The sequence below is a fragment of the Suricata suricatta genome, chromosome 5, assembly GCF_006229205.1.
Source record: "Suricata suricatta isolate VVHF042 chromosome 5, meerkat_22Aug2017_6uvM2_HiC, whole genome shotgun sequence".
In the NCBI taxonomy this organism is placed as follows: domain Eukaryota; kingdom Metazoa; phylum Chordata; class Mammalia; order Carnivora; family Herpestidae; genus Suricata; species Suricata suricatta.
The window spans coordinates 98367590-98511768 of NC_043704.1; the positions used below are offsets into that span (position 1 = coordinate 98367590).

At 35.3% G+C, this 144179-nt stretch overlaps 1 protein-coding gene and 1 long non-coding RNA gene across 2 annotated transcripts; one reads left to right on the forward strand and one right to left on the reverse strand.

Annotated features, from left to right (window-relative positions):
* Positions 1–7233: 7233 nt before the first annotated feature.
* On the reverse strand, positions 7234–73809 carry LOC115292051. The gene is made up of 6 exons (XR_003908774.1): positions 73776–73809; positions 69203–69583; positions 65068–65258; positions 62991–63113; positions 62149–62332; positions 7234–7616 (listed from the first exon to the last, which is right to left on the reverse strand). It is a non-coding gene; the product is annotated as an uncharacterized LOC115292051 (long non-coding RNA).
* Positions 7401–68298, forward strand: BCHE (butyrylcholinesterase). The gene is made up of 4 exons (XM_029939949.1): positions 7401–7507; positions 13581–15105; positions 60934–61100; positions 67914–68298. Exons 1-4 carry the CDS (start codon positions 7459–7461, stop codon positions 68036–68038), a joined length of 1866 nt encoding a protein of 621 aa, XP_029795809.1. The 5' UTR covers positions 7401–7458; the 3' UTR covers positions 68039–68298.
* Positions 73810–144179: the final 70370 nt, after the last annotated feature.

Consider the following 144179-nt stretch of genomic DNA (forward strand, 5'->3'; position numbering starts at 1 on the left):
AGGTCACGGAGCAAAGACCACACACTTCATATTTCCCCACTGGTGCGTCAGATAAAAATCAACAATGGGGAACAAGTTGATTAAATTTGAAATGGACACAGATGGAAAATATTTGGTATTTAAATGGATTTAAGTTTTTTGGTGTTTATATGGGTTTAGAGTTATCAGAATTAAATATATAAAACTTTTTTCTGCCTAAGATTTTCTAAAGATCAAATATGCTTGTGTTATCTCTGTTGCAATTTGTCAGCAAAAAGGTGACTTAAAATGATGGCTAATTTGGTTATCTCAAAGTATTCATGGGTAATTGTTAAAATAGCTTTCAACGTCTTTGGTAACCAAAAATGTTAAAGTTTTGCTTGCATGATAAATTAAGATTGAATTTATTGGATATCTAATGAGATGAGGCTAAAGCAGTGCATTATTAGATGTAGGTTTGTGCTTCTGACTTGTTGCAGAGAAACTAAAGATATTTGGATCTGTGAGGAAACATGCTTTATGCTTAATGGAGTCATCAGTTTGCCATATAAAACAATCTAATGTAACATAGAGTTCACAATTTGTTGCTACTTTGTTTTCACTGGAGACTAAGGTTTCTAAGAGTTAAAATCCTCCTAAATGTAGTTAAGTGTAGTTGAAACTCATAAAAATAAAAAAAAAAGTGCAACTCTGTATGTAGGAAGTAGGAGATATGAAAGAAAGATATAAGAAATGGAAATATATTTTTGTTGAGGGTAAAAGAAAATAATCTTTCCCTAAATGAGACTGGTTATTTGGAGAGAAATGGCAAAATCTAAATACAAAGAAAAGTTGTAGAAAGGTTGTGAAAGAAAATCTTTAAAAAGAAATCTTATGTGTGGTCAGGACAGACTAAAATTTAAATAAATGGACTTTAAAAGTATCCTGAGTTAAGATTAAAATTCCTCCTCCTTTGATCCAAAGACTAGGAAAATGATGGCAATACGCTTGGTGCAGCCTCCAAATCCTCTATATTTGTGTTGTTCCTGTTTAGCAACGGAATGCATGCGTATGCTATATGAGGGATGGATGGTATATGAAGGGCTTTTACTAAGGTACATGGGAGCCATTTTACTAAACTTAGCCTCTTGTATGCAGAAAATGGATATCCACATGGCTGACACTTCTGTGGGCATTGTTGAAAGAGGCAGAGGAATAGACCTTGACTTTGGCCCTTTAACTCCCTCCTTCAATGACTAATGATCAATATATAAGTTTCTGTTGGGCAAAAATAAAATTAGTGCATCCTATGACAACCAGGAAAGTCCTGCTTGGTTATAGGCAATACCCCCAAGATCCTGCACGCAGGAAACTGAAGGGTAAGAAAAAAAGGAAAGACCAGGCCAGCTCTTGGAGATAGGGTCAAGCCTGGGTAAGAATGACTACTCACTCCCAGCACCTCGTGAGACTAACAGGGCTTTTGGCTGCCAGGTGCATAGCCAGCCAGAAGCCTCATCTCCTGGCTAGATGTAGGAAATTGAGGTAAGGGACAACTTTCTTCCTTTTTCCAATAGATGGGGAATTTCTCAACCAAGGCCATAACTCCTTTGGAATGCTTTATGATTCATTTTCTTTTGCACAAAGGCTTGTCCCAATACAAATTGGAAGAGGGATCCTGGCTGCCAGAGGGAAATATCAACGACAATACCATCCTACAATTGGACTTATTTCAAGTGTGAAGAGAAATGGGGAGAATTTCCCTATGTTCATTGCTTTGGGGCCTTAACAAAAAAAAAAAATGAGATATATGTAAGCAATGTAAGGTTGATCCTAATTTAATGGCAACTCCTTCTAAAGTCCAGCAATTAGGAGGGGAAACAATTAAGGGCTCCTTACCTGTATCCAAAACAAACCTAGAGAAGAAGGAATGGAAGTCTTCCACCTCGACCTCCTCCTCCTTGGGTCCTCAATCTACATTAAAATAAAAATACAGTTCGGCTCCCTACCACCCACCTTATCCAAGCCCTCCTCGTAATGTAACAGACATGTTTGCCTTACAAGAAGCTAAAATGCCAGAAGAATAAACTTTTACATTACAGGGTTTAAGACAGATAAAGGGAGATCTAGGTAAAATTTCTGATCAGATAAGCATATAAAGAATTTTCAGAATATTACATATGTTTTTGAGCTGACCTGGAAAAATATAATGCTTGTGTTAAATCAGACTCTTAATGAGACAGACGTTTTCCAAAAAAAAAATTAAGGAAATCTAAGATTTAGCCCTTAAATTATGCTAAATTAGCCACTCATTTACAAACACAATATGTGAGCCCAATGGCCTTCCTGGAGAGATTGAGGGAGGCTCTCATTAAATATATGGCTATCCTCTCTGCCACCCCTAAGGCTGAGATGATTTTAAAGGACAAATTTGTCACTCCACCAGCCCTAGATATTCAGAGAAAATGCAAAAATTGGCTGTTGTCCTTGAAGGGACCCAAAAGGAGCTCTTATGAGCTGCCAATTGGGTATATTACAACCCAGATCAAGAGGAGAAAAAAAAAATCTGAGGCCTTGGTTGTGGCCTTATGTACCATGTCAGACAGGACTTCTGAGGTCCTGGCACCAAGTGCTGTTCAAGAGTACTAAAATGAGAACATCCTCAGAAGGTACCAAAATGAAAGCCCCATAAACCATGCCTCACATACCTCAAAATAAGGCAAAATGTCTGCTCGTAATCAGCAAAACTCTAAATAACACCTCATTAGCATTAGATGCTTAAAATTTTTTTTTTAATTCAGTTATGGCCAAACTCTTAAAAATAGAGCCATTGTCAATTACTTAACTGCTCCTGCTCCATCACCTGGGCTATGAGAGATTCCCCAATATGTGCTGTTTACAAAGTCAGGGTCTCTCCTAGATTATTTGACAGGTTTGGAAACTGTAGACATTATCTTAAGATGCCATCTTGTTGGTCAGTATAATCTACTTTGTGTTTTTCTCTTTGTGTCTGTAATGTTTACGCCACCTCATGCCTGGCAGCCTTCCTGTAAAAAATCATACTGTGGGCCATTTGACTGACCCTTGGGTGGACTCTAAGTGCTGTACCCTACACCATCCCTTATCAGCTTGAGGGAGCCAGAACGGTCATCATCCTGTTCCCTAACAGCACTTACAGGTACTATTCCAGGGAAGAAATAAATAGGGAAAGGGTGAACACTAGGCAGGAAGAGAGACGGACCTTAGGGAGGCAGGGTGCAGCTGCGAGTGGGAGGCTAAAGAGACAGATGGGTTTCTCCCCTTATAAAATCCTTTATGGGTACCTTCGCCTCATTATAAAGGGCATAAGAGGGGATCTCAATGAGATAGACAATCTAACCCTAATACGACAGATGTGGGCCCGTGGCTTTACCCTAACCACCTTACACCACTGGGTCAGACAGGGATTACTTGTGAATCTGGCCACAGATGCTCACTCCTTTAAACCAGGAGATCCAATATGGATAAAGAAGTGAAATATCCAACCCCTACAACCCCCCTGGAGGGGCCCGTTCACTGTTACTTTGTCCACCCCTAGTGCAGTAATGGTGGCCAAAGTGGGTCCCAGGGTTCACTACAGCAGACCGAAGCCAGCAGCTCAGAACTGGGAGTACATTCCTGATCCATCAATGCTGTGCAAGTAGACCATACGGAAGAAGCAATCTGCAACTCTGGAGGCTCCAGGAGACCACAGCCCTGCTAGTTTAGGCACGCCAGAAACTCGAGGAATCGACGGTCTGGTAAAACGAAAGACTGTTTTTATGTTCTATACCTGTTTCCTTACTGTGACGTACTGTCACGCCGTTTTTCTCACTATGATTGTGATTCTTGCTCTACTCTTTGCCATAAGATCGGCTGAGGCTGCCCAGCTGCATGGAAGTGTGGTGAGAGGTTTCTGTTAACACCCACCTTCCTTCTGTGGATAGGATGCTTCATTGGCACCAACATGGAGCCACAGTGACCATAAGAGTCTAGAAAATTAGATCCCCACAAACCTTATAGTGAAACAAAATAACCCTGTCCTATAACTGGGGTTTGGCTTTTCAGAAGCTTAATTATTGGGGAAAAACTGTCTTACCTATTGGGGAAAAAGTTCATTGTGTTCTCTGTTAAAACCTTAACTGCCTAGGCTGAAGATTTTATAACTCACCTGCCCGAAAAACTCAATGATGGAGGATGCCAGATCTCCTTGAGCAGGATCCCCACCCCTTGTCTGCCTTCTCTCATCTCTGAGAGGACTGTGACAATGTCAACGCAGCCATCAAGTGGAGGGATGAATGGACTATACTAGATATTGGGAAGGACAGCCTATCTACTACTTCCCTCAGGCTGGTCAGGGTCATAAGTGCTGGAAACGATTCCTCCATTTTTCTTCTTTGCTCCCACCTGCCAGAGGGAAACATTTCGGAGTCCAAGTGTATAGGAACAGGGAGACTCAAAGAAAGCAGTGTGACTTACAAATTGGCAATTAAAATGATAAATGGCCTCCTGAGCATATAATCCAATATTATGGCCTTGGCACCTGGGCAGAGGATGGGTCCTGGGCTACTGCACTTCTGTTTATATGCTAAGCTGCATAATTCGACTGCAAGCAGTTATAGAAATGATAATCAATGAAACCGTCAGAGCTCATAACTTACTAGCCTAGCAGCAAGCCAAAATGCACAGTGCGGTCTATCAAATTGCTTGGCCAGAGATTACCTGCTTGCTTCTGAGAGAGGTGTTTGTGGAAAACTTAACCTGAGCAACTGCTACCTACAGATAGTTGATGAGGGAAAAGTCATAGAGGAGATCACAGATGGAACGAGAGAAGTCATTCATGTCCTAATCCAGACCTGGAACAGTTGGAACCCGGGGGGCGGGTATTTGGAGGAGGGTTTTCAATTCTTGAGGGATTCAAAACCCTCATGGGAATTACCCTCCTAATTTTGGGAGGGTGCTTAGTCTTATCCTGCTTAAAGCAGCTCTCTGGGTTGCACAATCTGTCTCCAATCTCATTGAGGCCATGATTTTAAAAGGACAGCCACTCATGTAATAATGTTATAAAAATATAGACCTCTAAACCAAGATGATGATTTTTGACTCAGAATAGAGGGGGCTGAGCATCAAAGGAGGGAATATGGCAGGGTGCCCTCCCTAAGGAGAGAAAAAGAGAGAGAAAAACAAAAGAAAACAAAACAAAATGTCCAGGTAGCCTGGCTATGCGCCTATGTGACAATGCCCCTCATGACCTTGTAAACTGAGACTACTTAATTCTGAATGTGTTACCATATATGGAAGATAAAGAAAGAAAATGTATATAAAAAAACTATGCCATGGGACGTTCCGGGCTCAGTTCTTCATATATAAACCCAACTGAGGGTGAGGGCAGGAATAAAGTTGCTTCGGGGAAAGAAAAGCCTCCTGTCAGCACTCTGGGCAGGGATTCTGCTACAATGTACGTTGAGCCACAGTGGGGAAAACCTTCAGATAAAGTAGGGGGAAGAAATGCACTGAAATAATGCATCAGATAGTGTAGCATAGCTGAGAAATCAAAGAAAACAAACTAAAGGGGCAGTAGCTAAAGATGCTTCACTGAAGGGAAAATACTGAGCTGAGGAAAAATTGCCAGGTTTTGTAGTCAGCTGATGCAGCTGGTCAGCCAATTCAAACATGTGTTCAAAATAAAAATCTGCTTGTGACAGATTATTTTATTGTTTAGCTTCTTGTTTACCAGATGAAAATGAAATATGTGCATACATGGGGTATATGTTACCTGGTGGTGAATGGACAGGAGGAGCATGAAAACACTCTACTGAATTTGCTAATATCAAAAATATCCCCTGACAATTGCAGGATTTGAGAATAAGACACACTGGTCCAGGAAACAGTGCAGCCGAGCTGTGTTGGAGAGAGTTTTGACATTTGCATACCAAATCACATTTATTAAACCGATGAACTGTTTTTCGCCAGAACGACTGCATTTTAAACAGAAATGCCATCATTTTACAAAGCATTGCTTAACTGTCATTGTACTCCCTCTTAAAAAATCCCTCTCTCCTTTTAGAATGACTGTGTATTTTGTAACTTTTATGTGACTAGGTAGTCATTATAAAAACTACAATCTAAATGCATTACAAATCATTGTGTTTGGAAGGTTTTTTGTGTCATAAATACTTCCTAGGTAGCAATTTTTGCAGAAATCATTTTTAAGACCAAATTTGCTATTATCTTAGAAACAGCGTGACATGACATCAGAAAAATAAAAGTTAAATTTTTGACTCTGACAACTGCTAGTGGTAGGATATATAACAAGTTTCTTATCTTTGTAAGCCTTAGTTTCTTCATTGAAAAATATGGTTAATAATATTTACCTCATTTATTTTTTCGAATAAAATAAAATAATTTATGTACTATCAATTATAATGACTGGCACAAGGTAGTATCAATAACAGATGACAACTCTTAGGTTTGCATGTTTGAAATTTCAGCATAATATTAAAAACAAAAATGGGTTTATCTACAAGTGCACGCCTACTGATTAGTCCTCAGCCCAAAAGTGACAGATTTAAAAGTGAAAGCTCTTATTTGCAAGAGATAGTGAATGTAACTGCATGGAGACACTAGGCATTAAAAGGGTTTTTTTTTTTCCCATTTTCCTAAATATATATTTCAAGGAAGATAAAAGCCTGAAAGTTATAAATACATCTCTGGGAATTCATACTCTTCCAGCTGACAAGTGTGTCTTTTTAAGAGTTTGGTGAAGATTGTTCATTGTATTTTTGTTTTGACCAGAAAATTGCAGCTTCTCATCACACTTGCCTGCCTGCAGGACCCCTGAATAGGAAATTACCAACGCTGAGATTTGTATAACTTAAAGTATTGGGGGGCGCGGCTTGTAAGGACACATCTGAAGGAGACACTCATTCAGTTAGTGTAAGTAAACTTTGGATTTGCATAGCTTTATTTACAGATTAATTATTCAGTTTCCTTTTTTCTCTTTTGCACTCCTTTACAACTAAATGCAAGGCACAGACTGAAGATACAAAGAATTTCTATACCAAATTTCTTTAGGACAATATGTACGTCTTTAGATCTTAAAACAAGCACACAAAAAGATCATATTCTATAAAAGAGGAAAACAAAAGTTCTGGTAGTGTTTAAAAAGGAAAACATGTGCACTTTCTGTTCAATATCAGCTTCTGTGAAAGAAGCTTCTCTTCCCCCCCCCCCCCCCCCCACTCTGAAACTAGTGCCTGCAATCGTAAAGCATGAATCTGGTAATACTTTTGTAAATGAATCACTATTGCATTCATACCATTAGCCTCTGAACAGATGTCAGAGTGTAAAGATTGGCTGCGTCTCGATCAAGTTGCTACTGCCAACTCTCGCGAGCTTTGTCAGTAACAGTTGATTGTAATGTCAGTGCAGTCCAATTCACAGGCTGGAGCAGCAGCTGCATACTGCATTTCCCTGAAGTCTTCCATGACTTCCCCTCCTTGCAAACTTTATCATCTTTGTTGCAGTGAGTCAGGTAAGCTGCTCGGAATTTACATGTTCGTGTAGAGATGCAACTTGCGGTGAAGCTCATTCTGTAGGAGGATTGTTATCCCTTCACTTGTCTGCTGTGCCCCTCTGGTGCTCTGTGGAGGACAGTTGTTGCAAATGGGACAGATGAAGCGAGCCAGCAGGCACGTGCATCAAATCTGCCTATTATTCAAGGAATGTAAAATGGGTGCATTTAACTGCTGAGGAAATAATGAATTTATTCAACTTTGCGTAAAGGACCGCAGCACTTGTGGAATCACTGTCATGTATGTTCTCAGTGCACTCCCTAAAGGAAACATTTTGATGCTCTATTTTGCCCTTTAAATGCATGATTTAGTGAATCTCTCCTGAAAAGGATAACAAAAGTGATCTTTGACCAGTCTTACTCTATTTTTTTCTTCTTTTCTTCTTTTTTAAATGGCATGAATGTCTGGCTTGACAGGGTACTTTTCTTAATCAACATTTTGTCATCTGAAACTTTACCAGTATCAACTGGCAAAGAATAAGGTGTAAGTTTCTTATATCTAAAAGAAAATTCTGTTTTCTAATTTGAAATACAAACTTCCCCCACTTTGTCCTGTTTGTCATCTTTTTTAAAATATATGTATTTAAAGTATAGAAAAATATTGTAAATTTGCTATTATTTCTATTATTATAGAAACAATTAGCAAATATAGATTTTTCTGCTCATCCTGGAGTCTGGCAAATCTACCTTTATTTTGATGATATCAGTTCTTATTTAATCAGAGGATTGAACATTGAGTATAATATGTATGAATGATGAAAGTGAAGTGTGAACAAAACTATTTCGTTGTTTATTATTTCCATTTATAATTTCCTTTATATTTCAAAGTAGGCCTTCCCCATCTTTATGAATATATTAGATAGTAATAAACTCAACCAGGAGTTTCTGTCACTAGTCTGGGTAATATCTTCCATAATATAAACTATCTCATACTTATGGTAAACATATTTCATTTATATAAATAGGAACTTGTTTAAGGATGAGTATAAGTTTTTAAAGAATGACTTTATACTTTAAATGAAGATCTTCTGAAACTCTGTGATTTTGAAATAACATCACTTTTGTATGACAAAATTTCTAATTGGGTTTGCAAAGTTGCTTTATTCTCCCAGATTTGTTGTTATTTCATTTTTGTTTGTTTGTTTGTTTGTTTTTAATGCCCTGCTTCTTTAGCCTTAGAAAAATGTTTGAGATCTAGTCCACATTTCAGTTTTTAAAATATAAGCTAATAATATCTTAGCAAGTCACATCCTATTTGTAAATTTAGTTTCTGCTTTGAGTTGTTTTTTGATCACAATTTGATAACAATAATAACCCATTTAAATTGCACTGAACTGTACAAGATGTTAGAGGATTATAGTTGAATAGATGTCAACCTAAGACCAGACTCAACTTTCAAAGAAGACCCAAACTGTCTCTCTAATATTAAATGTTTGATTTATTCACACAATGAAAGGTTTGTGAATATTCTTCCTGGGTGAGGACAGATACAGATCTTACACTTCTAATACCTAACATCATGTCTTCTATCTGTACACATTCTTTTATTGCCCAGTAGATATCTGAAGGGTCCCTGAAAGGAAGTGGTATAGTCTATTTATAAACAGACTTCCTCAACTGGCCGCTTCAGATGGCCTGCAACAAAACAAGCTTTTTAGGTTTGGTATAAAGGCTTAGCTGTCTTATATTGACCAGATACATTTTAGAGACCCTTGTTCTAGATCATATTATCTAGATGGCTCTTGCCCCACTATTTTCAGAAGCCTCAGTTTTATACAGAAATACATGTTATACCATTTTTAAAAACAGGGAAATTACACTTAGAGAAAGCTGTTATCAATATTTGCTTGACCATGGGTGGCCAATTATTTTGAAAATGTGGTTGATAATCAACTGTGGCAAACATATGGCAAATAAATAGCTTCTTCAATCAGTCACTGTATTACACCCATATCTTATAGCATAACATATGTCTTAAAATGGGTGCTACTTTCAAAATTAAGTCAAAAATCCAAAGAATATATTTTGTTGCCCTTCTTAATTTTCAGGGTTGTATCATGAAAAGTTTCAAATATTTTCCAAAGATGGCCGGTAGATTTTGACATCCTGGAGCACGTGATACCTTAGAATTCTAAGGTCTTAAATATCTTTCAGCATTTTCCTCTTCCCACTTGCATCATTCATTTTCTTTTGCAATTCCAATCAAAACTCCTGCTTTTCTTTCAAAAACTGACAGTAAGTTAAGTGACCTAATTTAGATACTCAGTTGTACTTGGTATGAAAATCTTCCCCATTCCTTATGGTAAATGTGTTATGTATTCTCAGAGTTTAAATTGTTTATTGAATGTGACATTAGCCAATTCGCACCAGCATTTATTGAAGAAAATGGTGTAATTATTAATAAAGGTATATACATATATATGGGGTGCCTGGGCGGCTCAGTTGGTTAAGTGACTTTGGCTCAGATCATGATCTCACGTGCTGTGAGTTTGAACCTCACATCGGGCTCTGTGTTGACAGCTCAGAGTCTGGAACCTGCTTCAAATTCTGTGTCTCCATCTCTCTCTGACTCTCTCTCTTTCTCTCTCTCTCAAAAATGAATAAACATTTTTTTAAAATAAAGATTTAGACACTTATCTTTTGATTATTTATTTATTTAGATATTTAATTATTTAGATGTTATTTATTTTTATTATTTATTTAATTATTTAGATATTTATCTTTTGATTATTTAATCATGTGATAGCATGTACTAAAAATGCAAATATCTCTTAATGGTAAAACTACAGAGCAACCTGTTAGACTAGAGAATACCAGATTATGAAAAGGACAACATAATGCCTATTTAAATAAGTGCTGCAGCTAAATATAAAAATATCGACCTAACCTAACAATAAGTATGTGAGCACATGAGTATTTTCATATTAAAGTCTAGATTTCATAATATGGTATATAAGCACTCCAACAGGAAGCATGATGGTGAGCCTGGACTTATATTGCCATTCTTGCAGTGAATACATGCTTACAATGGTTTTTTTGAATGTTGCTAATTACATTGTTTATAAGATGATGACTCATAGATCATTGTTGAAAAAGCAAGCCTAGTTATTATTCGTATGAATCATACTATACAACATTAACATCTATCCAGCACAAATGTAAATAAAAACACGTAGAAACAGTTATGTAAATCAAGCTAAGTGACATGGGAATGATATTACAACCTTTTAGCTGTTATAGTAGATGGTTTTTAAATATTCAAGGAATAATAGTACATATATTAATTATATGCAAAACCAAAATAGTTCGGTAGTATTATACTTGCTGTGCAATCAAATTAATAAACTGTACAACAAATGTTTGAAAAGTACCAGAGACCAAAAATTTATTAGCATTAGGTGTTTTGTTTATAAAGGCAAAATAATATTTATATAAATCCAAGCAAAAAACCCAGACAATCTCTACGTTAGACTCAGAAGAACGTTGCTTGAGCCAGGCCACAGGGAGGAGTGAGGCCAACCAGGGATGCTGCAATTAATCTGTTGAAATGCAGCTTAAAATAAACCCACTGGGTATCTTCATTCCTTTCTTCTGTTCCAAACGGGTTTTTAAAAAAGAAAATAAAATCCATAGCAGACTTTGTTCTTCTCCAAATGTCACCAACATTTATTTAAAAGAAAAGGTTTAGAAATTATCAAAAGGAAAAAAAATTAAGACTGTGGTAGCTGTGCTTCTAAAACTCTAAACTGTCAGAAATATAAATTCTCATTAGTGTCAAGTCTACAAGAAACATTATAGTATGATTACACTACCATAATAGTATGAGATCATATTATAATACAATATAATTATCATAAATAATATAACACAAATACTACATAGTATAGCAATAATATAATAATATACAAATAGTATTAAAATATTATATACTTCAATAATATATTTCAATGGTCTTAACACAAATACAATTGTATCAAATTTGAGAACATAAAATAATTTCACATTTTTATTTTTTAAAACCTATCATAATGATTATTATATATAGACATATATGTAAAATATACATATACATATGGACATAGATAGAATTAAATCTACATGTATAAATATACAGGTATAGAGAAAAGTAGAGATCATAAGTACACTGAACAAAATACTGTATACAATTGTATACAATTGATCAGTTTATTCAGATCTTTTTGGGGGCTCAAGAAATACTCGATCACTAGCTGTATTATTAGCAGTAGTTAATGAAGTTGATTTAAAATGTAAGAATCGTAACTCTGCAGTTTTCAGGATGATGCCTATTCTCTGCCTTCTGAGATAATCTAAATTAAACTCCTAAACACACACCTGCTCACACACACACACACACACACACACACACACACAAAATCTCACTGCTCACATGATTAGAATCTTAGACACATAGATTGTTTAACAATTACAATATCAAAATTAATTTAAAAATTTTGTACACTTATGGACCTTTGTTATTACTGTGTCAATGGGAGTCAGTGTGTGTATATGACTGTTTTAATTAGGGTTTCTTTCAATTATATAAAGATGGTAGTTCTTTTAAATGGTACGAGCATTACATTTTTGTGTCCCTCTTTGTGATGTAGAGTTTCAGAATCTGATTTTTTAATTTTATTAACTTCAAAGAAATTCAAGTGTACATTATGAATTTTTAATAAAATTTTGATTTCTACAAGCAATCTCTTCATGTCATCAATAAATAAATGTTTTTAAAATGTCAAATATTGCTTTTTCTTCTACCTTTTCCAGTTATTTTTCAGCATTAGTCCTCTTAATTTCACTTAATTTTTTCCATTATCAAAATGCAAATAATCTGACCATGTTAACATAATTAACATCACAAGTTGCATATACTTTAATCAATTAACAAATAATAGATGTGCATTGCATAATACCTGAATGTTTAATTCCTTCAAAGTGTCTTCTCCCACATGGTATATTATCAGCTACTGGTTCTCTCTATTGACACTTAAATTCAGGTATAAAGAAAGAGTTTCTTCATTATTCACTTTCGAGAATTGTCTGGCATATGTCTGCAGCTCTCTCTTCTAGTTTTTCCCATAGTTCTTTAGAGGTAACGTGTTCATTTTCGCAAATTTTAGGATAGATAAATGACAACTGCTGTATTTTTGTTATTTAGTATTCTTTGAACAGATTGTCCACATTCTCTTCTGAATTGTGTAGAAGAAGAAACCACAAGGCAGAAAGGACCACAGAAGGGGCCATGGAAACGGAAAATACAATAATAGAAGTCTAAGGATCCTTAAAGGTTCTTAGTCTACTTCACAGTTCTGTCAAGAGCCAGCTGACCATGACTAGAACAGTGCATATTTCAGAGAAAACATGAGCTTGTATTTCTTCTTGTAAGCAAGGTAGAAATTATATCTGTCATAAGTTGACTACTACTTAACTCCACTTTTGTAAGGTCTGTGTATGTGGAGAAATATATGCCTCGGACAAACTTTCTCTTTAAAATACTAAGTCTTCTAGCATCCCTGGGTGGCTCAGTCAGTTAACTCTCTGACTTTGACTCAGGTCATGATCTCACAGTTCATGGATTTGAAGCTCCCTTGGGCTCTTTGCTCATATTCCAGAGCCTGGAGACTGCTTTGGTTTCTGTGTCTCCCTCCCTCTCTGTTCCACCTTCATTCATGCTCTGTCTCTCTTTCTCAATACTAAACAAACATTTAAAAAATTAATACTAAATCATCTTTATAGACACTTGATAATGAATCATTCCAAAGTAAAATACTTTCTAGTTTTCCATTCCACCAATTTCTGTTCTGAATTGAAAACTGAAATATCTCCAAAATATCTCCAAGTATTTTCTTTCTTTTTTTTTTTTTTTTACAAAATCTTTATAGTGGTAGCAGATTTATTAGTTTTCATGAATGGTAGGATTAATAAGAACTATTGTATTTTAGTTAATTATCATAAATAAGATATAATACTTGATTCATGATGCTTTTAAACTTCCTAATCACCTCTTTTTCAGAAATCAATATGCAGAACAAAGGCACAATCATAAACATCCAATTTCTCTTGCGATTTCTTCTACTCTGGGTGCTCATTGGGAAGTCACACACTGAAGAAGACATTATAATTACAACCAAGAATGGAAAAGTCAGAGGGACCAACTTGCCTGTTCTTGGTGGCACGGTGACAGCCTTTCTGGGAATTCCCTATGCACAGCCACCTCTTGGTAGACTTCGGTTCAAAAAGCCGCAATTCTTGACCAAGTGGTCCGATATCTTGAATGCCACAAAATATGCCAATTCTTGCTATCAGAATCCAGATCAACGTTTCCCAGGCTTCCCTGGATCAGAGATGTGGAACCCAAACACTGATCTCAGTGAAGATTGTTTATATCTCAATGTGTGGATTCCAACACCTAAACCAAAAAATGCTACTGTAATGATATGGATCTATGGTGGTGGTTTTCAAACCGGAACATCATCATTGCCTGTTTATGATGGCAAGTTTCTGGCTCGGGTTGAAAGAGTTATTGTAGTTTCAATGAACTATAGGGTAGGTGCCCTAGGATTTTTAGCTTTACCAGGAAATCCTGAGGTACCAGGGAACATGGGCCTATTTGACCAACAGTTGGCACTTCAGTGGGTCCAAAAAAATATAGCAGCCTTCGGTGGAAATCCTAAAAGCGTCACTCTCTTTGGAGAAAGTGCAGGTGCAGGTTCAGTTGGTCTTCATTTACTTTCTCCTAGAAGCCAGCCATTGTTTACCAGAGCCATTCTGCAAAGTGGGTCCTCTAATGCTCCCTGGGCGGTAATGTCTCTGGATGAAGCCAAGAACAGAACATTGACCTTAGCTAAATTTATTGGTTGCTCTAAAGAAAATAACACAGAGATAATCAAATGCCTTCGAAGCAAAGATCCCCAGGAAATTATACTGAATGAAATATTGGTCATCCCCTCTGATTCTCTTTTATCTGTAAATTTTGGTCCAATTGTGGATGGTGATTTTCTCACTGACATGCCAGATACACTACTCCAACTTGGACAGTTCAAAAAAACCCAAATTTTGGTGGGTGTTAATAAAGATGAAGGGACAGCATTTTTAGTATATGGTGCTCCTGGTTTCAGCAAAGATAATGACAGTATTATAACTAGAAAAGAATTTCAAGAAGGTTTAAAAATGTATTTTCCAGGAGTGAGTGAATTTGGAAGGGAATCGATTCTTTTCTATTATGTGGACTTGTTAGATGATCAGAGAGCTGAAAATTACCGAGAGGCCTTGGATGATGTGGTCGGGGATTACAATATCATCTGCCCTGCCCTAGAGTTCACCACAAAGTTCTCAGAATTGGGAAATAATGCATTTTTCTACTATTTTGAACACCAATCTTCCCAACTTCCTTGGCCAGAATGGATGGGAGTGATGCATGGTTATGAAATTGAATTTGTCTTTGGTTTGCCTCTGGAAAGAAGAGTTAATTATACAAAAGCTGAGGAAAATCTGAGTAGATCCATCATGAAATACTGGGCAAATTTTGCAAAATATGGGTAAGTGCTGATTTTTTGAATTGTTTTTGTTTGATTGTGATTGCTTTTGCTCTGCTTTGCTTGCTGTTTGGTGTAGACTTCATTACCGGCACAGACATGTTTTAGTTATTTATTCTTTTTGTACCATAGCTAGTTTGGATTTTTATTGTATAATGAATTTCAATTTCTTGCATCAAGATGCTTAAAATAAATCACCAAAGAACGTTTACAAAAAATATTTTCTGAAATCATTTCCAAAATACTGCAAAGTACTTTAGTAATATTAGCCAAAGCTTGTATGCAAGTGGATGAGTACCTTGAAAACTAAAGTTATTGTGACCATACTCTTGAACCTGAAATTTATAGTGTTTACAGGTTATGGGAAGGATAAGAATGTATCTTCTCCTCATGTATTTACATAGAGGTAGTGGTAACTGATAGGTTGAAAAAACACATTCCTGATCAGGAAAATCAAAGGGCAAGATGGTGATGGAGTTGGCCCTCAGATTACTCCAAATAGAAATGCAGAGTTTGGCATTTTATCAAGTTTTTCCCCCTAATAGATTTGTTCAGAGCTTTCAGGAGACCTGTATTGGACATGGTCCCCATGTTTAGCTAAGCTGTTTTGCACTTGAGCTATCATATAGCTGACATTAGATAATCAGAAGCATGACAAAAGAACCCATTTTTCCTCGTGTTATGGTGATGTTATGTTCTCAAGAATCAGAAGAAAATAATCTGTTCAAATGTATTTTCTAATCTGTATAATTCTCAAATATACAAATGCATGCATCTAGAATATAAGGGGTTTTTTTTGGTAATCCCAAAAAGAATTTTATATATTGAGATATTTTGTATCAATGGGAAGAACAAAAAAAAAAAGAAATTTGGGCACCTATTTTTAAAGGGAGTACTTACAGACACACAAATTGATGGATGTGTTAATCCAATCTGTCACACTCTCTTTTATAATTGAAAAAATGTTGACAGAAGTATTATTGCATTCTGGTTTTCTTTTCCAACCTTCATTTGAAATTCATTGTATTTCATGCCACTATATATATCTTTTTACAAATGATTTGTATAGTATAATTATTCTTAAAAAATTTTCATGCTTATCCACTGTGTCTAAAGCTAAAATTCTGTCTTTCATTAAGAGGCTTGTATAATTTTGCTGCAACCCATATTCCCTGACAATATCTGGCTTCTTGGCAGGCCAGTTACCTCACGAATGCCAAAGATTTCAAGTTTAATACACCATGGAGCCTTGTTCTTGCTCTGGGCCCTGTTGAGAATATCTACCTCTCTCTTTTTTAAGGACACACGTCTCACTGTTTTTTTTTAAAGATCCTGAGCACCTACATGTTTCACCAAGCATATCTTTAGTTCTTAGAGTTGTAATTGCTTTGGACCTCTTTTCCACTCTCCACAGAAGTGATTGACTCTAACTTGTCTCTGTGCTATTTTTTTTATCTTAAGCTGAGCCTCCAAACCTAGACTATACAGGCTTCAGAAAAGAGAAACTGATTTACTGGACAATCACTCATTAGCGTACTGCCATGGGCATATAACATAGTTATCAAATAAATGGTTATCCAATGTTATCCAATGATTGGACAAAAATAGGTAAAGGCTAGAATGAGGGGATAAAACGTATTTTTTTTCAAGATTTGTAGGCTGCTAATTTATCTGTAATTGTGCAATATCTTATGCCTTCTCCATATCAACTTCAATTTCTGCTGAAGAAGTATCATCACTACTGGAGCAGCATTAGAATTATTTCTGTATCATTTTGTTCTCTCCCTAAAGGCTATGCCCATATTAAATCATTTTAATATGTTTTAAATTCTTTCTTATAATTCTAGAGATTGTAAAGAATTTAAGGAGACATATTTCTTAAAATTTTGATGCCTATAATTTTTAAAGGACTTTATATTTTGCATGTTGAAATCATCAAGGAATTTATATTTTCTCATGTCACAATGGAGAACACTGAGTATTGGATGTGGCACATACCTTGACACACAGATAGCAACAGTTCCAAGAAAAGAATCTTTGATACTGAATAGACTAGATGGATTAATCCCAATCTACTTCTATTATTGATATATTTTCATGAGAAATATATGAAGGTTGATACATTTCAATCATAAAGACAAATTCATATAAATATGATTGTAAACCATAAAGATTAAACTTTTAATATAATTCAGCTATCACATGATGTCATTTCAGTTGAGGAGTGTCTTTACAGTTCATATTTGCACAGTTGAACACAAATAATAAATCTGCATACGTATTGACAGTTGACTTGATAGCAAACATAATGTTAATCTCCTGGTATACATTATTTTTTTCCAAAGTATATCTATGAATAAATATAAAAGTTTAAAATAGTTAAGTAAATATCAAAGGAAACAAAGGTGGTAAATACACAGTTTGTAAGTACAGTCACATCTATCTGACCACAAACATGATGTTCTAACTCGTGGTTTTCCATGCAGGAGGATTAATCCCCTGCCCTTTCACCCTCCCATCCCTGGAAACATGCAGCATTGTCTGGAACTGTACTTGTGTCACACCTGGGAGTGGGGGTGAAGCCAGGGCTGCTCCTACACCTCCAGCAAAGCATGGAACAGCCCCCACAGCAAAGAATTTCTCATTCCCAATGTGAATAATACCAGATTGAGAAACCATAGATTTTTATTTCTTTATAACCCAAAAACAACCTATTAAGAAAGTTAAAAAAAAAAGTAGAAGTAGGAGTTGTAATAATTCTTCAGAAACACAAGTTATCAAGTTCATGGCTCATACATTGTTTTTAATAAATATCCTTCTTAAATAATGTCTAGGACATATTGTACTTTTTGTTACAATTAAATTCAAAATAGTTTTGAATTTTTCTGTGATTTTTTTATGTTGCCAGTGGGTCATTTAGTAGACTGTTACTTAATTTCCAAGTACTTGGATAATTTCTAGATGTGTTGTTTATTTCTAATTTAATTCCATTCTAGTGGGAGACAATACTCTGTAAGATTTTCCCCTGTGAAATATGTTAAAAACTATTTTATGACCCAGCATATGATCTGTATGGGTGATTGTTTTATGTGCCCTTTAGTTGCCTGGTATGATTCATTCAATAAATTAATTAGTTCAAGTTTTCAGTCTTCTAATATTGTTCCTAATAATTTTGTCTACTTGTTTCAAATGCTGAGAGAGAGAGGTATTAACATCTTCAATTATAGTTGTGGTGTTACTCATTTCTCCATTTGGCTCTCCTAATTTCCTTTAGTATTTTAAATCTGTGCTATTAATTTCTATGCAGTTAGGATTATGTAGTCCTGATTAATTGACTGTTTTATCATTATGAAATGTCTCTTCAACCTGCGGTGAGCTTTGCTCAATATTAAGAAAAACATGTCAAGGTTCCCAAACTTACGTTTACATATTTTATTCTATCCTTTTTTTCCACTTATATTTTTAAAGATAGCTTCTTTACAATGGTGTGATTAATCCATTTGACATTTAATGTAATTCTCCATATGATTTTAATTATACCATCTTGCTATTTTTAATTCATTCTTCTTATTGCTCCTTTGCAGTTTTTTTTTTTTTGCCCTAACTAAAAGGTGGTGTTTTTTCATTTGTTTTTATATAGACATTTTAATTTGCCTTTAATATGGTTTCCAGTGGTTGCTTTAGGAGTAATAACTGTTTCTTTAACTTGTGAAAGTCAACTTAGAGTTAATTTTGAAACATTTTGCATTTTGCAACTGGCGTTTCCCCCCTTTCTTCACAATTCATGCTTCCCATTTTCTATTTCACCATTACTACCTCCCAAAGTCAGGAAAACATGCATTCTTGATGGTTTTCAATATCACTGTCACATGTTTAGGCAATGTGTAATAGAAAATCTCTCTTAAAATCTTATTCACTTTAACATCAGTTATATTTATGTAAATTTATGAAAAAAAAGAAAAATGATCTTTTATATTTACCCACAGCCTTGCCATTTCCAATGTTCTTTCTTCTTACATGTGGATTCTAGTTTTTATCCGGTATTATTTCCCTTCATTGTGAAGAACATTCTTTAGGATTTCTCATTGTGTAGTTTGTCTAGTTACAAATTTGGTGTCTTATTTTATATGAAAGTACTTTTATTATACCTGAGGAGGGGGTTTTGTAAGAATAAGGGCTGAGCTGATCTATTTTTCTTTCTTTTTCATCAGTTTAAAGATGTGTTCCATCATCTTTCTCTCTAGGTCGATGTGAAATGAGCTTTTATTCATACGATTTTCCCCCATACGCAGCATCTTCTTCTCCACCCCTCTGGTTGATTTCAAAATTTTCTCTTTATCTTTGGTTTTCAATAGTTCGTTCATAATGTTTCCAAGTATGATTTTTTGGGTTTTTTTTTGTCTCAGGTTTACTAAGATTCTTCTTGTTGAGTTTTAATGTCATGTTCAAGATATTTGGGGTCACCATTTCATCAAATATTCTTTATGCCCCCTTATTCTCATGTCCTTCTAAAACTCCAATTATACATATACTAGGTTGTTTAATATTATTTCTGTTTCCTTTCTTCAATTTGGCTTCTGTTTTTCAAATTAAATATTTTATTGATTTCTTCCAAGTTCACTGACCCTTCTACTTTCTCAGATTTATAGCTCAATGTAATCCATGAATTTTTTTATTTTACTTTACTTTTTAAAAATAGTTTCATTTCTTTGCCAAGAGTCCCTCCCTGTCTCCTATATAAAAGATATTATTTTTAAAGTTCTTGAACATACCTAAAATAACTTAAGATTTTATTCACTCATCTAATATCAGGGTTCAGTTTCTATTTTTCTATGTCTTTGCATGTTTAGTAATTTTCAAATTTATACTAGACTTTGGATTATATGCAGCAAAAACTATATTATTTTATCCTTCCCCTGAAAATTGTGTTTCTATTTTACCAGGCCATTTAATTAAAGAATGTATAGAGACTTGAATTTGTCTCAAATGTGTAACCAGCATGGTTTTATATTTTGTTCGAGTGGATCCAAGGATGGTCCAAGATATTTTATAGATCTTCCAACTTGGCAAAACTTAAACTCCAAAGTCTGTGTTCACTGCGGGCTTGTGGGTACTTGGTTTAATAGTCTGTCAGGGTGGGATAGACTAGGTCTTATTGTATTTCTTACCTCTAAGACATGACCATCCAACCAGCTGGACACCGAACATTAAAGAGGTATTAATGAGATGTAAATTAAGGGCTGAGAACTTTACAATAGTTATTCACTCTCCAACTGTTGCATCTCTTTTCTGTTCCCAGCCCTAGAGCATCTTTTCTCTGATCAGTCCCTTTATACTCTCATCCTATATATATTCAGCCCAAGGCTTAGCCAGATCTGTAGTGAACCCTTGAAGAAAATTTAAGCCTCACTTCCCTCTTTCTGCAGTCCTGCTCCACAGATTCTAGCTCCTTCTATATCCAGGAACTCTTCTTTGTGTCTCTTGACCCTAGTGAAGCGTCTTTGCTGTTTAGGCTTAAGCTCCCAGCATCTTGGATGAGAAATTATTTTCAGGTGAGTAACCACGGTGGGCTCACCTTGGGGTTCCCTTCTCTCGTACAACACAGACTGCTACTGCCTATCACCTGGTTCCTGAAACTCATTGCCTTGTTTTTAATTTTTTATACAGTATTAAAATTGTTTATGGTGGGAAGGCTAATCCCATTTAAATCACTCCATTATGAGTGAAGATGAAAGTCCAAACTACTCCCAATTGTATTTTAAGAGAATTTTAACCTTTATATTTTTCATTGTTATATGAAACATACATTGATAGTCACTTAGAAAATTTGTCAATTTCCAAAACATATAAAAGCCTTTTTCATTTGATTTCTTGGCAAAAATACGAAAACATTCTATGGTAGCAGCTAAATTGTATTCAAATTTAGTATCCTTAGTTGTAGCGTTTGAAATTCCTTATAAAACAGAAGCCACAATATCATGTAAGCCTTTGTTAATTACCACTTACATGTACTTTGCTTGCTCCTGATTTTGCCTCAATCCAATCGCTGAAAATGAATTTAAAACAGTACCTAAATAGCACACAGGCCCATATGTGCATTACATCCAATATTCTGTACTAATATATGTTGAAATATCAATTCACATATTTATCCATCAATCATTCATCCACATAATAACTTGATGGCCGAGGAATTAAATTAAGCAGCACTTAATGACATCCATTCAGCACTATCCCAATTATACAGGAAACTGATGAAATCAAACTTAATTTATCAGAGAGGCCAGCACAGCTAAAGAAAGTAAATAGCCAAAACATAATTAGTAGAATAATGTAAGATAGAGGAAGATCATTATTCCAAGAACCCTCCAGTTGTCTCCTACTATTTCAGAGCATCTTTTGTTTACTGTAGGCTCCGAGGTGCTGTACCCAGAGTTCCTTCGGAATGCAACTTCAAGGCGAGCGGTTCACAGTGTAGTTACACAGTCTTCCCAACTGTATGTTAGAGCTCCGACCTGTCCAGTGGTGATCTTTCTACAGATCTTGTGTTTATATACTTAAGCAAATCGCTTGAAATTCTCTACTACTCCTTATCTATAAAATGGGCGTATAAATGTACCTCCCTTCTTGACATATTTAAATATTATCTTCTCATTTACAGGGTTTGCATTCCTCCTTCCCGCTGCAAACTTAATCCCCCGTTCCCCACCAGGCAGACACTACTCTAATCTATTCTTATCTAAAAGTAAACTTTCCTTCCCCCACAAAAGTTGTACAATTGTTTGACATTCCAGTTCCACATTAATTAATCAGTTAACTTTTCAAACAAATAAAGATAAACTGCAAAATTGAGGCAGTTAACTTGCTTCTGTCTTTTTGGTGATAATTCATTTATTCAGAATCCCTCTAAAGTGGTTAATGCTTCCTAGCACATTTTTGCCAGAAATAAATGTTATAGCACAAATCACTTTTCTTTTGTTCTATTTTGACATCATGAAACAAAACAATTACTTAACAAAATATGTGTAACCTCACATCTGCTTATCCACTGCTACCCTCATGCATTTTATTTATTTATTATTTAGTCTCTTACACTATAAGAAACGGTATCACAGATGGAACAATTAATTATATAGGAGCAAACATATACTACTAAACTTTCAATCCTGTGATTCACTGATTAAAAGTAAATAAGAGCAGCTCTTGATTTCTCTACTGGGAAGTAGGTGTGATTAAATTAAATGCTAAGCCATAATGTCTTAGTGCACAAGAGTTTTTTTTAATAATTGAGACAATTTAAAAATAAGTATGCTTCCATGTGCTAAATTGTAGTATAACGTTTACGATTACAGATTTGCCAGATTTCTAAAGCAATGATCTTTGATTCTGATATGGGATATCACACACACATATACACCCAGAGATATATATTTACATACACACATACACATAATATATACATATACATATATATTTGTAGATACATATGTATCTACATCCCAAATATTCCAAATGTACATATGTTTCTAGATATATCCTAAATATTCCAAATTAGAAACAAAATTCATTTATACAAACACACGCACATACATACACATGCATACCCATACACACATACATGCACACATGCACTGTGTACACACATGCACTAAGGGATGGGTGTTTCATATGCACTGTCATAACTTAACTGTACTACTAGGAACCCACTCTATAATAGTGTATTTTCTAATATTTATAATGTGAAGTGGATTTAATATTATTAGTTTTTAATAGGTATGTTTATATCTTGTCTACTTACATATGACACAGGAAATAAAGTGATTGTAAGAGTATTTCAGTGCCACTTATTTTATCCAATGAAGACATTTTCTTTGTGTGTTTTTTTTCCTTCTCCTGCAATCATTTTGTGTTTTCAAAAGATAATAGAAAAGCTGAGGAAAGCCAAGGCAAGTGTGAGTAAAGAAGCAGTGCGTCCTCATTTTAAATCTCTCCAGAGAAATTTAGTATGTGTCCTTATTCATTTTGTAAGGTTTGTACAAATCCCTTCACCAAGAAATTAATTTTCAAATTATGCTTGAAATTATTTTATTATATGTTTTAACTGAACAAAATAAATATTATAGGACTTCATTACAACCATTTATTAATAAGAGATGCCTTGAGTAGCAAAAGGAGAGCTGTTAAAGATTGTTTCAATGTGAGTGATGCCACTAAACTGACAAGGTATAAAGTATAGGGATTCTAGTATTAGGATAAAAAAATGATGAAATGATGACCCTATCTAACATTTCAGATGGGAAAAGTGTGGTCCACAGAAGAAAAGTGAATTAGAGCTAATAGGTGACAGAACAAAGATTAGCTATGATTCAAGACTATTAACTTTCATTTCCTTGTACTATCCATTCACCAGGCTGCCATCATCATGAATTATTACTGAAAGCAGTCATTAAACATTCTTAGGAAATGCATTTGGTTACAAACTAATAATTTTAACGTGTTAGCATGCTGATACCTACCTGATTAACAGTACAAGGGTAAGGGCAGAGAACAGACTAAAATTAGACATCATGAGATACAGAGAAAAGTTTAAGTTTGTGAAAGACTGTCATCCGGTCATCTACTGCAATTATTATCAGGCTTATAATTAGGTTTTCTGACAGATAATAGTTCATGTGGTTTCCAGAGTGAAGAAAGAAATCCTTACCCTTTGATTGTATAATTATTTGTGGTACATTATCATAATTAACCTAACTGAAACATTTGATGACTTTGCAAAAGGGTCACGGTTCCAATCCCCTTGGATTTATTTGATTGCTATCTTGACAGCATCGGTGTTCTAGAACTTCAAGTTCTGCGCCCCAACTTTAGGAATTAGGTGAGGAATTACTCAGTAAGTAATAAAACAGTGAATGTTAGCTGCAGCGTTCCTGTAAAGTACCTTACATTTAACAGATAGAATATAAATGTATGTTAAAAAAATACATGCATTAGTGTAACTTATTTGAAAAGGAGGAATTACATTATGGGGCAGTTTAGAGTGTACATAAGGTCACCTGCAAAACCATTGCCTAGTGCAGCGGTATTTTACCATCAGTGACAGTGGGATGAGGAGAAACCAGATCTCCCAAAGGGCTACACCTATGAAAATAGCTGTAAAACTAAAATATGTTTGACTGAGTGTTTTGGAATGCTTTATCACAGTGAAGTAGGGGGAAACGAATGCTTTTACAGTATAAGGGGGCTCATTAAAGCATGGAAAGTCACATTGATAGGACTCATTTCCTTGGAAATGACAGTGTAATTTGTTATGTATGCTTTTCCACATATTTTCTGTATTTGGAAAAATTAAGTTTTTTTAACTTATAAATCTTAAGTTCAGTCTGAAATTAGAGTTAATCAATTATTTTAAAAAATCAAAGTCATAATTTCAGTAACATATAAATCCAATACTTCAAAAGACTTCTCACATACAAAATAATACATAATATTTCACTAAGTAACAAAATGCAGTAACCAAATTGTGATCTTAAATATTTTACTATATAAAATACTATTTTCTGTTTCACAAGTAGATACAACTAAAATGTATTTGGTCAGATTTATAAGTTCTGAGAAATTGCTCCAATTTTCCTTCCCAGTCAATAACATTCTGAGTTCTAAAAAGCATAACTGCACCCTATTTTTATTTTTTTCTATGTTAATATTTTACCTAGATTCCTTCCTATTAGCATGATAGGAACTATTGACCTGAAGGGATGATCTGTAGTTATTGTGAATGAAATGTTAATACTAATCTGTTCACAGACCTGTTTTATAAAAGCAATTGAGTAGTTCATACAAATTACATTATTTTTTGTGTATCTGTCTCTAAGGATTGATATCAAAATAATATTTGTTTTAAAACAAGAGTTAAAATATTAACTACAAAAATGTATTTTCTCTGATAAACCATTGCAAACCACCATAATAATCTAAAGAGGTCACAGATGTTAGAATTCCATGTTTTGCTTAAAAAGCCATAATTCCAATCATGCTTTTATTGACTTCATAATGCTTCTGGAAGTATTAAAATTAGACATTTTGTAAAGCTCCTTGATATAAAAAATATACATTTTTTATAGAGCACTTATTAGTCACAAGTTTAAAATTTTGTATGGTTTGGTCATATGTTATGGAGGCCTGAATAGAGGGAGAGAGATGGAGGAATCGTGGGTGGGGAGAGCAGTCCCAACACATATATTTGTCAATTAAGTTCTCTGTCCTATTCAGGCAAAGCTTGTGGTGGCTCAACACAGTTAAAACAATAACATCAAAGATCACTGATCTCGGTTCACCACAACAAATAGAATAATAATGAAAAAGTTTGTATATTGCAAGAATTACCAAAATATGGCACAGCGACAGAAAATGAGCAAATGCCGTTGGAAAAATGGTGCCAATGGCCTTGTTGGAGGCAGGGTTGCCACACACCCTCAATTTATAAAAAATGCAAATTATCTGTGAAGTGCACTAATGACCAGCACAATGAAACAAGCTATGCCTGTTCTATGATCCTATAGGATCTACTGATAAATTCGATGTTGGGTATGTGAGAATAATGACGGCAAGGATGCCCCAAGGTTTTTGACCTAAGCCACCAGAGGTGCCATTTTCTAAGATAAGAATACCTATGGGAGGAGGTGTTTGGAATTTTGTAACCAGAAGTGCTATTTTAAATATTTTTAAGTTTAAGGTGCCTATTTTGCAGACACCGCAGCAATAAAATAACAATTTGGATACTGAAATCTAGAATGCCAGGGAAAGGCAGAGGTTAGAGATATACATTTGGTATCTAACAGCATGAGGATGGTATATGAGGCCATGAGACAGGACTGTCTTACTCCAAGAGGTTGTAGACGGAGCAGATGTCTGGCCACTCCAAGGCTAGACGTCAGGAAGAAGAGCAACCAGCAGCAGAGAGGACTCGCCAGTGAGTTAGAAAGGCAACTACAAGAACAAGGTATCTCCCCCAGGGCAAATGAAGAAAACATTGCAAAGGAGGACGGGATAGAAGTACCAAATATAGAATGAGTATAATGAAAACCATATGAAACTTATACAAAAGTCTATGGCTTATTGGTCGCAAAGATGTGATGTTTTGGTAGAATGGTGAGAAGTACACCCTTAATGGAGATGCCAAGGAGAAAGGGGGATAAGGAATTAGAAATTTTGATTTGAATCAGTTTTTCCAAGAAGGCTTACTCTGAAGTGTGGCAGGGAAGCTGAATCAGATGTGGGGACCAGAGAGAGAACAAGAGCCATTTTGATTATGTCACCTTAAATGAAAAGTTTGCATGAGAGAAAAAGTAGTGTTTATTTGGGATAAAACTGTTGCAATCTGGGTAGCACAGATTCAGGTAGAAACCCAAATAGTGTTTCGCCTGTAGGTAAAACCAGGGCAGATTTATGAGGAAAAGGCAGGAGGAAATTACATGAGTTGAAGGAGAGCAAAAGTTTTCTATGGATATTAAGCTTTCCACAAATGTTAAGTCACAAACCACTCTGGGTTATATATTAATGGACTGCTGGTTTTATCTTCAGTCTTGTGACTGGGTATGTTTTTCCACTGATTGCTAAAACAATTGCTTAAAACACACCTGCTCTTTTGCCCAGTACAAAGGTTTTGACCCAGTGCAAACAAAGGCAGGTGAAGCAGTTTCTCTTCATTGGCTGCTCGGGCTCTATTTTTAAATGGCTTCAGTCATGTCCATTTTTTTCCCACAATTGTTTCTGCATTTTTACGAGAGCTATCGCAACATGTTTGTGTGCTGATGGGACTGCACAGTGATTAATGTGACTAATTTGATTTTGTGTCAGCATCATAATCATCTACCTAATTTTATTCATTTATTTATTTTCTATTTTGGAAAACAATGCATCTCAATATAAGGCAAACCACTTGCTTAGAAGTCAGGCTGTCAGTAACCTGGATTTTGCAAAGCACACACTAAGGGAATCAAGAGATGGAAATAAAGGGAAAATAAATCAAAGCACCACCCAAATATTCTGAACAGCAAAAGAAGCTATCATGAAATATTTCTTTAATATTTATTCCACAGGAAAAGTCGTATTTCATCACTTGGAGTCTTTTGGTTTCTAACATACCCTACATTCTAAAAGAACTATTTTTTTAATTTTTTAAAATGTTTTTTATTTATTTTTGAGAGACAGAAAGAGACAGCACGAGCAGGGGAGGGTCAGAGAGAGAGGGAGACACAGAATCCAAAGACAGGCTCCAGGCTCTGAGCTAGCTGTCAGCACAGAGCCCAACACGGGGCTCGAACCCACGAACTGTGAGATCATGACCTGAGCCAAAGCCGGACACTTAACCGACTGAGTCACCCAGCGCCCCTATTTTTTTAATTTTTAAGATGAGAGACCAATTGGAAGCAGCAGTTTCCTGAGAACTAAGGCAGGAAGTAAGCAGCTTTATAACAGTCTGAAAGGTCATAGGAACAGCAAGACAAGGAGCTGGAGGGAAAGATAACCTCAGATATGCCAGCGAGTACAGCTGATAATAAAATATTGACCTCATATCACATAACATGGTATGTAGTGCTTTCTAGGTGTCCTTTAACATTCAGGGAAATATCATGCAACCCTGTTCAGAAAATTAATTTGTTAAAATAAAATAAATGTGGTTATAATTAAAATAACTGAACCCTTAAAGAATATGCCTTGCATATGATCTATAAGTGATAATAATTAAGCCTTACTGTGTGGTCAGGATCTTCTAAAGAAAATACTGACTACGGGGCACCTGGGACGCTCAGTGAGTTAAGCCTCTGACCCTTGGTTTTTGGCCCAGGTCATGAACTTATGGTTTGTGGGATCGAGCCCCGTGTTCAGCTCTTCACTGTCGGTGCAGAGCCTACTTGGGATTCTCTGTCTCCCTTTCGTTCTGCTTCACCCCCCATTTGTGCTTTCTCTCTCTCTCTCTCTCAAAATAAATAAACATTAAAATAATTTAGAAAAAGAAAGTACTAACTAAATGGCCTTGGATGATAATTGTAAGCCTATGTAGTGTTGTATGTATTAACAGCATTAATTAAAATATATTAACTGCTAGCATGCAGTAGGTGTCTGCTCAAGATGTCATTTTCATTATGCGGTTCTCTAAGGAAGTATGGCCATCATCAACAGGTAGTGTGACAGGACACTGAAGCTTAAAGAGCTTAAACTGCTCAAAATTCTACAGGAATTAATAAAAACCAGAGCTCCAATTTGAAACCTGTGGTCTGATGGAAAAACAGTTACCTCTTCACTATACTTTGCTCCCTTTAGAATTTTTGTGTGCTACTGGGAAAAGGAAAGAGCAAATAATTGAATCCCGTTTACCCTTAGTTTCCTCGTCTTTAATACGGGAGTGTTAATGTTGCAGGATTTTTCCCTCAATACATGGGGTGCAGGGGTCTCACTATGATAGGAAACCATAGGATTCAGTAGGCTTAGGGGTAAAGATTAGGACCTGAGGTCCCTGCGTGTGGAAAAACATCTATTTTGGAACAGTGCTGGGAATATCTGACCACAGCAAACCCCCTCAGTCTTAAGGTTCCTCTTAAGAATGTAACAGACACCACCTACTCCCCATTAAGTTTCCCTCAGGAATTTAACAAAAGACCTAACTAAAAATAAGTAGTAGACCATCCATAAAATATATGACTCACAAGGAGTGACATAGCCATAGACCACTTTTCACACAATAGAAACAAGCCAATCCAAAAGGAATGACTAGAGGGGTGCCTGGGTAGCTCAGTCGGTTAAGCATCTGTCTTTGGCTCACAGGTTCGTGGGTTTGAGCCCCACATCGAGTTCTGTGCTGATGGCACAGAGTCTGGAGCCTGTTTCAGATTCTGTGTCTCCCTCTCTCTCTGCTCCTCCCTTGTTCACACTCTGTCTCTCTCTGTCTTAAAAATAAACAAACATTAAAAAAAAAGGAATGACTAGGCATTTAGAGTGGTATAGCCAATCAGGGTGGAACCCAGAAAGAAACAAGGGAAGGGGAAAGGAAGGGTAGGGAAAGCTTACCAGAACCTTATAACACAAGACCCTTAAAAATAGTCCCAGGTATTCCCTTTGGAATGCTCCTTCTCTGTAAAGAGAGCTTTCATACTATTCTTCCTTTCTGATCTTATTCTCTGACAAACTTTTCCCTGCTCCTCATTTTGTGTCCACTTCTTCATTCTTCAAAGCCGGGAGACAAGGAACCCCAGGTTTTGAGGTAAAGAATCCTCCAACATCGCCCTTCCCCCCTTCCTTTCTCAGGTTTACCCTTATTGGTTGGATAACTAGCTGCTGGATTGTGCATTCCTGATTGGCTCAATTCCGCTGTGGGAAGAGTCAGACTAGGTCACGTGGTCCCAGTATCACACAAGTTTTAAGGTTACTAATTTGTAGTCAGGCCTTTTGTTTGTCAAATTCTTAAGGGAAATCTGAGAGAGAGTAGGTGGTGTTTTACATTCTTAAAAGGAATCTTATGCTTGAAGGAGTTTGCTCAAGTCAAATAATTACTGCATTGTTTAAAAATCGTGTTTTTCCCTACCCGGAGATCTCAGGTCCTAAACTTCCCCTCTCTGTCTATTTAATTTTATCTTTCCCTATCATGCTAATACCTATCTCCTGGGTTGGCATGGAAATTTAAAAAACAACTTTATGCAAAATAGCTGACATATTTCCAAACATATACTACAGGTAACATTGTCAGATAAAGTTCAGGATGTCTAGTTAAATGTGAATTTTAGCTAAATAACAATTTTCTTAGTGTTTTAGTATGCCCCATAAATCTGCATGGGGCATATTATAGTAAAAAATAAAGAAAATTACATGTTGTTTAGGTAAAATTCATATGTAACTCGGGTTTCTGTTTGTTGTTGTTTTGTTTTATTTTTGCCAAATCTGGTAACTCTATCTACAAGTGAGATGGGCTTCAGAGTTGGAGCAGAGTTTGGCTGAGGCTGAGAAAGGTGTCAGAGAGAAGTTTGATAAAGGGCCCATTTAGTAGGTAAGAGAAACAGAAGAAAATACAGGACATGGTAGTGAGAGCAGGCTCCCACATCTAGATGAGGCCAGCAGGGACTGGAGAATGGGGCTCTCAAGGGACACCCGGCATTTCTAAAGCCCTGGCTACTTTTCTCAATATTAGCTTTAAGGCTAGGCAGAGCTCAGCTCACAAGTTTACAATACATTAAGTATTGTGAGCTGAGTAAGTAAAGATTAACATCGTGAGGGCAAAAGTTGATCTAAATAGCAACTCCTATGTAAATAAACCAGCATTCTTCACAGAGCTAGGACAAACAATCCTAAAATATGTATGGAACCAGGAAAGACCCTGAATAGCCAAAGCAATCTTGAAAAAGAAAACCAAAGCAGGAGGCATCACAATCCTGGACTTCAAGCTGTAATACAAAGCTGTTATCATAAAGACAGTATGATACTGGCACAAAAACAGACACTTAGATCAGTGGAACAGAATAGAGAAGCCAGAAATGGACCCATAAATGTATGGCCAACTCATCTATGACAAAGCAGGAAAGAATATCCAATGGAAAAAAGACAGTCTCTTCAGCAAATGGTGCTGGGAAAACTGGACAGCAACATGCAGAAAAGTTAACCTGGACCACTTTCTTACACCACACACAAAAATAAATTCAAAATGGATGAAAGACCTAAATGAAAGACAGGAGGCCATCAAAATTCTCAAGGAGAAAGCAGCCAAAAACCTCTTTAACCTCGGCAGAGGCAAGAGAAACAAAAGCAAAAATGAACTATTGAGACCTCATCAAAATAAAAACCTGCACAGCAAAGGAATCAATCAACAAAACTAAAAGGCAATCAACAGAATGGGAGAAGATATTTCCAAATGACATCAGATAAAGAGTTAGTATCCAAAATCTATAAAGAACTTATCAAACTCAACACCCAAAAAACAAATAATCTAGTGAAGATATGGAAAAAAGACATGAATAGACACTTCTTCAAAGAAGACATCCAGATGGCCAACAGATCCATGAAAAAATGCTGAACATCACTCATCATCAGGGCAATAAAAATCAAAACCACAATGAGATATCACCTCATACCTATCAGAATGGCTAACATTAACAACTCAGGCAACAATAGATTTTGGCAAGGATGAGGAAAAATGATCTATTTTGCACTGCTGGTGGGAATTCAAGCTGGTGCAGCCACTCTGCAAAACAGTTTGGAAGCTCCTCAAAAAATTAAAATTAGAACTACCCTGTGTCCCAACAATTGCACTACTAGGTATTTATCCCAGAGACATAGGTGTGCTGTTTGGAAGGGGTACATGCACCCCAATGTTTATAGCAGCACTATCAACAATAGCCAAAGTATGGAAAAAGCCCAAATGTCCATCGACAGAAAAATGGATAAAGAAGAGGTGGTATACAATGGAGTATTACTTGGCAACAAAAAAGAATGAAATCCTGTCATTTACAATTACATGGATGGAATTAGAGGGTATCATGCTAAGTGAAATTAATTAGTCAGAGAAAGATAAATATCATATGACTTCACTCATATGAGGAATATAAAATACAAAACCGATATACATAATGGAAGGGAAGCAAAAATAATATAAAAACAGGGAGGGGGACAAAACATAAGAGACTCAAATACGGAGAACATAGGGATACTTGAGGGGTTGTGGGAGGGGGGATGGGATAAATGGAGAAGGGGCATTAAGGAATCTACTCCTGAAATCATTGTTGCAGTATATGCTAGTTAACTTGTATTTAAAATTTAAAATTAATTAATTAAAACATTAAATAAAAAATTAATCTAAATATTAACATTATAACAGAAATAAGGTTTCCTTCTCCCTCAGCCTGTATCTCTAAAGCTCTGATTATGCATCTGAGTTTATTTTATTGTTTATTTTTTAATATTTTTCTTTCCTTTTCCACCTAACGAAAGATAACCTCTGGGAAATGAATGTTTCATAAAACGTATTTATGAAGACTTTTGAATCCTATTAATTAACCCTGAAATGAAGAATGAGGGAAAAATAAGATAAACCAGAAAATATTATTTCCAGGTTTTTCAAACTAATTCTATTTATAACACTAGACTTTGCAATCTCAAATTTAATTTTCAAATTATTACTAAAAATAACTATTTGCAATGCTCTCTCTGCTTACAATTTTGAATTATTAGAAAATAAATTATTCAGACCTTGTAATTATATAAAGGGTTTTATTACAAAGTAAACATTGTGGAAGTCAAAGAAACCTAACAGTTATAAAAATGATTAAAATTCAAGGAAGTAAAAATCCTAATCTTTTCTTCTCAATCAACTTTGGATTCATATCTTCTGTTACTTAGGACTATAATTAACTGTGTGTAAATTAAGATTGGCCTTCTGATCCCTATCTAAATTATTACATAGAGCCACAGTGATTGCTTTATATCTTCTATATTTAATTACACTCTGAAGAGGAAGCATAAGGCAGTCTGAAGACAAAGTACAGGCTGTCACCTCCCTCTCCCAGGCCCCTCACCGCTTCTGCTCCAGGTGGAATATGTGTGATATTTCTTGGACACTCCTGGTTACCCTAAGACAGGAAAGGACCAAAAAAAAAAAAAAAACGAAAAACAAACAAAACAAAACAAAACAAAACAAAAAAAATGGTTAAACTGAAGGAGTGTCCACCAGCTTACAAGAAAAAAGAAATCCCATCAAGGGCCTAAAGTCTAGGAACTCCATGCTGTCTTCATGTAAATGTTTTGCTAGAGGGAAAAAAAACCAGCTTGACATAGCTATGCCTCCAGTAATCAGCGAGATTTTAGCAAATGAAATCTCTTTGGAAACTTCCCTTCTGACCTTACCTCCCCCGGTTCCATCTACATTAGGACCACTCTTCCCAAGCCCAGTGCAGCTCCTTCTGCCCACTGGTCCTGTCCCCATGCTTTAATAGTGTCAGGTTTTTGCACCAAGATGTCTTCAAGAATTTTTTCTTGGCTGTCAGCTCGGAACCCCATGAACCCCTCCATCACCCAAAACTCCATCACATTCTTTTTTCTACTGTTAGTGCAATGGAGATCAATTATACGTAATGAATAAATGATGTCAAAGTGAGAAAAATTATTAACTTTTAAACATTAGATGGAATATCATCTATATAATTGGCTTTTCTTTTGTTAAAACATTTATAGAAAATTGGCTTAAAACCTACAAACTTATATCTATTGTTGCCAAACGACAAAAGTGAAACAATTTAGTAATAAACGTGATGTCCTTTGTTTAAGGGAAAGCAATCCATGTACAGTGCTTGCCAAGCAGTGGAGACTTCTACCCCAGGGATGTTTGGATGAGAGCAAATTTTCTAGAGCTTTAGAAGCAGCAAAGAGAAGACAGGACTTTACTAGCTGGGTTTGCATATCTGACTTTATTTACAAATATCAAGAAACAAAGAGAGCCGCTAGTTGACTTGGCATTTGGGGATCAGTTGACTGGGTGTTTCTAGTCAAGTGGAAAATTTACAGGCACACAAAAGTTATCTAACTTTGGTTTGCTGACCTATCACCCCAAGCAGAAACAACTCCTATTTTGGGCCTAGAAATTTATTTCAATCTTGTTTTTAAGTTTCTTTTCTTCTTCATTTTTTGGACTAGGGAAAGATTTTGGTGTAAATAGGTAAACCTAAATGGTGGGTTAATTATGGTTTAAACAGAATATGTTCTCAACAAACATTTCAATGGGATTAAGTTCAAGATAAATTATCTTTATCTTTATTTTGTAAAGTGGTATGGACTTTAAAAAATATTAGTATATATATATATATATATATGTAAGTTCTCTCATTGTAACCTACTCTTGATATAAGCATAATCAGATATCTACAAATGGAAAATAAGATGAAAAATCAGAATTCATCTTTGGGGCACCTGGGTGGCTCAGTCCGTTAAGCATCCAGCTTCGGCTCAGGTCATGATTTCACAGTTCGTGGGTTCAAGCCCTGCATCAGTCTCTGTGCTGACCACTAGCTAAGACACTGGAGGCTGCTTCAGAATCTATATCTCCCTCTCTCTCTGACCCTCCCCTGCTCGTGCTTTCTCTATCTCTCAAAAATAAATAAAAAACATTAAAAAAGTTTAGAATTGATGTTCAATCTTTAGTCATAAGGAACTGAAAATTATTTACTTCATAAGGAAGAAAACCAGAAGAGATAAAAGATGATTGTAGTAAAATAACCAACAGTAATATTTAGTAATTCAATACCTAAAAGTATATAAAAATTATTTCAACATCAAAAGATTCTACCCACAAATTATCTTTTAAATTGTATTGGTAAACCATCAAAGGAACTTATTTCTTGTTTATCAATATGCCATAGAGCACTGATTTATTACAATTTTGCAGTTTGTTTTGTTTAATTCATGGCAGCTTCTCTTTTGATCATTTTTTTTTCCTGGTAAAAAAAGTTTTGAATCAAAACCCTGACAAAACATGTATGCAGAGAACCCGACGGAATAGTTGTAAATGAAAGTAAAAGACGGTCTAGAAATCTGAGAATTTTGGAGATCTTACGACATTATGAAAGACACCTGAACATTTTTAGTAACTAGAAATGATAGACAACAGAGAAAGAATGTTTGCACAGTGTGAGGTTTCTGTGAATGAATACATAGGTATATATTTTTATTTCAGACTATTGTCATTTGTCTAATGAAAAATTAGATAAAAGAAGAATTAGACCTCTACTTGCATATCCAGAGTCATTTCTAATTTCACCTTTTCCTTGGGGATTGTAACTCCGTACTAAATGGAAACTGAAATCTCTCCAGTTTAGATTCATTTGCAGTTTGGATCTTCCACTTTTGACAAGATGGTTTCATTTCTTGGGTTTTCATATTCTGCTAATTGACATTTCACATTGCTGCTGTGTTATAATGACTGATTTTTAAATTAATGATTTATTATATCTATTTTTGTGATCAATTGTGCAGTTTTATTTTTATCATCACTATGAAATAAAATTCGGTCAATTTAACTTCTAACTCTTAAGTAAAATGTTTTTGTTTTTAAAGAGGGTACTCACTGTGTGTTTTAATGTATTAACTCTGAGTTAGATGTTTGTTCTTACAAAAGTTACCCTTAGTTTTATCTTCTGATCTGGCCACAGTCTGTGCTTTAAGAGTTCCATATCAGTTCTTCATTTAATGGTATACTAAAGAACAAAACTTTTCAAAAGCGATAAAAGGAATAACAGCTTGCTTCAAATACTGCTGTATTTGAAGGGGCATATGGGTGTTCATTTGGGTTAAGGGTCCAACTTCCACTCAGGTCAGGATCTCTTGACCTGTGAACTGCATCTGGCTCTGTGCTGACAGCTCAGAGCTTGGAGCCTGCTTCATATTCTGTTACCTTCTCTCTTCCCTGGCTTGTGCTCTGTCTCTGTCTCTTTCTCAATAAATACATAGATAAATAAGTAAACAAACAAACATTTAAACAACAACAACAACAAAAAAAAAAACCCCAAATACTGCCAAGGAAACCAATTAGCTAACAATTTACTCTTAATTTCAACTGGAAGAACTTGATTCCCCAAAAGGCCAGAGGGCACAGCTGATGATGACATATCCTCACTCCCAATGGCTAGTGGGGTTTGTCCCAAAATCACAGCCTTGCCTAAAAACTGAAAAACTGGCAACAACATAACACACCCAAGGACAAAATGGAAACAAATGTTATAAAGTGATAAAGCTGTGGCAAGTATACAGAAATCCCCCCAAATACAATGTTAGCATGCAAATGAAGGAAGTGTTAAGAACTGGGAATCTACACTTTTCCAAGACACTAAATATAGTGTATATTAAGATATTTTGAGAGGGACTAATCTTCCTGGTAGGAACAATATAGAAAACCTTCATAAACTTTTCTCTGTGAATTGGAATCTGCTGCTAGAAAAATCACAACTTGAACAGAAAAATATTATCTTTAGCTCATACTGAGTATAACTATAGATAATAAAGCTGTTTTTATCGAAGATCTATTTAAAAATATTCAGCCTGCGAGAATATAGCCTTCCTGAAGTTTACTATTTTCATCTGCAAAATAAATATCAATTTCTGTAATTGATGTGAAAATTGAGATTTAAAAAAATCTAATCACCTAATATAATGTCTACCATAGAGTAAGCATGATTGAGAACAGTAATTTTAATATTATTAGCGATCATAAATATAAATACCGTCATAGGAATGTGTAAACCTCTACTGACTTCTATAAAAAAAAAAAACACTAAAGAAATAGGGGTATTTTATAATAAATTATGATAATGAAAGAATACTTAACTTGATAACACCTTTTGTTTTTAAAGCAAACAGTTACAGAAATTTAAGGCCTTGCTCCACTAGCCATGCTTAAAGTCAACTTTGAATATTGTAAGTTTAATTAATATAACAATCATGTCACTTTTCTTAGAGAACCTGTGTAACATTATCATATTATGTACTTTACTTTCGAAGATAACGTAATATGAAACTGTGTTGTGCTTGGATTATAAAAATGCAAGCGAAAATGGATGAGATAGTTAGAAGGAAATACACCTAACAAATATTTGCCTTCTGTCCCCTGCTAAACTTATGCTAAATATGAGCAGTGGATCTAAATAGTTATGCACGAGTGATTATATAGAGTAGAAAGTAACATGTTTTAAAGCATCTTGAATCTCAAAACAATTTTAAAATCCACTCATTCATTCTAAAGTCTTATTATATAATAATTTAAAAAAAACTTGAAAAGTGCCCTGTATTTAAGTTGTATTTAATATGTTACACAAGAGACCCATGAATATTCCAATTTAGCAAGAGTGTAGTCTTGAACTAAAAGTTGAAAACACTTCGGTTTTTTATTGAAACCACATGAAAATTGGGTCTAGCTATATTTTATACCTGAATTTCAGTATTTTCAGTTATATTAGCTTAATGCTGCCCTTCCAATTCCCCAAATAGCCCACATAAAATAATCGTTGTTTCTAGAAGATTACAGTGTTCTAGTCATGCTAGTCTTCTCTAATTTAAAAGAATTTTGCATACTCAATCAACACAGCCATGGGAAAGAATCCAGTTTGGTCATTAAAACAATCAGAACAATATTTGATCTATTTTGCTATTATTCAGGCAGAATAAAATAAACTACATAATCATTACTGTAAAGATATGATTATACCATTATTTGGACATCCGATTCCAGTCCTTTTCTGCTTTATCCAATAGTATGAACCAAAAATCATGATTATAAAAAATCAAATATTTTATATTAAAATTTACCCCACATTTCTATGGTATTTTTAATTTTATTCACTGAAAAAATATTGAGCAGCAGTTACAAGCCAGGCACTGTGCTAAATTTTGTAGTGTCAGTAGAAATATACTTGAGAATAAAATGCAGACCTACCGTCTAAGAGGTACCATGTACTGCTGAAAGACAGCAGCAAATAACAATTTACCATGCACAGTGATAAGGGCTACACCGTGAGCGAAAATACTTCTGTGGAATAAATCATAGAAGAGTCTCAAGTCAGTCCTAGAGTGCTATAGGAAACCTTTCTCAAGGAGAGAGTCCTTTGGGAAAATATAATAGTATTTGCAAAAACTCAAAGCTGATAAAGAGAGGAAGAGAAAATAAGAAGGCAGGAGTGTGGAGACATGAGTCTGAAGAGATATGGAGAAACCAGTTCATACATGTGTCAACTCTACTAGTTTAGGATTATAACTGAAGGGCACCATGTGGAAACATTTTGTTTTGTGGTTTCTTTGTTTCAGTCTGGGTTGCATGCTATTAATTTTGCATTTCATTAAGATCATCCTGTCTGCAGGGGACAGATGGCCTCGAGGTGAGCAAGAAAGGTGACAGAATATGATTTAGAGATGTGTTTCAATGGCCCAGGGCAGCAATAATAATCCTAGATTAGAAGGTTATGTTGAGAATAAAAAGACTAGGGGCGCCTGGGTGGCTCAGTCGGTTAAGCATCTGACTTCAGCTCAGGTCATGATCTCGCAGTTATGGGTTCGAGCCCCATGTCGGTCTATGTGCTGACAGCTCAGAGCCTGAAGCCTGCTTCAGATTCTGTGTCTCCCTCTCTCTCTGCCCCTTTCTTGCTCACACTCGGTCTCTCTCTTGCTTGCTCGCTCTCTCTTTCTCAAAAATAAGTAAACATTAAAAAAATAAAAAATAAAATAAAAAATAAATTAAAAGGTTCCTGGGTGGCTCCTGGGTGGGTGGCTCAGTCAGTTGAGCATCCAAGTCTTGATTTCAGCCCAGACCATGATTTCAGGACTTGTGAGTTCGAGCCCCGAATCAGAGTCTGCTTCTGATTCTCTCCATCTCTCTCTCTGCCCCTTCCCCCTTGTGCCCACTCTTTCTCTCTCAAGAATAAATAAATATTAAAACATTTCAAATAAATAAACAAACAAACAAACTTAAAAAATTAAATAAAAAAAGAAAAGACCAGTCAGATGATCAATTTGAGACGTTTGGTGGATACAAGTCATACGGTTTGATGATTACTTAGATAGTTATAAAGGATATTTGAGAAGGGGAAATCAATGAAGTTTACACAGCTGTCTGACTTGACTCAGGATCTCTCTTTTTTTTTTAATAGAGCTTTCCTTTTATGTTCATTTATTTTTGAGAGAGAGAGAGAGAGAAAGAAAGAGAGAGAGAGAGAGAATGAGTGTGGGATAGGCAGAGAGATAGGGAGACACAGAATTGAAAACAGGCTCCAGGCTCTGGGCTCTCAGCACAGAGCCTGACCCCCAGCTTGAACTCCGAAGTCAGACACTTAACAGACTGAGCCACCCAGGTGCCCCAACTACTCAGGATCTCTTACTGAATGAGATACATGTGAGTGACAGAAATAATAATTGATGGGTTCAGTTCTTCATACATTGAGTTAGTGCCTATGAAACATCCATGGATTTTCATTGATAGGTACTTGGATATACATAGTAATTTAATCAACCAAACTGAGTGTGATCACTAAGATACTTTATTTTCAGTGGGAAGCTTAACAGTCCTATGATACTTTACAATATCCAACATTAGGGAGGACGAAAAGAACAAAGTGCCTAAAACTCAGAGTGAAGAGTGACTGTATATTAGAAGAAAAAAAGAAGATAAAAAATTTGTGGTGTTTCTAAAAGCAGTGGAAGTAAATTTCTGAAAAAGAAAGGTGGAAAATTATCAAAATGAGGACCAAAAAAAAAAAAGACTTCTATATTTAATGATATAGGTCATTGTTGTGATCCATCTTTGCTGTATCTTAAATTTTTTTAACGTTTATTCATTTTTGAGAAATGGAAAGAGACAGAATGTGAGTGGGGGAGGGGCAGAGAGTGAGAGAGACACAGAATCCGAAGCTCAGGCTCTGAGCTGTCAGTACAGAGCGCGACACCAAGCTTAAACCCAAGGATCATGACCTGAGCTGAAGTTGGACGCTTAACTGACTGAGTCACCCAGGCTCCCCTGTGCTGTATTCTACATCTTCCAGAATCATATGAAGAGAGAGAAAAGTCTCTTCTCCCTTGATACATATGAGTGTGCACACATCAATTTGAATATCAAACATCTTATACCACTATGAAATATAACTTGTGTTTATTTATTTTTAAATTTTTATGTCTTTATTTTATTTCGAGAAAGAGAAAGAGAGAGAGAGAGAGAGAGAGAGAGAGAGAGCAGGGGAGGGGCAGAGAGAGGGGGAGACACAGAATCTGAAGCAGGGTCCAGGCTCTGTGCTAGCTGTCAGCACAGAGCCCGATGCAGGGTTTGAACCCACAAACCGTGAGATTATGACCTGAGCTGAAGTCAGCTGCTCAACCGACTGAGCCACCCAGGTGCTCCATAATCTTGTGTTTAAAAATCCCTTTGGAAATGTACTTGCATATCTTTAGTAACCTATACTGAAAGACACACTAATCACATTTTCACATTTGCCAAGCTTCCAAATCCCTCCCACTGTCCTTTCTGGGATTCCCAGTCTAGCAACAAAATTCATTGCAGTTTAAGTTTTTAAACATTTCCTTCATTCACTGGCATTATCCTGCAGCTCTTATTTTACCGTCAGTCAATTCAAGGGATGACTGGTTTTATTTCAGTGTTCATGTACCACAGACTTGTGTAACTATCTACCTGAGCTTTCATCACCATTTCCAAAACGTCATTCCACCCACCTCCCTCATTCCAGTCTGAGGCTAATTCTATCAAACAATGTCAGACAGCGCTACACACTCCCCATTCTTGCTGTAGGAATCTGCTTAAAACCTAGTGAATCCTACTCATTCACCGATTTTGAGCATCTAGCTTTCTTGTCCTCTCTCCACCACACAGCATGTAATCATTTTTAATTATTTCAGTGCTTAAAACAATAATCCAACCAATGACTCCTTTCAATCTTTCTCAACTGCGGGAATCACAGCTTTCTTTATGTCTAAATATACAATTGGAACCAAACAGTTTAATGTGGCTGTAAACACACACACACACACACACACACACACACACACATACACACACACACACACTGTGCTAATAAATTCAAGACCTTACACTCAAAACCTTTAATGTTGCTTGGTATTAAATGTTGTTAGGCAATTTATTTCTCCAACTTTTCTAGAGAATATTATTTTTATTTACTTACTCTTCAAATCCTAAAAATTCCTCCACCAGTCACACACATACAAGTCAGTTATAAACTTGTATTTTACAAACACATACACAAACACAAACCCTGACTCTATCAGCTCACCAAGTCAATCAGCCTATCAGACTTCACATCTAAGTGCCCTTTCTCCTTCTGTAGTTAGTGTTGTCTCCCACCCCCACCATGAGTGTGATGCATAGAGTCCATCCTCTCAGGATTACACAAGAACTGAGCTTTTAAAATTATTTTCCTTCTCTTTAGGGGCACCTGATGACTCAGTCAGTTGAGCATCCAACTCTTGATTTCGGCTCTTGTCATGATCTCATGGTTTGTGAGACTGAGCCCCGCATGGAGCTCTGGGCTGATAGCATGGAGCCTGCCTGGGATTCTCCGTCTCCCTCTCTCTGCCTCTCCCCTGCTTGAACTCTCTCTCCCTCTGTCTCAAAAATAAACATTAAATTTATTTTCCTTCTGTCTTTCATCATTATTCTCTATATATCATTCCTATTATTTTATTAATATTTATTAATATTTCTAATCTTAAAAAAGACTTCATATTGTTCAATAGCAACTTTCTCTTTCCCTATTCTCTTTGACTGCAAAACTCTCTAAATAAGCTATCTTTACCAATTGCCTACTTTTTTCTCTCTCCTTCTGTATTTAGACTCTTTCATTTTCCCAGTCTCCTCAAATTGACTAGTCTTATAATGGTCAGCAATTGCTTCTACATTACCACATTACATAATCCTTCCTCAGTCTTCTTACTTAATATTTTTTCCAGTGTTTGAATTTGGTGCTTTGTCTCCTTCTTGAAGCATCTCCTTCAGTTGGGTCCTGTGAACCCAGCCATCACCAAGTTTTCTCTAACCTTTCCAAAACTGCTTTAGTCTCCTTTGGTATTTCTCCTCCTCATCTCACCTCTGCATGGTATAGTGTTCCCAAACTTAGTCCTTGGACATGTTCCCTTTTCTGTACATTTTCATAAGTGATCCTATCCAGTTTCATTCCTTTAACTACCATCAACATAGTAATGACTTCCAAAGTAGTAAATGCAGCCCAGACCTCTCTCTGATCCCCTGGTCCTTATGTATCATATTTGTTTAGATACTTAGAATCATAAAAAAATAGCCATAATTCTCTTCTAAAATTCTCCTCTTATGCATTCTAATCTCAGCTAAAAACAACTCCATCCTTCCACTTGCATGCGGCCAAAATCTCAGAATCAATGTTGCTGCCTCCTTTATTATCATTCCCCACATCCAGTTTATCAGTAAACTCTGTCAACTTGACCTTTAAGAAAATAAGCAAGCAAGAATTCTCTTTAAGGTTACATGTTGCTTATAATTATTAATGCCCATTACATATCTTTTCATCTAAAATAGTCACAAATATAGTCTGGACATTCAGTGATATTAAGAAATTATTGTTAATTTATTAGGTATGACAGTGTTGTTTTGGCTAAGTTGGAATATATCCTTTTTAGGGAGAGGGAGATGCATACTAAATTGCTTAGGTGAAGAAGGTATTGTCTATACTACAGCATAAAACAAATGAAGAATTTAAAAAAATTAACAGCTCTTGACTACTTCCACTGCTACTAACTACTTAGGTTCAAGCCACCATCCTGTCCCACATATACTTTTCACTAGCTTTGTGCCTGGTGTTTGCTCAAACTTCATCTGTGGCCAACACAGCATCTCTGTCCCACACCCTGCTATTTCCTTAATGTTTCTTGAATTTATTGGGCACTCTCAATACTGTTTATACTCAGAATTCTTGCAGAGTTTACCTCACTCATCTCTTTGCCTCCTTCTTCAGATATTGGCATGAATATACCCTTCATTTTCCTCAGGTCACCCAAAAGTCACCTATTCACTGGAGCCTATCCTGGGTGCCCAATATTCTATGCATTTAACATTTTCGTTCTCTGCCTCTTTTTCTTTTTAACATGTATTATTTAGCAGATTGGTCTTATTCACCATCTCACTCTCCCACCTAAATATAAGATTCAGAAAAATATGGATTATAATTAGAACTGTATATCCAGTATGTGTATCATTCTTGGGCACATTATAGGCAGTAAATGAATAATTGTTCAGAGAGTGAGTAGTTGAATGGGTTCTTCTCAACTTTCCTACCTGAAAGCTTTTCAGAGCTTAGTTCTTAGACCTCTTCCTCTTTTCCTTTTTCTATACTCTTCTCTAAGTAAACTCAGCTATTTCTATTATGTTAAATAGTATATATATGAATTCTATCTGTAAATGCCTCCAACATTTCAAGTTGCTCAAAACCTCCTTATCTTTAGTATTTTTTAAATAAATTTTTTAATGTTTATTTATTTTTGAGAGACAGAGACAGAGCACAAGTGGGGAAGGGAGAGAGAGAGAATGAGACACAGAATCCAAAGTGGGCTCCAGGCTCTGAATTGTCAGCACAGAGCCCCGTACTGGGTTTGAACTCACAAACTGCAAGATCATGACCCGAGCCGAAGTCAGATGCTTAACTGACTGAGCCGTCCAGGTGCCCCAAACCTCCCTATCTTTAAATCTTTACTTTCTCCATTATACATCAGCCAATTCTATCAGCTCAACTTTTAAAATTGGTCCAAAAATAACTAAGGTCTCACTGTTTTCAGATACAAGCCTATTCTATGCCACCGACATACGGGTTCTGGTTTACTACAAAAGCCAGTCTCCCCGGTACCTCCATTGTCACTTTATAGTTTATTCTCATTCTTTATAGCTGCAGTTATCTTTTCAAAATGTTAGCCAGATTTTGTCACTGCCTAGATAATAGCTCTCTAGTGATTTCTTATTTTATCTAGAATAAAATCTAAGTTTCTGATCATTATCTAAAAGGGCCTCTATGAGATGTTCTTTGTCTACCTCTATTAAGATTCTCTCCCTGCTTACAATGCTCCAGCCAACCTTGTGGTCCTCTTGAGATCACTTATTAAAAATGTATGGGTAAACAGGCTCCGAGAACTTGAATCACGTCATGCTAGTTCAGCCAGTTTTTAGTAGTAGAATCTAGTTTCAAATCTTGTGATTCCAAGCCACGTTTTTATGCAGCCCCTCGGGGTGTAATGTGATACTGGGAGCAAGTTGAAGACATTAATTGAATCTGAGAACACAGAGTGCTTTTGTGGAGGTTAAATATGGTGTGGTCTCATAGAGTTAAGGAAAAGCAGAATGATAAATATAGGCATATATGCAGTGCCTGGGATTTTATGACTAGAGCCCAGCAAGGTGTTGTGGATGAAAGAATGTGGACAGAGACATGTGAGTTCATTCTGTACTAGAATAGTTAAAACTGAGAATGGATACATTTGTCAGGAGAGTGGATAGGGGCAGGAAGGAAATCTGAGTGAAAGTTAACACTTGTGAACCCAGAATCTGAATTGTAGTTTGATTTTTACTTTATTATAAACATTAGAATAACAAGGTCTTTACTTGCCTCTAGAATATAGGGTCTTAATGACAGAGGTTGTAAAGATAGGGGAAGGACTTACACCTTTATCAAAATCTCTTGGTGACCATGTGCCATTTTAAAAGGTCGTGCAAATAAGTTTTAATAAGCCCTAAATGGATGTGTCCCCTTATCACCACTATTTTCTTCTATCTTATTTCTCTTCCCATTGAGAATCACTGCTTTATAGCATAAGAAACAAAAACACACATAAAATTTTTTTTCAAGTTACACACACAAAGAGCAGGTTAATATAAGAGAAAATAATGGTAGTAGCAAAAGAGATATTGCGTAAAAATGTGTATTTAAATTAAAAGCAATTTCATGGGTCACATTCTCATCAATGTACAAATAAGATAAATTGCCAGTAAATTCATGTTTGAAGGAATAGGTTTCCTGAAAGAGTTGGGATGAGAATTTTCTTAATTACAAGTATGTTTAAAAGATAAAACACAGTTTCATTTTCATTACTTTTTAATTCTAAAAATATTGAAATAAATCACATTAAAAGTTCAAAATCTAAACACACACTGAACTCTGGATCAGAAAGAACATGCCCATTACAGGAAGATAGTCTTGATACTGAAATCCATATTTGCCATATAGTTTCCAAAGGGATTATTTCCACTGTGTCTCTATTTCCCTGATAGAACCTACCTCACGGCTTTATTGGGAAAACTTGCCCAGTAAGTGATATGTATCCCACTCTGGGAAGCCCACAGGCAGCAGCCAGAGCGGTGGCTATCAGACAATGTTGTTTTTACCTTTACCATTGCTGTTTGCATCTACTTCTTCGTCACACTTTACACTTATTAAATGTTTTATTAAGACTAAGACCCATTTATTAAATATCTTATTAATGTTTACTATTAAACATTTTGTTATTATTCTAAACATTCTTTATAGATATTCCATTCATTCTTTACAATGAATCTGTGTAAAATGGGTTAATATTCCTATTTTACAAGTAAATTGATGACTGAGGAGTTCAGGCAAATTGCCCAAGATCACTGAGCCAATTAACATTGTTTTGCTTAGAGAGAAAGAAATTGGGTGTAAGAATGTGAGTGGGGGAAGGATCAGAGGAAGATGGAGAGAGAGAATATTTTTTGCGGGGAGAAGTGGAGGAGAGAGAATCTTAAGCAAGTTCCATGCCCACCATGGAGTCCCACAGGGGGCTTGATCGCACACCCTGCGATCACGACCTGAGCTGAAATCCGGAGCTGGATGTTTAACTAACTGAGTCTCCTAGGCTCCCCCCACAATGGTATTTTTAATAAGTACCTTTTCCCCCTTGTTTCTTGATATTAAAATTGCTTCTAATTTAGGGTACCTTTACTTATAATATACCTAAAATCATTTTGAAAACTTTAAACTGTGAGATAAATATACTCTTGCCAGGAATATTTATCCCTTATATTCTTTGTTAAATTTTTTATGTCTTTTATTTATTTTTGAGAGACAGAGGGAGACAGCACGACCAGGGGAGGGTCAGAGAGAGAGGGAGACACAGAATCTGAAGCAGGCTCCAGGCTCTGAGCTAGCCGTCAGCACAGAGCCCGACGCAGGGCTCGAACCCACGAACTATGAGATCATGACCTGAGCCGAAGCCGGATACTTAACCGACTGAGCCACCCAGGCTCCCCATATCCCTTATGTTCTTTATGTAGCTACTATTTCTATGTAGAAAATAAATTTATATCCCACCCCTCAGATTAAGAACATTTTATGGTTTCTAATTTCAAATATATATTAATTTTATATATCAATTTCATAATTTATATTTACTTCATAATTATATATTCATATGGAATGTCAAAAATATATCTGATCATAGCAAGATAATTATTTCTAGAGCTGTAATCATAAACAGCATACGAATTAACAGAAAACAATATATTTTTAAAAATTTATTTATTTTGAAAGAGACAGAGACAGTGTGAGGGGGGAGAAGTAAAAAGAGAGGGAGAGAGAGAATCTCAAGCAGGCTCCACACTGTCAGCACAGAACCCAATGCAGGACTTATACTCGTAACCATGAGATCATGACCTGAGCTGAAACTGAGAGTTGAACTCTTAACCAACTGAGCCACCCAGACACCTCAGAAAATAAAATTTTAATTCTTTAGCATTATCTCAGATATTTTTGCATAGAACTCATGAAAAAGTGTCCAAGGAACACTGCCTTTAAATTCACAAATTATTAAATCATCATAGCTGGTATAAAATATTTTTTTAGTTTTTATTATGGTACACCTGCTTTAGATATAAGAAGTAAAATCCTATGACTGACTTAGCCACAATTTGCACGTCATTCAGAAATTATGTTCATCATTGTCTCTAAGGAAGAGTCTGGAGGGATTGCTTGAGCTGTATTTAGCTTCTATGGGAACCGCAAAGTCCGCTCTGTTCATCCTTTTTACTTTCCCTTTTCTAAGGAAAAGCCAGGAAACTGTAGCCAAGAAGCAGCACAAAAAGTAAAGTTTCAACAGCCTTAAGCTCATCTCAAACTCTTCTCCATGAATCAATAGCCAGTTTTGAATTAGTACATACTTGTTAAAGAAGTTTGGCTACACTGCTTGTCTTTCTTCATTGACAATATTAATATCTGAATTTTTAATATCTATTACTTTGGATCTCTGTGATCAGGGACCTTATCAGTCCTCTTCACTGTGATAGTCATTTTCCAGAGAGGCCTTCCTGGCACACACTAGGCAATAAAGTTCAATGAATAAATTAACAAACAACTTCCTGAAAAAAAATTAGTTTGATATTTTATTATGGATTAAAAAATTCAACAGAATGCTGTCTATTATGTGATACATCTCCCATTCAGAATAACCTCACTGTCTCACAAGTGAAGAGGTTACGTTAAGTCTGGAGGACAAAAAAAAAAAGGTGTTTGTTGTGGGGGTGAGTGTATCTGGCTTCAAGAAAAACAAAAATCGTGTCATAAAAGAGAGTTTAGATATATTCTTTGTCGGCACAAAGCAGAAAACCTTTGGGTGAAATTCATACAAAGACCATTTTTAACAGTATAGAAAAAGGGGGAAAAACACATACTTCTGGTTGAAAAAGAATAAAAAGTAGCCACAGTGTTGGAATTCTAGTAGAGCCTGAATACAGGTCTGTTTTCTCAAGTAGAATTGGTAATGAATAAAGTTGTCAGGGATTGGAATGACCTTGTCCGGAATGTGACACACATCCCATTATGGGAAGTGAATGAACAGAAGCTGGAGCAGTTTTATGTAGACATTTTAGAGGGAATAAAATACTGCATAAGAGATTAGACACTCCTTCAGGAAATCTTTATTTATCTATGAGTAAAAATATAAAAATTTTAAGTAATAGAAAAGCTAGAAAAATATCCAGAAAAGAGTTGAGAACAGAAAATCATTGATTATAAAACATTCCCAACTTCATGTTAGTAAATAATTAAATATAATGCTTTAATGAGAAATGATAGAAGGTTGGGGGGCATCATACATGTTTTAAAAAGTAGAAAATATGGATAAGATAATTTTTAATTTATTAATTATTGTTCAAGTAATATAATGGAATTTTTGAAAAACAGCATCTTATTTTAAATTGTAGACAGCAGACATATAATGTACTGTTATCTCTCCAATGTTCATAGAGATTTAATATCCCTTCAATTAAAGATTTTTACCTCTCATTAAAATGAAATAAGATTGTTTTATGTGTATAACTATTTTAATGATTAGAAATTCAGTATGCTTGGGTGCTCACTTTGGAAAATTCATTAAGTATAATTTGAAGCTCTGTATGTATGTGTATTGACATAAAACTTATTTACTTAAATTATTTGTTGTGCAAAAATGATATTATTGTTACCCATGTACCTAAATATGGCACACTTGTTTCCTTTACTTTCCCAAAAAGCAATGCCCTGTAAATAGACAAATAAAACCACATATACATAGGTAGTTGAAAAATCACATTTTGTAATGTATTCATTGTATTACCTAAATATTTCTTTGCACAGTGAAAAAATATATATTTATACATAAAATCACAATAAGTTGAAATATAACCAATTTAATGATTTACTTACTTCATTAAGGTCTAGTAAGTAAAATCTTTACCAAGTACCCTTTACTGAGTACTGACTATGGTAGGCTATGGGAATGAGCAAACAGTCATGTTCTCCACTCTCATGGATCTTTTCAGTCTAATGGATGTGATTACTCAAATATAGGGACCTCCAGTGAATAGTGATATAAAGAAAATAACTTTGAATTCAAGAAGAATTATTTGATATGCTCAAACTACCCATTAAAGAAAAAAATTGCAATAATTACAATTTTGTATAATTTTCTTAGAGCATTTGATTTCCCAAGTTGCTTCTAATGTTCAAGTGTTCCCTTAAAATCAAGCTATTTTAAGACTTATATATGCTACTACAAAACTAAGTTTCCAGGACTTTTTCTTGGCATTTTCAAGGCTTATTCCTGAAACTGTGGGCTTGCTGCCATTAGCTTCATGGCAGCAAACTGACATGAAAAAGAACAAAATTGATAGAATTTGGAAGACTCAAAAGAGAAACCAATTTGTTTCAAGTTTGGGATTATTTTCTTATCCATAATTATTTTATGTCTGCCTTTATTAAAATAAGAGTTCTAGTGTTGTTATGTAAAAGCACATCTGGACTTTCTACAGACTCTTGGACTGTAGTGTCTCTGGGAATTCATGTGATCATATCCAATGACAGTTGTTACTCTGCTATTACTAGAAACAAAAATATAATGCTAATATAATGCATTTAGACACTTGGAAATTAGGCAAGATATATCGATGCACTTGCCAAGCTAACAAAAGAGAAAAGAAGAAAAAGAAGGAAAGGAGGAAGAAAGAAAGGGAGGGAAGGAGGGAGAAAAACTTTCTTCTTCTCTCCAAGCTTTTGCACAGCAGAGGAAGTGATCAATAAACTCAAAAACAACTTATGGAATGGAAGAAAATATTTGCAAATGATTTATGTGATAAAGGGTTACTATAAAAAATATACAAAAACTTCTAAAACTCAACACCCAAAGCACAAATCATCCAATTAAAAAATGAGCAGAAGACAGGAACAGACATTTCTCCAAAGAAGACATGCAGGTGGCCAACAGACACAGGACAAGATGCTCAACATCACTGATCATGAGGGAAATACAAATCAAAACTACAATGAGATGCCACCTCACACATGTCTGAATGGGTAAAATCAACAATACAAAAAATAACAGGTGCTGGTGAGGGTGTGGAGAAAGGGGAATGCTTTTCCATTGTTGGTGGGAATGTGCACAGGTACAGCCACTCTGGAAAATAATATAGAGGCTCCTCCCCTCATAAAAAAATAACTACCCTATTATCCAGCAATTGCACTACTAGATATTTACCCAAAGAATACAAATACTAATTCAAAGGAATACATGCACCTCAATATTCATAGAGCATTATCTTTGAAAGCCAAATTATGGAAACAGCCCAAGTGTCCTTTATCAACTGATAATGGATTATCAACTGATAATGGATAAAGAAGAAGTGGTATATATACAAGATGGAGTATTAGTCATAAAAATAATGAATCTGGCCATTTGCCATGACATGAATGGAGCTAAAAATATTATGCGAAGGGAAAGAAGTCAGAGACAGATAAATACCATATGATTTCATTTGTATGTGGAATTTTAAAAACAGAACAAAGGGAAAAAAGAGCAAGGGGGAGGCAAAACATATCTTAACTATAGAGAACAAACTGATGGTTACCCATGGGGTGGTGCACGGGGGATGGGACAAAATGGTAATGGGGTTAAGGAATGCATGTGCTGTGATGAGCAGCAGGTGTATGCAGGTATTGAATCACTGTGTCATACACCTGAACCTAATAACACACTGTATGTTAAGTAACTGAAATTTAAATAAAAACTTTAAAAAGTGCTAACTAAATAAATAAACCCCTCTAGCATTCAACCCAGTTCATTTTCTGGAGAGCTAGAGGAGGCTAAACATTGCCTGGTATTCCTCTTTAACTCTCCAGATAAGTAACCTAACCCTTCTGTCGAAACAATGCAGTGGAATGTAGAAAAAATAATTTGCCAGACCGATAAAGCATTGTTCATCCATCATAACATACTTTACCACGACAGTAAAGATCTTAGAGATCTTTTGTTTAGCAACCTTTGTTCTTTCAGCTGATAAACAACGGAAGATGTGCAATTCAAACCAATTGCGAGATGGGAACTGTGCCTTGGAAATCAACTCATTTGTATGGCTCTATCCAACTATTTTAGTCCAGTATTTAGGAAAGTAGGTTAAGTACAGTAACCATATTTACATACTAATTAAGATTTAAAAGTTCTTACAAAACAAAAAATATGTTTTAAATTGTGTATTTCCTTCCTAGTTATAAATTTAGAGAAAAATACTGTATCTCAGCAAAGGTGAAAATATGTAGGAGGATTTAGATTTGAATTAAAAGGAGAAACATGTTTGTGTGTTTGAGATATTTTCTTACTCCCCCTCTTTTCCCCTTAAATATGATTGAGTTCAACAACACTGATTGATAACTAGTGCCAGTTTAGTGTCCAACTCTTCATTTCAGTTCAGGTCATGATTTCATGATTCATGGGTTTGAACCCCTTCTCGGGCTTTGTGCTGCCAGCCCTGAGCCCACTTGAGGTTCTCTCTCTCTCTCTCTCTCTCTCTGGCCCTCCCCTGCCCCCTCCTCTCAAAATAAGTAAATAAACTTAAACAAAATGTCTTACCTTACCTTCAGTATTCCACAGCTTTATTTTTTATGATCATCCTTTAGACTAGATGTTTCTTTCTTACTTACCAGGCATCCACTTTCATAGCACATATCTATCTATATTATTATCAAAAATGGTCTTTGCTTATTGCTAGTGCTGAAACTTCAGCCCATATTCTGCCTACCTTTAATTACTACAGTTGCTAATGATTCTCAAAGTTAGAAGATGATCTGCAGCTAAACATACCTCATTTAACTAGTAGTGTTTATTTAACTGAAATGTAATCTGTTCCTTTTTATTAATGGTGAGTGAAAATAAATCTCCCTCTCTTTTTTTTCTTCCTTGGATTGTTTAGCCCATTGGCATGATTTGCCTTCTGAGCAGATTTGGTAACAGAATCATATAGTTTTTCGTATTTCCTTTAGGATTCTTCTCTTTTCTTTTCTTCCCTTCCCTTCCTTTCTTTTCCCCTTCCTCTCAGCTCTCCTTCTCTCATAAAAATCTGTATCGCTATTTTTCTGTGAGGTTAAGAATGTATTCCAACCCACTACTTAGGAATGATAAGCAATAAAAATTTAATAACCAACTTCAGCATGGACCATATCCACATAGTAGATTTAGATGCAAGAAGTCGTTTTTAGAGTTTCTGAATTACTGACAACTTCTGTGTTGTACTAATACAACCCAGCTCTTCTGGGTACCCAGACTCCTGCCTAGAATAACAAACCTGTTGGAGTAAGGAGAAAACTTAACAAACCAATGAATCTAGGGACTTGTTCTTCCATAATTACTTCTCTCATCTCCACAGTTTGCAATGGAAGTGTCAAGAGATGGAAGGATGAAAATAACAAAAGTGAACCACATTTAGATATTTGCATTAAGTATAATTTGAATTGCAAATAATCTTCTTATAAAATACTCTATGCACAACCACATTATTATACACTACATATTGCTTTAGTAACTAATATTTTTGCCCTTACTGCCTACAAAGGGAGAACAGTACGATTATAAAAACCGTCCTGACGAGCTACAGTGAATCCAGATGAGGGACAGAAGTGAACCTTGGAAAAGAGCAGTTTCAGTTTGTGAACAGGGCTTATGAGAAACTCAGAAAGTTGTGCATGTTGTGACTCCTCATCAGCTGACGCAGGACTTAGACGTCAAATGAATTATTACTTTAGGCACTTGAAGAGTTAATGTGAGTTTTCAAGTTTTTAATCTGAGAAGACTGTTATTTACAAGGCTTTTTGTCAACTTAACACATGAGAATAAAGTTAATTCCTCTCTTTGAATACTGTGAAAATTAATATTTTATAACTGTTACTAAATTCATCTGCAATATATCCAAAGCTGAGGCTGGTCACTTAGTTCACATTTAAGCAAGGGTTTATTGAGCATATAGTTTTTCTGCAGTCTTATGATAGACACTAAATACGCAAAAACAAGTAAGATGTTACTTACTCTCAAGCTCAAAATATAGTTGTTATCTATATAATCTGGTACATTTACGGTGAGCATCAACAGTATAATACAAATTACATTTGTATATAAGTGATATTTGTTCAATTGTTTTTGGTACCTCTAATATTCAAGTTGCAGAATACAAACACACACAAACACACGCACACGCAATGTCAGGAGTCAGATACATAGAAACATGTATGTTTATGTGTTTGTATGCAAAGAAAAATTATTTAAGTGGTTCCATTTGTCTTTAAAGATTCATCTTGGAAGCTGTAGGAAACTCTAAAGTTCACTATCCATTGATACTAATCATTCAACCCAGGATATAGCCTTATAGGTTAAAGTGGAGCCAGTATGTTTAAATTATTGGAGATGCATTCATAAGTTAATACTGTTGCTTTAATAGAATACAGTGGATATTTAGTTGGTTATATGAGTAAGAATAAATGTTACAATTCACTTATTATTTTGGTTAAAAAAAAGCTCTTGTTTGGTCAGTTTTAAAGAACTGAACAGCTTTTAGCACACTTAACGAAATGAAATCAGTAATGGCACTTTGCCACATTTATAAATATAGTCACAGAAAATTACTCTAGAAGGAATTAAAACTACTTCAAAATGTATCTAATGTCTATATTTATCCTAAGGAATTTCCTGTACCCAAAATGAAACATAGAACATGATCTTGAGAGAAACAGGATTTTATTTATTTTTTGCTACGTATTAGCATCACTGTTTAACTTGTGTCTTCATATTTGTCTAAAATATTATATTAAAGATTCACGTTCATCATCATATACTTAAATATGAAGAGAAAATTTGTTTACTATATTAAAATTGCTTTGTCTGTTCTTTACATAACTGTCAAAATAATAGAAGCAATTTGTGAAATTTTCGATTTTCTGCTGCCACTACTAATCATGATACTGTCTCTTTTTATTTTCTTTTTGATCAGTTTTGGTCAATTAATTCCTTATTTTTTTCTAAGAATACTAAATATGCACATCTAACTTTTTATATAAGATCTTCTAGGCACAAGTTTATGCTATGTTATCAATTACATTTATTTAAATATTAAAGTATCATGGTAAAAATGGTTTACATGTAAGGCACATGTTAGATGTATCCCGTGGCCTCTTATAGACATATTAAAATCTTCTTTGAAAAAAAATTTCGTATTATTTGGCTCCAAATATTTACTTTCCTAAAATTGGAGAAAAGGTCATTTTTGAAATATAATTCCCCATGTGGTGGTGGTTCTTAAATGTGAACATCTACTACAGTTAAAGAAAAATGAGATAACTTGAATCATCATGATGTTGTGATGTTTCTTATTTTTTCCTCATATTTATTGCCTAAATACTGCGAGTTAAGCACAGTTCTAGGTTGTAAACAAAGCAACTACATGATGATTTGCATGGAGCTTACCCTCTCTCTTAGTCCATTGTTGTGATACCAAAATACCACAGACGTGGTAGTTTATAAACAATAGCAATTTCTTGTTCACAGTTTTGGAGACTAGAAGTCAAAGATTAAGTCACCAGCACGGTCACTTTCTGGTGAAGACCCTCTTCCTGATTGATAGCCGGCTCCTTCTTGTTGTGTTGTGTCCTCACGTGGTGGAAGGGGCAGAGGATCCTCAGGAAGCCTTTTGTATAAAGGTGACAATCTCATTCACAGGGCCCTGCCTTTATGGCTGAAGCACTTCCCAAAGGTACCATCTCCTTATACTATGACCTTATTTGGGGAGCACACAAACATTCAGACCATCATGCACTCTCATGAGGAGAGGAAAATGCACAGTTAAAATAAATTTTGACTATTATTCATCCATAACAAAGAATGAAATCTTGCCTTTTGCAATGACACAGATGGAGCTAGAGAGTATTATGCAAAATGGAATAAGTCAGACAGAGAAAGACAAATACAATACGATTTCACTGACCTGTGGAATTTAAGAAACAAAAGAAACAAACAAAGTGGGGAGGGGGGCGGAAAGAGAGAAGAATCACGAAACAGACTCTCAACTATAGAGAACAAACTGATGGTTACCAGAAGGGAGGTGGGTGTGGGAACAGATGAAACAGGTGGTGGGGGTTAAGGCATGCACTTGCTGTGATGAGCACCAAGTGCTGCATACAAGTGTTGAATCACTATATAGTATTCCTGAAACGAATATTACACTGTATGTTAAAAAACCAGAAATTTAAAAATTTTTTTAAACTTTTATTCATTTTTGAGACAGAGAGAGACAGAGTATGAGTGGGGGAGGGGCAGAAGGAGAAGGAGACACAGAATCCGAAGCAGGCTCCAGGCTCTGTGCTGTCAGCACAGAACCCAACGCAGGGCTTGAACTCACGAACTGCGTGATCCAGACCTGAACCAAAGTCGGAAGGCCAACCACTGAGCCACCCAGGCGCCCCTAGTAACCAGAATTTAAATAAAAACTTAAAAAATAAACTTTGAAATGTGAGGAAATTGAGACTGGCTATTTTAATGGACTCATCAAGGAAGGCATGTCTGAAGAGATGGTAGGAGGAGCATTATAACAAGGAGCTACAGTCTGGGAAGAGATGGGCGCTGTGTATTCTATTAATTCATTTATTGCAATATGTATATTTTTAAATGTCATTTCTGTATTGAAATTTGGAAACTGAGTCACAATATTAGTGTTCCTGAGGAAAAGTCCATTAAAGAGCTTGTGAATCCATTTGTATGGCAGAGATTCCCTCAGTAAATTAAAGATGAACCACTAAATTCCAACTGTCTATTTCCCTTCTGTATTTGGATCTCAAATTTCACATCTGAAGAGCTGAATTCTCAATATTTTCCTCCAAACATATTCTTCTGGCAGCAGTTTCTACCTCAGTAATGGCAACTCCATACATCCTTTCAATTTCTCAGGCTAGAATCCTTGGTGTCATCCTTGACTGCTCTGTTTCTCTGTAGATCTTCTCCATTGGCAAATTGCAAGGGTGCTCTCTACCTTCAATACATTCAGGATCTGACCACTTCTCTCAACTTCTACTACTACTTCCCTGCTTCAAGCAACCATCATCTTTCACCTAAATTATTCCAGTAGTCTTCTAGATGGTCTCTCTGCTTCTGGCATTGGATTCTCTGCAGTCTATTCCCAGAATTCCAGCCAGATAATGTTTTGAAAAATGTAAGTGAGATCTTGTCCCTTCTTTGTGCAAACCCTCCAATTACTTCTCCCACTTAGAGTAGACATAAAAAGCTGACAAGGACCTATAGGTCACTAATTCACGTGGCTTCCTGTTCACTTCTCCAGCTTCCCCTCATACTACTCCCTCAGTGGTTGACTCCACTCTAGCCACACTCTCTCACTTTTCATGAAAAACTCCAGATGCTCATTTGTCTTATAGCCTTTACTTTCTAGTTCTTTGTTGAAATGCTCTTTCTCCAAAAACATTGCATATCTCAGTCCTCTCTTTAAGTCTTTACTTAAAAGTTTGTTTCCTGTCAAATATTGCAGCTTCCCTATCCTGAGGTGACCAAATCAAGATTAATGACTCAGGCATTCAGACTTCCAAGTCAGCACAAGATTTCTGACACTAGTTGCAAGTTCAAGGCCACCAGGGCCATCCTCACTTCAGACTAGTGGGCTCTAAATTTGAAGTCTCTATGAATTTCTTCAGATTTAATCATGCCCCTGAATGACATTCCGAACTCAGGAAAGTGCTATAATTATAACTGAAGATTTTTCTTCATTATTTAGAGAGAGAGGCAGAGAGAGAGAGAGAGTGAGCAACCTCTTTAAAGTAATTTTTAAGCTTATTTATTTTGAAAGAGAGAGAGAGAGAGCAGGGGAGGGGCAGAGAGAGAGAGAAAGAAAATCCCAAGTAGGCTTTGTGCTGTCAGTGCAGAGCCAGATGTGTGGCTCTATCCCACCGACTGTGAGATCATGACCTGAGCTGAAATTAAGAGTGGAAAATTTAACCGACTCAGCCACTGAGATGCCTCACACTTGCAGTTTTTATATAATTAAAGGATATATATCAGAACCAGTCAAAAGAAGAAATACATAAGCAGGATCTGGTACTGACAGCATTCCAAAGACAAAGCTTCTGGAACCTCAGAGATGCATTACCTTCATGGCATTTCTTGTGGCAATGTGTACATGGAGTATTGGTATCCCAGGAAGCTCACCTGACCTTAAGGTCCAGAATGTTATTGTAGTCTCATTATATGGGCATAATTGACTAAATTATTAGTTTATGTGGTTGAACTTAATCTTCAGCCCCCTCCCCTTCCTGGAGGTCAGGTTGGTAATACCTGGCTCAAAGTCTCAACCTTCTAATGACATTATTCTTTCTGGAATGGCCAGTTCCTTCCATAAGATATCAGTGTGAGCAGCCCCATCCTGAGTCATGCCTTTAGCAAAAGCCATCAGATGCCCATCATGAGTCACCTTGTTAGCATAAACAATTCGATATGGTGCAAAATTCCAAAGATTTAGAGATAACCTCATAGGGACTATGGACCAAGACTAATTAAATTCATTATTACATATTCCTTCACCACTGCCACCTCTCTAGAAACTATTACTATTTGACATATTAGAGTTTTCTTATTTATCTTGTTTATTGTCTATTTTCTTCAAAGAATGAATACCACAATAGGCAAGAATTTTTATTTTTGTCTTTGTTGATTTTCTGTGACTTAAATAAGCCTGAAATAGTATGCATTCAATATTTGTTGAATGAATAGATTATTTTTTTGCTAAATTCAGATTCTCTAATAGCTCTTCTATTCTTTAAACCAAAATTCAATTTTATTCAAGAGTGACTTGACATAGAATATAAATATATAAGTATCTTCATATTTAAGAAATTATACAATGTAATCTGTTGCCCTCTCATGGGAGTGGAATATTTCAGATGGATTTTCAGTTTACAACTACTAATCATGACTTTGTTTTACTAAGACACACTGAAATATATTCACTTTAAAATCACTGTATAGCTTTCTTAGATATCATTGTTTTGAAATTCTTAAAAAGAATATTAATTCCTGTGTTAAGATTGGGAAGCAATCCTGGGATTTATAATCCGAAGAAAATTTGCACAAGCTGAATGCATACTTCTCCTTCATATCAGGCATCCTGAGTCAATTAATGTCTTTTTTTATAAAGCTTTTCATAAAATAAGACATCAAATCTGTGCTCAAATATGAGTGAAAAACAGGTAATTTCCTGAAATACAGATGTTAGGAAAATACTCTGCTTTGTTGGTTAAACAAGCTATGTCTTAAAACTTTTCAAATCTACATAAGAGGAAAAGTGTAATGGATGATCTTTAGAGCACTTTTGTATACCACAAAGTAGAAAAAAATGTAGTAAAAATAGAGCAGAGGTTTCTCTATTTCATAAAAAATTTTAGATATCATCACTTTGAAGTCTTTATTTTGTGACAAGAACAGGAAATATTTTTTAAAAACACCAAAGCCAAGATGTTTAAATATATCCTATAGTTTTTAGATTAAAATTATATAATCTTTCAGAATTGTGTATCTGGAAAATATGTTGTATTTCACGAAGTCTTTAATTGATGCAGATAGAAAGTGAATTAAATCTCTTGTTAAGTTTTAAATTCTTTGAAGATTTCTTCAAATTATACAGTAAAATGCTCCATCACTTCAATAGCTATTTCAACCACTTTTTGAAAACTATATCTGCATCCATAGGCAAAGGAATTTTATTATCTCTGAATTGCGTTTTGGAATGTCGTAAGTTATTTCATGGAACAAAGTTTGTCAAATGAACATGGGCAGTGCTAATAGTGCTTTGCTCTTGAACTCAAGTACAAGTCAGCTCTGTTTAAGTCACCATTTGCAGCAGCCAGAAATGAATGAGCAGTTAAAATGGTTCCATAAGTTAATTAGAGTAGAATTAGAAGGAAAGTGGGCAATTTAGGAACATAAGAATTGCTGTACCGAATCAGACCAATGGTTCTCCTGGTTTAATATCCAGCCTCCAGCAGCTGTACTTGTTAGTTTCTAAAGCTTGAAAAGAAAGAGAAAAGACTACATAATTCACCTAGACAAGTGTGCCATCTGTGATCCAGAGAAATTTTCTTCATGACCTCTCTCAAAGAATACCCTAAAGCAGGAAGTTTCAATTCTGTTATGATATTGGTTTAGCTTGAATAGATGTGGTTATTAATAATTCTTTTTAATCATCCAATTGCTACATAAAATCAACTAGTCCATCAAGAAGCTATTTATCTCCAAAGCTCCTGAATTCATGGTTGAATATGTCTACTTTTATGATAAAATATGCATTTATGGTGCTTATTCGGTACAAGTTCTTGATGGCAAAATCTGCCTCTAGATAGCCATGCTCAGTGAATGCCTTCCTTTCTTTCCAAAATCTATTGGGTTCACAGGCTTTTGGCCAAAAAGAAAAAAAAAATCTTGTATCTGCTGTCATGACTCTGAACTTTCTATCCATTACCAACCTTCAGAACTATTAGAATAACAAAGAAATTTATGCATTGAATTTTTAGAAAAGTGTAACTGGAGTTTTTCTTACATGATTTTACTTAAGGTAGAATCAGAGAGAAGAATGAATTATTTATCCCTATCATTTTAGTCTTATATTTATGATAGAAGTACCTTTGACTATAAGTTTCTTGATTATTCTGGATAACCTCCAGCTCAATACTTTTCAAATGTTATGTTCAAAATAAACCATTTGGTCAAAAATCTCTCAAGAATAGTAAATGCCTACAGTTTTAGTCTAAACCATTTTCTTAGGCTGTCAGGTGTTAATGTCATAACACTAATATCCAAAAGCTGTAATTCTGATAGGGTGTCCTCTGTCCTATATTCCAAGAAAACTAGTTTTTTCCATTGTTATTTGACCTAAGATGAACACTCATGATTTCTAACGATGTTAATTGTGTTCCTCTTCTCTAGCGTTCCTAATTTTTCTTTCTGGTTCAGTTCTTCATATGCTCTTCTTATCTCAGCTAGAATTTCCTTCCTTCAGGCAATTTTCCTGCAAATGTGTAGTGACTGTTTCCTCTTCTGACAGTATAAGTCCCTTTGTTTATATTTGGGTTAGGCTACCATATATTGGTTCTTTGTTTTCATGAATGTTCTTCCTTGCAAATTCCCCAGGGGAAACTATGTTTCCCATATTTGTATTCCTAGATCTTAGAGCAGTGTCTAATTCATAACCATATCATAAAATTTCATTGAAGGGAAATCTGGGGACTCATCAGTGACTAGCTACTTGGAATCTCTTTGAGGTTGTGTATGTGTGATCTAGGTAAGAACATATTATTGAGTGCTACAAAGGTGTAAATGAACCCTAAACTATAAATTTCTAAAAAATAGAGTCAAGTGTTGTTGATTTAAAAATCACAGTGAATGATATAGGAAATATCAGCACGAAAAGAGAATATAAAAAAGAGAATTGGAATTGACCTAGACTTATGCTACTAGGAAACACAGGGATTCCAAACAGAACAGCTGTGGGAGAGGCAGGGGAGTGAAACAGAGGATTGCTAAGGAACTGTCCCTCATTCCTGTTGGGTGCCTCATGCAGAGACTGTCTGAAAATAAGCTTGGAAATATGGGTAGCACCGTATTCATTAAATTTACCTGAACCCTCGGATAAATTATTGAAACAATTTTTCATCAGAGAGCAAATCTACAAGAATATAAAATCTACTTAAAAGTGAGACTGGGGCATCTGGGTGGCTCAGTCAGTTCAGCATTTGACTCTTGATTTCAGCTCAGGTCATGATCTCAGGGTTTATGGGTCTGAGCCCTGCATCGGGGGCTCTGTGCTGACAGTGCAAAGCCTGGCTGGGATCTCTCTCTCTCTCTCTCTCTTCATCTCTCTGCCTCTCTCCTTGTCTCTCTCTCTCTCCTGAAAGAAATAAGTTAACATTTTTCTTTAAAAGTGAAACTGAAGGCAGTTTCCTAAAGTAATGAAGTTATTGCATAATAAGATGTGTAATGAGTTACAAGCTCAGGCAGTAATGACAAGAACAAATAGAACAACATCGATGCAAGATATTTAGCATATGGTGTAATGTTCATTGTGAAAAGATTGGGTCTGAGGTAAAGGAAGAAAAGGAAACAAAAAGAACACTGCCCCGTCAAGCATGTTTAAGTGTGAAGAAAACATGAGCATTCTTGATATAGAACATTTTTTTCTCCCTGTGTGTTAAGCCAAAATGCATGTAAAAGGTTTTTCTTTACATTTTAATTCCTATACTTTTAACTAATTTAATGCTTCAAGTTACTGGAAACATTCTACCCAGTTCATTTATACCAGACCTTATCAAAACCAATCCACATTTTTTCTGACTTTTTAAAGCTCTTGTTGGCCTTTGAGAACAATATACTTTCTATCTAACAATGATTTCAATAGAACTATACTATTTCTCTTTAATTTTTTAGAAATCCAGATGGAACCCAGAACAACAGCACACAATGGCCTGCCTTCAAACACATTGATCAAAAATATTTAACCTTGAATGCAGAGTCGCCAAAAGTATACACTAAACTACGTGCTCAACAATGCCGATTCTGGACATTATTTTTTCCCAAAGTCTTGGAAATGACAGGTATGTGCTTTTTAGTATTTGGTCAAATAATTGATTGTGGATTCTGTAAAAGGGAGAAAAGATAGACTATCCAAGAAACAGTGATGGTGTTAATCTGTGATTTTACAATTGATTCCAGTGAATACATTGTTTTAACAACTTTCTTCCAGCAAGTTTAGATATGTTTTGAGGTCTTACTATATATGAGTAGCACATTAGTAGTAAAGAAAACTAAATTAAAAATTCTCCCCTAGAGGAACATAAACATAGTAGTGGAACTAAAATAGGGCACTGCTTGCCATTCAGCTTGTCTGTGTGTAACTAATAGATAAATGAACAAATATATAAAGTAAGCAATGTATAGAACTAAAAATAGAATTAGCAAAATAAAGAATGAACTATAACTTACACTCAAAGAAAGGTAAAGACAAATTGATTGATAAATAGAACTCTTGATTTCTAAGGGAAAAAAGAACTCCAGAATTTAAATGTTTAAAAGCACAGTCCAAATATTTCTAAATATTCTAAGCTTAGAGATATTTATCTTGAACACATGCATGTATTCCATAATACAATAAACAGGCAATAATTTAGTTACCTAATCTTTAAGGAAAGATTTCATAAGCTTATATAAGCAATTGCTAGGAAAATTGGTTCAGATTATCATGCTATTTAAAATTTCATTAGTAAGAAAATATTTAAAGCAACTTGGGAAATCAGCTTGAATGCTCGCCTCTTCTGTGAGGAAAATGACATATGTATCTCATTCACTCGCTGGTTTTAAAGTGCCCAGATGTTTATAACCCATGTGACTCCTCAGGTCTTTATTTTTCGAGTAAAAGTAATTGACTTTCAACCATCAAACATATTGCTGCCCAGTTCCTTTAGACTTTACCACTTTGTTCATCATAATACTCTACAATATTCAGGCTGTATTAGATACTGCAATAGAGTGGCTGCTTTTAGTTTATTGTTTAGAGAGGTTGGGGGTTAGTTTCAGGCAAATATGGGCAACTCAGAGCTATATTTGATTGTTTAATATGCTTTTTAATTATCAGACATTACTCACCAAAATTATAATTATGTCCTCCATCTGTTTGGGAGATGTTTCTGATATACCAGTGCTCTGTGTATTACCAAATGTTCTGTGACATAATATATATCCAGAGATGGGGTTCAGCCTCCCTTGGCAAAGCTACAGTGCTGCCCTTGTGTCCTCCGGGTGTGAATAACAATGAGGTAACATGTTTAAACTGCCAAGAGACCAAAAGAGGTACCATTTAACATATCACAGATGGCACATTCTTAATCTTTTCTTAAAATATTTTTAAATGAGAAGGTTGTACTTGAGGGACAACGAGAGGAGTGTGGAAGATTTTCAATGACTAGGCTTATTATAAGTTAAACCGACTTGTTCTGGTTTGAACTTCTGTGGTCTCTTGTAATTCATTTGTTGATAAAATAAAACCGAAGTGTCAACAATTTTTGAAGACGTATTTCGAATCTCTGTCTCTAAATACTGATTTGGCATAAAGCAGGTTGCATCAACAAACTGCTAAGTTTTGGCTAGCTGCCACTCCTTCCTATCCAGCGCGGAACCCCTTCCTAGGTGAGCGACACTGAGCTGGGGTGTGGAAATACCACACCTTGCTCTGGGTTAAGACAGTGCTTTGGAATAGTTCCAAAGTGTCTTTTAAAACATAATTTTATGCTTTAGTATTTTTTTCAGATACTTCTTCCCAAAAAGTTATATTCAATATATTTTATAAAATTTAAAGTAAATGCATGATATGATTGTTGTAAAATCAATGTCTTCATTAAGAATCAACAATGTTTTTATATTTAAACAAAACCAGTTTGGAGTGATGTGTTATTAGGTTTTATAAATAAATTAAGAAAACATGTTCTTACCATATTTTGTGTATTTCAAGTTGCAAAACCTCACACATTTCAGTCTTTGATATTTTGAAAAGTGGGGTTACTCAGATAACCTGTGCTGAAGTTTCTATGGAAATATTATTTTAAAAAGCAGGTCTGCAAATAAAGAAAAGTAAAAACAAACACAATGACAACACTAACTGGATTTCTTAAGAGGAGAAATATTTACTTCACTCAAGATGGAAACCCAATGAGCTTTATAAGTACCACTTGAGCAGTAGTTTACTTTTGAGCATAAATGTTCTCAAATAAAATGATCCTTAAGACTTGTTTAAACACATGAATTCTAGCACATAACTTTCAGACTATACTTCAGCATATGCCTGTGCTATTATAGTGTGCACCTGCAAGAAATAAAATCTGCAGTATTTGTTTCAAATGTTATCAACAACTTTCACTCAAAATGTAACTGCACAATACTTCATAATTATTTGTAAAAGTAAGAGAAGGAAGTAGAGTTGTGACCCACTCAATGTCAATAAGATAACAGTATTTCTCACTAAAAGTAGAAGAGTTTGCCTAAAGGGAAAACCACTTTGACCTTCAAACCCTCCCAATAAAAAAAAAAAATTAGATCCAATGTTTTTCCTTTGTTTCATTTTAAAAATACAGACATACATGGAAAATATTGCCATTTGGTTTCAGACTACCACCTTAAAATGAGTAAGTATCACAATAAAGCAAGTCAATGGCCTTTTTGGTTCTCCAGTGCATATAAAAGTTATATTTACACTATACCATAGTCTATTAAGGATGTAGTAGCATTACATCTAAAGAAAACAGGGAACACATCTTAATTTAAAAATACTTTATTGCTGGGGCGCCTTGGTGGCTCAGTCAGTTAAGCGTCTGACTTCAGTTCAGGTCATGATCTCAGGGCTCATAAGTTCAAGCCCCACACTGGGCTCTGTGCTGCCAGCTCAGAGCCTAGAGTCTGCTTCAGATTCTTTCTCCATCTCTCTCTACCCCTCCCTTGCTGGTGCTTTCTCGTTCTCTCTTGCTCAAATATAAATAAACAATTTTTTTAAATAAAAAGACTTTATTGCTAAAAATGCTAACCATCATCTGAGCTTTCAGTGAGTCATATTCTTTTTGGTGGGAGAAGGGCTTGCCTCCTGGATATTGATGGCTGCCAACTGATCAGAGCTGGTGGTTGCTGAAGGCTGAGGTGACAATTTCTTAAAATAAGACAACAGTAAAGTTTGCATGTGGTGTGACTCTTCCTTGCATGAATGATCTTGTTGTAGCATGTGATACTGTTTGATAGCATGTGACCCACAGTAGACCTTCTTTCAAAATTGGGGTCAATTCTCTCAAACCCTGCTGTGGCTTTATCAACTAAGTTTATGTAATAGTCTAAATTCTTTGTTGTCATTTCAACAACAAAGATGAAGACCTTCAAAGCATCTTCATCAGGATTAGATTCCAGTTCAGGAAACCACTTTTTTGCTCATCCATAAGAAGCAACTTCTTATCCTTTAAAGTTTTATCATGAGACTGCAACAATTCAAATATAATAATAATGAAAAGTTTGAAATCTTGCGGGAAGTACCAAAACCTGACACAGAGACATGAAGTGAGCAAATGCTGTGGGGAAAATTGTGTGGACAGACTAACTTGATACAAGGTTGCCATAAACTTTCAATTTGTAAAAACACAGTGTCTGCAAAGCACAATAAAGTGAAGTGAAATAAAATAAGTATGCCTACATGTGATGTCTTCACAAGCCTAGCCTGAGTTTATAGTAATTCATTCTATAGTAGTAGTATAGTCATAGTTCACTCTCATCCCACACTCAGAATTATAACCTGACAGCAAATATGCTTTTCTGTCTCATAATTAATAATAAAACCAAGGAATCATGCCCCCCTTGGTAATGTTAGTAATTAGTTAACAAATGGGAAAATAAGTAATGGGGACAAGAGGGATGTTCCATGAAATCTCAAAGTACATGAATTATTTTTTTTATTATAATGATCAGGACAATTCAATACCCAATTTAATCTTTTCTTCTAACTTTACCTCCATTTATAATTTTGAGTCAACTCACCTTTCCTGTAGTCTTTTGTAACTCCCTTAGCTTGATTACATAGACTTGACTCTGGTGAAGTATTGCTCACAGTTTTTTAATTGGCAAGACAAAAAGTAGCTTTATTAGTATTACTGTTTCTGTAGGGAAGAAAGCTTGACTCTTCCTTTTTCCAAGTGAGAGAACAATCCACATCAAAGAGCACAAAAATCCTGAAAAAGTTGTGTCAATATATTTATGAACTACTGGTATCGATATAGCTGTACATCGATTCAATAAAGAGCAAAGTTAAGAATAAATTTTTGTAATAGGGCAGTAAATTCATTAATGGAGCTCCCAATAGATGTGTAGAGCTTGATTTCATAATGTACATACCAGCTGATTTATCCTTCACAGTAACACTGCACAATAGTGACCAACAACCCCATTTACACTTGGAAAACTAATTTGAAAAGTTAAGAATTCTTTCTATATCACAAATATAATAAGTGGTCAAGCTAGAATTTAACCCATGAAACTCCAAAGTCATGGGGCGCCTGGGTGGCTCAGTCAGTTAAGCGTCCAGCTTCAGCTCGGGTCACGATCTCGAGCTCACGGTTCGTGGGTTCAAGCCCCGCGTCAAGCTCTGTGCTGACAGCTGGCTCAGAGCCTGAAGACTGCTTCGGATTCTGTCTCCCTCTCTCTCTGACCCTCGCCTGCTCATGCTGTCTCTCTCTGTCTCTCAAAAATAAATAAAAAAAAAAAACATTAAAAAAAAAACAAAGTCACAAATAATGTCCTTCACATTGTTGTACCTTGTTAACTACAAAACGATAGGTCTATATCTCACAGATAATAAATCTATAGTCATTTAAGTAGTATCTCAATTTGGAGAAAGGGGAGAAGTAAGAGGAAGAAAAAGAACTAATTTTCATTTGATTTGTGTCATGGGGCTCAAAATTTTGGTTATCTTTTTACTGTGGTGTATTCAGTTCCTCTGGGTTGTAGTAGAAAAAATCAAATGTTTCCTATTTTATTGTGTCTCAATGTTTAGTATTATTAAAGAAAATATTATTAAGTTTTATAAATCACTTGTACACTAAAAAGCAAAGTACAGTGTTCGATTATGATATATAAGGAAATAAGTTTACATTTATATGAATTAATGGATTTGGCATTATTCTATGAACAAGAAAAAAATCTAAGACTTTTTCTCTGAATATTAAAATCCATGATGTAAGTGCTAGATTACCAATCATTTATTTATTATAGCAAAAATATTGTTCTTTCTGAATTTTAGAGCCCTTATTTTGCAAAACATTTACAACAGCATTTAATTATAAAAATACAGGTGCGGATCATTTGTCGTAATAATTAAGGTCTTTCACATCTAATTTTTTTAAAGAAAAGTTCTATTATTCAAAAAATAGTTGCAGTTATTGACCTTTTAAAAGCCATTTTTAAAATGGGAAATTTGTGTATATATTCTCAAATATTTATCCAAAGTCCAAGCATTATGAACATTTCAAACTTAAATATATTCTAAATTACAGGGAATATTTTAACAACTGTATAAATGGTTTAAATATTTTGATTTTCATTTTATTTATACGTTTTATTCACATTTATTTATAATGTAGTGATATCATACGAACTGTCTTTTCCAAATTAATACCTTACAAAGTTATAATTCATTTCAAAAATTCCTGGCTGAACAGTATATATGTTAAAAACTGTAAGTCTTTATTTTCAAGGTAGCTGAAATAACTCAAAATGTTGTTTTTAATTCAATGACTATAGCACAGCATCTGAAAAGTTTAAAAAGTAAGAGAACTACAAATGTGTAAAATGCATATAGATTTAAATAATTTAAACCATCTTCTAATTTTGGAGGGGCTTCTGTGTGGCTCAGTCGGTTAAGCATCTGACTTTGGCTCAGCTCATATCTCATGGTTCGTGAGTTCGAGCCCAGCATCAGGCTCTGTGTTGAAGTTCAGAGCCCGAAGCCCTGCTTCGCATTCTGTGTCTCCCTCTCTTTCTGCCCCTCCCTGTGTGCTCTCTCTCAAAAATAAATAACATTAAACAATTTTAATATTATGAACATAAAAGCATGATATTAGAGGTTTGTATTCAAAAGTTTCTATTGTTCACAAACGTTATTCTTTAATGTAATAGATTCTCAAGGTTTCAAGATGCTTGTAGTACACATAGACTGTTTTTGGTAAATTGTCTCACATTATTTTTACATAAACACTGCTTCCCCCTGACACAGGCATACACTTTGCAAACTACTAGAAAGCAGAGATCATCTTAGTCATCTTTCTAATTTGTAAAGCAATTAATAAAGTGCTTTCATGTAGTAGTTTCAATAAGCTGCTTGCAATGGCTAGGCATTGTTTGGAATAAAAATACACTCATATAGGGTGAGTTTAAAATCTTTATGGAATGTCTGTTAGGAAGTTACCCTTATGAATTAATAAATACATATAAGTATTTTCATAAGAATAATTGTCTACTATATAATTATGTATATAAATGAAATGCATTAAATGAGATTTCTTTTACTCAGAGGAGTTCAGGAAAAGATAATATCTATATATATTCTTAGAAACTAAATATATATTATGTAATATAATTTGACATCACGTATCAATTCATGTTCACATTTTTATGCAATTTATGTATGTATATTATTTGTATTTCCATGTAATGTACATAACTTTATTAAAGCTTTCCCGGTAGTAAAAGATGCTGATAATAAATAATGAAAAGTAAAAAATTACTGCACAGTGTACTTGGAGAAAATAGCATCTGTAATCAGAATTATTTTTCAATTAATGTAAACAAATTAAAATTTAGATTAATACAACTTATTCCATGTTTTACAGGAAATATTGATGAAGCAGAACGAGAATGGAGAGCAGGATTCTATCGCTGGAACAATTACATGATGGACTGGAAAAATCAATTTAACGATTATACTAGCAAGAAAGAAAGCTGTGCAGGTCTCTAATTAATAGATTTACCCTTTATAGAATGTTCATTTTCCTGTAGATCAAGGTAAAAATATCAGGAGCTCTCTTACACACCAAGTAAGAAAGCTATTATACCGCTGAAACAAAAATGCCGGAAGGATAATATCGATTCCTCACATCTTTCACTTAGCATTGTACCTAGCATTTCAAAACCCAAATGGCTAGAACATGTTTAATTAAATTTCACAATATAAAGTTTGACAATTATACGCCTATTAAAATGATTTGTAGCTTCAAACTCTCTTTCTTGAATAACTTTAAACTCTTTTCTCTCAAAAATTACCTGTATTCTATTTTTAGTTGTGTATGTATTTTTATTACCACTCATAAAAAAGGTATCTTTTTAAAATAAACTAGATCTTGAGGGGCAACTGGGTAGCTCAGGTCATGATCTCGAGGTTCCTGAGTTTGAGCCCCACATCGCGCTCTGTGTTGATAGCTCAGAGCCTGGAGCCTGTTTTGGATTCTGTGTCTCCTTCTCTCTCTACCCTTCCCTTGCTTATGCGCGCTCTCTCTCGCTCTCTCTCTCTCTCGCTCTCTCTCTCTCTCTCTCTCAAAAATTAAATGAATAAATGAAATGAACTGGATCTTGAAACACTGGACACTATTTTACAATACTATTTCCTTTAGGTAATTTATGAATTTAATGTCAATATGAGATATTAACACAAAAGGTAATTGGTTCCTTTTGCTTTTTATAGAAAGGCAAGAGGGAGTTGTAAAATAAAAGGCTTGGTCACTTTGAGATACCTAATAACTAAAACAAAATGTTGCTCCGGAGAGATAAAATTTAAACAAATTATTTCTGTTTTAATTATTTTAAATAGGTATGCTACAAGTCCCCAGATTATATTCTTCATTCTTTCAACTCTTGCCCTTCCTCACTTCCCCACTCCCGACTCTCCTCCAAAGGTGTACATCTATAAATTTCTCTTCCTGTATCTTAAAAATAAAAAATGCAGGTGAGCAGAAGCTTAAAGTCAGAAGTCCTTTACCATCTGGTTTAGGGGAACTCTTACCTGGACCCAGAAACATTAAGATTTTCAAAAGGAAATTGTTTAATTCCAGGAGAGAAATTGTATACTTTCTGCAGACAAGTGATATTATTTTTATAATTTAAAAAATTACAAAATTGTATTTACCAACTAGCGTGGCAACTGAAGACATCCATTGAATAAATTAATCAAGTAGTTCACTGAAGAGGAGAAGTCAGAGATTTTAAGTTCCAGGAAAGGGGGGTGCATATTGATTGTGTTAATTACTGAAAACTGGCTCCCAGGGTAGGACAAAGTGAGTTCACAGGTCTGCAGACTGTTGCATGTCCCATTGTTCATTGGTCATAAAAATGTCTGTAGTTAGATCCAGTGTGGATCTGCCATCCTCACTCAAAGTCATTCAGAGTTTGGGCTTCCTTATCAGCTTCAGCTAGTTAGAGGGAGTTATTATACAAGTCAAGTCAGTTTTGATAATCACTTCAGTTCTGCTGTAAATGGACATTTTTGCTTTATAGTTCTTCCCTCATCCTGTGATGAAAGAAAAAGAAAAAGATACCACAAATGATAGAAATGAGCTGGCATTCCATTCCACCCCACCATCTTTGTTTTGGGTACCATTCTTCCAGGATCCATTATGTTTTTCTGAATCATTTGAGCCTCCTTTTGATGTAGAGCCCTCTGAAATATGAAACGGGATGATGCCTGTTCAACATCACTAACGACCCTTTAAAGATACTCTTGATGAGACCAATAATTAGGGAATATAATTATGTTTATAGAATACCTGTAACCTGCCTTAAATGACATGCTCTAGTCATCTGAAAAAAATCCCATGGATCACTTCGTCTTACCTTGGACAACCAATTGATTTGTTCTTGAATTTTACTGAGACAGTCCTTGATTTCCTCTTAAAATTTTAACCAAATGCAACAAGAAGTGTCAACCAGCACATAATTTCCTCTGTGTTGGTTCTGTAAATAAACTATTATGAATCCACTGTGTCCAGCGCCACTGCTGAAAGTTAGGTTACGGTTTTTCAAGAAAACACTGTGTAACAGAGTCTATACAATTTCTTTTACTATGAATGCCATTTAAAAGAAAGTTTCAGTGCAGGATTTTAATCCAAAGACCCTAAGCCAAGAAAGAAACTTCTTCATGAAATGACGGAAATTGGTACCTGTGCAAACATCTTGGAGGTTTGCATTTCAGCAGGCTCATAGATGAGAGAAGTTTTGGTTTTCTCAGATACAAACAGTATAGAAGTATTAAAACCTCAAAATGGCATTAACCCTGCCCAGAAATCAGAGTATGGGGACATATTAGCTTAAATTCACAAAGCTATGGAGGTTATTACCTAATTCAGGTAAATTTTAAGGTACATTTTTCAAAAGTATAAGGAAAAATTATCTCTAAGGTCACAACTGCACTAGGGGAATTATTCCAACCAATATTACAACACTTAGCCTGATCAATTACTTAAGTAAAAACATCATTATTTCTAGTGGTGTGGCACCCTCCAAAAGATTTTGCATTATAAGGTTATTGAAAATTGATCACCATTTATGGTTTGGTATCCATGTAATACGTACACAACTTAAGGAAACAAGTCACATACCTTAAACAAATACCATTATAACTGGTTTTGCTTTTCAAGTAAGTTGGTTGCTGAATATTATCAGCATGAAGGGAAGGTAATTAATTTCTGGCCAATCAGCAATTAACTTTCATGGATAAATCTTAACATAATTGCAGCTGTGACATTTTTAGTAGACTATTCAAATAAACAGAACCTTTCTGACATTGCTGAAGAAAGATGACAAACTCATCAGCTAGTAAAATTCTTGTGTCTGTAGCCTTACTGAATTGAGCAAAAGTATTCTCTTTACAAAGAGTTTGTTTTAAAATGAGGATAGTAAGAAAAATAAGACATACATAGTTTTAAACTAAATGTATTCAATGTAAATGTAAACTGACAAAGCTGTTTATCAGTACAATCTCGGTAGAAACTTGAGACTGGTAAAGAATAAGGTAAACACCAGATTTTAAAATACACACAGACAGGTACATGCACACATATACACACATACACACATACAGGACTAATTTATTAATGTCGAGCAGGAGATCACATTGAAGAATTCACTGAACAGTCCCATGATGGGGAAAAAACAGGAGGTTGGCATACAGACAGCCCCCAACTTCGGTGATTTGACTTAGGATTTTTCTGACTTTGCAATGGTGTGAAACCAATAGGAATTCAGGAGAAACCGTACCTCAAATTTTGAAATTTAATATCTTTTCCCAGGCTAGCGGTACATGGTACGATGCTCTCTTGTGATGCTGAACAGTGGCAGCGACCTGGTCAGCCACACAATCAGGAGGGTAAACATTTGCTTCCATTATGTACCCAACAGCCATTCTGTTTTCGCTTGCAGTACAGTATCTAAGAAATTCCATGAGATATTCAACATTTTATTATAAAATACATTTTTTGTTACATGAGTACATGAGTGGCTCAGTTGGTGACTGACTCTTGTTTTCGGCTCAGGTCATGATCTCATGGTTCATGGGTTCAGGCCCCACATTGGACTCTATGTTGGTGGTGCAGGGCCTGCTTGGGGTTCCCTCTCTTCTTCTCTCTGCCCCTCACTTGCTTCTTCTCCTCCCCCTCAAAATAAATAAATAAATACACACACAAATATCTTTCTGTCAGACAATTATAGCCAACTGTAGGCCAATGTAAATGCTCTGTGCACATTTAAGATAAGCTAGACTAAGCTATGAAGTTTAGTAGATTAAGTATATTAGATACATTTTTGACATGATATTTTCAAATTACAGTGGGTTTAGTGAGATGTAATCTTATGCATGGTAAGTCATGGAAGATCAGTATTAGAAAAGAAGGGTGCATGATGGTCAAATATTTGTCATCTAATTATGCATTAGACACTAAAGTGAAATATATATTTTATTAATATATATTAATGTGTTAATATATAATCATTAAAATATGAAATTATATAACATACAATATATATTATATTAGGACCATTTTTGATAAAACACAATAGTCACTTTGACATATGACAAGAGCTACTATAATTGGAAAATATTTTACTTATAAATTGATTGAAGAGACATAACAGACCAATTATATTGTCAAATACTTTGCAAGGGATGTTGTCAATCAAAATGCAGGGAAGGCATTATGGGTTGTAGGAGACAGAAAAGGTAAAACCTTTAAATAGCCAAGCCACAAATCTAATACTATATCCCAATGTGAACAACATCTAAAATTGCAATTTTCCTGAAAAGAAAGAAAGAAAAAGAAGGAAGGAAGGAAGGAAGGAAGGAAGGAAGGAAGGAAGGAAGGAAGGAAGGAAGGAAAGAAGAAGGAAGGAAGGAAGGAAAGGAGAAGGAAGGAAGGAAGGAATTCCTCAATTAGGCCGTAGCTTCCACGAATTCAGCTTACCTTGGTCTGTCTTATCCTTGGTTCAAAATCTCACCCTTAGAGTTACCAACTGGTGAGATAATAAAGCAATAGAAGTGGAATAGTGATTTTAGAGGTGAATTATAACACAAATAGCCATACATACACAACACAAAAACTTATTTAATTCACCAAAGAAGTCTGGTTTCTTCTCCATGCACTGTCCATTTTCGTAGCCTACTTTAATACTTTATAATTATCCTGAAAGATGGAAACCCTGAATTTCCAAGGCAATTAACTGTCAATGTCTTGATATTATGAGATTCATCACTGGATTCCCAACTAGGAACTGCGTGCAAAATACCCCACACTGTGTGGTGATTGCTGACTCAGCAGATAAACAGAAGGATAAGATACAGTGGAGGTGAGGGGTTTCTGGGTGGCTCTGACAATTAAGCGTCCAAATCCTGATTTATGTTAAGATCATAATCTCACGATTCATGGGATCAGGCCTTGCATTATCGGGCAGACAGAGTGAAGGCTGCTTGAAATTCTCTCCCTCTCTCTCTCTCTCTGTCTCTTCATTTGTGCTCTCTCTCTCTCACTCTCAAAATAAATTAATATTTTTTAACTTTTTTAAATTTAATGTTTATTTCTGTAGGAGAAAGAGAGTATAAGAGGGGAAGGGGCAGGGAGCGAGGGAGACATAGAATCTCAAGCAGTCTCCAGACTCTGGGCTATCAGCACAGAGCCTGATGTGGGGCTCAAAATCCTGAACTGTGAGATCATGACCTGAGCTGAAGTTAGCCACTTAACCAACTGAGTCACCCAGGCACCCCTCAAAATGAATAAATAAAGGGTACCTGGGTGGCTCATTTTGTTGAGTGTCCAACTTTGGCTCAGTTTATAATCTTCCAGTTTGTGAGTTGGAGTAACAAAATCAGCTCTGTGCTGACTGCTCGGAGCCTAGAGCCTGCTTCAGATTCTGTCTCCTTCTCTCTCTGCCACTTCCCTGCTCATGCTCTGTCTATTGCTCTCTCTCAAAAATAAACATTGAAAAAAGAAGAAAAAGACTAAAATAAATAAATACACTAAAGAAAAATGAAGAAAAGAAGGAGGAGCAGTAGGAGGAGAAGGAGGAGAAAGTCTCCATTTGGAATCAAATATATTCAAATTATCTATCACTTGAGTTTTTCAGGCCAGAAGAAGGGATGAGTAACAAAATTGGAGATAGATAGATAGGTAGATAAAATTTTTTAGATAATTTTGCATTGATATAGGGATATTTACCTCAATGATTTTCAATGTTCATCCTCAACTACACATTAGAATTCTTGGCTATGACTGTTGCCTGCACATACCAGACCAACTGAACTAGAATCTCTGAGAGTAGAGTCTAGCTATCCATATATACATTTTTTTTTTAGTTTCTCAGATAATTCTAATTTTATCAGGCAGAGATACACTGATTTGTTATTTTCTATGACAACTTTTTGTCTTGACAGGTTTAAGGATGATACTTTCTTGAGAGAAAAAAAAATCATAGGTCTTAGGCCAGTAATTCCCAAGGCTCTGTTACATATTAGAATCATCTAAGAAGTTATTTTGAAAAAAACCCCAATATCTACATCACACCCAATACCAAAACCAATTAAATTACAATGCGAGGGTCGGAGCAGGGTACCAGAATTTCTTAATGTTTCCTGATTGGTCCTAATATACAGCAAAGGCTGGGAACTAATGGCCTATTCTAGATAGTTAATTTAAAGAACAGGGAGACTATTCATATTGTTTTAGTACTCAGAAGCAGATAATATAAAACTTTCAATTTTATTTGACAAAGAAATGTATTCATTAATATCTGAGAAACTAATAGGTTTTCTCTGAAAAAGGAACTGTAACAAAGATTACTGAATATGTGGAGTAAATTTTGGGTGCATATTTTCTTCCTCTACACTAGAAATCATTTTTACCAATAAATATAGGATTTGGATAGAGATATGTTTGAAAAATAAGGTGGGTAATGGAAATATATATTTTTATGGTGGCTTATATAATAGCAATTACACAAGATCATTGTTTGCATTGAGGCAACCAAAATTGGCTCAAATGATAATAGTTGATAACAATAATTTAGATTCAAATAAGGAATCAGAATTTTAATTCTCATTTTCTAGTGTCCTTTTCATGAAAAAAGTATTTTGACAGTCTTGTGAATTCTCAAAAATGCAAGTAGTTTTTCATTCTTGTCAGAGCCATAAAGAGATGTTGTTAGGATTAATTACTTAATGGTTATTAAATTAGGTAGGTGAGTACTAAGAGTTGTTTTTCATCTCAGAAGAATTAACAGAAGCTTCTTGCTAGAGGCAATTACTGTATTACCGTGTTTCTCTGAAGAGAGACCTTCCATTCTAATTGTTTTGATTTCTGTTAACAATTTAGGTTTAAAAAAAAGAGGAGGGAAACTTATTGAAGATGTCTCTGGAGAAGAAACTATAAAAATGTATTTAATAATGTTAAGCATTCTAAAATCCTTGAAGATGAATAGAAAATGATATCTATCTATCATCTATTTGTGTATCATCTCTTTAAAATTACCTCTCCCAATTTTAGCAAATGTGAGCAGTGGTGACCAGTGGAATGTGACTAATATATCTCATCTAACTTGAAATATAAATTCAAAGTCCTTGTTTAGACAAAGATGGCTTTAATATTCTCTTAGGCATCTCTAAAATTTAGACAGACTTCTTCCTGTCTATACCCGTTTGATCTCCTGTTTCTTAGAGCATTTATATTAAAAATCCTATGATTTTAAATTCTTTCTCTGCCCTTTTGAAATGTATGCAAATATCTCGGTCTTTTGCCAGTTTTACTACTCAGGAAATGCCTTTCTGAAGGACCTATATACCAGCGCTTCAAAATTAAACAGTAAAAGAGATAGTGTCTCTATCTTCCAGTCTCTCCAACTTCAGGGAGAGCCAAGTACCAAACACAGATGCCCTAACTACAGATAAAAACATGTGCAGACTCAAGAACAATTCAGTGTGCTGAATACCTACTATCAGTCAACAACCCCCACATGGCCTGCAGTACTTTTCTGCCAACTCACCTCAGCACTTAAAAACCCTTACTTCTTCTCTTTCAGCAGAGTTGAGTTCAGTCTCTCTCCACTACTGCAATAGTCTTGAATAAAGGCTTCCTTACCTTTTGTATTTTGTCCAGGGCAAGTTTTCCCTGAACAGGCTAAACTAAAATCCAACATTTTTTTACAGTGCCTGGGGCACAGTCAAAATTCTACCAATTTTCTGTGACCACATCAGGAAAATACGAACATTTTTTGTAGCACATATTCTTCAGAAAGATTGATCCCTCTGACAACCTAATGAAGAAAGTGACAGAACTTGATTTCATGAGGTGTTGAATATGTATTTTTTGGTAATTTTTTTTCCTAATGTCTTTTAGACCTTAAGCAGATAATAATTTGCATTTCTGTGTTAATCTCAAGATTTTGGGTCTTTTATTTTTAGCATTTTTTAATATTCTGGGATTTTTCTTCTCTTCTATATCAAATTTAACTTTTTAAGGTCATACTGTTTTCCTACTTGAATGACCATGAGCAAAAGGATTCTCTCATTTTGCATATACGATTTCTTTTATTTTTTTCCTTCTCTCTTTTTACTCTTTCCTTTTCCTTTTTATTAATGCAAAGGAATAAGTACAGATCTTTGTGCTGTTGTCTAGAAGCCACTAGTGATATAAAGGATTGCATTTACATCTGTAATATATATTTCCATTATACTGCTGCTAGGCCTTTGGGAACTGATGAAAAATAATATTTTCACAGAGAAAGATTTATCATAAAGTTAATATAACTTTAACTTCAGGAATCTTCACTTGCAAGGACTCCTCTGAAGGCACAATATGTAATTTTGTATTTGTAATTTAATATTATTTTTTAAAGAGATTTACTAGAAAGATATGAGTTTTTGACAGGAACACAACTTGGTTTAGCTTTGGTTTTTCACCATCAACAGAAATGAGTCTTTCTAGTTCCAGGAACAGAGCAACATTTAGTCCAAAAGGACTCTTCTTCTCCCACTGCTCTTAAAGATATTTCCCTGGTTTTCTTTAGCTGCAATGTGTTATCTTTGTTTTACAACATTGTAACATGCTAATTTTGGAGTTACTATCTTTGTGCAAGGTAATAAGTAAGCGAAAAACTCAAATGCTAACATCTGCTGTGGTATTTCAATTTTAAACCAAGTTCTGTATAATATTCTCTTTGGTAGGTGAATTAACATTTTCACATAACCGTGAAAGATAAAATTTAATAATCTCCCTTGGAGTTGTCCCTTTGAAGTCATGTGCAAACTATTAAGTTAGAATTCTAATAGAACACCACTCCTTCTTTAAGATTTTTGAAGCTTTCTAAGGCAGAGAGTGAGTACCATATCCCACCTCTGTTTAGTTGGTATTACAGTCAGTTACAGAGGCAAGTATTTATTTATCTTGGAGTAGATCGCAGCTACCAAGGAATGCATCAAATTCCGGAGACCTAAATTTCCTGGCCAGTGGTTGGCACTGCTACATGGAATTCCACTCTCCCAGATAAATTTTCGTCAACTGGAAAACATCTTTTTTTGAGAGAGAGCACAGGTTGGGGAGACAGGCAGAGGGAGAGAGAGAGAGAGAGAATCTTAAACAGTCTCCATATTCAGCATGGAGAAATCCCAACCCCCTATGATCATAACCTGAGTGGAAATCAAGAGTCAGATGCTCAACCAACTGAGCCATCTAGGCACCCCTCTAAGGATGTCCTTTGATCATCTTTTAACTATTTGAAACTGTGACTATCTCTTAGAAGAATAAAATTTAAGCCATCATATACTAATGTCCTAACAAAAAGCATGTGATTCATCACATTCCTACCATCATTATCAATTTAAGTGAGTCTGGTTTGGATACATGTAAAAAAATTTTGTAGTAGAATGTTTTGGGACATTCTCCCACTTCAGGTACTCCTACTAAACAAATTTTGTTTTGTTTTGTTTTTTTAAAGTTTATTTATTTATTTTGACAGAGACAGAGACAGTGGGAGTGGGAGAAGGGCAGAGAGAGAGAGAGGGAGAGAGAGAATCCCAAGAAGGCTCCCTACTGCCAGCACAGATCCTGATGCAGGGCCTGATCTTACAAACTGTGAGATGATGGCCTGAACAGAAACCAAGAGTCAGAGGGTTACTTGCCTGAGTCACCCAGTGCCCCTAAACATGTTTTAAAGGTAGTTTTAGAAGAGGACTCCCTGCCATATAAAATGGAAGGTACCTTCATCTTCAAAAACAATTCGATGATTACATATCCATACTCCAATTAATTATTCTCTTTTTCTGTCTTATTCATCTGAAAATAATTTTAATAGCATAAGTCTCAATTTTAAAAATATTTGTTGGGGGTGCCTGGGTGGTTCAGTCTGTTGAGTCCCCGACCCTTGATTTCAGCTCAAGTCATGATCTGAGGGTTGTGGGACGGAGCCCCTCATGACTCCATGAGGATGTGGAGCCTGCTTAAGATTTTCTCTCTCTGCTCTTGTTACTCTCCCCCTTTCATGCTCTGTCTCTAAAAAAAAAAGTCTGTTTTTTAAGAAAATTAAAAAATAAAAATATATGTTCATTGAAAAAGTCTTAGAAAATATAAAAAAATTTAAAAAAACCTATAATCGTACTGATCAAAGATAAATCTTTTTTGGGGAGTGTACTTCCATATGCATATATCATGAATTATTACTTATTACATATATAAAAACATATATGCTTATATGACATATATATATATCAAAATGTGTCTCAGGATATATTAGGATACATTTTATTTGCCATTTTTTTACTTAATGTATTTATTCAAAAATATTAAGACCTGTTATTACTTGTTATGTATATTTTTAAACCCAGAGAATACAGAAATGATCAAAATAGAAAAAGCCTCTGCTCTCATGAAACTCACATTCTAGTGGTGTGAAATACACAATGCAACTATAAATATACAGTTGTGTGATGTAAGAGCCATGAACAAATTTTTGGCAGGGTAAGATAAGAGAGATTTATAGGGGGGCGTGGACAACGGGGGATATGTCGGCCAATCCCGAAGGAAGTGAGGCAGTGAGCCGTGCAAGGATCTGGGGGAACAACTCAGTGAGAGAGGGCAAACATAAGGCCCTGGGAAGACCTTCCCTTAACTCATGTGTCAAGACAACAGCCAGGAGGCCCAGCTCCTGGAGGAAATAAGAGAGGGTGGTAGGGGATGAAGTCAGGAAGTGAGGGGGGTCAGCTGCAAGCCATTGCAGGGTTCTGAGCAGTGAGTAATGTAGTCATGATCATACTTTAGGTCACTCTGGCTCCTTGGAGGCCAGACTATACAAAGGCAAGTGTGGGTGCAGAGCAAGCTGCTTAATTATGTGAAGCAAGAGAATATATCTAGCTAGGCGGGAGCCACAGAGTTGTTACATCTCTAAGCAACCGCCAAGGGGATTTGCCAAACGACAGGGAGGAATAAACAACGGATACAAGATTTTCTGCTTAAATAATTGGTTAAATGGATTTGTCATATTCTGAGACAGGGAAAGCTATAGGTTCAGCAGGTCTTAATAGAGAAACAAGAGTTTGGTTCAGGGTGTGTTAACTTTCAGATGTCTATCAGTTATCTAAGGAGAAGAGAAAACACTGGTAAGTGAGAGCTGACTTGAGAGGAGATGCCTAGATTAGAAATATAAGTCAGGTTGTCTCCAGCATACAGATGGTATGCGAAGTCACAGGACTGACGGAGACTACCTAGAGACTGAGTGTAAATCTGGCCTGAGCAGAGAGGCACTCCAGCATGGAGGTTTAATTTGATGTTTAAGTCTCTGTTAAGCTACAGTGCTTATTGCCAGACTTTTATAAAAAAACTTCCCTCTTTTTAACTTTCTAACCTTGAATCATCTCCCATCCATCTGCAATTCAACACAAGTTTTTCTTCAGGAAAACTTAAACTGAGCCTTTTTATAGCGGAGAAAATCTTTTGGTTGCCTTTGCAAATAAATGACTATTTGGTTAAATTTGTAGTATCACCATTTTCCCTCAGCGCCATAGAACTCTCTACAAAATGATAGTCTAAGAACAACTGGAATTTTGTTTCCATGTATGTAATATGTATCTTGTGCTTGGAGGCTTGCAAGATTTATACATACCTGCATACATGCATACGTACATATAATTCACAGGCTAAATAATGGCCCTCCAAAAGACATCCCTTTCCTAATCCCCAGTACTTATAAATGTTACATTATATTGCATAAAGGAATTTTGAAAAAATCATTAAGTTGGAGCTCAAGAGAGAGACAAAGAGAAATATATTGGATAATCCAGGAAAGCACTAATTGCAATCACATGTACGTATCCTTGTAAAAGGAGGGAAAGTTGACACTGCGAGCAGGAGAAGGTAGTGTGACCACAGCAGCAGACGCTGGAGTGATTCAGCCACAAGCCGAAGATTGCCATCAGCCACCAGAAGCCAGGAGAGGCAAAGAACGCATTCTTCCCAAAAGCCCATGGAGAGAAGGTGGCCCTGCTGTCACCTTGGTTCCAACACAGTGATCTCAAATTTCCTACTTTTTGAACTGTGATAAAATAAATTTCCATTAATAAGTCAGTGGATTACAGCAGCCACAGGAAACAAATACATACCCACCAAATTTCAGCATGATGTATCTAATTATTTATCTTACATACTTTCCCCTAGGTTTTCAAAGGTATTTTCAACCTGCCAGTTGAAATATGTTTTTATCTGGTGAAATTTTTCAGACATATGTCTTTGTTATTCTTGCTCTGTCCACGCTGTCTTCACCTCCATGGTACGTGATGTGTGGGTCTGATTACCTGGATCGGTCCACTTCAGACCGACTTTCATTTTGCTTTATTCCTCTCCTCAGAAATACTCTCATTTGAACACTTTCTCCAAGTTTTGTCTTCTATTTATAATCCATTATTTTTATTACCACCATGATTTTCATTAAATTTTATAACATGTGCTTTGCATGCCATACAGATTTTCATATCTCACCTTTTTCTTTCTTCATGATTCATTGTTATATTTTTATAAATACAAAAACTCCCTCAAAAACAGATTCTTTTATAATCATAAATATTCTAAAACTTCCTTATTTCTTTACTATCATAATCTCAAAAGCAGATTGTTTTTGGATACAGTCATTTTTAGATGAATTATTTTTCCATAAGTCAATGCCAACGCAGTATTATGTGATACAAATGTTGAGATTTGGGCAGAAATAGGTAGGTATTTCTGGCCTACTCCTTCAGACACAAACAAAAGGAGACAAATTATCTTTTTATTAAATTTAATGTTTAGTTATTTTTGAGATAAAGAGAGAGGAGAGAAGGGGCAGAGAGAGAGGGAGACACAGATTCTGAAGCAGCTCCAAGCTCTGAGCTGTCAGCACAGAGCCCGAGGTGGGGCTCGAACTCACGAATGGTGAGATTATGAACTGGGCCAAAGTCAGACACTTCTGAGCTATCCAGGTGCCAAACAAATTATCTTTAATAGAATTTTAATTTATCATGTGGAAATCTGACATCTGGTAGGGTCTACGGAGAAATTCTTGGGGGCTCTGCCACAAACCGGATACTTACCTGGGATCCAGAGAGTTTCTTCTCCAAGATGGATGTGATAGACGGAAACATTCTCAGCAATATCCCACTCCAGTTTATTTTCATTTTGCTTATTTGTTTTATTTTCAATTATTTCAGACTTCCATGGCCATGCGATTTGCATTTTCCTTCAGAGGTCTGTTTACTCTTTGCCTGGCTCAGTTTACAGAATTTGAAATATGGTTAGTTTACATGGTGGAGTCCAAATGCTGCTGACCTGTAGAGGTAAAGATTTTTAAAATCTTGAAAATGTAAAGTGATAGGTTGGAATTATGTGACACTAGTGCAGAAATTCCTATGCTGGAAAAAAAAAAAAAGAACAAACTACATCTTCATAAACTGTGGATAGATCAGGGTGTCAAAATCTTTCATCAGAATCTCAAGGAGGTATACAGCCCGAAAAAAGTAGGTAACTTAGGTATAGTGATATCAGCTGGTGATCACAGTATTGATATCAATCGTCTGTAAAAAACAAAACAAAACAAAAATGTATGTCAACACCATCACACAGGAATATGAAATTATTTTTACTGAAACACAGCATTGCAATTTTCAGTTTGAGTAGCACTTCTAATGATTTTATTTCTTTGCAATAGGCTCCATATCCTCAGAATATATTATATAATATGCTTATATGTTCAGTAGCATTTGAGGACTCCCTTTATTTTTCATTGAGGTGTCTTTTTCATTTACAAGTCAAGAGGCCTGGTGCTGCTAACCTTGAGTTGGAATAAATCAACTTTTATTGACCAGACATATTAAATACACATAGTTCTTCTTTTCAATATTTTAAGATAGCCTTTGTCGATAAAGGCCAAGATGAACATGTGGAGACTATTAAGCCAAAAGATGTTAAATACCATCATTAAATAGTAAAACTTATTTTGAATATAACAATTTATTTCAATGATAAACTAAGGAAATATTGCTTTAATTTAATAGTGTCTTGGGGTGCCTCGGTGGCTCAGTTTGGTTAAGCGTCTGACTTTAGCTCAGATCATGATCTCATGGTTTGTGGGTTCAAGCTCCATGTTAAGATCTGTGCTGACAGCTCAGAGCCTGGAGCCTGCTTCAAATTCTGTGCCTCCCTCTCTCTCTGTCACCCACCCCTGCTCGCATTCTGTCTCTGTCTCTCAAAAATAAATAAAGGTAAAAATAAATAAATAATAAATGAATAAAGTCCTGAGAAACACTCCTGCGTCACATGAAATTTCTGCAGATTATTGGTGCCAGAACTGAACTGACTAAAATTAAGGAACAAGAACAGCATTTACAGGAAAATGCTAGAATAAAAGGGAAGAAAATGGGAAAATGTACAAAAAAAAAATTAAAGAAAAAGAGGATTTCATGCACCAGATAAAAATTGTGATCAAATATACTGCCACTAGATTTAAAAAATCTTAATGAAGATGTGGTAGATAACAGAGAAAGCACATGAGTTAACAGAGCACAGGAAAGAAGTAAGAGGAGTAAAAATCTCAGGTATAAAGACCACATTAGAAGCAATGCAAAAAAGAACCATCCCTACTGAAAACACAAAGAAAATATAAGGATTGAAAAAAAAGTGAAAAGAAAAGTAATGAAACAGTAAAAAATAAATAAATAAAAGAGAAAGGTTAATAGAAAAAAATTAAAAAGGAGATCTAATACAATTAGCTTGCTAAGCATGAGAGCCGAAATAGGAGAAAAGAGAGAATTCATTCAGTCCAAGAAGTTCTTTAAGCACAACCTTTTGTCTGTAAATCGAGAAAGGACCCTATTTCTCAGGGAGGATAAAGAGTACTACACATATCCTAGAAATTCCGCAAGACTTTGAAAAAGTTCTTTCTTATTGGATAGTTAAGAGTGCAATGTAAATGCCCAATGACAGGAAAGTACTGAAGGTAATTTGGTTTATCCATAAAATGGAATACCATGTAGCAGGTAGGTAATTTTTTATGTGAAAATATGGAAAAATCTCCTGGAATTTTTTAATTGGAAGAAATTGATGTGCATAATATTATAGATGGATTATGATTTCTATTTAAAGACAATGTTCATGGGATATCTGTTTGAATGTACGTAGATTGTCTCTGGAAGCACATCTAGGAAGTCTAACAGTGAGTGCCTCTGAGAAACTAGATGTCTGTGATAAAAATGAGGGACTGGGAGGAGCTTAAGCATCTGACTCTTGGTTTAGACTCAGGTCATGATCTCAGCGTTGGTGAGTTCGAGCCCCACGTCTGGCTCTATACTGACAGTTTGGAGCTTTCTTGGGATTTTCTCCCTCTCTCTCTCTCTCTCTCTCTTCTTTCTCTCTCTCTCCCTCTCTCTCTCCCTCTTCCTCTCTCTGTGTATTTAATATGTCTGGGCAATAAGAGTTGATTTATTACCTCCCGTTACCTCCCCTCTAAATAAATAAAAATTTTTTAAAAATATGGGACTAAGAATTATTTTGTATGTTCTTTGAGTACCTTTTATGTTTTGCAGCATATGCATAGATTATGTATTCAAAACAAATAATAGCATGTACTTTTAAAAAGGTAGCCAGTCTATTGTTTATATTGTCGGGGGAAAAATGCATCCACAATTAAATACCCATACAGTTCCTTTGAGCAGACATTGTTCAGCAATATAATGGAATGGTGTTAAATAATTTCTTCTAACCTGTTAATATCTTCTGCTACTTAGAGTGTCATTTTGCTGTGGACTAATCTTTAAGGGCCGATGAAAGCAGTGCTACTCAAAATTCTACACTGGGCAGGAGATTTACTAAAGTGTCTCAAAGTCTACGTGTAACCAGTAACAATGCCTTTAACATTTCCATACCAAAATGACTCTTCCATGCCCTGTGGCACAGAACTCTGGGATTTCACTCAAGGCATTGATTTTTTTACAGGAAAAAAAAAAAAAAGCCCTGAAACTCCTTAAATATAAAATACAATTTATAGTTTTTAATTTCCATAATGGAATGTTTAAATGGGCACTTATAGTTTGCTTGAATCAATATCAGAATGTGTCTATATCCTATGTTGTTGGAATAGATAAAATGGTTGTGAGGACCTGCCTACCCCAAGCCATTTCCTTCTCTAATAAGATCTAGGAAAAGTAGCACCAACATTTTGGTATAATAACTAGGCAGAAATCCTTTGATATTCGTGTTATGCATACATATTCCCTTCCTCTCATTTCTGTTGATAAGTAAAAGTAAGGTAACAAAGGGGAAAAGTCAGAACACATGTGCCCAGACAGGCTCTTTGTCGGACCATCAGGTCTTCTCTAATTGAGATAAGGCTACTTCTTCCCAGAATTTTCATCATACTGGCTTCTGTAGTTGCTGAATAGAGCAAATATGACTCTTACACATAAGATATTATAGTTCACATTTTTTTGTTACACAACTTTCTTGATAAAGAAAGCAGTGCATTGTTTCACATTCTGTTGCAATTTTCTTATTCCCATTTCCAACCAATCAGAAGTTTTACCTAGTAGAGCAGTGATAATGTTCTTCGGGAGAATGACTTAGATTACGTGGTCAGAAATGCCCCTCCCCCCAACTCCTCCCTCTCCAGTCAGTGATACCTACACCTGAGATGAAAATAACAAGAATGGGACTGTCATGCCAATATCTGAGAAAAAACATTCTAGGCTAGTGCAAAGACCCCAGGGCAAAAATAAGCTAATTGTGTTTGAAGAAAGATTGGAGTTTAGAAAAGGTAGCACAAGCCACAAGAAATGAAGTTGAACCATGCAGGGTCTCCTAACAGTGTTAGGACGTTGCATTTTATTCTAAAATTTCCAATGACAAGCTTTTTAGGAGGGAAATAGGCATAATGATGTGATTTTATTTAGATTTTAAAAAATCATTCTGTTGTGTGACAAACGGATTCTGGGGAAAGGTAGTCCAACAGAAACAGGAAAACTGATAATGAGGCTATTATAATAGTCCAGACAGGAAATGATTGTGGCTTGAGAGTGAATAGTATTGGTGATGGTCCAGATAAGAAGATGGAATATGCTTTGAAGATGAAATTAAAGCTTTTTAATGTTTTAATATGGAACGTGAGGAAAAGAAAGACTTTAGAATGACTAAGATTTTGGTTAGATTCACTCGGTTTACCGTGGTGCAGTGATACAGGGAAACTCAGGAAGTGGAACAAATTAATTAGTGGAATGCTCTGTTTTGGACATGCCACAATTTGTATAGACTATATTTAAATAAACCCCATACTCTTTAGGATAATTGACTAGATCTTCAAGTCTGATCCAAGACTATCTCTCCAACTATATGTCTAGTTATCCCCAACAAACACAATGAATCCCATTCTCCAAAACAAACCATTTCCCTTTGTTCAAACTCACTATATTTGCATTCTTTCTTAATGAAGTAGTACTCATGCTGTAAGCCCTAAGTGTATATGTCAGTTTCTTTCCATTGCTTTCCTTGACCCTTTTCAAGCCTAATTGCCTCTCCCCCAGCAGTACTACTTCACTTTATTCATACTTTTTCAGTGAAGGTGTCACACTAACATTCTCATCAACTCTACCATGAGCTCCTCAAGGGTGAGTCTATCTGCAATTCATATTAAGATTCCTGGAAACCAGCCCAGTGCATAAATTCTCACTAAAGACAAATTTTCATATGCACTCATGCTGAAAAATGGCTCATGAGCAGTATTTTCATACTCACCCACATACATATAAATAGCAGTCACTATCTCTAGATACATCTTCAAGTTTGAAGGACAAAGGCATATTTGGAAAATCAAAGGTTAAACTTGAAAATTAATTGCAAATAGATGACCTTTTATTAAAGGCAATCTCTAAGTGTATTTTTATGTTTGCTGTACAAACATTTCATTTTGGATTCAGAAGAAAAAACACTGTCTTCAAGTGTTTCAGTTTTGACTTTTTTCCTTTTGTTTGGTAGTAAATATTGCATGAAGGAACACATTAGTTCCATACTAAATTTGCACATTTGTAATGAAACCAAAAAGGTTTCCTTACAAGTTATAGGTAGGGGTCAAGAACTTGACAGTGATTCAGGGACAAAGAAGCAATGATAGCAGTGGATCTGGCTCACCATAGGACCCATTTCAGAGAAGGATGAGTGCCAGTTGAATAAGTATGTGGTCTCTCTTTGCTTCTTTTTACAACCATGGGGGTCTGCCAAAAATCTGTAATTGCTGGCCAGCAGGCAAAGCCAATCCAAGCACCTGTGTTGCAAAATGTAGCAATTGTGTGATTGTCATTACTGATCCATCTGTGAGGCTGGTACTTGCCACATGTCAGTTGACTCACATTAAGGTGGGTTGGAAGAGAAATTCCATTAGCTAAAGAAGACAGCAAAATTAATATATCATTTGTTCTTCTTTATGACTGAAAGGAGAACATGATGGAAAGTAGGAATTTTATAAATGATTTGAACAGATTAGTAATGACTATTACATGACAAATGGGAAATCTTTAATCCAAAAAGAAAAAAATAATACATAATTTTAGGAACAAAGCCTTTACTTTCTTTAATGACTCAGTGCACACAGTGGAATACCAGAGTGCTAGTCCAGAATAGAGGTAAAAGAATGATATCTTATCAGAGACTATAAAGCACCAGGTGAGGTTCTTTATCTTAGATTCTTAAATAACAAAATCTCATTTACTGAGACTCAGAAAATCCAGACTTTGTGGTGTCAGAACTTGTCTAAGCTAAAGATAGAAATGCATTATCAATGAAAAAGGGCATAAAAAAATATCAATAATGTGAAAAATATTCGTGGGAAAATGGTGAAACTTCTTTTGGGGATAAATGATTTTTGCACATTTTGCTCCATCAATATGCTGACAGTGTGCAAATAAAAAGTAACATGTTAGTAGAAATGATCTCTTACATTGGCTGGGCATATGGCATACAGTGGGTGAGGAGCTACAAGCATGTTATATTTCTCCGGTTAATGCTGTTAAGGTTTAAGAACTAAGGGTCACAGAAATTGCCCATCTTAACCATTCAACAAAATGGCTTGTTTAGTATGTCTTAAGATTAATTTTATTTCCTTTAGATTGTTTTTGTGGCACTATTCATGGTGGTGCCTATTAGGCAGTACTTGATAAACGTCTCAGTCCCTAAACTATTGAGACAGTACAATCCAATAATATTGTATTATGAAATACATGTACAATATTATGGTAGCTGAGAAAATCAATAGAACATAAAATACCCATGGAATAGGTCAATGAGAAATTTGAAGGATAAAAACAAATATTTGTCATGGTAAGGTGCAGGTGGGAAATGATAAATTTGGATTTTAGGAGGTTGAGTTTCTGGCCCAATCTATTAAATGACAAAGATAATACATACTTCCCATATATTTGCTTTAGTCTCTGCAACTGTTTAAAGGGCATTTCTTAAAGCAAATTCTAGAAGAACATACACCAAATATCTCTGAGTAGTGAGGAAACAGATAGTTTATATTTTCAGATTTTGCTCCTCTGGATTTCTGAAAGACATAATTATTCATTGTGGAATTAAAGACTTCTAGGGAATTAATGAAGATGACCCATTGTAAACAGCAAGAATGGTACACACTGAACTTAGAAATGTCAAAGGTAAGTGGGTTTAAACCAATGTAAAAGAGCATCATGGAAGTAGTAGGAATAGAGATTTTTCTAGATTCTCAAATGCATAGAAATAATATTTGAGAATGAATTTTTTATATTATGAGATGTCAAATCACTAGATGTTTATTTTTTCCAACATTTAGTATGATAATTTTAAACACACAGAAAACCAGAAAGGACTTTCAGAGTAAAAATTCACTTATACACTATGTCAGGGCTGAAATCAACATTTTATTATATTTGCTTTATCTCATATCCATTCATACTCATCTACACATCCCTCTGACCATTGATTCATCTATCTTATTTCTTGATGCATTTCAAACAGTTATAGAAACTTCATTGTGTGTATTATTACCCGAAGCTCCATATTTGTTTCTAGTGTTTCCTTGTTTTTGAGGTGAAATTTATTTATGATTAAATGCATAAGTCCTTAACGCCCTTTCAATAACATCTGAAAAATGCATCTAGTTGCCAATTTTTAAAGGGCATTGACTTATGGTAAGCTTATCTTCTTGTTGTTATTTTCTCAATAACTCTCCAGGTTGGTGGGTCGAGGGCTACAAATGGAAATCAAATATACAGCATTAATGAATTGTATTTTATGAGTATTTTCACTATGTATTCGAGTTTTAAGTTGCAACTCAACTCAAGTAGATCTAGATTTTGTATGCCTAAGTAGAAAAGAAATTTATCAAAAAACTATTGAGTTTATTTATATTATTTAAAAGCACAGAAAAAACGCTAGCAGGCTGGAAGATCCAGGCTTTGAAACTAAAGGAAATGTGAGGTAAGGTAATAAGTAGGGTCACCAGACCTGCACAGCATTGCTGCCATGGCCCAACACAAATTCCTACTCAAGGCAGTTCTATGCCGTGCCACATGCCGTCCTTTATGAAGGCCCCTGAGAAGCCCTCATAGGACACATGTTCATGCTTGAGGTGTTAGGGAGACTTGGAATGTGAGAATCTAGTATTTTTAACTTGTATATTGTGTGCAGGGAGCTTAGCTTTCCAACAAGAATCACAAAGAGAGAAATTCTTTAAATATAGTGAAGAAATTCATATGATTGGTGCTAAAATATTGCAAATACAATTAACATACATAATTTCATTTTTCTGCTCATCAATTCTATAAAGTCATAACCAGGGCAAGCAAAGCATTCTTGTTTTATGGATAAGACCGTTTCTGAGACAACAGATATGTTATTAGTTCAGCCTTATTACGATAGTTTTTGGTTTGAGTAGTGAGTACTGACTGGTCAGGTTAGAGAACTAAGAACTCCAAAAGAAAAAGGTCAAAAAAAACAAAGAACAGAAGGGGCACCTGGTGGCTCAGTCAGTTAGTTAAGTGTCTGAGCCATGCTTTTGGCCCAGGTCATGATCTCACAGTTCACGAGTTTGAGCTCCTTGTGCTCTGTGCTGACCACACAGAGCCTGCTTGAGAGTCTCCCTCTTTCTCTGCCCCTCCCCCGCTCGCAGTCTGTCTTTCTCAAAATTAAATAAATAAATAAGAACAGGGAAGACCTCTTTCTCTGAACACAGTAGTAGGACCAGAGGACCCACTGTGGTCAGACTAGGAGTGGTACTTTATTGACACCAACTGGGCCCAAGAGTTCCTTAGCAAGAAATCTAGACATTTTTTTTAATGTTTATTTATTTTGAGAAAGAAAAAGAGAGTACATGACTGGAGGAGGGGCAGAAAGAGAGAGGGAGAGAATCGGAAGCAGGCTCCGTGCTGTCAGGAAGGAAGCAAACACTGGGCTCGATCCGAGGAACTACAAGCTGCCTAGGCACCCCAGGAATGTGAACACTTAATCTCTATTATGACATCCCTCTTCAAGGGAAGATTCTAAATGAGAGGGAATGGTAGCCGTGTTCAGCTATAAGACATTAGTCAGTAGCAAGACTGAACAAGGAAACAGCCTGAAATGATAAACAAGAGAAAGCTCTAATGGCAAACACGTGGTGGTTCCAGGTTTTTTCCTCAGGCCTGGCCACGTGAGGCCCTTGAACTGTGAATCACCCTTATATTCCATCCTAGTAATACATCTCCCTTTCTGACTAAGAAATTCTCAACAGGTTTGTTATTTGTAGTAAGAGTGATAACCATTACATTAATTATAGGCAGACGATCCTAATCTGACACCTCCTTTCACTCACATTGCAGAGATCAACCACAAGTAATTAAACGTGGGCCTCAGCATTTTCTGCCTATAATCTTTCATGTAATTAATACTGAATTTATTCTCTCCTTAGTAAGTAGTGCCATAGAATAATGAGTTTTTCTTAAAACAAGGGATGCCTGCTTGTGCTCTTAGAAGTAGCTGAGAGATCCAAAAGGACCAAAAAAGTATTTAAGAGCCATCTCATCTTCATTTAAATGATTATCCATTTTATCTTCTCCACCTCATTTCTATAAAACATTAATAAGGCTGTAAGTCTAAGCTCTTATGTCATTGTAACTGTGTGTAGCTTTTGGACTCTACAAGAGATTGACTCCAAATATGGTATTTTCTTGCTTCAAGTAATGTGCATATGAGAGGCAATAACTCATCTCTGCGAGGTCTAATTCCATAATAATTTATTCCAAGGCCTTGGCAGCTAATGCTTCACTCACTATTAATAGAACACTGTGCAAGTGGTGTAGGTGGTACTTTCAGTTTAGTGATGCTGTAGTTAATTTCTTTAATTTATAAAGTATTTATAAATCTCATCTTTGCAAAGCTGCTGAAACTGTGTAGGCAGAAGCCAGTTACCTCCTTATCCCCCAGGCTTGCAAATTGTATCCACTCCTTGTAGCCTACATAATCACGTACACTCCTCTTACTAAATCTGCTGTGTGACCCCATCTGCCACTTTGTATCTTGTGAAACAGATTATTTGCATGGCTCATGATTAAGAAATATTTTGTTATTGCAATTACTCTACAGCAGGTTTTGTTACAGAGGGCCTGGAGGCTTACTGCAGTCCAGATTCCTGAGCTCTATCTCAGCAGTGCCTGCAACTCTTTTAACTTTTACCTTTTTGAACTCTCTTTGTATCTGACAAAACCCCTCAACTTGAGGTTTCCTTTATCTTTTTAAATTTTTATTAATGTTTTATTTATTTTTGATAGAAAGAGAGAGCATGAGAGCGGGAGAAGCAGAGAGAGAAGGAGACACAGAACCGGAAGCAGGCTACAGGCTCTGAGCTAGCTGTCTGCCCAGAGCCTGACGCGGGGCTCTATTCCGCAAACGTGAGATCTGACCTGAGCCGAAGCCGGGCGCTCAACCGACTGAGCCACCCAGGCGCCCCAAGGTTTCCTTTATCTGATACCAGGAGAATCCTATAAGCTCTATCATGCTAAGTGTTGGTATGATAGATCTTTTCTCATCCTTTTGTTTTTTAAGTTTCTTTCTTTATTTTGACATAGAGGCATATAGAAAGAAAGGCAGAGACAGAGGAAGAGGGAATCCCAAGCAGGCTCTGCACTGGTAGCATGGAGCTCGAACTCATGACAAATGAGATCATGACCTGAGCTGAAACCTGGAGTTGGACACTTAACCGTCTGAGCTACCCAGGCACCACAGATCTTTTCTCATCCTTCTAGTTTCCTGTTTTACAATAAAACCTTATGTTTTGTGATGTGGAATTTTATGTAATTTTTCACCCATCACACAATATTTTCTTCTTTTGATTTTTTCCTACCACTTACAATGCAAAAACTAATCTTAGCTTGTTGATCATACAAAACAAGAAGTGGGCCATATTTAGCCTATGGGGCCTGTTTACCAATACCTACTCTACAATACACAATAAAGTCAATCCTCAGTATTTACAGTTCACTTTTATTTGTTCAATTGATATTGATTATCTAAACTGGGCAAAGTATTGTAAGCAGGACTCTAATTCTAACAGAGAAATAATACATATAAATATCCAACATTAAATGTGGTAAGTGACAAAAGGGCATTTTGTAGAATACTAGACAGTACTTTGAAATTTTGGTGAGATATAATTTAAAGGCAATAAAATACAAAGATTTAAGTAAATAGCTGACGAAGTTTAATAAATGTCTACTTGTGTACAACTCCCATTTCAATCAAGAAAAAAAGTAATTTTTTATCATACTGAGAAAACGCCTCTTGCTATTTACAAATAAACCCCCATCAAAAGCAACCATTTTTGAGAGTTTCCTCAGATGAGAACAGAATTTTATGTTCTAGAAATATATGTAAATAAGAAATACAGCATGTCCAACAATAATGATGGATTTCTCTAGCTTTCCCTTTTGTTCTCACAGTCATTACTTTGTGTTTTGTTGAGATCTGTTAGTAGGTACATACAGGTTTAATATTTTAGAGCCTCTTGTTAATCAACCTTTTAATGATTACGAATATTTCTTATACCTGGTAATACCCAATGTCCAGAAGTCTTTATCTGAAGTCCTTATCTGATAGTCATATAGTCATAAAGTCATATACTATGACAGAGTAAAGCTTTACTATACTCTGTGTTCACATAGTGTACTTTTCCATTATTTTTTTTACTTTCAACTTTCCTGTGTTTAAAAATCATCTCTCTCTCTCTCTCTTTTATTTTTTTGAGAGAGAGAGAGCGAGAGACCATGCATGAGCATGGGAGAGGGGGAGAGGGAAAGGGAGAGGGAGAGGGAGAGAGAGAGAGAGAGAGAGAGAGAGAGAGAGAGAGAGAGAATTCTAACCAGGGTCCATGCTCATTGCTGAGCCTGACATGGGATTTGATTCCATAACACTGAGTTTACGACCTGAGCCAAAATTAAGAGTCTGACACTCAAACTGACTGAGCTACCCAGGCCCTCTAAAATTCATCTCTTATAAGCTGCATATAGATGAGTCTTGCTTATTTATCTAGATTGACAATCTCTGACTCTTAATAGGATCATTTAGTCCACATTTAACATAATTGTTGATATATTTGTGTTCTCACTATTTGTCTTCTATGTTTCATTATCTGTTCTTTGTCCCATTGTTCCTAATGACTTTTATTTATTTATTTATTTATTTATTTATTTATTTTTACTTTTAAGGAAACAATGAAATCACTTTGTTACTTCTCGTTTTGAAAGGTCAGTTAAGTGTCATTTGCAAAATTCAGTGAGGAAAAGGGTCACTGGATGCTGTATCCTGGGAACCACTGACATCCATCCATCCTGGGAGGGATAAACGGATGTATGTGAGGGGGGAACGCTCCACATGCCGGCATTTCTCCTTGCTTTCTCCCAGCGCAATCCTGAGCGAGACAAGCCTGAGTGGCCCGAAGGTTTGGAAGACATCACGTTTATCAGTATTGAAAGCACCTGGTTGGGGGCTGGGATGCAGAGCATAGGGTTCCCTAGGCTGGGGATTCAAGTAGGTGAGCCTCTAGCAGAGGCCACCTATGGACTGAACTAGCCCCAGCACCAATCTGTGGAAGGTTTGGGTGCCAATATTTCCATCTACTGAAAAGTCACCCCTGAACGCTTTCTTTGGAAAGCTCTCTTTCATCATGTTCTACACTAGGATCTTGAGGTTGCTTCCAGTTTCACAAAGAACTGGCCAAATATGAAAGAGGGGGAGTGAGGGACCCCACAACAACTTGCCCACCCCATAAGTCAAAGTCTGAGTAAGGGCCTGGGGGGACACCTTTGTTAAAAGATTTTCAGGGAAATAATGTGCAGTTCCATTTCTTATAGCCCACACTCTTACCTGAGAACCTGGAGGTGAATAATGCCTTTGGAAAGCCCTACCATGTCCAATTCGAAGAAGGATCTTTCAGTGAAAATCAACATCCCAAGTTAGGGTTTCCAAAGAAGACACATTTAGCATCCCATTTAGAATTGCAATGAAAGCCCCCCCTCATTGGGAGTTTAATTTCTGCAATGTAGCTCAGACAGTAGCTGAATGCCTCACCCCACTGACCTTGAACATTCTGTTTACACAAAGTTTCCCATCTTTGTATGCAACCAAGCCATTTTCTGGAAAAACATAATCATATTCCTCAACACATCATTCCCCAGTTGCTCCTGCACTTTCTCAAAGTCCTACCTGCCTAGCATTCCAATTTTAATCTTCTCCCTCAGTTTCTGTAACAAGCCATTCATTTCTTTAGCAATTTTCTGCAGTGAGGTCAGCAAGGATCAGTTCACCTTAAACAAACCAAAGCACCAAGTTAGGAACCCCCAAGTTTCCATCCTCATGTAGCTTTCTGTTAAAAATCACTGTTTTTAGTATTCCATTTTATCCCCTATATGGAATGGTATTATTAACTCTTTCAATTAGTTTCATGGCGGTTATTTTAGGGAGTACAATATGCTTCCTTAACTTTTTTTTACCTTGAATTAATGTCATAAATGTCCACATATAATGTAAGAATTATTCCCACTCAATTTTCTTCATTCTGATTCACTTCCTATAGTGGCCCTTGCAGTGATGCCCAGTTAGAAATCTGTTCCCTTGAGTTTTGTTCATCTGAACATGTCTTTATTTTGTCTTCCTTTTTGAAGGATACATTCATTCTCCATAAAATTCTAGGTAAATTTGTTTTTTAAAAGCCTTTTAAGATGTCATTTTATTGCCTTCTGTCTTCCCTTGCTCCTGCTGATAAACAAGTTGTCCTGTCTTTTGTTTCTCCACGGCATACGTCTCTCTCTCTCTTTTCCTTTCCTTTTTTTATTGGTTGCTTTCAAGATGTTTTCTTTATATCTTAGACTAAGTAGTTTGGCTATTTGTGACCTTGGATAGTTTTCATTGTGTTTATCTACCTTGGGGCTTCCTTTCTTCTTGGCTGTGTGGGTTGCTGCTTTAAAGAGGTTTTTTGGAGGGCAGTGCTCATATTTTTTTTTTTTTACCACTTTTCCTCTGCCTTGTAGGAGGCCAATTACACATATTATAGACTGCTTGTATTGTCCCTTAGGTCATGGTGGTTCTGTTTATTTCTTTCAATCTTTCTATCTGTGCTTCAGATTAGATAACATAATTTGTGCTTCAGTTTAGTTTCTATTTACTGGTCTCCATGTATACTGATTCTTTTCTCTAAAGTGTTCTATCTGCCATCAGTCCCATTCAATAATTGTATTGGGGCACCAGGGTCGTTTGAGTGTCCAACTCTTGACTTCAGTTCAGGTTATGATCCCATTATTGTAGGATCGAGCCCTGGAATCAGGCTACATGCTGAACATGGAGCCAGCTTAAGAGTCTCTCTCCCTCTGCTCCTAACTGTGCACATGTGTTCTCTCTCCCTCTCTAAAATTAATTAGTTAATTAATTAACACATAAATAAATATAATTAAACAATATAATACAAAACTGATCTTACTGTATTCTTTATTTTTTAAATCTTAATTTAAATAATCTTTTTAGTTCTGAGACTTTTCTGGGTGCATTTAAAAAATTTTTGTAATGTTTATTTTTTTGAGACAGAGAGAAAGAGACAGAGACAGAGCACAGGCATGGGGGAGGGCCAGAGAGAGATGGAGACACAGAATCTGAAGTAGGCTCCAGGCTCTGAGCTGTCAGCAAAAAGCTCGACAAGGGGCTCGAACCCACAGACTATAAGATCATGACCTGAGCAGAAGTTGGACGCTTAAGCAACTAAGCCACCCAGGTGCCCCGGGTGCATTTTAAAGCGATTTCATATCTCTCCTGAAATTCCCTATATAGTCACCATTCTATTCATTATTTACTGTAAGTTATTTAAAATGCATTTCTATTTAACTATTATATTCATTATTTACTGTAAAGTTATTTAACTGTAAATTATTTCTAGTAGTTATCTTGAAGTCCTTGTCTGCTAATTCCAACAAATCCACCATCTGAGTATTTTTTCCTTTTCACTTATTTTCTCTTTTGGTTATGGATCACACTTCCCTGCTTCATCGTACATCTATTAAGATTTCATTATTGGGGCACCTGGGTGGCTCTGTTGGTTAAGCACCCAACTTCCATCAGGTCATGGTCTCATGAATCATGGGCTCAAGTCCCGCATTTGGCTCTGCTGTCAGCACAGAGCCCACTTCGGATCCTCTGTCTCCCTCTCTCTCTACCCCTCCGTCACTTGCATGCATGCTCTCTCTCAAAAATAAATAACATTAAAACAAATATTTAATTATATGCAAAACATTATAGTTGAATGTTGTAGGAAATCTTGATTTTGCTATCTACACTGAGTGTTCAATTTTTCTACACAACAGTTAAATTGTGGATCGTTTTTATCCAATAAAGGCTTTGTTTTGGTTTTTGTTAGGATGAAATCTATATTTATTTTATTATTTCAGTAGTGTTGCTCTTTATTTTCAAAAAGACCTTTACTCCTAAAACATTGGCTCATCTGTGTTTCATCTGAACTCCTAAAGTATTTGCCAAATGTCCATATGACCTGCTGAGGCACCTATAAAAATATGACAATTTTTTTAGCATTTTTTACTTTCTTATGTAACAAGAATTTCCAGGCTTATCTTTTTTACTTTTTCTCTTTCATATTTAAAATCAGCCATTGCTCTCAGGAGTTTTGGCTCATTTTGGTGATTCATAATATTTTAAAACAAAGATCAATGTACCAGGGATCCTTATGTCTATGATATCTCCTTATTTCTGGACTCTTTCAGTGAAAAGAAACAGGACACTTATTGTTTTTCATAGCTTAAAGGGCATTTTCACTTCTGTCAATAATGCAGTGCTATGAGAATGATCCTGCTTGTATCTATCTATCTATCTATCTATCTATCTATCTATCTATCTATCTATTTATCTTTCTACAGGTTTCAGACACTAGACAATAATCAGAACAGGACTGTGATCCCTGAGAGAAAGGAAACAAATAAGTCAACCTTGTGATTAACATAGATTACTTTCTCAAGGCAGTTTCCATGCTGTCATTCAAGAAAAGAGAAACCAAAGAAAATCAAGCAATCTCAGTGAGATGAAGAGCCAGACATCAGAGTTAAAGGAGATTTAAAAAAAAAAAAGACAGAAAAGCTTAATTATGCTGGGAAGAATCCTGGAGAGGAGTCAAGAGCATAGAGAGAGAGCTTCAGAGAACTACAGAGAGTCTCTTAGAATATTTGCCTTATGACTGGTCTATAAGTGGAAGGGGTGAAATTCCATGAGGTGGTTGGAGTACCACCAGTCTAAACAAATCCTAGATTTGAAAAAACTATTAAAAGAAGAAGTACATTTAAATTTACAGGGCATCAAAGATAGTTGGCATATGGGTATCTCTTCAGAAGTTCAGCCAATTCAGCTGTAGACTAAAGACTTCTCTGAAACCACCTTCATCATGTTGAATAGCTGTCCCAAAAAGGTCAAATTGACTGCAAGTAAATGTAGGCCACAGAAAAGTCCAAACTTCTTGAGTGAAATGAGACAAAATGAATCACTCAACAATGTATAATTTGTAAGGTCCTGGATCCAATAAAAAATTATTAGTATGCAAAGAAGCACAAAAATAATATGGACTTTAAGTAGCAGAAAAATGAATCAAATGAAAGAGATATAGAAATGATAGAGAAAAGGAAATTACCAGCTAAGTATCTTAAAATAGGAATAATGTATATGCCCCAAATACTCAAGAATATAAATAATACTACTATTATGAGGAATGGACTAGAAGATAGTAATGGGACAAAAATTTGCAAATAAATAAATAAATAGGAACAAAAACTTTTAGGTGTAAAACAATATTTCAAATACATTACACACCAGATGGTATTGATAGGAGATTAGATACTGCAAAAGAAAAGATCAGTGTGCTTGAAGACATGGTAAGAGAATGAAACACAAGGAGCATATGGCCAGAAGGGGGAAGAAAAATTATTAGAAGAAATAATGGCTAAAGACTATCTTAATTAGATGAAAACTATGAACCCACAGAAAAAAAGCTCAATAAGTCCAATCAGAATATTTAAAAGAATACTAATGCACATCATAGTGATGTCTTGATAACCACTGAAAAAGAAAAAAAAATAAACTTTTAAAATTCATTATTAATAAAGATTTAGAGAAAACTCTTCAATGTATTGAGATTGATTGTATCGAATCTCCATTAGATCACTTTGCTTGCCAGAAAATAACAAAAGGGCCCAAGATGTAAGAATTACTAGAACAAAGAATTACTTCACCAAAGTGAAGTAGTAAGATAAAGAGATGATAAGGACAACTGATAAGGACTTATTGACCAGTAATTGTACTGCCGAAGGCAGTATCTGCTTTGCTCACACTATTATTTATATTAATGAGCTTTTTAATGCCTTCATCTTTTACTTGTGAATACCTAGACTTTAGAGAACTCTGTGTACATCTGTAATTTAATGACATACTATTTTTAGCATCTCCTGGAGATGCTGCAAAATTAATAATGCCGCATATATGATATAAAGAGTCTTGTCACTTTGAATTTGCTGCTTGAGCAACTTTGCTTTTTAAAAAAGTATATAAATAACACCGTGGTATTTAGTGAGTTGCAATATTTGCAATAATATTAACCCTCTAAAATCACTTATTCAGGAAGAGAGGATTTTTAAATACATTTTAAATTTTCCTTAGAACATATCCTTTTTTAAAAAATCTGAATACATATACATTTACCTACCTATCCACAAACCCATCCATCAATCTATTTTCCGTTTTGAGGAAGCTACACCACCTATGAAACCTAATTATTGTGGAATTATGGAAACTATTTAGAATTAACCAAAAAAATATAAACATTAATATTTCATGTAGTAGCAGTCTAGTAATAATTGTGTTACATTTGTACTATGTTTTATACTTCATAAAGTGCATTTATACCTATTATCTCATTAGAATTCCACATTCTTGTGAGAGGAAAAAAGAGCTAGTATGACACCCATTTGAAATATAAGATATATCCACTGCAGAAGGAACAACAGATTCACTCATTGCCACATGGCTAGTATTGGACTTGAAGTCAGCTATTTTGGTTGCTCTTCCAGTGTTCTTTTCCACTAGAACACAAAACCTCTTTAGAAACTGATGCAAATTTGTGTACTGCCCTTATATTAATTACATTTTCACTAATAGTAAATACACTGTCCTTATTACAATTCCTTAAATTAAACATGCAATTGAACTTAACTAATTAAATTTATCATTTTTGTCTGTGATTAAATCTCTTAAAATCTATAAAGAACTTATCAAACCCAACACTCAAAAAATAAATAATCCAGTTAAAAATGATCAGAAGACATGAATAGACATTTTTCTGAAGAATACATACAGATGGCTAACAGACACTTGAAAAGAAGCTCAACATCACTCATCATCAAGGAAATACAAGTCAAAACTACAATGAGTTATCACCTTACACCTGTCAGAATGGCTCAAATGAACAACACAAGAAACAAAAGATGTTGGTGAGGGTGTGGAGAAAGGGGAAATCTTTTGCCATGCTAGTGAAAATGCCAACTGGTGCAGCCACTCTGGAAAACACTATAGAGGTTCCTTTAGAAGTTAAAGATAGAACTACCCTATGACCCATCAATTGCACTACTAGGTATTTATCCAAAGGATACAAAAATGCTGATTTGAAGGAGCACGTGCACCCCCATGCTTATAGCAGTGTTATCAACAATAACCAAATTATGGAAAAAGCCTAAATGTTTATCAACTAATGAATGGATAAAGAAGATGTTGTACATATATACAATGGAATATTACTCAGCCGTCACAAAGAATGAAATTTGCCATTTGCCATGAGGTGTATAGGACTAGAATGTATTATGCCAATGAAATAAGTCAGTTAGAGAAAGACAAATACCAGATGATTTAACTCATAAGTGGAATTTAAGAAACAAAACAGATGGAGATAGGGGAAAGGAAGAAAAGAAGAGAGGAAAACAAACTAAAAGAGACTCTTAACCATAGAGAACAAACTGAGGGTTGATGGAGGAAGGTGGGTGAGGGATGGGATAAATGGGTAATGGGCATTAAGGAGGTACTTGTTTGTTTTTTAAAGGTCTAGAGCCTGACTCTTTCTTTTTTTTTTAATTTTTAATGTTTATTTGCTTTTGAGAGAGAGAGAGAGAGACAGAGAGAGCACGAGTGGGGGAAGGACACAGAGAGACAGAGACACAGATCTAAAGCAGCCTCTGAGCTGTCAGAACAGAGCCTGGTGCAAGACTCGAACTCATGAACTGTGTGATCATGAACTGACCTGAAGCCAGATGCTTAACTGACTCAGCCAAAGCGTCCCAAAAAGGGCACTTAAAATGAGTGCTAGGTATTTTTTATAAGTGATGAATCACTAAATTCTATTCCTGAAACTAATATTACACTATATGTTAACTAACTAAAACTTAAATAAAAAATGGAAATATTTAAAAATAGAAACACTGCAGTGTTGTCTCAGTAACTAAACCACAGTAGTAATGGGCATTGATTTGGACAGCCTGTTAGATTTCTATTACTGCATAACAAGTTACAAATATAGCAGCTTACAACTGCATTCATTTATTATCTCACAGGGTTAGTGGGTCAAAAGTCAGGCACAGCATAGGTAGAATCTCTGCTCGGTGTATTTCAAGGCTTAAATTAGAGTGTCAGCAGGTCTGCAATTCAATCTAGGGCTTTGGGTCATTTTCCAAGATGACAGTTATTGGCAGAATTCACTTCCTTATGCTTTCCACATGGTCTTTTCCATACTCAGGCCAGCAATAGCAGATAGAGTCCTTCTGTGCTTCACATCTCTGATTTACCTTTTATCAGCATTACTCTGACTTCCTCTTCTGCTCTTAAAGGCCCATGTGACTGCCTACCTAGATAATCTAAAATAATCTTTCAATCTTAAAATCAACTGATTAGTAACCTTTATCACATCTGCAAAGTCTTTTTTTGTCATCTATTGGAACATAGCTATTGATATGACACTAGGACAAAGGTGATGGGCAATAAATTTTCTAATATAGATAGATCTTCTGATAAGAAAAAGATATCTGATACATTTTTGTCTGTGAATACATTTCTATCTACTTAAAATTAAATTTTAAATGCTAAACAGCAAAATGAGATTAAAATTTATTCAAAAAGAATTTATTTGGTACATAGTAAGAAACAGTAAAGAAATATATAGTATGTGCCATAGACCAGTACTACTAGAATCAGACTATAGATGCTGGTGAGGATGTGGAGAAACAGGCACCCTCCTACAGTGTTAGGAATGTAAACTGGTGCAGCCACTCTAGAAAACAGTGTGGAAGTTCCTCAAAAAATTAACAATAAAACTCCCTTTTGATCCAGCAATTCACTGCTAGGAATTTACCCAAGGGATACAGGAGGGTTGATACCTAGGGGCACATGTATCCCGAGGTTCATAGCAGTACTTTCAACAATAGCCAAATCATGAAAAGAGCCTAAATGTCCATCAACTGGCAAATGGATCAAGAAGACATGGTTTAATATATAGCAATGAGAAAGAATGAAATCTGGCCATTTGTAGCAACATGGATGGACCTGGAGGGTATCATGCTAAGTGAAATAACTCAAGTGGAGAAAGACAGATACCATATGTTTTCACTCATAAGTCGAACAGGAGAAACTTAGCAGAGGACCATGGGGGAGAGGAAGGGAAAGGGGATAAAGTAGTTGTGGAGAAGGAAGGAGGCAAACCATGAGAGACTCTTGAATACTGAGAACAAACTGAAGGCTGATGGGGAAAGGGGAGAGGGAAAAGGGGATGATGGGCACGGAGGAGGGCATTTGGGAAGAGCACTGGGTATTATATAGAAACCAACTTGACAATAAACTATAAAATAAAGAAGAAAGAAAACTGTATATTATTTTTAATGTTTTAATTTTTTTAAGTTTATTTATTTACTTTGAGAGAGAGACAGTATGTGTGAGAGGAGTAGGGGAAGAGAGAGGGGAGAGAGAATCCTAAGCAGGCTCTGTACTGTGAGCACAGAGCTCAACACATGGCTTGAACCCAAGAAATGTGGATCATGTCCTGAGGGTCACTTAACTGACTAGCCATCCAGGGCCCCAAGACAAAACTGTATTTTAATATCTTTTTGTCCCTGGTGTATTGCATAGTATCGGACAAAATACATACTGGGCATATATTTCATAAATAATCATAGGATAAAAATGTTATCATTTCTGACCCCAGACAACTCATATATATAAAAAATAATTGACATTCAAATTCTAGTGAAAGAGAAAAAAACCCAGACCATCCATAGCTAGAGACCTTGTTATAAAAGGGATGAAAGGGCAGAGGATAAGCCTGAAGAAGTAAACAAGAACCAGATCTTAAAAGAAGGGTTTGAGAACCTACCTTTATTATTTAAAAAATTTTTAAAAATATTTATTTATTTCTGAGAGACAGAGCATGAGCAGGGGAGGGGCAGAGAGAGACGCACAGAATCAGAAGCAGGTTCCAGGCTCTGAAATGTCAGCACAGAGCCTAACGAGGGGCTTGAACCGTGAGATCATGACCTGAGCCGAAGTCAGACACCTCAACCGATTGAGCCACCCAGGCACCTCTGAGAAACTAACTTTAAAGAGTGACCATGATAGATCAGACTAAAGGCTTTTTATACTCTTTCATTCTTTTGTGTAAATTGAAAATAATGTATTGTCTCTTCTAAGTCATATTGGGGTGGAAGGATTGGAGGACTAAGAAGGTATCATTAAAACGCATGCCCTGCTACATACTTAATAGGTATAGACAAATAAATGAAGTCAGGTATTTTAGTTAAGCAATTTCTATATGTCTGTGAAATTATATGAGGTAGACTATTACCTGTTCTATCTACATGTGACATAAATCTCATGATTTCTTATCAGATTTATGAGCAAGTACACATTTTCTCAGTGATCCATGATTAGATACCAAAAGTATTCTCTAAGATTGCAAATTGAGGAAATCATCATAATCAAACATATTTCATAATTAAACACATCTGACCACTTCCTTCCAGTGCTCATAAATCTCCAATGCCATATTATCGTATTTAAGTTAATGACAACCTCCTCAACAAGTCTAGAAGGCTTCACTTTTTCCAACATCTGCCTACTTTCCCAAACTTTTTTCCCATCAGTTATCTACCTTTACTGTCTTAATGACAGTAACACTGTCATTTTGTAAAAGTACATTATGATTCTTTCTTTCTTTCACCTTACAGTCTTTTAACATTCTCTTCTTCCACACAAAGCAAATCAATGTTTTGCTTTTATTTTTTTCAATCATGGTTAGAAGTATGTGGGTTTATTTTTTAAAAAATATTCAAAATATTTTTCTTTTATTTTCTACACTGTGAAGTATCATAAATATCACAAGATGTTATTATTTTTAAAGTTTGATAAAATTCCCGTTCTTGAGGCTCCTGGGTGGTTCAGTTGGTTGAGCATCACACAACCAGACCCTCAGTATCAGGACTGTGGGATCAAGCCCCATGTCGGGTTACATACTGAGTGTGGCTCCCACCTAAGACTCTCTCTGTCTCTCTCCCTCTGCCCCTTTTCCCCACTCAACGCTAAGTCTTGCTCCTCCTCCTCAAAAAGAAATTTCACATTCTTTTGTTTCGGGGATTTGAGCGAGAGGAGAGGCAGTACTCTTATATAATTCATTAAACAATAACTTCATTTCTGTTTTCTATATTCTTGCCTTCTGTAATTCTTAGTAGTTAGGTATTGAATATTGGACATTTTGAAACAATGCTTTAATTTTTCTCACTTTCTACTTTCCATCTCCTTTTGGTTGTTCTACTTTCCAGATTTCCAGAAATTTTACTCAAATTATCTTCCCAGTCTTATATTGAATTTTATATTTCTTCATAATATTTTAATAAATATTTCTAAGATGTCTTTCTTTTCTCTTTTGTTCCTTTATTTTTACTGTGATTTATTGTAATATTAGGATCTTTGTTTCCACATATAACATATTTGCTATTCTTAAGAATATAAACTATAATTTTAAAATATCTGTCTTTTCAATCTTTCTCTCTCTCATTTTCTTTATCTTTCATGTTGGAGCTTTTGCTTCATGTATATTTTGAGGATTTTAGAGTGAGTGAACATTTGTGCGAAATTTAATTCTCCAGGTCTAATGACTATATCTACTAAAACCAAAACCAAATGTAAGAGATTCTAATCCTCTAAAGCAGCTAAAATCTCTTCATTTTATAGTTAAACTTTTATCAGGGCAATTTTTAGAGTGGCTTCTAATCCTGGAGAGAAATGACATTTATAATGAAATTTCCTAAATTGTATGTCTGATCCTTAAATTTTATGTAAAGAAAATGTACTCCACAGGTGATCAGTTTTACTATCTTGATTAGCAAAGTAACTAACAGAGATATTAAATCAAACCTCATGAGGATTCTCATGTTACCCCTACTGAGTTATAAAGAATAAATGGCCCCAAGTCTTCACCCTTGTGTATGATATCTGGTGGATGGCTGGTTTGTGCAATCAAATGCTGAATGCCCATTAGTCATGATCTTGAGAATATACAGATCCCATCCTCCCTCTCTATTCCAATCAAGCAGGATTGTAGAGTATCATGTTGTTCAGTGTTCAAGGTCAAAGACTCCAGGGTTGCCAACCCATTGCGTGTCCTTTGTAACGAAGAATGTCCAAATGTCAGGCCTTGATCTCCTTGGAACACTTGTCATGCAAGGAAGGAAAGGGCTACAGATAGTTGCTAGTCTAGTTTCTGCACTGTAAAAGCTTGCCGCATGTAGACCCCAGCAGGAGATGTTTTGTCTGGTCTGCTGCTCCTGGACACACTGCGAAGTTCCCCTTATAAACCTACGTCTTGATGTCTCCCAGTCATTTCTTCTGTCTTGGTGGGCCATCAACCACCTTGGCCTAGAGTCTGCTGAGGTGTGCTATATACCTTGTCATGACCACATAGTGAGCATGGTGTCCTTTTCTCCCCTCTGACTGCAGGCTTAGACATGTGATTGCTCTGGCTAATAGAACCCAGATAAACGCAGTGAGCCAGTTATGAGCTTAGGCCTTAAGGAAATTTATGTTTTCTTGAGAAGAGATTTCCCAGATATATTAGTAAGGGCTCTCCAGAGAAACACAATCAATAGGGGGGATATATATATATTATATATATATATATAGACTCATACAATTACAAAGGCTGAGAAATCCTGAGATCTACAATCAGCAAGCCTGCAGCCTCGAGACTCAAGAAAAGCCAATGTTCCCGTTAAAATCCAAAGAAAGGAAAAGAGCTAAGTCTCAGTTCAAAGCAGGCAGAAAGAAGAGTTTCTTCTGATATACCAGTGATATATTTTTTTAAAAAAACCTTTTTTCTGTTTTTTTTATTTATTTATTTTTGAGAGACACAGAGAGATACAACACAAGCAGGGGAGGGTCAGAGAGAGGTAGACACAGAATCTGAAACAGGCTCTGGGCTCTGAGCTACCTGTCAGCACAGAGCCCGACCCAGGGTTCAAACCCACAAACTGTGAGATCATGACCTGAACTGAAGCCGGTCTCTTAACTGACTAAGCCACCCAGGCGCCCTCTTACCAGTGATATTTTTTTTCAGACCTTCGGCTGATTGGATGAAAGCCACTTACATTAGGGAAGACAATATGCCTTAGCAGACAATGCAAATATTGATCTTATATGAAAACATCCTCACAGGTACATCCATAATAATATTGACCAAATATCTGGGTACCCAATGGCCCAGTCAGGTTTACCTAAAATTAAGCAGCACACCTGGTAGCTGTTACCTCCACAACCTAGACCCCAAGATGAATTCACCTAACGTAGACCTGTCCTAGCTAAGCTTAACCAGACCTACAGTTTTAAGCAAAGCATAGCTTATATCAATAAACTCTGAAAATCCACAAAGGCATGAAAATAAGGATTTTATATGTTAGGACTTTGAATTTGGGGTGGTTGGATATACAGCAATATTTAACCTATGCATCTAGCATTTCCCAGTTAGACAATTGGATGGCCAAACATAGCTGTGAGAACGCCAAGAACAAAGTTATACTGATGTGTTTAAGTTGAAGATCAGTACTGATTCTTTTCTTGAATCATTACCGCATTTGCTGTATTGGAAATAAATGCTTGGTTTTACGTAGGAAACTAGTATAAAAATAAATGTCAGTGAATACCCCACAGGTGACTGAAAGCTGTCTTCAAATGAATAACCAAAATAAGTTATTGAAGCAATACCGAAGCAATTTTTTATTTTTTTATTTTGAATGTGGCATGTCTTTGTGAGTATTTATTCTCTATACTTGGTTTTCTAATATAGTTTCTCTTATAATTTATGTTAAACTAACCAACTTTCTGTTCCTGTACTTGTCATCACATAATGTCTTTCCAATAAGTGTGTTATAACAAACGCTTTTTAGTCTTCAGGAATCTGATCTGTCACAAGTGCACTTCTAAAAATATCATTTGCGACTTCCCTCATTTCTGCTGCATTTACTACGAAGTCTATGGATATGTATGCTATGTGTTTCTAATACAGAGCGTTTTATCTTCCTAAAGAACATCTGATGATACCTGAATGCTACTAGAAGATATTTTATAAAATGAAATAAATTTTCTTTTGTCTAAATTACATCTAACCTCCAATACAAATAGCTCAAATTCCTCCTGAAGTAAAGACAAATCTAGTAACAATGAAATCAAATGTGAAACTGGGCAGACACTTGGATTTGAATGTTATGCCCACTACTTAGTGACCTGATAATGTCAAATAAATGTCTTGTGTTTCCAGCCATATGTTTCCTCAGCTTAACGCCTACCTTACAAGTACCTTACAGTGATTACATAAGATTATTCATGTAGCAGATAATTTAGTAGTTGTAAGTTTTTCAGTAGTATTAGTTCTTTTATTTCTATTTTCAGAGGATCCTGTTTGTATGAGAAGCAACTTAACCCCCGTTTAATTGTGATTTTGCTTTTTTTTAACATTTATTTATTATTTTTGAGAGACTGAGACAGAGCGCAAGTCGATGAGGGGCAGAGAGAGAAGGAGACACAGAATCCAAGGTGGGCTCCAGGCTCTGAGCTGTCAGCAAAAAGCACTACACGAGGTTTGAACTCATGAACTGTGAGGTGATCTCACTTTTAAAAGAAAAATTTAACCAGGGGGAGGGGAAGAGGAAAAGAGAGTTGGGGAGAGATAGGGACACAAAACCTGAGAGACTATTGAATACTGAAACCTAACAGAGAGTTGAAGGGGAAAGGGAGGGGGAAAAGAGGTGGTAGTAATGGAAGAGGGCACTTGTGGGGAAGAGCACTGGGTTTTATATGGAAACCAATGTGACAATAAACTATTTTAAAAAATAATAAAAGAAAATTTTAATATAGAAAATGCCAAGTGGCCTTTAATTTGTAATAATATTTGTAACAAAAACAATAAGAAGAAACTAGCAGAGTTATAAGACCATAATGTGTATATATGGAAATATACAAAAGAAGTGCTTCTACCAGGTAAACAGTAATTTTGTTATTTGTAGTCATCAGATTTCTAGTCCAACTGAGAAATTGCTACTAATTTGTTGACAAGTACTGTATTATTATTTTCTTATCCCTCAGAGAAAGATTTACGAAAGAAATATATATTAAAATGAGTTGTATTATTTTATTCTGCTAAGTGCTAGGTTTGAAAAGTTTCTGAATTTAAGATATAACATAAGGAAAATACAGAGCAAAAAAAGAAATCTATGTATTACACATAATAAAAATAGCATTTGTGAGGAATTTATCACATTCTAGATATTTGCTAAACGTTTTACATATTAATTAATTTCAAACACACTACTGCAAAAGGGCTGTTGTTATTATCCTCCTTTTACAAATAGGAAACGTAAGCGCCCGGAGTTTATGTCACTAGCCTAACATCACACAATTGGGAACAGACAGAGACGGTGTTGAAAAAGTAGGTGCAGCTCACTTATATCTACAGCCAACACTTAAACCTTGGCATTACCCTAATGTCAATGTGGAAATTTAAATCTAGCATTCCACTTTTAGTCCAAAATCTCCTAATTGTTTTAGCTGATTCAACAATTCATATCTGGCTTACACTTCCAAGTCCATGCTGTTGAATCAAAATATAGAAAAAGTCCTACGCCTCTATGTTTATTGTTACATAAATCCAGGATTCCTGAGTACCATTATGGTGAAATGCTTTCCACATCTTTCAATGTAAAACTCCATTTGGAAGTGGAAAAATGTGCACTTCACATCCTCTTGTCCAAGCCATTACCAACCTCTTGTTGCCTCAGATTTGAGTGCCACCACCATCTCATCCCAGGAAGCAGAAATGCTTCATAATTCAGAGAAAATCGATTTTCATCTTTAAATGAAAAGCAGCCTCCTTATTCTCTCCCAGCAAAGCTGCTTCTCCTTAAGAGGCACTCAACACAGAACAGTATTAGCATATAATCACTTTCTCAAGACAGAATACTAGAAATCATTGTGTACACTTCTTCACGTTCTCTTGTTTATATCCATCAGCAATTCTCATGATCTTATCTCTTATAAATCTCTAAATCCATCTTCTTTGCTTGATATCCACATTCTTCTACCCAGAACAAGCTACTATAATCTCCTATCTGGGGTTGTTGTCATGCAATTCTGTTAACTTGTCACTCTGCATCCACTCTTGCCCATTTCTATCTAAGCGATGGGTTCACAAAACAAGTCTGATCAGATCAAAAACCTACCTTAAAAAACTTCAAATTTTTAACAAAATGACTTAATAAGTCCCAGTACAGTTTTACATTATTTTTAGTTTCTATGTTCTACCACACGGGTCTCCTTTCAACTGCTTAACTGAACCTCGCTCTTCACCATCAAGACTTTTACCTGTTCCTTTCTCTGTCTTAAATGTACTTTCTTCTTCAATGTGTTTGTCCTTCATATCACAGTTTAGCTTCTTCAGGGAGTCTTTTCATGATCTCCAATAATAGGTCTTTCCCCTCTCATGGCATATGTCATTTATCTTCATATAACTTATCTATTATAATTGCTGTAGTCAACATAATATGTCTGTGATTTTATTAACATCTGCTTTAACTATTAAAGAGCCGTAAGTTCCACAAGAACAGAAATAGTGTCATATATTGAATCTTGAGAATAGAAAGTTTTTAATAAATATTGCTAATTAATAGGTTGATTGATATCAGTCATAGACGCTTTCTTTCTTCTACCCAAAATTAAATTTCTTCTTTCTTCACCTAACATCTGGAACCTATAGAGTATTAATTTCCCCACCAACTTGCTCTTTTGGTTGAAGCTTTTTCTTTCAAACTTTCTCTCTATTAAGTCATTTTCTTTTAAACTTTCATTAAAAAATAATAATAAGAGAACATTGTTGGGTGGTATATAGAATCAGTATTTAAGAAAGGCATCGTAAAACTGTCCAGAGACACAGGGGAAAGAAGTAGAACAGAATGAGGCACTCTGAGTTGTGAAGCTAAATGATTCCCACAGTTAAGAAACATTTTTTTTAAGTTTACAAGTATTGATACGGTCATGTGTTATGTGGAAGTAAAGAAGCCTTAATTACAATGTATATAATTTTTAAGGAATTAAAATGTAATGAAAAGACATAGTTACATTGCTAGTCTCAAATATAAGAGTCAATCAAATATATAAACCAAAAAATGCTCAAATTAACCTTCCCAACAAATATACACTAATAGGTATTATCAGATGCAATACTTAAAATGCTTAAGAAGCAGTACAGGATGGGTGGACACTGACCAAATAGAAGAGACCCAGACCAGTTTATCCAATGGAAGCATACCTTCTCTTTAGTAGACCTGGATAAAACCCAATCTTTCCCCTAGACACCAACTTATTGTCACTTTTTCAAAAATGTTTGGAATAATTTCAGAGTCTATTCTTTCAAGAATTAAATTCTTAGCACTCAGTGTCTTCTTTATTTAGCCCATTATTCTATTCTTCCTCTAAGCCAGGTGTTTAGTCACCTACTTAGATTTTGTATTTTCAGCAGTTTTTTAATAATGCTGACTTTTCAGAGTTTTTCACTGTAATTTAAATTACAATTTTCACCAATATTTCTTTTCAGCATTATAATGTGCTTAGTGATATTAAGAAATATAATTGCTCTTTGTCTAAAAATGCATGGACCAATAAATACGAAGACAATTTTATTCTGCCCTGTCAAAAACAGCTTTTGACCTATAACTACAAGTATATCCTATATGTTTTCAAAAAAATTTTACATAGTGAAATGATGTGTATGTGTGTGTATTCTTTTTGCCAACAATATAATCTATGACATCTTTCCAATATGACAGTGTCTTATTTTTCCATTAACATGGATTGAATAGATTTCTCCATCTCTTTTTTTTCAACTCCCTCAAAAGAACTGACAGAAACTTTTGAACTGACTGAAGCTAAATGCAAGCTCTTATTAAAATATAAGCTTTTGAGTAAAACAAGTAATCGAGTAAAAAGATGAAAGCATGAACTCTACTAAATTAAAATTTTATAATTCATGCTACAAACTAACCTTACTAGATTTACTAATCCTTCATTCATTCAGTCACTCAAACTATGTTTATTGAGTACTTGAGAGCCAGGTATTTTCCTAGACATTAGTGACAGATAAAAGATAAAGTCCCTACTCTCATGTCACTCATATTCTAGTAAGGGGCCACAGTAAAAATTAACCAACGTACATTCAAATTTTAAGAAGATGATAAGTATTATGGAGAGAAAGAACACAAGACAAAAAGGTGGCAGGCAGTATTAGGATGACACCCAATGATCTCTGTCTCCTGTCATTCACACCTTTGCATATGTCCTCCCCAACTGTCTAGTTTAATACCTTCCATAAATCATTACAATAATTGAATATAACATATGGTACATTGCACCAATAGCATACAGCAGAAATGATGGTGTGTCACTGTCAAAATTAGGTTATAAGAGGCTCCAGCTCCAGCTTCAGTCAGTATGCCTTCGCTCTAGGATGACTTGCTCTGGAAAAAGTCAACTGCTATTATATCTAGAAGCTTATAGAGGCCCATGGGGCCAGAAACTGAAATCTTCAGCCAACAGCCAGTGAAGTTAAGCTTGTCAACAATCACATGAGTGACCTTGAAAGTAGATATCCTCCAAATCAAAGAGACTGTATCCCCAGTGGACAATTTGTAACCTCATGAGAGACCTTGAGCCTGAGCCAAGCAGCTAACCTGCTCCTAGATTCCTGACCTGCAGGAACTGAGAAGCAATAAATGTTGCTTAAACTACTAAATCTGGGGGCAATTTGTTAACCAGTAATAGACTAATTAATTAATTAGTAGGAGAAAACTATGAAGTTGTCTATTTAGATAATAGCTTAATTAATTTTTCTGATTATAAAAGTAATGTAAATTTCTCATATATAGTTTAATACTACAGATTATGTTAATAAATTACATCCACATGATACAATTTGGTGACTCATAAGATTTTTTATTCATCTATTAACACATGTTATGTGTTCATTTATTTGATCTCAAAATAAAAATGGATAATGTCATATATTCTATTATTAAATTTCCCATTTTACATGCATCTTGAACAATTCATATAGATATGATCCATTTTCTCCAAATACATTACTATGCTTAACTCTATGGGTAAGCCATGATAGGACATAAAGGCTTCTCTCCTGATGAATATATGGGTTAATTGTAATTAATTGGGGTGCCTGGGTGGCTCAGTCAGTTAAGTGTCTCACTTCAGCTTAGGTCATGATCTCGCTGTCTGTGGGTTCCAGCCCCGCATCAGGCTCTGTGCTGACAGCTCAGAGCCTGGAGCCTGCTTCGGATTCTGTGTCTCCCTCTCTCTCTGCTCCTCCCCAACTCACACTCCTCCTCTGTCTCTCTCAAAAATAAATAATAAAAACATTAACAGCAATAAATTATTTTGTATTACAAGGCAGTATTTTTGAATTTTCAAGTGTTTCTTTAGCAAAACATAAATCATTATTTAGAAAATAGTGGGCTCATAAGCTGTACCTTGAAAAAATAAGAGTGACTTCAGTTGACTAGTCTGTAGATTTAAGTTTAAAAATTTTTTTTAAATTGAATTAATCAATGAAATTGAAATGACCAAGTTATTAAAGGCAGTATAATATATAAATATTTTATTCTAAGTTCTATACCTTTTCTTAACAAAATAGTAATAATTGAAATTTTGATTAAGATATTTTAAAATTTTATCATTGATTTTTTTTATCAGTCTGCAACCTCACTCTACCATCCAGTTCAAAAATGAAATCAGTATTTAATGAATAAAATCACAGGCATGTTAAGTCACCTAAAAAACCCTCAACAGAATAGCTATAGAATTTGCTGACTTTAGTATAAATTGTTTTAAAAGGTAAATATAGTAAATACACATATTCTGCCAGATGAACATGAGATGGTCAGATATCAAACCATAGGAAAGGTAGAATTTTGAAGTTAGCTGTAAACAATGTCTACTCGAGAGTTTTTTAGAAAAGGAATTAGTCCCCTTTTTAAGCCACTTGAATCATTGACAAATTGCATGAAATATAGATTTTATCCTATGCCATTAAATAATCAATTGGTCTGACTAGGACAAAGTCATCTACAACTCACCAAATATTTTATATGCATTTCCACATTTTTCAGCCCTTTTCCCATTAGGGAATGTGACTGCTTCTAGCCAATTGGTTGAAAGCTGAAATGGTGTGTGTCATGTTCAAATGAATGCTTAAGAGCCAGTGTTCATACTTCCATATCTCCAAGAGAAATTAACCCTTATTAAATTAAGCCCCGAGATTTTAGGGTTTAACAGTGACCATAGTATAAACTGACCTATCTGCTTAGTGTACTTATTCACCTTATTATACCCACCACACAATATAGTTTTGTTCCACACATATGCGGATTACTGAGAAAGGATGTGTGATAAGGCCAACATTAAATTCTTGTAAATGTGACAAGTCCCAGTGTCAAGTAGATTGGTAGTAGGACTTTATGCATTAGTCTTGTTATCTTGGTTAGTTTTATCTGTCAAAAAGATAACTATTTCTCCTATGTATAAAAGAAAGTTTTAGGGGTCCCTGGGTGGCTCTGTTGGCTAAACATTTGACTCTTGGTTTTGGCTTAGGTCATGATCTCACAGAGGTGAGGTGGAGCCCCACATTGGGCTCTACACTGACAACACAGAGCCTGCTTAGGATTCTCTTTCCCTCTCTCTCTGCCCCCACTCGCACATGTGCACTCTCTCTCAAAATAAATAAATAAACATTAAAAAATAAAATAAAGTTTTAGAGCCTAAAGTACTGAATTCCTGGGACTGAAATATAGTACTTACCCCATGAATGATCCTCTGTACTTACACGTACAAACACTCTCCTCCACCTTGGGAAAATCTTTTGTTATGCTTTCATTCTGCCATTGCTGCTTATATTCTTCATTTAACCAGTTTTGGCAATATACGTTTCAAAAAATTCTATGATTAAAGTCATAGAAGGCTGTGCACAGAGACATAAAAAAGACATATAAAGACATTTTGTATAGACATAAAAAGAAATACCACTTTCTTTTATCCAATAGCACTAAATATAATTCAACATGCTTAGGAGTTTAGACTCTTGCCCTTGAAATGCTATAAAAGCACCAACCTCAGAAATGATTCAAGTGTACAACAACACGGTTCATCTTTATGTTTAACCTTTTTCCTTGGTACAATTTAAGAACACTTTTATATGTTCTGTTTTGGTTCAAATAGAATTTTTAGTAACTCATTCCTCTGGATTCTCTATTATAAGCCAACCACCTTCTTTTTTTCTTTTTTCTTTTTTAGCCTTCTTTATATATCTTATTTTCCAGGCCATTTAATAATATCATCACTCACGGCTGCACTCCATGGATTCTTTCAAGATTTTTTTCTTCCCTGAAATCTATGCCATAAAATTCTAGAATAATCAAAACTTGATACAAATGAAAAAAAAAAAAAACCCCAACTCTCCATGTTTACTAACATACCTACCAGTCAATGAACCAACACTATTTTTCCAAGTACAATTAAGCCCCCCAAAATTGCACCACTCACATATAAGATGCTTACTTTCAAAAAGTAACATGGGGGTGCCTGGGTGGCTCAGTTGGTTAAGCGTCTGGCTTCCGGCTTCGGCTCCCGTCATGATCTCACGGTTCGTGGGTTCGAGCCCTGCATCGGGCTCTGTGCTGACAGCTAGCTCAGAACCTGGAGCCTGCTTCGGATTCTGTGTTTCCCTCTCTCTCTGACCCTCCCCTGCTCGTGTTGTCTCTCTCAGTCTCTCAAAAATAAATTAAAAAAAAAAGTAACATGGTACCACAATAATAGTATAAAAGTGCATTTGAACAAATTTCTGTTTTTTTCACTTATTTCAGAGTAAAGCTAAAATACATTGAAACTGGTCAGTGATTTTTTCCAGTGATTAAACATGACATATGTGTATACAGATGCCAAGTAAATGAAAGACACAAAATTTAAGTATTTTTTCTATATGTAGCTTATTATTTTTAGTAAAATCTTAAACTTTTTAAATTTAAATAGATTAGCTTACTTAATTTAATTTTTAAAAATAATTACTATACCTGGTCTGCATTTTTATCTGGTTTATATTTTTTATCTAATTTTATCTTCTTATTTTATCTTTTTTAATTTTCTGTGAAAATTCATAGCACAGATAATTGCAATTGAATTTTTAACACATTCATAAAATTAATGTATTTATTTGCCAATTTCAAAATCTCCTTAATTCCCTCTTAACTTTTGACTAATAAACAGATCAAACAGATCTGGAATTAGATCACAGGTCTAGATACTCATCTTTTAGCAAACATTCTGGGGGCAATATTCATATTATTGTAACCCTTATAGTCTAAGATTCTGTTCCCAGTCTCCAAGCTAGTGTTCTCCAAAGTTGTCTTGCAGAACATTAGTTCTACAACATGTCAATTAAGTTTGAGAAACAGGGCATGCAGAGTACCACTTAAGAGATTTAAAATGCCCATTAATTATTCAAGACTCTGAGGAATACTGTAGCAAATAAACCCATTTAAATATTTTTTAGCAACCAATTTGGCCACATAGTTATTAATGTGTAAGTACGAGTGTAAACACAAACTCTATTAATATTTTGTGGAACATCTGCAAATCATGCTCTAAAAGCAGTTATTTGTTGGGTGCTTTGTTGGCTCAATCTGTTAAGTGTCCAACTCTTGATTTTTGGCTTAGGTCATGATCTTACCATCATGGAATCAAGCCCTGCATCAGGCTCTCAGCTGAGCATGGAGCCTGCTTGGGATTCTCTCTCTCCTTCTCTCTCTGCCACTCCTCCACTCATGCTCTCTCTCAAAATAAATAAACTTTGTTTTTAAATAAATAATTGAAAGTAACTGTTTGCAAAACATTTGGGGGACAAGCAAGTTCTATGTTGTGGGGGAGGACCACTGTACTGGCCTTGCAGGATTCTTATTGGCATCCAGAGTTCAAACCACAAGATGACTGTAATAATAAAAAAATATATCCAAACATCGTCAAAGGTACCTGCAGGGGCAAAATTGCCTCCATTTGAGAACTATTGATATGGACAATATGATTTTTTTCCACTCAGGTTTAAACTTACTGGAGGAATTTGAAACATCACAATGAGTATTTGGGAAGAAGAGCTGAGAAAAAAAGCAAGAAGATAGAGGATGTTAGATCCTCGTGGTGATGGCTTGCCAAGTTCTGAGGCCGCTGGTGCAGAGGAATGAAGTGTGCGATTCTTAGCCTGCTCTTCATGCTTGTGCACTGTGCTGATCTAAAACAATTTCACTTCATACTCAAAGCATGGAAAGTCTTAAGTATCTCTTAAGCTTTATAGTTTTACTCACCCTCCTACATGGCAAATATTTAAGGATTCCTTGGACCTCTTCTTAGCTTACTTCAACAGTCTACCAGATAATCTTAACTACTGGCATGGCTTCAAATAATGCCATTATCTGATACATCTAGGTTAGTATGCCATCTCTCCTGACTCTTCTCATTTAATCAGAAATTTCCATCTGAATTGAGAACTTCAGATTCTGTATCTTGTTCCTTAAAGCTTGTTCTTCATCTTCAATATGTTGAAGCATCACTACCCTCCTCGTCCTGAAGAATGAGGAAGGAGAAGATGAGTTCCGGTCCATCCTGCCCCGTTCAGTTTGTGCCGCCGACCACGCTCCACACCATTATTCCCTCCCCATTATTCCCTCCCGACCTGCTGCCCTGCTGCCTACAGCCTCCAGCACAACATGTGGACGCCTCACATTGTGTGTGCATTCCAATCTCTGTGAGAAATCCCTTATCTATCAGTCTGAGTGATCCCATTTCTTTAAAGGAATGAGGAATCTCTCATTCCATTCTACCTTCTCTTTCACCATGCTCTTCTCCACAGAGGAGTCAAATTGTCCTTTCTCTTCTCTTTCTCCATATTTCATATTGTTTACCTTCATTTTTCAGGCCTTTATCAATCTCTGTAACTTCCTGTCTGGTCATCCAGTCACCAAGTTCAAATTATTTGATCATAGGGACCTCAGAGCTACCTTTCTAAAATGTATATACCCATTCATGTGTACAAAAAACTAATTAATAAGCATTAACCATCTACTAGGCATAATCACAGATATTGGAGATAATGTGACAGAACAAACCATAACTTCTCCCACAGAGTCGAAATAGTCGCGAGGAGGGCAGGGAAATCGCAAGTAAGCTAAGTGAAATCAGTATAAATGATGATTAGTGTTTGGAGAGAAGGGAACATGGTGATGAGCTAGGTTCTGAGGAGAGGGGTGAGGAGAGGCACATTCTGGATGATGCTAGCTGGGAAGGCCCCTTAAGGAGGGATATTTAGGCTGAAGCCCGAGTAAGAACAGAAGCTAGATCTTCTGATGAAGAAACAAAATCACTGGGAATGGTAAATAAAGGATTTCTCACAGAGATTTCACCACACCCAATATAGAGCTGATTGTGCCAATGTGAGTTTTCCATCTCTGCTGAAGTGCTGGCCGGAGCTGCAGGCAGCCAAGGTCCAAGAGGGAGGGTGGGTTTGGGGTGTGGAGTGTGGAGGGTGCACATGAATACAAGAGGGCAGGATGGACTGGTACTCACATCAGCTTCCCACCACCTCTAATCCATCAACCTCAATGTTACTAGTTACATACAGGAAAAGCCAGAACCCTTGTCATGGACCTCAGCTCCCAGTATAGGAATTGAAGAAGCCAAAGGAACATCTGGTAGTTTCTAGAAGGAGTTACAGGCCACACGGCCACCCCTTGTTAATAAGATGAGCTAGTCAAAAAGAAAAGAAAAAGTATGTGAAGTGCAACAGCATGTGCACAAAGTCTCCTTGCACCAACAGTGTGAGTATGAAAAAGAGTGTATCTATCACTCCTCTTTGCCTTTCAAATCTCAAGCCAAATACTTCTCATATTTTATTGTAATTTGGATTTGTGCAGGGAAGAATATTTTGGGGAGTGTGATTCCCCCTTAGCTAAGCTGACATAATAAAATTCTACCTCACTAGTCAGGTATGTAGGAGTGAAAAGTGTGTTCTAGGCATTGGGTCTCAAAAGTATAAAATTTCTGAAGCATTCCAGTATGGTACACTTGATGAGTAGAGGAAGAAAGTGGTTGGAAAATAGTAAAGGAGCAATATAAAGGAGAACAGCATGGAATCAAAGAGAAAAGTAGGGTTGAAATTCTTCAGTGTCACATAGGCTATGTAGGTAGCAAATGGTCACCATTCCTTCAGTCATCTGTTGTTACTCACAGTAAACCCGTCTCTTAACTTTGCAACCTAGCTGCTAAAATGGGGTTACAGAATCTAACTAAAGTGAGAATATACAATGTGCAAACTGTAATTACCTAGTGCAATCATAAAATTCTTCCTCTAGGGCCTTACTGCCCGAGATTATATTTTTTGTCTGAGCCATATTCCTGGTATCTGCTGAACTAGAACAGCATAGAAAAGGCTCACACCAGGGTACTTCTGGACATTTAAATTTTCATTAGCAGTTTAGCCATTCCTTATCAGGGGAGTTGAGATTTGAAAAGTTAAGATAATAAAACAATCAACTGGAGATAAACTATTGAGTCTTTTTGCATGATGACAAACTGGAATTTGGCAAGTACCTGCTTGCATTTATATAAAGAAAGGGTCTAGATGACTATTTCCATTTGCAATCACTGTGAGGATAGAGTTGCAAGGTCAGTTTCCTTTATTTCCCACTCCTTACTCTAGGCTTGAATGATGCCATTCTTCTTCCTGCTTTCTACGCACATATTCCACCTCCGCCTAGGAAAATGAAATAAGATTGAATACAATTTATGATAATTATGAATTTTATTTCATCCTCTATAGGATTCTTGATGTACCTAGCATTTAAATAGAAAAACTCCTTGATAACAAATTCTTCCTTTTGTCCACACATTAAGGCATCACAATGGGGTAATGAATAGGAGAAGAAAAAAGGATAGGATTAATTTTTAGTTTCCAAGTCCAAGTTTTAAGTTTTAGTGGGAAGTAGTGGCCTCCACCATTTTATTTTTTCCCCAATAAATAGATGCATTTACTTTGTTTTAATTAATTTAATAATTTAATTTTAATTTTCATAATTTTTTTTTGTTTTATAATTTTGTTTAAATTCCAATTAGTTAACATACAGTGTAATATTAGTTTCAGGTATAGAATTTAGTGATCCATCATTTAAATATAACACCCAATGTTCATTGCAACAAGTGCCCTCCTTAATACCTATCACCCACTTAACCCATCCCACTACTCACCTCCCTGCTAGGAACCCTAAGTTTGTTCTCTATAGTTAGTAGTCTATTTTATGGTATGCCTCCCTCTCTCTTGTTTCCTCTATCTATGTTCATTGTTATATCTTTTTTTTTGAGAGAGAGAGAGAGAGAGAAACAGCGTGTGAGAGAAAGAGAGAGAGAACATGCATGCAAGTGGGAAAAGGTCATAGGGAAAGGAAGAAGGAGAATTCCAGAAGGCTTGGAGCCCAACAAAGAATATGATCTCATGACCCTGAAATCATGAACTGAGGCGAAATCAAGTCAATGCTTCACCAACTGAGCCAGGTGTCTGTTATGTTGTCTCTTAAATTCCACACATGAGTGAAATAATATATTATTCGTCCTTCTCTGACTGACTTGTTTCACTTAGTGTAATACTATTTAGCTCCATCCACATTGTTATAAATGGCAAGAGTTCATTCTTTTTGATGGCTGAGTAATTTTCCATTGCATATATGCCATTTCTTTTTTATCAGTTTATCGGTCGATGGACATTTGGGCTCTTTCCAAAATTTGACTATTGCTCATATGCTGCTATAAACATTAGGGTGGATATGTCCGTTCAAATCAGTATTTATGTATCCTTTGGGTTAATACATAGTAGTGTAATTGCTAGATCATAGGGTAGTTCTATTTCATACTGTTTTCCAGAGTGGCTGCACCAGTTTGTGTTCCCACCAACAGTGTATGAGGGTTCCCCTTTCTCTGCATCCTCACCAACATCTGCTGTTTCCTGTGTTATTAATTTTATACATTCTTGCAGGTGTGAGGTTATATCTCTTTGTGGTTTTGATTTGTATTTCCCTGATGATGAGTGATGTTGAGCCATCTGTAAGTCTTCTTTGAAAAAGTATCTATTCATGTCTTCTGCCCATTTATTTTAAGTATTTTTTAATTTAATTTTTTAGGTTTACTTATTTATTTTGATAGGGAGGGGAAAATGGGGGGCAGGGAGAGAGGGAGATAAAGAATCACAAACAGGCTCTGCATGCTCAGCATAGAACCCAATGCAGGGCTCGAGCTCATGAATTGTGAGATCATAACCTGAGCCAAAACCAAGAGTTGGACACTTAATGAACTGGGCAACCCAGGTGCCCATCTTCTGCTCATTTCTTAACTGGATTATTTGTTTTGGGGGTACTGAGTTTGACAAGTTCTTTATAGATTTTGGATACTAACACCTTATTAGATATGTCATTTGCAAATACCTTCTCCCATTCAAATGAATGTCTTTTAGTTGTGTTGACTCTTTCCTTTCCTGTGCAGAAACGTTTTATCTTGAAGTCCCAATAGGTCATGTTTGTTTTTGTTTCCCTTGCCTCAAAAAATGTGTCTAGTAAAAAGTTGTTATGTTATTAATGTCAAAGAAGGTGCCACCTGTGTTCTTTTTAGTACTTTGATGGTTTTCTGTCTCATATTAGGTCTTTCTCCATTTTGAATGTGTTTTTGTGTGTGGTGTAAGAAAGTGGTCCAGTTTCATTCTTCTGCAAGTTGCTGTCCAGTTTTTCCAACACCATTGTCTTTTTTTCCATTGGATATTCTTTCCTGCTTGGTCAAAGATTAGCTGGCCATATAGTTGTGGGTCTGTTTCTGAGTTCTCCACTCTGTTCCATTAAACTATGTATCTGTTTTTGTGCCAGCATCATTCTGTCCTGATCATTACAGCTTTGTACTATAACTTGAAGTCAGAATTTTGATGCCTCCAGTTTTGCTTTGTTTTTTCAAGATTGCTTTGGCCAGTTGGGGTCTTTTGTGGTTCCATACAAATTTTAGGATTGTTTGTTCTAGGTCTGTGAAAAATGCTAATAGTATTTTGATAGAAATTGGATTTATTGCATACATTGCTTTGGGTAGTAAAGACATCTTAACAATATTTGTTCTTCCAATCCATGAGCATGGAATGTTTTTTCATTTCTATGTCATCTCCAATTTATTTCACAAGTATGCTATAGTTTCCAAAGTACAGATCTAGATCTTTTACCTCTTTGGTTAGTTTTATTTCTAAGTATCTTATGGTTTTTGGTACAATTATAAATGGGATTGATTCCTTTTTCTGCTGTTTCATTAATGGTGTATAGAAATGCAATAGGTTTTTGCACATTGATTTTATAAGCTGCAATTTTACTGAATTCATGGATTAGTTTTAGCAATTTTGGGGTGGAGTCTTTCAGGTTTACTACATATAGTATCATGTTGTTGGCTACTAATGAAAGTTTGACTTATTCCTTGCTTACTTGGATCATTTCGTGTTTTTTTTTTGTTTTCTGATTGATGATGCTAGGAATTCAAGTACTATGTTAAGTAACAGTGGTGAGAGTGGACATCCTTCTCTTGTTCGTGACAACAAAGGGAAAGCTCTCAGTTTTTCCTCATTGAGGATGATATTAGCTGTAGGTCTTTTATACATGGTCTTTATGATGTTGAGGTATATTCCCTCTATCCCTATATTGTTGAGGGTTTTTGTCAAGAATGGATGCAGTATTTTGTCAAATGCTTTTTCTGCATCTATTGAGAGAATCATATGGTTCTTATTCTTTCTTTTACTAATGTTGTGTACTATATTGATTGGTTTTTGAATAGTCAACCATGCTTGCAACCCAGGAATGAATCCTACATAATCATGGTGAATGATTCTTTAATGTAACCTTGGATTTTATTTAATAACATTTTATTAAGAATTTTTGTATGGACATCAGCAATATTGGCCTGTAGTTCTCTTTTTTAGTGTGGTCATTGTCTGTTTTTGGAATCAAGGTAATACTGTCCTCATAGAATGAGTTTAGATGTTTCCCTTCCATTTCTACTTTTAGACGGTTTGAAAATAATAGATATTAACTCTTTTGACTGTTTGGTACAATTCCTCTGGGAGACCAACTGGCCCTGGACTTTATTTGTTGGGAGATTCTTATCACTGATTCAATTTCTTTGCTGATTATAAACCTGTTCAAGCTTTCCATTTCTTCCTGGTTCAATTTTGGTGGTTTATATGTTTCTAGGGATTTATCATTTCTTCCACATTGGCCAATTTAATGGCATACAGTTTTTCATAATATTCTTTTATAATTATGTGCGTTTTTATGGTGTTGGTTGTGATGTAACCTCTTTCTTTCATGATTTTATTTATTTGGTTCCTTTCTCTTTTCTTTTTGATAAGTCTGACTACAGATTTATTAATTTTATCAATTCTTCCAGAGAACCAGTTCCTGGTTTCATTGATTTGTTCTACTGTCTTTGTTTCTATATCATTTATTTCTGCTCTAATTTTTATTATATCTCTTCTGGCTTTAGGCTTCATTTTTTTTTTCTAGCTCATTTAGGTGGAAGGCTAAGCTGTTTATAAGAGACTTTTCTTGGAGCACCTGGGTGGCTCAGTCAGCTAAGCATCTGGCTTCGGTTCAGGTCATAATCTCATGGTTTGTGGGTTCGAGCCCCGTGTCGGGCTCTGTGCTGACAGCTAGCTCAGAGCCTGGAGCGAGCTTCAGAATCTGTGTCTCCCTCTCTCTCTGAACCCTCCCCTGCTAGTGCTGTCTTTCTCTGTCTCTCAAAAATAAATAAAAAACATTACAAAAAATGTTAAAAAAAAAGAGACTTTTCTTGATTATTGAGGTAGGCCTATATTGCTTTATATAGATCTTAAGACCACTTTTGCTGAATCCCAAAAGTTTTGGACAGTTGTATTTTCATTTTCATTTCATGTATTTTTAAAATTTTATTTATTTATTTTGCGTGAGACAGAGACATTGTGAGTGGGAGAGGGGCAGAGAAAGAGGGAGAGAAAGAATCCCAAGCAGGTTTCATGCTACCAGCAGAGTCCAATGTGGAACTCGAACTCGTGAAATGATGAGATGATCACCTGAACTGAAACCAAGACTGAAACACTTAACTGACTGAGCCACCAAGGTACCACTCCATTGTTTTTAAACTCTTCTTTAACTTCCTGGTTGGCTCATTCATTCTTTAATAAAGTGTTCTTTAGCCTTCATATATTTGTGGTATTTCCAATTTTTTTTCTTGTGACTGACTTCAAGTTTCATAACATTGTGATCAGAAAATGTACATGGTATGACTCAATTTTTCTTTTATTTGTTGAGGCTTTATTTGTGACCTAGTCTGGAGAATGTCACAAATGTGCTTGAAAAGAATGTGTATTCTGCTGCCTTTAGGATGGAATGTTTTGAATATATCTGTTAAGTCTATCTGGTCCAGATTTCCACCATTTTCTACACCTTCCTACCACTTAAATCTGAATGAGTCAGTGCAACACTGAAGCCAAACTTAGTTTTGGTTAACTTTACCAATTTTGTAGTAGATAATAGTCATTAGGAGGTGGATACTCAGTATATAGATTTGTGGAATATATCCATACAGAAATAAGCAACATGACAATAATGTCTCTGGAGTCAAACTGCTTCCTCTATCCCTTTAATGTGTGGTTTTGGCCAGATCAGTTAAGTTCTTCATCTCTCATATTCCTCACTAATAAAATAGTCATAATAATACCCCATAGGCTTATTATAAATTGTATTTATTTTTAATTGTTTTTTTTTATATTTAAGAAGGCTCTACACCCAATGTCGGGCTTGAACTCATGACCCTGAATTAAGAGTCATATGCTTTACTGAGTGAGGCAGCCAGCTCATATATTTTATATTTTATATATATACACACACACACACATATACATATATATATAGTACATTTAGGCAATATCTGTTTGTATTTATAATCGTATATATATTTATAATCTTTTATGTAAAAGTTCTTAAAAAACATACACAACTGACAACTTTTCAAATAACTAGATAACACCACAGCATATTACTCCCAAGGTTTACACAATTGGGATATCTTGGCCTGCTCAAAGAAAGGAAGGTGAAGCTGTAGGTATTAAGTTTATTTATTCATTGTATCACTGAAAGATTTTAAGGTCTCATATGAAATAGAAGGAAAATACAATTCTCATTCAATTTCTCAATTAAATTCTCAATTCAATTCAATTCTCAATCCAGTTTCTTGTGATTCAATTGTCATGTAACAGGATAGCTACATTTCAATTATTATGCTATTTGGAAAAGGTTATGGTCTCAAAAAGGTAATTTTTATTCAGCATTATTACAGGGTATGCAATTGATTCCATTCATTTCAGTAGATAGAATCAGAATCATAAAATGGATCTTTTATCAAAGAAAAACATTTTTGGCTTTAGAAGGTAGTTTATGGGGTTATGTTCATGTCACGAACAGAATAAAAAGGGCTAGAGGTAGTAGCAATGCCCATTATTTACCAGTGGTTCTCCCTTCTTTCCTACAGTGTCTATTACTCTACGAAGTGGTGTTTATTGGTCCTTAGTTTTCTCCATGAGAAGAACAATATCAGTGCTCCTCATCACAAGGTCATGTTGGCTTTCCTCCTTTCCCTGATGCTTTTTCCTGCTGCTACAAATTACATATGCTTTACTGAATCCCAACAAGGAGTGAAGATCAAAATCATTGCCTTGGCTAGGAATTATCTTTACAGTTGTTTTTTATTTTTACTGTTGTGTAATATCGATATTGTATTTATCCACAATATCAGAAGATATTGGATAGTCAGCAAAGAGAATAGTTACTTTCAATGTCCACAGTTGTTCCAGTAAGATAATAGATACATGGAATCAGGAGTTTAGAGCTCAGGCAGATTTAAGAATTAATCTAATCAAGATTCCTAATTTTACAAAAGAGGTAATAGAGGATAAGGAGATAATAGCCCAGACACAACTGAGTTGTAGCCCCTTTCTTCTTGACAAACCAATTACTTCAGTCAAAAATAATATCATGACCACAGTAGGAAAAGACTGACAGTTTACCTGAAAAGGTCAAGTAATAACAATAGTAAATGGAGGATTATGACAGAGAATATGAAAAATGTTGGGAATAAAGGAGAAGGCTAGGGACAAAGTGACGTTCATTACATGCTCCTAATTGTAAAGAGAATCATCACCAAAGGTGGACAGATACTCCAGGGTCTTATTAAGAGTACTAAATCCATCCTTGCCACTAAACAAAAATATTACTAGTACTTTTATTTATCTTCTCCAAATGATCAAAGGTCTAGAAACTGTGCTGTGTGGACAGAGCTGAAGAGGTTGTGGATGCTTAGTCTACAAAAGAGAGGACTTTTGTCAAAACAGTAGCGATATTTAATTTTTTTGAAGGACTATCAAATTTAAAGGGTATCAAGTAATCTGTGCAACTATAGAGAAAGCCAGAAAAAAATAAGTAGGTCTAGAAGAGAGATACCTTGTAAATATAAATATTAAAGAGGCAGAAAGTGAGTGATGCAATCCTTGGGTGTTCAAACAGAGAAGAGGACACCAGTGTTAAGGACCAGAGGTCAGGGATGCCTTCTAGACAATACGTAATATAACGTTCATTCAAATAATTCTGAAGACCCTTCCCACGGATTTGATGATCCATGGCACACAGTGAAGGATATGCAGGCAGATGGTTTAAATGCACAGTTGAACGTCAAACAACTGATTTAATGTTGTCAAGTGGCCTATTCCTTCCCTTCTACTTAAGCAATATCATTCTTTAAGATCTGCTTTAGATTCATGTCCAATAGGAAGATTTTCTCAGCTGGTCTGCCATTGTTTTAATATAAATTTACTAGAATGTATTGGTTAAGCCTCAGAAATATCTTTTAGGGCCTTAGCTTTTTGTGGCCTATGAACTCCACCAAATTCATGACTAGTTACATTCAATTTGTCTTAATAATCTTTAACATTATATTCCATGTTTCCATTTCACTCTTATAGTACTTATCCCATTTCATTTTGATTGACTATGTCCATTATATCCTCTCTACAAGATTAGGAACACCTTGAAAAGCAAGAAAATCATTTTGTTATTATCATACCCTCAGTGCCAAACATACATGGCACATTGCAAGTGTCCAGTAAATGTTTGGAGACTAATTGAGTGAATGCACACATAAATGATTAAATACATAAAAGTGTCTCATCTTAGAGTGGTGCTCTTATAGCCTGAGATCATGTCTTATGTTTCATTGGGCCCCATAGTTCATATTGACTTGCAGAGCATGTAACAAATACTGAATATCCCTGCATGCTGTAATTCAATTAAGTTTCTAGCTTATTTGCACTCTGCCTCACTACAGCATCATGTTACACTACACTATATTTTCATTTCTATGTTTTATATGTACCCCTATAGAAAATGAAACAAATTTAAAGTTGGTCATTTATAAAATTATTATAATTTATAGGCTGTCACAGTCTTGAAACTTTCTATCTTCCAGACTATTATGTAAATAATTCTAGAAATACAAACTGCCAAGAAAAAAATTAAATTCTATGACCCTGACTTTAAAGGATATTTCATTATCAGTAGAAGATCTTAATAAAAACACCAAAAAAAAGAAAAATCAAGAAAAAAATTACTTTATAGATAACACTCATTGGTCACATATTAAACCAACATTTACCAAATATCCATTCTACCAAAATCTCTCCAGCAGTTGCGAAGGCTATGGAGTCTTTCTTTTTACATTTTACTTATGCAAAAATAGCAATAGGAGGACTAACATTTATTTAGCACTTACTTGTTGCCAGCCATGGTGCCAACCTCCAGTATCAGTCATCTCACAAAATTTCACAGCAGCTGAATGAAGGCGAGTATCTCCTATATTACAGGTGAGGGAACTGAGGCTCAGAGAGGTTAGGTGCTTAATGTCTCACACCTGGTGAAGGGTGCAGTTAGGATTCCCACTGGGGCAGGGTGACGCTGTAGCTGACTTCACAGAACTCTCTAGAAAACTCAGTTATGGCTCACCTTCATTCACTAAAGAGCCTCTCTGTCCAGAGCACTTATTTCCCCTGGACAACATGCCATAACTAAGTTTTATTTAAAGATACTTTATACAGTATATTTTATTGGATAATATACCTGGAGTTTTATTTACAAAAAAAAAAAGACTCTAAAAGAGAAATTGTTACAAGGGTTTCCAAAGATCTACTTTCTCCCTTCTTTGCTCCTATACCTGAGCAGTCCCCCAGTCCTTCCTACAGTTTCATCTGGAGTAAGAGCCCTTATACCAGGTTCTGTCAGAAAGCCTTTTATTCTCCAGCAGAGGTAGTTCAATAAGCACTGGGTAAGCAAAATATATTGTGTATTGAAGTCCTGCCCAGCTACTTGCTAGCTCAGTTAAATGCCCCCTAACTTGACTCAGACTTTATGTTCTAATCTGTGAATAGAACAGGACATGTCTAAAACAAAGAGCATCGGCTTCATTGCGTACATCTAGGGACAATGCTATGTGGTAATTATAGCATGAGAAAATTATCTGATGGGCAGTCTTGCTGAAGATATCATTCATTCACTAATTCATTCAAGGCTGATGTTTAGTTTTTCAGTTTGTTTTTAATTTAGTTGTCAATCAATGGTATGTTAACTTTAGGTATATAATATAGTGATTCAACAATTTCTCTATATTACTCAGTGCTCACAATGGTAAGTACTGTCATCATCTGTCACCATGCATTATTACAACATTATTGACTATATTCTCTATGCTATACATTTTATCTCCATGATTTCTCTATCACTGGGAGTTTGTATCTCTTAATCTCTTTCATCTTTTTCACCTGTCTCTCCACCCACTTCCTCTCTGGCAACCACCACCTGTTTGCACTCTGTATTGAAGAGTCTGTTTTTTTGTTTGCTCATTTGTTTGTTTTTTAGGTTCTACATGTAAGTGAAATCATATGGTATTTGTCTTTATTATGTTTAGTTATTATGCCATGATAGTCAATACTGGTAATTAAAATAATGGAATGCTTTCTGGATTGTAAATAGTTGCTTCTCTGGGCATTGAGTGCCTCTGTACTTCTCAGCTTGTCTCTTCCTTCTATCATTTTCTCTTGGACTTCTCAAATTTTTCTACCATCCAAAATAAAAGCTAATGCCTGCCTCAGCAGGACCTTCTAGAATCAGACTCCAGTTCCACAGTTTACATCCTTTCTAACGAAGCAGAACTCTTAAAATACTGGTTGTAAATTAGTTTTAAAACTACTCTCACTTTTAACAAATATTTCCTGAGCATACTAAGTGCCTTTAAGAATTAGACATACATGACCCTGTCGGAGAATGGAAGGTTTCTGTTTAACCTTTTGGAAAAGAGAACTGGTTTGAAAGAAAGAAGGAGCATTGTAGGCAGCCTTTTTAGAATATGATTATGTCTGACTCAGAAAGAGCTCCTTGTAATCAGTATGCAACACAGTTTTCTTAACTGTTTATACTGGCTTCTCTACCACCTAGGTGGCTTAAGCTGAATGAGAATTAGAAATATAAGCACTCAGGTTTTTATTTCTACTATAAGATACACATTGTGTTCTTCTGAACAGTTTGTAAACTCCCCGGAAGCCTTGGCACCTGGGTTTCCATTAGCATTTGGTTCTTGCTGAATGTCGCATGTGCTGCAAAGTCACTTATTGCTTTACAGCAATATTTCCTCACCTTAGTCACTAATGACTCATTACTGATCCATTATGGTCCAGCTCTTCAACTTCTTTACGGCATAAGCTTGTATTTCATTTTCGAAAAATCTGTGCGTTCAATTTAAACCAGAGGAGCCATTGAGTAAGCTTTCACATGGGAAATATTTTTCTGCAACATAAAACTTGTTTCATTAAAGAAAGCATGAAACATTGACACCCAGAAATAAGCTGATCAAAATCTTAGTCATTAACAGATTACCATATTAAGTGTAAATATACAGGAGAGAACAGTTTGAGCGGAAGACAATGTGAACCCAAAAATATTCTGATATTAATAGTGAAGTCTATTACATACTTAATGCTGCATTTACATAACAGACATTAAATTATACATTGAGAAATGAATTCTATTGGGAACACTAAAGCCAAGAGTAGAACCTAGATGTTGAGTCTGTCATTCATAGAAGAATCCATAGAGAATTGAAATGCTAATGTACTTACCATAATTGATTAGTTTATTATAAATCTGTATAGAATCTGTAAAGACAAAGGACATCTCCAAACTATCTTGCGTGCAACTCAAAGAAGTTCCAATTCTAATTACCTCCACAAGATTTTATGCATTAAAATAGTTTTCTCCATCAAATTTTATAATTTCACTATGTAGTCATGAATTTAACTAACATGCAAATATACAAGTAGTTTAATTTCTCTGCGTTAGATCAGAGAGCTCTCCTTTCTATGAAGTTGAGTAGACACTAGAGTTTAGTAAGGAAAGGGTTTATTTGTACATGTAAATTACATGCCAAACAAGTGTAAAGATGATGTCCCACATCACTATTTCCTCAATATGCATTGACTTTTTCCTGTCACTTTTCAAAAAGAATACATAATCAGAAACATCTCAGTGATAAGAGTGAGAGGAAGAGACTAGTGAGAGCCCAGAAAGATACTTGCTACTGAAAAAGAACAAAATGGTACATAATAGAACAGATTAGATTGAATTTGTTCAAAAACATACTGAAACTTATCTCTACATAACACTGAAGGAAACAAAGTTTACTTTTCTGATGCAGGCTTTGTGTGTGTGTGTGTGTGTGAAAGCTTTCTTTCTGAAAAGAGACTTCTATAGGATTTATAAATATTGGAGATTTAAAGATTACTATGTTTTTTTTTTCTTTTTTGACCATTTCATAGCTCTTCCCTCCCTGGAGGAATGAGCTTTCTTATTTCATTTCTCCTAAGTTGCTAAATGACATTGAGGATGTGATTTAAACTATCTAAATGTTGTGATTAAAAAGAACATATGTAATCCATCATAATGCAGAGAAAAAAGGGGAGAAAACATTTACTACAAAAGACAGAAAAATAACATAAAATCAAGTAATTATTAATTTAATTATAATCATTTTCACAAGAAAGTGTTATAAAGTGTTTCAAAACAAACATTGAGTTCTAACACATAAAATATAATGCTTATTCCTTTAACATCTGGTTGTGATGCCAAAGTGAACTAAACAATAGACTTTCATTGACTACTAATTCAAGCCGGTGACTAATAATTTCTCAACAATTTATGAGAGTTAAATGACCTAACTAGCTTTTGAGAAATTTAATATAATTAGTAAACACATAGAAAAAATGATAAATAGTAAAACTTCAAGACAGTTTAACTGATTTTGTAGTATGTAGTATGAACGTAATGATTTTATTGATTTTTCAGAGGAGAGAATTTGAATTGGAATCAAGTACTCAGGAAAGGAAGAAGGGAAGGAAGGAAGGTAGGATGAAAAAAACAAAAAAACAAAGACAGAAAGAAACGAAGAGAAAAAAAGAAAAAAAACACTCACAAGGCAGGTATATAAAGTTGGAATAAACACAATGTTGACAAATAGTAACAATGCAAGAAGAATTTCAATGCAGTTCACTATAAAATGGTAAATAAAGAAGTACAGAGTGGACAATAAATACAGTACAGGCATAGGACACTGGGCAGAGAAATCTAAAGAAATTGGTATCTCTAAATAGGTGCTGACTTAAGAGATTTTGGCATTCCCAGAAAAAGACCAGCTAGTGGGGAAAAGAAGCAGGGAGGGGTTCGAATGGACTGTACTAAGAAAGCTAATGTGCTTACAGAGGCTGGACAATTTGCAAGCCACTAGATGGTTGAATGCACAGCATTTGCAAACCCAAAGCAAGTTGGGACATTATTTTGAAAGCCTCTGTGTGGCATTAAGGAGAAATAAATGTTTCGACTTAATATGTGGCAGAAAGTAACAGATCATCTTACTCCGGCATGTTACCCTTAAGACAAATGCCTAAAAAAAATGCATTATCCCAAATGATCTGTCCATTCATGTGTGAGCCTCAAGCCGGTTGAATAGAAAGTAGACACTACTTCAACTTCAAGGAGCAATGCCAAGAACAAACCAGGTGTTAATGTCCTAGCAAGAGCACTCAGTAATCTCAGCAATGTACTGGAATGTTTATAAGAAAAATCAAGGTATAAATTCAAGTAGATGGCAGAGAACATGAAGAGAAATAATAAGGGCCGACAAGTAAAGAACCCTGAGATAGATTTTGCCTGCAGATATGTTTTGTTTAGCTTACTCAGTGTTTTTAGCAAATACTGAATGATTTCCCAACATTTAGAAATTAAAATGTTTTAAAACAGGACAAAAACACCAGAGTTCTAATATTGAAAAACCCGGTTGCAAAACTGAGTTCATATTCCTGAATGATAAACATAATGAGTGACTCTCTTTTAGAGCACCTCCTCTTCAATTCACTTGGGTACCTGTTTGACTCACTAATACATTTTTCATTGCTGAGTAGTATTCCAGTTTAAAATACCAGTCTCCAAGTTGAGACGGACAATTTTTAGGGCTCACAAAAACTTTCCAGTGTATACATGGTCATTGATGGTTTTCAGAGAATCAAATTTCAGATCTTGAACACACATATAACTCTTAAAATCTACTTGCCTAAGAAGACATTTGGTGGAGATAACTAGCCTGTTTTCCTTAGCAACCTTTCCTCCGCAAGTGTCCATCCCTAAATCTCATTAACTTCTGATTGTACTATGTCACATTGCACCAAAGTTTCCAAGCCTCTAAGTCAACAAACCATAGACAGCATTCAAAGAATTGATATGACAGCACCTGCCACAGGCAAGGAAGGACAAACCATATATAGAAGTTCAAATCCTGGCCAATATTTTTTTAAATGTTTATTTATGTATTTTTGAGAGAGAGCGCGAGCATGCACAGGAGCAGGGGAGGGGCAGAGAGAGAAAAGGAGGCGAGAGACAGAGAATCTCAAGCAGGCTCCACCCACCCAGCACAGAGCCGCAGACAGCAGGCTCTAACCGACAAACCTCAAGATCATGACCTGAGCCAAAATCGAGAGTCTGATGCTCAAGCAATTGAGCCACCCTAGTGCCCCAAATGTTGGTTAATATCAATAAACTGAAACATGGTTAATAGAAATGGCATATTTGATCTAGTGATGGAAATTTCTGAATTTAAATATTTAGTAGTGTGGAATTTAAAGAGTATGAATATTTTCATTTATTTATATTGCCTCCTTACTCCAGACTGCCTCTCTCCAGTTATTGTCAAAAAAATATATTGTTGCTGAGGAGAGACTCATAAGATCAAATCGAAACATCGATCAGAAATAGTGATAAAAGCATTGTCTCTTTTCATTCAGGCAACAAATTCATAGTAAAGCCCCTTGCATTTATTTGAGCTGGCCATTCATTTATCCATTCATCTTAGAATTAAAATTCAAAAGTCAATGGTTACCTCAGAAATGTGTTTGTATTGAAGTCTGATGTCATATTTTTCTTGGTAAAAATTAGTCTTATGTAGCACATTGTCAAAGAGACATGCCTTTGTCATTTAAGTTATATGACAGATATTATTTTATAGGTAGAGTCAATCAAATCTGCAGACAAAATGCTTCAATAAATATTTTAAAACATATGTTAATATAAAAGTATTTTATTAAAAAATATTACACTCAATATATTCATGAAATTTCTAGTTTTCCACTTTTGTAAAAGAATAATAGATACATTGGCTAAAATTAATTTGATGACTTAAGAAAGCATTTTGGCTACATCCACATAATTAAGAAAGGGACTGAGTAACACATTTTTACAAACCTATTGGATTCCAAATCTTAAAAAAAAAGAAGGAAAAAATAACTGAGTTGTGTTTTGATGGATCAATGGATAGATGAGGCCATATCACAATATGACTTTTGAAATATAACTCAGAAAGATATAAAGCAACTGTAACATTGCTAATTTTTCTTAAGCCTGTATCTGCAAAACAAAAACAAGAAAATAAGTGATAACACATAATGTCCAATTTTAGTGTAAAATTCATCTAATCATACTTAATCTTATTTAAAAATAATCCTACTTCAAGATACCTTGTTCTCTACCTTTGCACTATTTTTATTATAAATAAAAGCACAACATATTATTTTTAATAAATATGCATTTGTAATAATAATGAGAATGCAGTTCAAAATTTACCACCAAGCCGATAATAAAATGAAACTTTTGAAATGAATTAGATTTATATACATGCACATACTTTTGATGTAGGAAGTATGATAGGTGATCAATAAAACACTTTCAAGCACAGATACGTAATGGGTAACTTCTGAATGCAGGGATGGAATGGAAATGGAAATTTAAGGAGAAAAGGAAACAATAATAAATTCATACTCTTGCTTGCTTATTCATATTTCTTAATGGATGATATTAGGTATCAGATCAATATGGTATTTCAATTCCAATAGATGCATTTACAAGAGTGACTTCATAGTTTTAATGGCAATATTTACATAATGTAGGAAATTATTCTTTTGTATTACTTAAACTTGGGATGAAAACTTTTTAGATTTCAATATATAATTATATGAAGATGTATAATTCTTCAAAAACCCTTCTTAGAGGATTACTTGTTTAGAGAAAATTGAAATTTAAAAGTTTCTTGGTTACCAAGTCTCATTCTTGATAAGGTACTTGCAGGTTTTTAGTTGCTGGTTCTGTCACATGGGAGTCTGAAGTATTAATATATAGTACTTCATAATGTGGTCAAAAGTAAATTAGAAAATTAAGTAGGACTGAATTTTTGTGAGGGGTATAGCTCTGAAAATCTGAGGAAAGCAGATGCTAATAATACAAGTGGATAAAAACAACATGAAAATATTGTGGGATGGGATTGTGGGTAAGTTTGAAAATCAGTAAGAAACTTTTAGGTTAATTATAAATAAAATATCTACGAACATTCCAAATTAGTTATCTCAAAGGAATGTTGAGAAGGGAGGGGAAATCCTCTTTGGAGTAAGCTATTATATTTGGAGTAAACAAATTCTAAGTGCTGGGTGAAATAAAGAATAAACAATTTGATCCTGAGGAACAGTAACAGATTAATACCTTAATACTAAGATGTTAAGATTGTATTAACAATTCACAAGTTACACTTAAGCTTACTATTATTGTTAATAGCTACGTTGTTTCAGTCTAATTTAAGACGTTAGGAGCAGACTTGCTGGATGATATGTAATATAATATCTTTAAAATTTTACAGAATAAAAAGAATTTAAAAACCTGCTATTTAGTCAAAAAACAATATTAGGTCCAATTTACTGAGTGCTTTTTACAGACCAGGCACTATACTACATTTTTACCTGCATTAGCTTATTGTAATAGCTCATTACACTTTTCCAGTCAACCCTCTGAGGAAGATATTATTACTATTATTATGTTAGTGATTTTAAAAAACCTGAGGTACAGTCCATGAAGACTGAATCAAGAAAAAGAAAAGACCCAAGTCAGATCATTTATCTTTAGTACTTAATCCATAGCTTTTTAGAACTGAAAGATAATTCAAGTCTCCTTGGCACAGAATTTCACTCTATCAATGAGGCAATTGAGCATTGTGCCTGAAGCAAAAGCAAGACCACAATGGATACAATCTCTCCTAACTCTTCATCCATTGCCTTAACATAATCATGTATTTCATTACCAATATGAGGAAAATAATTATAATGGCAAAGGGTTGCTTTGAGAAGTAAATTATTAAAGAAGTCCTTTGTGAAGTAAATTGGTTAATTTGCATAAAACACCAAGAACAGTGCCTGGTACATAATTAGGACTCAATCAATTTAAGATAATATCATTGTGTAGACTAACAATTTTTTTCCACCTTTAAATAGTTCATTTCATTTGGAATTCTGAGATTTCTTTCATTACATCACGCCATATTTCATCTTTACATATTTTTAAAGATACAATTACATAAATGTGCAAAGCCTAAAATTCATCAGTTAATGACTTAAAAACACAACTATTTAAAAATAGTTTTTGTACTGCTACAAGTTGAAAATGTGCAATGTTCTCATGCACAGATTCTGTTTTTCTGGCAATCAATAATAATTTCTGAACAATCTAATAATGTTTTGAACATAGCCATCATGTTGTATGCCTAATAATGCATGCAGGATTGAAGTCAACCACTTCATTACATATATTGAACTTCAAATAACAGAAAACCTTCCCCCCTGTGCCCCCGCCCGGCATAGGATAATTTTCTAGTGCACAATTGATGTTTAGTGCAGTGCTGCTAAAGATGAGAGATTAAGAGACTTTTCAAAAGAGGAACTACATATTTCTAGGAATATATCTGTCTTGGAGGGTGGATGAATTTATAGTTTGCAAAAGCCCTTTCTTCCAAACCAATATATCCTCAGAGAACATGCGTCTAGTCAGACCCATTAAGAGCCTGGATCCTAAGGAAATATGATTAATACTGAGGATATATAGGAGTTTGGTTTATATTGTGTATAATTGTTAGAAAGAAACCAAAACAATTGAAAGATTAACTTTTGAATGAATTCCTGAGACATTTTAGACAATGGTCAAATGAAAATTAAAAGCTTTAGAAGAAATTTGAAAGTTATAGGTTTGGTGTACTCTACAAAAACATCTATATATGCGTAAACATTCAGAATTTCAACTGAAATTTTAATTATCATCAAGAGAGTTAACACCATAAAACACAGATACTATAGTCCTTTTGGTATGGGAGTGTGGGGGAAGACAGTGGAATAGAACAGGTGGTTTACAGGGAGAAGCTGGTGTCATATCTACAATGATTTATAGTCAGGAAATTATAATTCCATTATTAACTTCTTCAGTATCTTATTGTTGGTGTCTATTTCATCCATATTTATTAATTATTTTCTGATGGAAACCAGTGGTTTGCTCTCAAGCTTAGTAAGAGTTATCTCGAACAGTCCATGTAAAAAATAAAAAACTCCACAAGTAATTATTCACATGGGTTTTTTTCTCGACTATGAGCTCAGTTTATGCTACATAAATCTAGAGTGTATCATTCCATAATTTATATAATTGACATTTACCACAGTTGTTAAATATTTCGTTAGAATGTTCATGGTACAGTGTTGTCAGCTTGAAAACTATGGCTCTCCAGGTGCTGCTTGTGAGAATTTATGTTTTCAATAAAATGTCCTCCAACACGAGCTGCTGTGTTTTATCAAGAAGTTTCAAATCCATAACAGTTCCTTCTTTCTTTCTTACATGCTACATGTGCTCACATTCAGATGCCAAAATATATATCTGAGAAAGAAAAAAATGCAGAGCTCAAAAGAGGGAGAAGTGAGAGGGAAGGAGAAGGAGAGCAAAAACAAAACAGATTGTCATCAACTCAGAGCATTTTTCTCTTGAGCTTCTCATGAACTTTGTTTAGACAAGAGTACTAGTAACACCAGTTATTTTTGTCCTTGGGAGGGAGTATTGCATCATTGGGAAATATTTAAAGATTAGGAGGGATTTTTCTTAATTTATATTAGAATAGTTCAGACCACTTTTTTGAGCATAATTCAACCAAGCAATTAAATATTCTATGAGAATATACATCAGACTAATAAAAAGCTGTCTAGTTAAAGAAGATAGGATGAAGTCATGCTTATATTTGTTCCATCCTCTGAACTCTATTAAAATGGCAGAAAATGGGCTTAGCCATTCTGATGTTGTTAAGTCAAAGCACCTAAAGAGACACAGTGAACAGGAGAGAAAATATCAAAACAACTTTAGGAGCTGTAGACAGATTTAGGAATGGTAACTTAACATGCCCCAGGAAGCCAAGTCCCAAAGCTCAATTCTAAAGCCATGGTATTAAAACAACGCAACCCAGTTTACACTACAGAGACCTAAAGTCTCAGGTTGTCAGCATCTGGTATTTCTCAGAAAGAGGATGAGAGCAAAACTAAACTAAACCAGGGTATTTTGAAAAGGTGTTTAAGAAGTAGGTAGACCCATTAAAACTCTCCCCTAGTCCACACTGCCAGATAATTTGTCTTCCTTTATGGTACCAGAAGTCTGTAGTTTGATTCTCTATAGAGGGTCATATAATTCCTACCAATAAAAGTACTGCATTTGTAAGAAAAGAACAAGATGCCATATAAAACAACATATATAATTAAAAAAGAGCTCTGAGAAATCATACTTTTATAGTATAAATGAAGGAAAGATATATAAAATTGCAGAACCTCTAGAAGACAGAGCAACGGAAATTAAAAATTAGGAAAGCAAAGATCAAAGTTTCAAAGAACTATTTTAGATGCTACAAATACAAATAACAGGAGCTCCAGAAAGGCAAACTAAAATTAAGGTGAGAAAAACTTGGAACAAGTAATGTTATAATGTCACAAGAGGTGAGACGTGAATCACCTGACTGTAAAGGATTACTGATTGCCCAGCAAGATAAATTTGAAAAATCAATGTCTTTACTTATCCTGAAATTTTAGAATACACAGACTAAGAACCCATTGTAAAAGCTTTCACAGAGAAGCAATAATTTTAGCTATTAATATAAAGGATGTGTAGACAATGACATAGGACTTTCAATGGCATCATTAGAAGCTAAAGAAAATGAAGGCAAGTCTTTCAAATTCTGAGGGAAAATAACTTCCACCTGGAATTACATATACAACCAAATTATCTATTACATGTAAAGGTACACTAAGGACATTTTCAGTATGCAAAACTCACCAAGAATGACTTGTGTTACTTTTCTCAACTAGAGAAAAACATTTGAATGTAAATTGTTAGGCATTTTTCTCACTTTTATAACATATAAATACTGCCTAATGTTGATAAAATCCAGAAAAATGTGCATATGTATCTATATCTACACCAATATCCACATACATAAAAATAACTACCATAATAAGTAACTCAATGAAAATGTACTTATATAGCTGTCCATCTATATCTAGATCTTAACTACATTGGTAAAAATAATATTTATGTGGAGAAATGAAACAAGATTTTTAACAAATGTTGTTTTAGGAAGAGGATACAGAAAGTGAACACTTTTAATATTTGTTTTAAACTTTTTGTACAATTAAAACATTTTAACACAGGCATTTCTACAAATTTCAAAAGTCTCAATTTGAGGGTGCCTAAGTGGATCAGTTGGTTGAGCATCGGCTCTTGATTTTTGACTCAGGCCACGATCTCCCGGTCATATGATCGAGCTCCACATCAGGCTCCACACTCAACACGGAATTCCCTCTCTCTCTCCCTCTGCCCCTCTCCCCTGCTCTCTCTTTCTCTAAAATAAAAATAAAAACATAAATTTTTAATTAAAAAAGTGTCAAGATGACATAGTTGATAGGGAATTCTGGGCCTGTGTTAATTTTGGTTTCAACAGCACGTGAGAAAACAAAACTCAAGAAATGAAATCAAACGAAATAAATAGTGAATGGACAAGATAGATATTTACCTCTTGAGGCATTTCAATCCCGGGCCTTCTCTTCCAGAAACTAGATTCAATCTAGCTTGGTATGATTTTCTCACACTGGGCTGTGATGTCTATCTAAGTAGATTCCAGATGAATAAAGGAGTAAATACAGAAACTATCTTCTTGTTAAGGATCATTCCCAGAAATACCATAAGAAAAGATCCCCTTACCTCTTAGTGGTCAAAACTTAATAGCCCTTAGTTTCAAGGGAACCTGGGAAATATAATCCTTATCTGGATATTGTGTATACCTAAGTATGTATTTTTTTTTTAACTTCCTAAGGAGAAGAGATGATACTGAGGTAGAAAACTAGTGAACTTTGCCAGAGATCCTTATGATTTGTTAATTTATTTTTAATGGATTTACAGACTTTTCACAGTATTCTGCTTAAATATAGAGTAAAATACATAGAATATGCTTATAATATATGCATCAGTGTAAAGATTGTTTGCATGGACAAAGAATGAAATGTAAAGATGGAAAAGTAAAACCACTATAATGGCTGGAGTAGTGAGGTGGTTAATTTTTTTTCTCTTTCTTTTCTTTTAATTAAAGTTCATGTCCTAAAATAAATATTTTTGAACATTTGATCAGCAGCAGTTGAGGCAAGAAATAAAGGACACTGAAATTTTATATTTTGATCTTTGCAATTTATTAACTAAAATTTTCAGGGGCAGTAATCATTAGAGCACTTGGACAATTGAGTGTCTTCAAATGAGCCAGAGAAAGAATATTGCATATTATACACTCTATTTTATTTTGTTCTTTTAAATTTGTCCTGTACTTGTTAATAGTTGATGTTTTACCAGGGGTTTAGAAGGCTTTATCTAGAGTTACCTGGTTGGCTAAGGTGATAGAGCATGTGACTCTTGATCTTGGGGTCCTGAGTTTGAGCCTCATGTTAGATGTAGAGTTTCCTTGAAAAAAATAAGTAAATAAAAAAGGAGGCATTATCTAAACCATTTTAGCCCCTGCAAAACCCCTAATGCTCTATTGGACATATTGAAGAAGGGAGAAATAAATCTTTGTTATATTTAGCCAATGAAAATATGGGGCTGTGTGCACCCATAGCATAACCCAATCCATCCTGATAAAAAGAATCTTAATATAGAAGTCAACAACTATCTTGAAATTACTTTGTACAGTCTGAGGGAACTGTATTTGCTTTCTTGCATATTAAATTTAAGGTTACCTATGCTTATTGCTAAATCAATTGTTTCTTTTTTTTCCCAAAGGAAAAATCATGACTACCAGAATTTTAAGTAGATTTATGAATCCTCATTATTATACAATCTTGAATTCCACTTTCATTAAAATTCACTGATTATTTTCCTGGTACAAAATTTTATTATAAAACAAGTTTAATGCAATCATGATTTGCATTTTTCATCTTAATACTTTTCTCAGGTTTGAATTTTAGCAACATGGATTTAGAAGTGTCAGTTCTAGTTTAAAACAACTATATATGTATTTATATGATGGAAATATGTGTCTGTGTACAGTTTAGGTAATTAACATAATAATATACACCTCACTTTAGGTGTTCATTTTGTTGAGTCCTAACAATTGTATAATTTTGTGATCCAAAACAAGAATATTTTTTATCACTTCACAATTTTCCTTTTTGCCCTTTCTAGTCATTCTCTCTCTATCCCTCACTTGCCAGGAAACCACTTTCTAATTCTTAATAACATAGATTAATTTTGCCCATTATTAAATTTCATATAAATTGAACTCTTTTGTTCCTGGCTTCTAAATTTAACATCATGTTTTTGCAACGATCCATGTTATCACATTAAGTTCATTTTATCTAAACATAAAATTGTTGAATGGTAGCATGGAGATATGTTTAACTTCACACGGTTCTACAAAGTACTTATACCATCTTCATGCCTGCTGTGTATTGAATTGTGTATCTCCAAAATTCATATGTTGAGTTTTCATCCCCATTACCTCAGAATGGGGACATTTTAGAAATAGGATTGTTGTAGATGCAATTAGTTGAGTTCAAATGTGGTCATTAAGGTGCTTCTAATTTAATATGACTAGTATGTTTGTAAAAAGGGGGCATTTGGAAACATATAGAGAGGAAAAGTACTATATGAACATGAAGACAGCCATCCACAAGACAAACCAGAAAGGCCTGCAGGAGATTCTTCTCTATCACCCTCAGAAGGAACCAGCCTGCCAGCAGCTTGACTTCACATCTTCAGTCTCTAGAGTTGTAAAACAATAGATCTTTTTGTTGAAGACATACACTTTGTAGAACTTTGTTACAGCAGCCTAATCCAACACTCAATAATACTTGAGAGTTTTAATTGGCCCACATGCTTGATAGTGAATGGTATCATTACTCCCCCCTTCGTTCCTTTGCTTAGCCTTTCTAGAAGTGTGAATAGTATATCATCATTATTTTATTTTGCATATCCTCAAGGACTCTTTTCATATATTTATTGGCCATTCACTTACTTTTACGAAAGGTCTCTTCAAGTCTTTTGCCATGTTTTTACTGGGTTATTCATCTTTTTATTGTTTCTTTGTACAAATATGTATATATTTTGGTAATAAATACTTATCCTACAATCTACATATTCTGAATATGTATTATCCTTTAAATTACCTTGGTAAGAAAATCTTACCAATGTTGATGAAATATAATCTATCATTTTGTTCTTTTAGTGTTAGTGCTTTTTGTATTCTGACCAATAATTTTTATCTACTAAGTGCATCATATTTATCACACATTTTCCTAATACTATGACTGGAAGGTAAGTGACATGGGGCCTCTGCCAAGTCAAATACTGTTTCAAGAAAAGTTGATATTAAAATGTGCCAGGGGTGCCCGAGGGACTCAGTTAGTGAAGTGTCTGACTCTTGATTTCTGCTCAGGTCATGGGGTCACCATGTTAAGATGGAGTCCGGCCTTGGGCTCTGCCCTGGGCATGCAGCCTGCCTGAGACTCTCTTCCTCTTTTTGATCCATACCCTTCAACCCTGCTCATCCACCAGTTCTCTATACTAAAAAAAAAGATACACCATAAATTTAAAAATATAGGATTTTTTCCTTGAGATACTACTGTGTACCCAATTACTTGATACTTTCTTTTCAGAGTAAATTTAATCTTATAATTTTAAGGACAATATTAACTTCAAGAATTCCTTTAAAAATAATTGAAATAATGGAAAGATTTTTTTCTAGAAAGCAGAAAATGTATTATGTTAAAACAATTCAATCCCATCTTACTTACTTATGTAAAGGTTTTATAGAGTTTTTCCATGTAAAGTTTGGCAACTAGGATTCTAAAATACTTTTTCATCTATGTACAAATTTACAAGTATTAAGATTTTACTATGACAAATGTGTTTTGACTATAACATTTAAAAAAAGCTCACGTTTCTTTTTATTAAGTTCATTTAAGTATGTTTTTTCACAAACCAGGGCAGGTAAGTAGTCTTTCAAAAAGATAGTGGTAAAATGATAGATGATATCTAGAGTCTCAATAATATAGTAGATTATCATGCAAATAAATAAAAAATAAGTCACAGTATGCGTACTTGTTGGATAATGATTTCTGCAAATTTACTGGCACTATTAGGTGGCAATAGTTTTGTGTCATGTGAAATTCTCTTTATTATTTTGATAATTTATGTTCATTTATGTGATTGATAGTTTGAAGATATAAAATTTACTCTAAAAATGATATCTGGCTTCAGCTCTGGGCTTTGCTATTACTTCTAGTCATTGTAAGTATCCAATTTGATGCCTGTTTATAGGGTAATATAAATAAGTGCAATTTGGTGCTGAGGAAACAAAACCTCAATAAACATTTACTGCTTTAGCATCACCAGTAGATTAATAATTCCCTTTTAACTATAGTTAATCAGCATGGGTACATAATTTCTATTACACATAGTATGCTTAGAAAATTTTTCTTCCTGATACATCTTTTCCCCATTGACTTCTTTTACCCCCATCTGGGCCTTGGCCTCAGTAGATGATTTTCTTTTGAAGCCCTAAGTCCAGCTTCTTCTAAATAATCTCTGGCTGTTTGTGGAAGAGCAGCACGCCTTTATTAGTTTGACCAGAAAGGAGAGTCTGAAGCATGTGTTTTCACTTTACTAAGGAGTGCAAATGTGTAAGGTCAGGATTAGGGCAGAAAGGGGATGAGAAAGGAAAGGAGGGAGATCCGGTATAAGAGTGCAGCATTGGCTAAAACTTATTATATGCACAACTGCTTGCCTGATCTCAAGATGTTAGACTATCATCTAAGAAAATATGAAGACCACTGTATATAATGGTAGTTGGGAAAGAAGACAGAATTATTTATTTTTCCAGTCTGGTATTATATTGTTAGAAGTTAATTTGGAGGGCTTTAGTTTCCCCTCACTTCCAAGCCATAGACATTGAGCAGGTCCCCTGAAATCTCATACTTAAGCATCAACAGGCAAGTCTGTGTGATATGGGCATAGGATGAAGCATGTTTCACTTGTGTGACACTTTTTGAAGATCACCCAGAGTCAGTTAATGAGCAACAGCAACAAGGCTGGGGGCAATGGCCCAAAATGTCAGAAACAGGTGAAGCAGAAAACATAGAAAGTAGCATAGAAAAAGCATCTGGTATCTTAGCAAATTAATATTGTAGAAGGAAATCAAACTATTATAGCTATTTCCACCACATGAAAAGCTGTGAGATTTACTTCTCCTGGGCTATATTTCTAGGGATAACCCCTGAAACTCTCTTTTGAATAATTTCTCTTCCAAGCTGAAGTTGTACATTTCTTCTCAAAGAATTCATTTCATCAAAAACTGTGAGAATACATGGGGCACCTGGGTGGCTTAGTCAGTTAATCATTCGACCTTGGCTCAGGTCGTGATTCTTGCAGTTTGTGGCTTCCAGCCCCACATCAGGCTCTTTGTTGACAACTCAGAGCTTGGAGGTGCTTTGCATTCTATGTCTCCTTCTCTCTCTGTTCCTCCCCCACTTGCACTCTCACTCAAAAATAAATAAATATTAAAATTTTAAAAACTATGAGGATAAAACACATGAATATTCAATAAAGCCCTTGGTCAAAACTATCTTCAGCCAGACCCAGTAAGGTCTGCTTTGCTTTACGTGATCTCAAATATATAAATCTTTCTATAATAATTTGGAAAACGTTTGTGAAGCTTTTGACAATGTTTGGTGACACAGGCCATGAGAAAGTTAAGCATATTTTGTGGTGGTGGGTGGTGCGGGGGTGATTAGAAGACAAGGAAGTCTATGGAGGTAGGTCCGTCTTTAAAAAGCCTGGATTTGGGAGATAATGATGAAGTCTGTGTCATTTTCACTTTTAACCTGTAGGATAAAATCTGGATGTAAATATCAAGAAACGAAATAAAAATGAAAGACTGATTTGACAGGAAGATATTTGGGTTGTAGAGGTTGACACACTACCATCCATATAGGGAAGAGTTGAGGTAAAGCGGATGAGTTCTATCTCTATCTTCTCTGGACCAGAAGAAGAAAAAGAAAGAGAACTTGAGAAGTGTTTTTATTTGAATATAGAAAGAAGAGAATAATCAATACAAATTTTTTAAGAAGAAACAAAAGCAAAAAGGTGGTTAACTCTAATAGAAAAACCTCATGAAGCTGAATGAAGAAGGGGTTTCAGGGAAGAAACAGTAATCACTTAAGAATAGGGTTACTGCATTTTATAATTCTGATATACATATATAATATTATATATTGATATATATGGTGAATAGATAGATAGATAGATAGATAGATAGATAGATAGATATAGATGTGGTGTATGGTTATATGGTAACAATGATATTGGTGTACGGAAACATTCTCATACAGTTTTGGCAGTGTTGTCAGAGTTCAGCAATGGAGACAATGATAAGTACTCAGTGGCATTAGTGCCAGGAGTAATATTCCAACCAGACTGTCCCTGAGGCATGATACTGGCACTCTTTCCTACTACCTGCATGCTCTTGGTATTTGCCCAATTTCTGAGCCCGGTTTTCCAGTCTTCCATTAATATTAGGAATGACTACATATCCTTTCAGGAAATTTCTTTTTTCTCTGAGGTTTTAAAAATTATAAAGGAAAGTCTTGTAGTCATTCTGTTGAGACAAAATGGAACCTCACCTAAGATTTGATTCTTACGTCAAAACTGATGATGTCACAAATACATACTCGTAAAAAAGATATGAAAAGTTTCATTTGTTCACATTAAGAGGCTGGCTGAAGAGAGT

Bases quoted from the DNA above. Each gene is read 5' to 3' on its own strand.
- BCHE (XM_029939949.1), top strand. From the start codon at position 7,459: ATGACTTCCCCTCCTTGCAAACTTTATCATCTTTGTTGCAGTGAGTCA. The intron at 15,106-60,933 runs GTAAGTGCTGAT...TTAATTTTTTAG, and splicing joins GCAAATTTTGCAAAATATGG to AAATCCAGATGGAACCCAGA. The intron at 61,101-67,913 runs GTATGTGCTTTT...CATGTTTTACAG, and splicing joins CAAAGTCTTGGAAATGACAG to GAAATATTGATGAAGCAGAA.